General features: G+C 31.6%; 6 protein-coding genes and 1 long non-coding RNA gene across 10 annotated transcripts; 3 read left to right on the top strand and 4 right to left on the bottom strand.

Annotated features, from left to right (window-relative positions):
• Positions 1-5,892: 5,892 nt before the first annotated feature.
• Positions 5,893-16,017, bottom strand: LOC134711766 (DNA-directed RNA polymerases I and III subunit RPAC1-like). Its single transcript, XM_063572632.1, has 11 exons — positions 15,853-16,017; positions 13,486-13,557; positions 12,904-13,011; positions 12,338-12,470; positions 11,688-11,804; positions 10,905-10,954; positions 9,323-9,388; positions 8,219-8,285; positions 7,634-7,756; positions 6,790-6,906; positions 5,893-6,032 (listed from the first exon to the last, which is right to left on the bottom strand). The coding sequence occupies exons 1-11, from the start codon at positions 15,913-15,915 to the stop codon at positions 5,908-5,910; spliced, it is 1,041 nt and encodes a 346-aa protein (XP_063428702.1). The 5' UTR covers positions 15,916-16,017; the 3' UTR covers positions 5,893-5,907.
• A 962-nt stretch (positions 16,018-16,979) lies between these two features.
• On the top strand, positions 16,980-27,703 carry LOC134711763 (AP-2 complex subunit sigma). The gene is made up of 4 exons (XM_063572629.1): positions 16,980-17,049; positions 24,468-24,617; positions 25,499-25,672; positions 26,543-27,703. Exons 1-4 carry the CDS (start codon positions 17,047-17,049, stop codon positions 26,642-26,644), a joined length of 429 nt encoding a protein of 142 aa, XP_063428699.1. The 5' UTR covers positions 16,980-17,046; the 3' UTR covers positions 26,645-27,703.
• Positions 27,704-34,390: 6,687 nt separating this feature from the next.
• On the bottom strand, positions 34,391-41,795 carry LOC134711762 (uncharacterized). 2 transcript variants are annotated; one of them, XR_010106232.1, is made up of 3 exons: positions 41,697-41,795; positions 34,681-37,602; positions 34,391-34,634 (listed from the first exon to the last, which is right to left on the bottom strand). XR_010106232.1 is itself a non-coding variant. In XM_063572628.1 (2 exons), exon 2 carries the CDS (start codon positions 37,562-37,564, stop codon positions 34,778-34,780), a length of 2,787 nt encoding a protein of 928 aa, XP_063428698.1. In that variant the 5' UTR covers positions 37,565-37,602; positions 41,697-41,795; the 3' UTR covers positions 34,391-34,777. The 2 variants fall into 2 exon arrangements, 1 of the variants encoding a protein (XP_063428698.1); XM_063572628.1 differs by having other exon boundaries at positions 34,391-37,602.
• A 5,954-nt stretch (positions 41,796-47,749) lies between these two features.
• On the bottom strand, positions 47,750-48,953 carry LOC134709519 (uncharacterized). The gene is made up of 2 exons (XR_010105976.1): positions 48,824-48,953; positions 47,750-48,048 (listed from the first exon to the last, which is right to left on the bottom strand). It is a non-coding gene; the product is annotated as an uncharacterized LOC134709519 (long non-coding RNA).
• Positions 48,954-60,011: 11,058 nt separating this feature from the next.
• Positions 60,012-77,872, bottom strand: LOC134711761 (H/ACA ribonucleoprotein complex subunit DKC1-like). 2 transcript variants are annotated; one of them, XM_063572626.1, is made up of 14 exons: positions 77,793-77,872; positions 76,415-76,443; positions 75,919-76,005; positions 75,380-75,471; positions 71,747-71,996; positions 71,074-71,200; positions 70,706-70,836; positions 70,291-70,434; positions 64,653-64,773; positions 63,882-64,000; positions 63,180-63,280; positions 62,329-62,392; positions 61,741-61,893; positions 60,012-61,374 (listed from the first exon to the last, which is right to left on the bottom strand). In XM_063572626.1, the coding sequence occupies exons 1-14, from the start codon at positions 77,806-77,808 to the stop codon at positions 61,306-61,308; spliced, it is 1,503 nt and encodes a 500-aa protein (XP_063428696.1). In that variant the 5' UTR covers positions 77,809-77,872; the 3' UTR covers positions 60,012-61,305. The 2 variants fall into 2 exon arrangements, with proteins under 2 accessions (XP_063428696.1, XP_063428697.1); XM_063572627.1 differs by having other exon boundaries at positions 62,347-62,392.
• Positions 77,873-77,949: 77 nt separating this feature from the next.
• LOC134710864 (DNA excision repair protein ERCC-5-like) lies at positions 77,950-102,893 on the top strand. The gene is made up of 16 exons (XM_063571274.1): positions 77,950-78,151; positions 81,912-82,016; positions 82,345-82,520; positions 83,258-83,472; positions 83,981-84,035; positions 89,372-89,512; positions 92,740-93,589; positions 93,626-94,051; positions 94,752-95,065; positions 95,489-95,608; positions 96,300-96,513; positions 96,863-97,007; positions 97,370-97,458; positions 98,032-98,134; positions 100,450-100,534; positions 101,000-102,893. Exons 2-16 carry the CDS (start codon positions 81,929-81,931, stop codon positions 102,131-102,133), a joined length of 4,155 nt encoding a protein of 1,384 aa, XP_063427344.1. The 5' UTR covers positions 77,950-78,151; positions 81,912-81,928; the 3' UTR covers positions 102,134-102,893.
• Positions 102,894-107,844: 4,951 nt separating this feature from the next.
• LOC134711760 (uncharacterized) lies at positions 107,845-137,114 on the top strand. Of its 2 annotated transcripts, XM_063572624.1 has the most exons (20): positions 107,845-107,977; positions 118,289-118,350; positions 119,040-119,204; positions 120,036-120,203; positions 123,546-123,597; positions 124,941-125,079; positions 125,592-125,663; positions 126,347-126,416; positions 127,016-127,073; positions 127,692-127,715; positions 128,438-128,490; positions 129,044-129,126; positions 130,128-130,287; positions 131,021-131,079; positions 131,402-131,535; positions 132,004-132,092; positions 133,327-133,395; positions 134,607-134,660; positions 135,002-135,092; positions 135,822-137,114. In XM_063572624.1, exons 2-20 carry the CDS (start codon positions 118,339-118,341, stop codon positions 135,890-135,892), a joined length of 1,623 nt encoding a protein of 540 aa, XP_063428694.1. In that variant the 5' UTR covers positions 107,845-107,977; positions 118,289-118,338; the 3' UTR covers positions 135,893-137,114. The 2 variants fall into 2 exon arrangements, with proteins under 2 accessions (XP_063428694.1, XP_063428695.1); XM_063572625.1 differs by lacking the exon at positions 127,692-127,715.
• The last annotated feature ends 211 nt before the right edge of the window (positions 137,115-137,325 follow it).

Here is a 137,325-nt window from a genome sequence, read left to right as displayed (position 1 = left end):
CAGATACATATCCTCCGGGAAAGGGTATGGTCTCTAGATTTAAACTTTTCTAGTTAAAATATAATAAGTAGAGACAACAACATCTGAGTTACCGCAAGGTGATAGTTTTATTGAGTCGACATGTTTCGCCGCTAATGCGGCATCATCAGGACAATATTACAGAGTTTACATGTTCATAAAGTGTATATAATGCGGTTGTATTAATTATGACGTAAAAGAATAAAAGTGAAAGTGAAAATGTAAAATAGTGTTCATAATGTAGCAAGAATAAAAGTTAAAAATAGAAATAAAAACAAATGTTCATCTTGACTGGTATGTTCCGTAGTCACTGTGATTGAGGTTCATATATAAATAGAAAGTGAAAGTGAAATTAAAATAAGAATCTAGTATAGTTAAAAGTGAAAGTTAGTCAATAAAGTTATTAACGATGTGGTTAGCTGCTATTCTTGCACGTCTGTGTAGAGGTCCTCATAGAGGTTTATAAAATGTCAGTTCATTTCCAAATAGGACAACACCCCATTGGCCATCCCGTACTGCTTCCATTGAGGTAGTAAAGGGTGAAGTGTATGATTGCCGCAATTTTGGGAATTGTAAATCTTGGTAGATATGTTCATAAAAATTAACTTTGATAATAAAATGTCCGTGGATCAGGCTTTTCTTTGTAAATTAGGTTTGTGGTTTATGTGGTTCATCCTGGTTCTGGTTCCTTCCTTTTTCTTTAAGTAAAATGCCTGGTATTCCGAATTACTTTGACTTTGTGTACTTAGGTATGCTGCGGATGAATTTAATGTTCAATTTCCGTAAGGTTCTAACGTGTGCTAAGTTTTTCTCTTGGATGGTTATCGTAGTTGGAGCGGGTGCGGTTGCGGGTGCGGTTGTATTATCCTCCATATCTTCGTCGCGGGTTTTTCTTTTCTTCGAGGTATGGGCTGTTTCTTCAGTGAGGTTGGTGGTAGAATGGAACTGGTCGGTAGACATGAGGCTGACGGTTGTAACTACAACGCAGGACGGCTAAGGTGGATCGTGTGCGGATGCAGGGGTTCACAGAAAAATAAATAATTTGTGACGAGTGAACCAACACCTTCTAACGGAAAAGCTGGTAGAGTAACCAAGATGGATACCGAAGTATGCTGCGGTTGTCTTAAAACCTCATGGAAATATAATATGTAGAGACAACAACATCTGGGTTACCGCAAGGTGATAGTTTTATTGAGTCGACATGTTTCGCCGCTAATGCGGCATCATCAGGACAATATTACAGAGTTTACATGTTCATAAAGTGTATATAATGCGGTTGTATTCACTTTCTATTTATATATGAACCTCAATCACAGTGACTGCGGAACATACCAGTCAAGATAAACATTTGTTTTTATTTCTATTTTTAACTTTTATTCTTGCTACATTATGAACACTATTTTACATTTTCACTTTCACTTTTATTCTTTTACGTCATAATTAATACAACCGCATTATATACACTTTATGAACATGTAAACTCTGTAATATTGTCCTGATGATGCCGCATTAGCGGCGAAACATGTCGACTCAATAAAACTATCACCTTGCGGTAATCCAGATGTTGTTGTCTCTACATATTATATTTCCATGAGGTTTTAAGACAACCGCAGCATTATCCATACTTCGGTATCCATCTTGGTTACTCTACCAGCTTTTCCGTTAGAAGGTGTTGGTTCACTCGTCACAAATTTTCTAGTTAAAGAATTATTGAGGTGAAAATATCCTGTGACATTTCATTTAATATTGGACAAGCAACATCACTAAGCAAGTTTAAATACTGTGAATTCATTATTAATCGTTTTATACCAATTTTCATGGATTTCAAGGGTGCAGGGGAACCACAAATTTAAATGTTTAAAGAATTACAAATTTCCTAAAGGATTATACAGACATTGCTAGAACCACGAAATTATATACTAGTATCCAAGACAAAAATGTGTCCATAGTTCATGGATGTCCCATCCGCACTATCATTTTATAAGTTCAGTGGACAGTGAATTGGGGTAAAAACTCTAATTTGGCATTAAAATTAGAAAGATCATAGCATAGGGTATATGTGTACTAAGTTTCAAGTTGATTGGAACTCAACTTCACCAAAAACTACCTCAACCAAAAACTTTAACCAAATACTTTGACCTGAAGCAGGACAGATGAACGGACGAACAAACAAACAGTCGCACAGACCAGAAAACATAATGCCCATGAATGGGACATAAAAATGCAAGTTTTCCTCAATCCATGAGAATTGGTTCCCATGAAAGTTAATGCATCCATACAGTAGCATATAATAACCTTAACAGAAACCAAGAATATTTGTTCCATAAAACACACTGTTGACACTATTCAATTGTTATGTTCAGTTAATCTTAAACTTGGGGTAAAAATCTGTTTTGAGTAGTTTTAGTTCTTTTTATTAAAAATATGTATACCAAGTTTCAAGTAGATGTGACCAAAGTTTCATTGTCAACTACAGTAACCATAAACATAAACCTGAAAATATACTTATGTCCAACAATCACAATTTAATGTTCAGTGAACCTTGTTTTTGGGGTAAAAACCATAATTTGGCACAACTAGACATCATTGAGTTTGGAACAATCTCTGTGGGCCCCGTTGAATAATGTGTGGTAAAAATTTGTATCTTTACCATAAGACAACAGGCATTTGTCTAAGATTTTTTTCCCCCTTTATACTTTAACATATAACTAGGAAAAATAAATAAAGACACAGATTATGCCCCCACTAGCATATAATGTTATAATGGGACATAACTCAAGAACTGTAACAGTGAAGCTGCAAAAATTTGAACTTCAACTGACTGTAGTGGTAATAAGCATTATATATACATTTCAGTTAATTAAGTTCAGACAACTTAAGTTAAGAGAATAGAAATGAAAAAAATCAGCAATTTTTCCATTTGTAAAGGGGCATAATCCTAGGATGGTCATCAAATTGCTTGGAAGCACTGAATGGTAAAGATTGCTTTAATTTATCAGTTGGAAGTAAAATTGAATATTGCATTGTGTAAGGCATAGGTTTTAGTTGATTCAACTACCATTTTGGAAAAAATAAAGATAACTCAAATTTTCAAAGAAGATTTTAAAAAGCATTGATTGTAGTTGATATTCAACTATAATAATGGACAAAGGAAGATAACTCCAATTAAAAAAAAAAAATACTTGATTGATATTTTTGAAATTTTTCAGCAATTTTTCCATTTGTAAAGGGCATAACTCTTGAACAGTAAAAGTGACAGCCCCGAAATTCAAATATATTTTTTTTTTTTCATTTGCAAAAGGGCATAACTCTAGAACAGTAAAAGGGACGCCACCAAACAATACATACAGATGTACAGACGGAAAAGGGTAAAACTTAATGCCCCCTCCGCCACGGAGGGGGCATAAAAACATTATGAGACAAGTGCCTGATCATAGGACATAGGATTGTCAACTAAAACCAAAGTTTTTGACCTAGGAAGTTGTACATTATGACACACCCTCTGGTGTTGGTTTATATTCTTGTCAAGTATAAACTTCGAAATCATAAAGTCTCTCAAGATATAGAGCAAACATTGAAAAAATGATCTACACAATAGGACATGGGGATGTCAAGTGAAACCAAAGTTTTTGACCTTGACCTTTGACATAGGAAGAAAATACATTATGACACACCCTCTGGTGTTGGTTAATATACATGTCAAGTATAAACTTTGAAATTAATATCTAGCTAAGAGAGAACAGAATTTGTTAGGGACCGACCAACTGACAGACTGATCACTATCAGACCTCCTCCATTCAGAGGGGCCCCAATTACTTTTATTTTTACAACATAATGAACAAGTTTCAAGTTTATATGACCACACCACATAAGGTTAAAAAAACTTGACCAAAAATATTTACCTGATATAGGGTGGACATATACTCTGGGACAGAAGTGAGTTCTTACTAAAAAAAAAAGTCCTATCATTTCAACTAAAATCGATATTTAAAAAAAAAATCTTACCAGGCCCAAGACCACAATTAATTACCCCGCTTTTCGTTGTCCACGAATATAGTTCCTTTAAATTAGAGTGTATTTTGCCTTAATTTTTTTTCTTTCTCTTCCTCACTCATTTCTTAGATATTTTTGGGTGAAAATGGAAGAAGAGAGGTGAAATAAATTTTTGGATGTTGTATTTAAACTGATTTTGACATGGAAAGAGTGAATAGGCCAAGTGCAAAAAGGTAATATTTACAGTTTTCGAAACATCTCTTGACTTGTCAATAGGGGTATGGATGTGTATTGGCTAAATTTGTAAGATGTGTGAAAGCAATCTTTCTGAATTTTGGATATATTTTTGGACTTGAACTATACATAACACACACAAAAAATAAGACAAAAAGATTCGGTGCAATTTTTTTAATGAGACAAAAAGTTTTTAAGAACTAATAGAGGAATTAATTGTGGTCTGTGGCCACCAAGTAACTGTATGAGCAAGACCAGAAAAAATAATGCCCTTCTAAAATTGTGTGACTGGCAAAGAAAGGATGTGTAAATAAGCCTCTAAAAAAATCACTCAAAAACCAGTGAGTCGGCAAATAGTTTCAAGAAAAAACAAGAACGTGTCCTTAGTATGCCCCACTCATTTTCCATGTTCAGTGGAAGGTGGGTAAAAACTAGAGAGATTATATCATAGGGAAGACGTGTAATATGTTTCAAGTTGATTGGACTTCCAACTTCATCAAAAACTACTTTGACCCAAACTTTAACCTGAAGCGGGAGACACTGATGAATGAAGTAAGGAACAAACAGATACCCTAAAATATAATGCCCTTGGTGGGACAAATATTGATCAGACTGAAAAGGCTGTGTTGTATTTCTTAAACAATAGAGAATGATGTATGCTGAATATCTAAATAAAGTCAAACTGTATGTATCATTAATGGTACCAATTTTTCTGCACCAGATTCATATTTAACAATCACTAAATCTTCAGGAATACTCGAGGCCAAAGAAATTGAAAATCCTGATTCTTAAGCTTATTAAAAGGATAAAGAACTAAAGGTCAATCAAGTAGCAGAGACAACTGGACTATAAAAGAGATGACATTCGAATTGACATCCAAAAAGCATAAATATTGCTGGTTGAAAAATAAGGAAAAGGAATTTGATTTGCAGGTTTTTTTGGAAAAAGATGTGATTTTTATGAAATAAAAAATGTAAAAATGGGGAAATATCTTTAAACAACTACATAAAAAAAGGTGCACAACATCAATAAATACATTGCTGATTTTCAAACTCATCTTAAGATATTGATAATATAAACCAATAACATAAGTTTCATAAAAATCTGGCAAGGCTGTACAAATGAGAGTGCTAACAATGTAATTTTCCATATAGTTAATGTCCCAGTGGTATAACTCTTTCAAAACTTTTCAAAGACATTGCTTATTCAAACCTATGATACAAGTTTTATAAAAATCTGTCTTGATTGTACATGTGAGAGGGCTTACAAGCCACAGAATGACAGACATCCCATATTTCTTGGTCACCAATAAAATGCTGAGGTATCAGCCGAGAGAGTTGATAAACTTGAGGTACCAGCCTTGAAAGAGAAAGGTATACTTACAAAACTGTTATATTATTTGGACCATGAATAAACAAGTGTCTCCTCTAATTCTAAACTGGTGTGTGCTAGGCAGAGAAGAAAAAAATTATTTTAAAGTCTCTGATTGGACTTTGCAAAGGATTAAAATATCTCATGACCTCTATCTTAGGCAAACATCATGAGACCACTAAGGAAGTCAAAATTTGTATGAGCATACTATAACTGTAGACAGTGGTCTAAGTTCCTGTTACATTATAGATACTCAAATAATGGTTGACAACTGTGTAATGTAACATTGATTTATTTAGGTTTATCTGTGTTTTCTTTCAGTTCAGTTAGAAATGTTCTACATTTTTTCATCAGGACTTGGACAGCTTCACATACCAGTACGTCTGGTGTTAGGACACCTGTAGACTCCACAGAAACTGAAATAATATGTAACATGTTTAGTCTTATATCAAAAGTGGCATTTTATTATCATTTATTTTGTTTTTCATACTGTCACTTTTACAGATTCTCAAAGGAGTAAAATCTCAGAATTAGACTTACTCATTATTGTAGAATATTCAATGAATATACATTAGGGGCCAGCTGAAGGACGCCTTCGGGTGCGGGAATTTCTCGCTACATTGAAGACCTGTTGGTGACCTTCTGCTGTTGTTTTTTTATTTGGTCAGGTTGTTGTCTCTTTGACACATTCCCCATTTTCATTCTCAATTTTATAGTATAATTGAATATATTGGGTAGTCAGATATTTTATGCAGACATTTTGGGTATCCAATTTGCTGGAGTCTTCTGTACAAGAAAGAATTTTTTAACAGATGAATAAATTTCTTACTGCAAATTTATTCAGAATATCATGATTTTACTTAGATATTTATTTTCATTCAAATTTTAACACTTTGAACGGCTTATATCTTTTTTTTTTAAATGGTGACAGATGTATAATATTTCGCACCAGGGATAAGTTTGAATAACATAATATGCCAAAACATAGGAAAAAGAGATGTTTATCAATTTCAATTTCTTTTTACAAAGATTAAGTTTTTTCTGCAAATTTTCCACCTATTTTCACAAAAAATAAAATGCCCAATGTGTCACCAAAAAACAGATCAGATCATAGTCATCCCAGCCAGATTTATAAAGAAACTAAACCACTTGAGGTCTGAATAATTTACTTACATATGAAGTGATCCCTTATTCTTTCTAACTTGACTGTATCTTTCAGATCTTCATGGCGGAAGACTTCACGGCTACAGGTATCTTTTCTGGAATTTGCTACTCGAGCCTTCTTCCTTCCTAAAACAGAACAATCTATCTTAATAACCAGTTAATTATAGGTGCTTTCAATACAATGATAAACTGCCAATATTGGAAAAACAAATATCAATTTAGTTTAATAGTCTATCCTTAGATGCATGATTTTTTTTATTAGTTGTTATTGGCTTTGAACTAGCTGTCAATAACTGTGAGTACTCTCAGTCTGTACTTAGTGTCTTTTTGTTGTTGGGATGTACAATTACTTGGCCATGCCCACTCTGGTGTTTTTGTTAGATGTATTTCTATTTGAAATCAGATGAGTTTAGCCTTTTTTAACTGATTTTATAGTTCGTTCTTATGTTGTACTGTTATACCACTGTCCCAGGTTAGGAGAGGGTTGGGATCCCACTTACATGTTTAACCCATCCACATTCTGTTTGAATGTGACTGTCCCAAGTCAGGAGCCTTTAATTCAGTGGTTGTCGTCTGTTAGTGTGTTATATATTTGTTTTTCCTTCATTTGTTTTTACATAAATTAGACCGTGAGTTTTCTTGTTTGAATTGTTTTACATTCATCATTTCAGGGCCTTTTATAGCTGACTATTTGGTATGAGCTTTGCTTATTGTTAAAGGCCTGTGTAACCTATAGTTGTTAATGTGTGCGTCATCTGGTCTCTTGTGGAGAGTTGACTCAATGGCAATCATACCAAATCTTCTTAAGTATATTCTGCTTAATATGAACTGCTCATAACTGATCTTTACATACCTCCTTTAACTCTGTCTATTTCAATGACACCAGGAGAGAAACATTTCTGTAGTTTTTCTGCTAGAGAGCCCTCTACTGTTTGAAGTAATGTTATTTCAGGTAGGAGTCTATATGATGCTGTTGCTGAAAAAAAAACACCAGATAAATTCATTTTATTGAAACGATATCAAAAGTCAGCAATTGTGTTATTACAAGACTTTTGATCTTTCTCAAATTTTCTAGTATTTGCTCAAGATATTTTTAAAACTGCTCCTTGTTTTTGTACTATTAAATTATATCATGTGATTTTTAAGTTGCTCACTTAAATAAGTTGAAATATATTTTAGTTTACTAAAAAAAATTACACTGAAAACAAGAAAAGAAAAAACGACATTAATTGACATAAAGTCATAAGCCTTCGTCATTGATGTTGCTTTGGAATATCTTTATTACTCATTAGCTGTTCCAAATCTTATATCTAACTCTCATGATATTTGCAGCAGTGAATATTATGACTTAGCAAAGAAGACTCTGTGTGCTTTAAGCCGATGATAAAAGAGTTTTAAAGTCATCTGATAAAATATATTCTTTCTAAAACTAACTTACCAACTGGTGAGAACTTTGCATGATCTTTGCCTATACCTTTGACACAATGCATTCTGATGTCTAACTCCTAAAGTGAAAGAATGAAAATTACTAGATGGCATTAAGAACCTTAACGAAATTTGAAAGAGTTGGTCATGTTTGCTCAAAGTCTTCGATCAGATAATCAGAAAGTCTTAGATGTGATACAAACCTAACAGTCCCTAACAGGTTTTTTTTTTAGAAAGGCTGAAATCATTTTATTAGAAAAGCTAAAAGTTTTCAGTCTTGTTAACTGAAGTCTCAATTCCACACCTAAAAATAGCCTGAAAGTCTGTGGTTAAGTAAATCAAAAGTCTAGGGTCAGATAGGCTGCACTTCTCTGATTATGTTAGCTTAGTTGAGGTCTCACAAACATTTTTAACCCTGCAGCAGTTTTGTGTCTGTCCCTGGGGTATCTGGCCTTTGTTAGTCTGGTTTTTTTTTTTTAAATTTTGGTGCATTTATATATTTCAGAGTTTAGTGTGACATTCATTTTTGTTTAGGGGCTAGCTGCTGCGGGCCTCCAATTGCAGAATTTCCTTACTGTGTTGAAGATCCAGTGGTGACCGTGATGTGTTTTCTGGTCTTTGGTTGGGTTGTTGTCTCTTTCACACATTACCAGTTTCCATTCTCAATTTTATTTGAATAGACAAATAGGCTTTAATACTTTGGTAAGTAAGCCAGAAGTCTTTGGTAAGGTTAGCTGTACATATGACTCAGGATTTTGCCAATAAAATAAAATTAACAGTCTTTCAGTAATTTTTGTCATCAGGTTCCTATCTCATTGACCAATAGGATCCACATCTTCTTTCACTCATATTGAATTGTAAGAAAACTTCAAGGCCACTGTCTCTTAAAATAGAAACTTTTTTTTCTTTGTTGTTTATAAATTAAACTTGACTATAAAAAAAGAGGATATCTGTGGGTTGTGATTTTTTTTATTTCTGTACTTCATTGTAGATATATATATATCAATGATTCACTTCTACCTTTAGTTCAGAAAATTCAATAAATTTGAAACTTATTTGATTTAAAAGGAAGTTGGTTCCAAAATCTATGCTTCATAGCTCTAGGTATAATGCTTACCTGCCCTGGCCTTAACTTTGCTATTAAAATGTCATCATGGACTGGTCTGATTTCTCCTTCTTTGAACTGAAACAAAGAATGAATGCATTGATATCTATATACATGTATTACAAATAGTTGCATTTTTCAACAAGCATATAATATATGCTTGTTATACTATATGTATTCCATAATTAAAAATAATCCCAAGTTCAAATAATAGCCTGTTAATATACATAATACTGGCTCAATCATAATAAGTAAAATAACTGTGTTTTCCAATGAATTTGGTAGCAACATTAATATGTTTTTGTTAAGATAAACACAGTAGACATATATGACTTGATTTGTTATATTTGGTTTAGCTGAAAAAGTTGATGTCAGATGCTGCTATTCTACTACCTGATGAATCCTTACAGCCATGTTTGAAAACTAAGCGAGAAAATAGTCCTGTGGCCTCAATTTTAATTTCATTTTAAGAAAAGATTTTTTCCCCCTTTTCGGTCACCCGAAATCTGAAATAGGTTTTCAATGTACCAATCTTACAATTTTGTATAACCTGGAAAAATCATAATAAAAATGTAGCTTAAGCTAATTATTGAAAAAATCTTAATTATGATAGACAGAACACTGAATGAATATAATTATTTTTTCAACTAAGCTATTCAAGGGGAAATAACTAAGTTTTTTTAATAATTTATCAAAAAGTTGTTTAAATCATATTTTATTTAATCAAAAATATAATACCTTTAATATTAAATATAATAATATACTCATTCAGTTTCTTAAAATATAACATGTGCCAAATACACAACTTCCAACTGAGTAACTGTTTACCAAGATAAGTTTATTTGAAGTACTGTGCTGAATTTTAACATCAAATAACAATTTAAAACAATTTAAAACAAGTGAAACTGCTAGCTACTGCTCACTGATGATACCCCCGCCGCAAGTGGATAATATAAATAGTGTAAAAATAGGCAAGTGTTTGGTAAATAGGAAGTTGTCAAGTGATGAATCTGAAAATCCATCACACGGTAAAGCTGACTTATATAAATCATGAAACCAAATTTCAGAAATCCTTGTATTGTAGTTCCTGAGAAAAGTGTGATGAAAATTTTCAACTTGGCTATCATGTGTGAAATCATACAAGTGTTCGGTAAACAGGAAGTTGTCAAGTGAACAATCTGAAAACGCATCACACGGTATAGCTGACTTATATAAATCCTGAAACCAAATTTCAGAAATCCTTGTATTGTAGTTCCTGAGAAAAGTGTGATGAAAATTTTCAACTTGGCTATCATGTGTGAAATCATACAAGTGTTTGGTAAACAGGAAATTGTCAAGTGATCAATCTGAAAACGCATCACACAGTATAGCTGACTTAGATAGAAACTGAATTTCAGAAATCCTTGTATTGTAGTTTCTGAGAAAAATGCGACGAAATATATTCATGGGACGGACTTACTGACTGACGGACGGACAGACAGACGGAGAGACGGACGGACAGACAGAGGTAAAACAGTATACCCCCCCTTTTTTAAAGCGGGGGTATAATAAACTATTACAGTGACCTAAGATTTTAAGTAATGAAAAAACTTACAATTTCAGCTTGATTTCCTATTGGAACCCACTTCAGATGTTTTGTTGTCACTGGAATATAGGGCAATTATAAGATTTTTAGAAAATAACCAGTCATAATACAATAATTTATGTACATGTAGCTAGTGGATGTAATACTTTCATTCTATAAAAACTCTTTTGTTGAGAAATGCAATTTCTTCACTTGCAACTAATCTATAAATTTTACGACCTAAGGCTTAATATATAAAAAATAATAATTTTTATTGAAATCCGGAAATGTTTTCTCCGAGAATTAAATAGTGGAAATAACATTTTTCTCTATTGTTTTGAGGATGATAGTTTGGTAAATTTCAACATTCACTTCTAACAGTCAGTATGAAATGTTGTTTTTGTAAATATTAATAACCTTTTCAGACATGGTTTAATTTTCAGACAATCACAAATAGTAAATTCAAAGTGCTGTAAAATTATTTTCTACCTAAGAATAGGAAATTTCTGTATGTAGAAATAGTTTACTAGTATAAATCTGCAGAACAAATATATAAAATAATTCCCTTTCATAGAAATTTAGGATAATTTGACAAAAGTCTTCTACCAAAGGTTTTTTTAAATGGACAGACCAACAGACTACAGCTGTTGCTAGACCTGCTTTTGCACTTTTTATTTTTTAAGTTATTAACCAGTACATGTATTGCTTATTTATTTTGAAAAGAAAAATATATGACCATGATGACACTGAAACAGAATTGTTGGAGTGTTCATTTCTATAACTTACTATGTATGTTTTTACTAATCAATATACCTTTATGGTCTTTATACAGATCATCAGGATCTGTTGTGTCTGCAACTTTCAAACACTTTGTACATTTGACCTTCAACTGAAATTCTAAAGTATCACCAGCTGTTCCCTCTGTATCTCCTGATAAAGTCAAAAAAAAATCAGAGATGTTACAAATTATTACTCTTAGTGTGTTTAGGGATTTATTTGGGTATAAGACCTGAATATTTTTATTTTACTTCATATTCATTGTAGACCCCATTATCCATATCTTAGTCTGATTTTAAGCCACAACCATAAAAACATTTTAAAATTATGAAGGGTGGGAATGTTTTACACCAAATATCGTCAAATAATAATTTGTTGTTTCTGTAATCTGTACAAAATATAACAACATAAAAAAGACCTTATCTGTCTAATTTTGATCAATATTTTTTCAGCAAAAAGTAAAACAAAATTTGTTCTTTTTAATTTCATTCACATAGCTTCTATTTAAGTGTTAAAGCTTTGCTGGGGTCTTTCTTTATTTTATTGTTTGATACTGCCAGTATCATTTCATTTTAACTCTGCGTAATTTATGTTTTACAAGATAGTTGATCTTAAAAATCTGTGCTGGAAAAAATGAAATCAGTCTTAAAGTACATCTGTATAACACCCTTAATTCTTATTCCTACCTTCCTGTCTATATTCAAACAGTCTTGGATCAGCTTTAATAGGTATCAATCCCAGTCTGTGTGCTAATACTTCATCTTGTATTATAGAGGTATTATTGTAAATAAAAACTTTTTCTATGGCCATTGTGGGGACCTAAAATAATAATGGTAATGTCAATACATAACTAAAATCTAAATACATATCACTCAAGATATGACCAATAGCAACATACCCGTAGCCAGGGGGGGGGGTCGGGGGGTTCGGACGAACCCCCCCCTTGAAAACTCATAAGCACTGTTAAAGTCAATGTTCTGTTCGAATTGTGACTGTTAAAATCGAGTTTGTGAGTCAAACGAACCCCCCTTTGGAAATTCCTGGCTACGGGCTTGAGCAAAATATTCATAAACACTTGTTAGTCAACTTGAAAAGATCCCCAGAGCTTGTGTTTATGTTGTTTATTTGCTGAATACAGACATCAAATAAAACGTTCAATTGAATTGAAACCAGCTTTGTTTTCTTTACTTTTAAATGTTTCGGTAAAGAGGCATTACAAGTGTGAGTTTGTAACCAGCTATATTTTACTTACTTCAGAAAGAAGAATCCTTCTGAATGCATTGGCTATAGAAGCATCTACCCCTACCATATCAAATTCGAGTTCATCATGGCTCATCTTTACCATATCAATTCTGAACTTCTAAAAAAATATAATGGTTTACAACTATAACCTTGTTCTAAAATTTATTGTTCTATTAGTTCAGTGTCTTTGCTTTACTTTAATTTACTTTTTTTTTTAAATAATTTTATTCATAAATATTTGCTACTAATATATAATATTTGTAGCTTGTTTTTATGGTGTACTGTTATTCCATTGTCCCAGTTTAGCAGTAGGTAAGTGGGGGAACTTGGTGCATTCAAACAAGTTTAACTTAAGCCGCCACATTGTATGTGCCTGTCCCAAGTGAGGAGTCTGTTATTATGTGGTTGTTGTTTGTTACCGAATATCATTTTTGTATTTCGTAATTATTTTGTAAATAAATCAGGCAGTTAATTTTTCTCTTTTGAATTGCATTACATAAGCCATTCTTGAGGCTTTTTATAGCTGACTAGGATATGCAGTATGGGTTACAATTATTGTTGAAATCCGTACAGTAACCTATATAAATCTTACCTTTTCAAATTTTTTCTGACTCCATGAGTCATCATAATCTTCATAATTTCCAGGAAAGTCAGAGCTATGTGTCTAGAAATATAATTCAAGAGTTATGTTTTTATCATATATTTAGAGCAAGTACATTTGTACCTTAACATAAAAAATTACATACCCACATCATCGCGAGTCTGTGACTGAATTTAAGTACCTTAGTATGCCTTATTTTTAATATTTGTAAGGTCATATGATAAAGTCATGCTGATTATAAAGGTACACAAAGTTTTTTTCTTTCAATCTTTGTTTGAACCCGTCCTGGTTTTCTTACTACAACCAGAGGCTACTTGTACAATGAAGTTATAACCTGTGTATATAGCGAATTTTAATTCCAAATACACCATTTTTGGTGGTACATCTGACAGAGACAGAATGTAGAGATTAGGCAACAGGTGTACATGTAGCATGTGCTGTATGTTGACTGAGCATGCACGAAAGCATACATGTATACGACATGGATTGATAATGGTCTCCTAACTAGATCATTTTCTCAAAAATTGGCACTGTCAAAACAAAGATTACTTCAAAGACAAATTTATAAAGTACAAAACACTACATTTTAAAGAGTTCAGGGTGATTTCAAGATACATGTACACTTAGCCTAGAGTCTAAATAATTATGATATCTTGAAAGGCTATTTTAACACACCTTATTGCTATTTGACCAACCATAACTGCATGGACATCAGACATTTTCCTGTAAAATTTTGAAGTCATAATACACAATGTACAAAATAATCTGACGCCCACAATGGAAAAGTTATTAATTTATGAAATCAATAGTTCAAGAAGGACAGATTGTTGGGTCAGCCGGGAATAGCAATAAGGTGAATTCTGTTCTGTGACACCTTCCTAAATGTATGTATACGACATCACTCTTTCGTATTCTACAATCAATCTGGGAACAGTACATGTACATGTATATCTAACAGGAAATGAATCTGATAGGCTTATCAATAATTAAATAAAGTTGATAAAATCTTTGAATTCATGACACTTTGTGATTTTTATGGATTTTGGTGGCATCTGATTGAAAAACTATTGGAACTGCTCAATAAATTAACCACATACAGTAGTTATAATCCTAAATTAATACCAGTGTTATCATAAAGAAGATATCTTTTTTCATATTAAATGAACAAAACAATTGTGATTTATTTGATGTGAAGTGTTTTAAAATGTTTTAAAGTTAGGACGGCATGCAGCGCAATTTTTTTTTTGTTACACTGTAAAGGCTGTTTGCATTCAGTACTATCATGATCATTCTATTATCAAGTGAATGCCATTTAAATACAAAATGTAACAAAATTAAAGTGACAGAATACAAGTTTGATACACTGGCATCACTATAAAACAATTTTGAATGACATTTTATTTACATGTATATTATCAGAAATATTAGGATAAGAGAGCGGGTCATTTTTAACACATGTCAAATTCTGTATAGTTTCATTATTACCTATGACCACAACAATAAAATCAGCTACCATAAGGAAGTGTCATGTCCTGTCAATATCTATGTTCCTGAATCAATATAATTTGGCCCTGAAGAATCCTGATCCTGCACCTAAACAAATGAACTGAAATACTGTTTGATATAACTAGGAGAAACTACAGTACAATGTGGGTCTCATTGGGGTCCTAAGCGTGACGTGAGAGGGGATAGGAGGGGTCCTGATCCCGAAATCCCAAACTAAAAAACACCAAATCCCGAAATCCCGGGCTTATAAATACGAAATCCTGAGGTCCCGAAATTCGAAAAAAGAATTCCCAGATCACGAAAGGGTCAATCCCGAGCTTAAAAACACCTGATCCCGGAGTCCCGATAAAGGTCCTATCCCCCTTAGTCCAAATAATTATGACGTCTTGAAATGTAAGGTGTCAAAGAAAAAATTTATAATAGCCTTTCAAGACGTCATAATTATTTGGACTAATCCCCCCTCTGACGTGGGCCTGCTGATTTTTGTGAGCGTGACACGTGAAAGTCAAATAAATGTGTCGTGAGAACGGGAAATGAGGTCTAGCGGGACCAGGGAAATGACAAAAAAATGGGAATTCCTTACGTTCATAGTGTTAGCGGGATACGGGAATCTGACAAAACAGTAAGCGGGATCCGTGATCGCAAACCCCCCAATGAGACCCCCTACAATGAATAAAAAAGGAAACACAAAGAGATTCAAAGAGACTAGTTATGTCAACATATATATTGACCTTAGGAACAAGATCATGACATGTATCTACTCCTCTTTTTAAACAGAATTCAGAAATTGCAACTGGTAACAGAAGCTTACAACCTATACTAGTTCCATATAAATGCTGAATAAAAACATACATTTTCTACAGCATGCTCCCGTAGAGTAACTTTCCTCCTGACGTCATCTATTAGGTCTGTCATGATAGACTTTTTTTAATATTTCTAAGATACATGCATGAATAAAGTGTTTGTAAACAGCTCAGTCCATGTGCTACTTTACAAAGATCGTCTGAACGCTTTGTAGCAACCTAAAACTCCTGGGTACACGACAACTCGTACTTTCGACAAGTCGTACTCAACCAACTCGTACCCTATTTTTACCAACTCGTAACCATGTTTTATTTGATATTATTTATCTAGTTTATATGCATATTATTAAGTTAGTTATTGTAACTTTCTTTCGTATATCATTATATAGCAAAATACAAATGAAAAAACAACTTTCAATGTTAATAAAATGCAATTTAAATAAGCTGACATGTATGTAATGGTAATCGTTTATTTGATATGCACATTAAAATAATTATGACTACACAATATACTAATCAGTGGTCTTTAGTGGATAACATACCTACAAAAATAGAATGTGAATAAGGGCCGATTTACTGGTAATCGACATGCTTCAGGTGTGAAACAATGATCAATGAATCACCGGCACGCGAACTGCAATACATAATTTGTTTATTAAAGTGTCACATATTACTTGTGATTTCTTATAGGGTAAAAAATTATCAATAATGTTTAAATATACGTGATGTCAAGTGCCTTTGCATAGAATTGTAAGTAAATTGAATTATGAAATAAAATTATCTATCATAATTATAAAAAATTAAACCAATACATTTTAATTCTCATAGGCATTTATAAAGAGTTGTATAATCAGCTAGTACAACAGGAAGAAGAGATAAATATTTACTACTTACACGAAAAAACTAAGACATGTTCAACGCAATGTTCACTAAAAAATATCCTTTTCATATTCTATATGGATCTACCTCAGGGTGCATTGGGATACTTCAGGGAGTTAAAATATCCATATCTACGGATATAAACGTAGAAAACTTGTATTGTATTATAATGCTAAAAAAATATAGGGTACGACTTAGTAGAAGTACGAGTTGGTAGAAGTACGAGTTGCCGAAAGTACGAGTTGGCTGAGTACGAGTTGCCGAAAGTACGAGTTGACATGTATCCCAACTCTTAGTGCAAAACGTTCTTCTGACGTTGAATGTGGGAGGCTAATCATTTCCGGTATACGAATTTATTCAGAAAATGGTAACATTGCCTCTTTTTATTATATTTCAAGGCATTTACTCAATGCTTGATTATTTGACCATAACTCTTTCTCATTTGTTAACAACTTTCAATAGTGCTATGTGTATTCGGAGTTGAGATCCACATTTTGATCTGTTGTTGCTGTTGTAGACACTCACTTTTGACAGCTACATGTAAAATGTATGATAAGATTTCTCAAATATACGAAATATACAATAGACCACTTTCTGTGCAGAATAAACCAGAAATAATGGTTGTTCTGTAGGTACTTACTGACAATTCCTTAATGACAGCAGTGATTATTGTCAATTTTGATAATTCAATTTGCCGTACTATAATTCGTACAATATAGAATTATAGTTTTCCAACCACTCGCTCAACATTGGAATGGAAGTGACGACGCCCCTAAACACTATAATGATGTTCACTTAAACCAGACTTTTTGATGGAAATGCATCGAACTCGAAAGTTGTCTATTGAATTCCTTTCTGACTGGTTAAATTTAATATTTTGTGTGAGTTCATAGACTAGTGTGCTTTTCTCCTGCATCAACTGAAAAAAAGGTTGTACAGAGTCGTTGCCTACTTTTGAAAGAATAAAGTTCTGTTGGGCTACTTCTGAAATTTAACATACCATAGATACTTGTTAGTTTGTTATTTTTGCAAGATCATGACATCTCAGGATTTTCAATTTAATGGTGACTTAATGCAAAAATGTTTATCATCGGTAAAGTGCTACTTCAAAAAACTTAACTGCATTGCATTTTCACTAATATTGGTTAAGTAGTATCAGCTCCTAAAAAGATGGGAATGATCTTGCATAATAATTGTTTAAATGTCTATTTTCACTTTTACTGTTTTATTCCTATTCTAGAATAACTTTGATTTTTTGGGGAAAATCCTTTAAGCAATGTTATTGACATCGGAAACAATGACTTGTCATCTATTTTTAGGTTACATGTATTTGGTGCTCTTTTTCATTTTTAAGGCCAAGAGTGTTTTTTTTAAGTCTAGTTGTAAGCAGATTTTTTATGATCAGAAAATAATTTGATATTTTGTGATAAAACAAAATCTGCAGAGTATTTGCACCTAAAAATAATTTATTGCTATTCCACTAAATGCAAATGGAATGAAAAAGTACTTTGATGCATTTATGACATTGTGCCATAGTGATAGTTATCTTAAACATGTTTAAAGTCTTTTAAAATAGCAAATTTTCTGGAGAATAAAAAAGTTGTATATAGATATAGGTCTATTAGGAAGATGTGGTGTGAGTGCCAATGTCAGAGACAACTCTCCATCCAAGTAACAATTTAAAAAGTAAACCATTATAGGTTAAAGTACGTCCTTCAACACGGAGCCTTGGCTCACACTGAACAACAAGCTATAAAGGACCCCAAAATTAATAGTGTAAAACCATTCAAACGGGAAAACCAACGGTCTAATCTATATAAACAAAACGAGAAACACGTATATATTACATAAACAAATGACAACTACTGACTACTGTACATCAGATTCCTGACTTAGGACAGGTGCAAACATTTGCAGCGGAATTAAACATTTTAATGGATCCAAACCTTCTCCCTTTTTCTGAAACAATAGCATAACATCACAACATAGAAAAACACATGATAAAATATAAATTGGTTTGGTCGACTTAACTCAATCAAAAAATATATATAGTATACATTTACATGTATGCTAATTTCTCTATTTGACGAGATATTCATTTGTTTTATAATCTCAAGTTTATTCTGTAATGTTAAAATACATAATGCAATACACCTGACTAATAAATATTTCCACATGTGCTAAAGCTACTGTCCAATACAAAGGTCACAAAACTTACAAGCATATCTACTTATTTTATGGAATCGGGTCACAATATGAAATCAAATACAGACAGATTGACCATGTTTCTGAAACTATCCATCAACTAAGTGTATCACATTCTTTGCAAATGATTAAAGAATATTTTCATACACAGTGGATAACATTTGCTCCAATTCAAGGTTCTGATTAACCACGTTTATTTCACATGTGAAATTATTGTTTTTTATTTGACTGGGAAAAAATCAATGTAATTCATTGCAACAAATGTAATAAGATATTTTAATCAGTTGTAAAAATTTCAAAAGTTAAGCACAAGTGCCAAATTTAATTGGGTTTTTATTCAGAAATCCTAGTGGTATTGAAATTTTATATTACAATTTTAAAATAAATGTTTTGATCTGAGAAAGCTATCAATTTTCTGCCGGGAAACATTACATTCACTCTGTGCCTGTGGTTAAAGTTTAAAAATTTTAATAACTTTCTTGAAATGAACTATCCTGGATTTGTACCAAACTTGGACAGAAGCTTGTTTATGATCAAAGCTAATATCTACATGGAAATTTTGTTAAACTTTTGTACTTGTTTATCTGTATCAGCAAAAAATAGGTTATTGGTTATTGTGCCCTGAGGCCTGATTCCAAATGATTTGACGTCATTGCGTCTTTAACGACAGTTGATAACCCTTTGTGATAAAAAAAAAAAATATTTTACTTGTAATGTTTAATTAAATTGAACTTTTTTTCTCTTTTCCGCAGAACTTAAATATGTGATATATACATCTACATGTAGATTATAACGTGTGTTTTCCATATGGCCCTGGTATCATCCCTCAACCCATATCAGCCCTCGGCTAAATCCTCAAGGCCGATATAGGAGTCTCTGGATGATAACAACAACAACAACAAAAACAACAATACTTTATTTTAAGAGGGTTACACAGTTAGCTATATAACTAATCTTCCCTGAGGCCCTCGTAATGAAAAATCAAACAAAACACAAACATATACTAGTACATTGCATACATACATTAGCATAAAAAGTCAAGTGTGATAATAATGTTCAATACAACTTGATAAAATGTGATGAAAAAATAAACATGATGACATGATCAGTTTTTTATATTATTTATACAGCTAGGTTGATTTCAATAAATGATCTGTTATTTTGTATTTGAAAGAATTAATATTTGTAATATTTCTTAACGGTATTGGCAAATTATTCCACAAGAATGGTCCAGAATACATAAAAGATTTTTTGAATAATTCTGTTTTTGGTTTAGGGAGTATGAGGTTTCCTTGAACAGCATTTCTCAAGGGGTACGGATTTCTGTCTGAAACATAATGAAACTTGTTAGTAAGATATGATGGGGCATCATTATTAATACACTTAAATGTCATCACTAACTTATGATATTTTATTCTCTGTTCAACTGTCATCCAGTTTAAGTGTTTGAATAAGGGTGCAGAAGGAGCGAATGGGTCTGTTTCTAGTATTAATCTAGCAGCCCTCTTTTGTAATTTTAATATCCTTTTTAAACCCTCACTGCTACAACTACTCCACACTATACAACAATAATCAATAAGTGGCAAGATATAACCATTATAGAATAATTTTCTGCAGTCTAGATTTAGAAATTTTTTAATCTTTAATAGTAGATATAGTCTAGATGATATTTTTGAGCAGATCAAGTCAATTTGGGTTGTCCATGTGAGGGAAGGGTCAATTTTAATGCCTAAAAGACTTTCGCATGTGGAAGATTGTATCACTTGATTGTTAATAGTTAAACAACTCTCATTGTAATGTGGCATTGCTCTTTGCTTCGTTCCAATAATCATATATTTTGTTTTATTTTTATTGATGAACATATTGTTATCATTGCACCATGCCTCTACACCATGTAAATCTTCTTGTACCTTTGACTGAAGAGTTTGATAACAATTACCAGAAAGATGTAAGGTTGAATCATCGGCATATAAATCAGTGCAACAATTTTTCATATAAATAGGAAGGTCGTTGATGTATAATATAAACAGAAGGGGGCCTAATATGGAGCCTTGAGGAACACCATACTTGATATGAAGTTTTTCAGAATGAGCATTACCAATTTGTACTTGTTGAGTTCTTTCATTCAAATACGATTGAAAAAAAGAAACAGCAGTATTATCAAATCCATAAATTTCAAGTTTTTTACAGAGGATATCATGATCTACTACATCAAAAGCTTTCTTAAAATCCAACAGGATTGCTAAGTTGATATTACCATCATTCATATCCTGTATCCATTTATCTATGATATTGATAAGGGCAGTTTGGCAAGAGTGTTCTTGTCGAAACCCAGACTGTGCTGGGTGTAAAAGATCTAATCTTTTAAGATAGTCAAACAAATGTTTTGAAACATGCTTTTCTAAAAGTTTTGATAAAACTGGAAGTACAGAAATTGGTCTATAATTTGTTGCCATGAATTTTTCACCAGCTTTAAAGACAGGGGTTACTCTTGCATTCTTTAAAACACAGGGAAATGTACTTGTATCTATTATTCTATTAAAAATGTAAGTTAAAGATGAAGTTATGAAAGGAGCACTCAATTTTTAAATTTTTGGTCCTATGTTATCAGATCCGGTGGATTTATTAATGTCAAGTTTGATCATCTCATTAAATAGACCATTTATTGTGACTGGTGGAATTGAAAATTTTACTTGTTCTGACTTCGTAAATTTCTTTTGTACAAAATTATTTAATTTTGCATAATCATTATTTTTGCTCATACATCTGTCAGTCCTCAGGTTTTCAACACAAGATGTAAAAAACTTATTAAAAACATTACAAATGTCCCTGACATTATTAGTTTTAATACCATCTTCATTTAAAAGTTCATATGGCTTTTCTTGTTGGGATGGGTTAAGACTGTGAATACATTTCCACAAATCTTTAGATGCTTTGGAATCTTTTACCATCTTTGAATAAAAATTTCTTTTTGATTCATCGATTATGTGCTTTGTCCTGTTTCGCCAAAATTTGAACTCTGACCACATTTCTAATTTATGGTATTTTTCTCTCATTTTTCTGGCATATGCAATTTCATTATTGAACCATTCAGGTTGTCTGTCTCTTTTTACTCGTTTAGTAACAATTGGTGCATGCTTATCTAGAACTGCATTAAATATGTCATACCACATCTGAATACATGTATTTGGGTGACTTTCATGTTCAATTTTATCAAAAGGTGCAATAGCTAAGTCACTTAGAAAATTAGCCTCATTGAAATTTTTAAAATTTCTGTAAGAAATGGTAGTATGAATATCTTTTTTGATATAAGTGGAATTTTTTTCTTTTCTAGTTAAACAAACTGGATAATGATCACTTATTGAAAATTTAGCAACATGTGATTCTAGTATCAAATCTTTATTGGTGACATAAACATGATCAATTAGTGTACTAGAATCAGGTGTAACTCTTGTTGCCTCTTGAATTATCTGGTTGAGGTTGCAGGTTTCTAATAAACTTAGCCATTTTTGTGGTTGTTTATTAGGTTTTAAAAAATCTATATTAAAATCACCAACTAAAATAATATCTGAATTATGATTAATAGCAGTTGTAATTTCTTTTTCAAATTCATCAATCCAATTAATTAGTGAATTAGGAGGTCTGTATACTGAACATAATAAAAATGATTTTTTGTGAACTGGTTTTATTTCAAACCACATTGTTTCAATGTCACTTATTTCAAATTCAGCTTTTCTATTAAATGTTACTTTTTCTGAAAAATAAGCAACCAAACCACCTCCACCTCGTAATAGTCTATCTTTTCTGTTTAAAATGAACCCAGGAATTTGTATAAAATTATCCTGGGTGTTAATGTCCAAAAATGTTTCACAACAACAGTATATGTCAGGAGGATTTTCAGAAAACATTAAATTGTATTTGATTTCATCCAGCTTGTGTTCAAGTCTGTTGACATTATGTGAACATATTTTTATACCCTTTGTTGAAGAAAAGTCATAAACATTATCCTTTTCTTCAGATGTTTCTTGTAAATTAGGTAATAATTCATAACAATTATTATTAAATAAGGCATATAAGCATGCTATCAATAATACACTTAATCCAAAAGAAAAACAAAGCTTTAGATCAACAGGTGATAAGGCCTCAGGGGGATTGCATAAAACATTAATATCAGTACATTGCAAATTAATTACCTCATCATTAGATTCATAAGTAACATTATCAGATTCTGTAACGGCTACACAAAGATTGTCATTCACTGTAAAATTTCCAGCATTAGTCATACTGATGATTGCATTTATCTTGTTCAAATCACTTATACTAGTTTTAGAAAAATTACCAATAGATTTGTCCATTCTACTTGAAGAATGTTTAAGTTTGATGTTTTGTTCACTTTTGTTAAAAATATTATGTAGACTCCCATTTTTAGGGCAGATACATGTGTAATTATTACATTCTTGACAAATTTGATTTAAAACATCAAAGTAGTTTGTGGAAGTTTTTTCTTTTTTAGAAATAAATTTCAAAGATGAAATGGCTATATCTTCTTTGCCAATTTTTTAACTCCAATACAGATCACAAAATTTCTTCTTATGACCAAATGAATTACAGGAGAAACAAGACACGGGTTTACCATGTCTACATGTAGTTAGGTCATGACCTCTTTCACCACAGTATTGACAGTAATCATTGTTTGATGAATTTAATAAAAACAATAATGTTGGTGTTCATATCTGCTTTAGATCTGAGCAAGTACAGCAGACTTTCATAGTTCTCTTGGATCAAATCCAGGGGGGCACCATTGCTTATATCATTCCCACCAATATGGACAATGATTGATCGATATTGCCTTATGTCAGTATCTTTAACAATATTGATAATATCAATAATTCTTGCACCTCTGTTTGTTGATACACGGGTGTTAATCAGGTCTCTTGTATTTATGCTTTTCAGAAGGGAACTTCCGATGACAAGAATGTTGTTGTTATTAAAATTTCTACTAATTTTCTGTTGTTGGGATCTATTCACAAGTCTTTTGTCCTTGTTTTCCTGGGAGTACGATTTAGAGGTATTATTAATATCAGGAGTTGATTGAATGCACCTTTCAACATTTTTTGAATGCACCTCTGGAGGGGATGTTTGCATGGTACTGTCCTTTAAATCAGGATGAATTTGAGTTCCAATGCTACTAGTTTTAGGTTTTGTATTTACCAGGGCCAATATGGAAACGGGCATGTTATAATCTACAAATTGTACATGCATACATATTATCTTATCTTATACATGTTATATACCTGTATATTTTGAAGCTGTATTCTAGAGTAACATGTATTCTGAATTATTCAAGAGACAAATTCACACAGGCAAAGGGAATTTAATGACATTTGACTTCCATTTCAAAAGTCCTTATTAAAGAAACTTTTATCATTACTGGTCTTGTGAAAAAGAAACATGCTAATACCAGGATGTTGACCAATGTCCAGCAGTCTGTCTAGTAATTTGAGTAAGTTATATATTAAACTTTTGCTGCTATTTAACTTTAAGGTATTAACTGTAAATTTACAATACATTTTTTTCTAGATTCGTTTTATCCTGATACAGAACCGGGCTGGCAAAACCCGTCTGGCTAAGTGGTATATGCATTTTGATGATGATGAAAAACAGAAACTAATTGAAGAAGTGCACGCTGTTGTTACTGTCCGTGATGCTAAACACACTAACTTTGTAGAGGTATGCTATGTTATACTACCCCATGTACAATACCTCCTATCATATGAACAAACACAATTATTTTTTAAGTGTCACTTGTACTAAAATTTTATACATATGTATCACTCAGGGCTGTTCCAGAAAATACTATGTCCCCCCCAGGGACGGCACTTTTTTTTAACCCCCACCCCCCACAGAAATTAAATTTAATTAGAACAGCACTCCCTTTGCATTTTGGTATTTCAAATACAACCACCCACATAATATTTAAAAAAATTGCCTTCCCTGGGGGGGACATAGTTTTTTCTGGAACAGCCCTCAGTGTAATGCAATATGATTCATGAAAAAAAGTGGACACAGTAAGATTCAAGTGGTGTATCATAAAAATGCTAAAACATCAACTTGAAACTAAGCACACTTACAAAAAATGTATTACGATTTGATATACAATTCTAAATAAAAAAAATGCAAAGTATGGATTTTGATGCTCAATTTATAGTTCCCTTAACATAGAAATGTGATGTTGTCAACAGTTTTAATTGTTATAAAATTGAAGATGTGGTATGATTGCCAATGAGAAACCTCACAAGAGACCAAATGACACAGATATTAACTTTCATGATTTCTTGTCATCTTACATGTTGTATAGTATGACCTTCAACAATGTTTGCCCATGCTGCAAAGTCAGCCATAAATACCCCGCCATGACACATGTAAAGCAATTTAAATGAGAAAACTAAAGGCCAAATGTATGTACAAAATAATGAATAATGAACAATAATGAATGCTTACTGGGAGATTACGTTCAAGCAATCCAATGATACTTTTAACGTGTATAAGATTCTTTCTACTATAGATATACATGCACCTGCTATTATAATATGTATTTTTATTTTTTACAGTTTAGGAATTTTAAGATTGTGTACAGAAGATATGCTGGTTTATATTTCTGTATCTGTGTTGATGTAAACGACAACAATCTTGCATACTTAGAGGCAATACACAACTTTGTAGAAGTGCTTAATGAATATTTCCATAATGTCTGTGAATTAGATCTTGTATTCAACTTTTATAAGGTAAAGTATTTATAATGTATGAATTTGTATCTCAATAGAACACCTTTATTTTGTGTTCATAATTATACATGTTGAATACTAGGATCTTATTTGATTTATGAATGACAGTACATATAAAAAAGAAGATGTGGTATGATTGCCACTGAAACAACTACATGTATCCACAAAAGACCAAAATGACACAAACATTAACAACTACATGTATAGGTCACTGTATGGCCTTCAACAATGAGCATGTACATGTATGTATTCCTTTTGAACTTGGTGGTTTTCTCCCTGGCTTCCTCAACCAATAAAGCTTGTCATAGCCAAGTGAGCTGAAATTGATGTAAAAAGAAACACCAACAATTAATCTTTCAATCTTATAAAATTCATGATGTAACTGACAGAACAAGTCCTGCAATTACAGAATTTTCATTATGAAGTTCTGACTATTTATTTTCTATCTTCTGTGTTCTCAATGTTGAGCCTCAACAAAATGAAAGTAATTGGTTTCTATTGAATTCATACATTCCTTTAAGGGTCTGTACAGTGAAATCAGGAAAACCAATGTTCTAATCTATATAAAAAAAAAAACACAAAGAAAGGAGAAAAACTTATGGTCCACATCATCAAACGACAACCACTGAACAACAGGTTCCTGACTTAGGATAGGTGCAAACAAATGCAGCAGGTTTTAAATGTTTTAAAATCCCAGTTTGCCATCAATTTTGGAGCACTGTCCCCCAGGTCATAGTCCTGAATTAGCAATGTTGCTATTCATCAGATTGTCTGTTTTGGAATTTTCTACTGACAGACAAGACATATCTTTGTGTCAACAGTTTATATGATTGGAAACTTCATTTTTACTTACTTATTTATTATTTTTAGGTTTACAGTGTAGTGGATGAGATGTTTTTAGCGGGAGAAATTCGAGAGACAAGTCAAACAAAAGTTTTAAAACAACTTCTCATGTTATCATCATTAGAATAAATAATATGTTATAGGACTTAATAAATATAGACCAAAGTGTTGTAGGCAGAAATGTCATGTATGATATTGTGTATGATTTTACAACTGTGAACTTTATAATAGTTGGTTGTTTTCTGAAATGTTACTATAATCAGCTATTTAGATTAATGTCTTAGTCCATATGTAAAAATCAAATTATGTTTCTGAAGACAGCATTTGAGTTTAAGGTAAAATATTTGCGTAAAAAATGAATAAAACTAGATGTGATTCGAGTGGAAAGTGTAGTTTTTATTTTGATGTAAAGTGATCATTATATTATCCATATGTTGTTTTGTTGAGAAATGATAATAATGAGAACATTCATAGATATTGTTCAAATGAATGATACATTCCAAAATCATCTAATTATTGTTAATGAATATGCAGAATATTATTGCATTCTCACACATGTTTTTGTGTATCATGCTTTACTTGAGAACTACATATATATACAATCCTGTTTAAGAGACCACCTGTATTTATCCAAAACCTGTGTTAAAAGACCACCAATTTTAGATCCCTCTAAAGTACCTTTCACATAAATTGAATTTGTAATAAAAGACCACCTCTCTTAAGAGACAAGATTTTTGCTCTACCTTCTGTGTCTCTTAAAACAGGTTTCACTGTATATAATTATCAGAAAGGAATGGAAATAATTTAGGCATACAAAGTCTAATTGCAGCTAAGAAAAATTGATTAGACCCTTATCATAGAAGTAAATTAAGGCATTTTGGTGAGAAACTGGTAAAAATAAAGAGGCCTCTGAAAAAATTACATAAATCCCCATATACAGGAAACACTATCAATGTTAAATACTCATTTATTCATTATCTATATGAGTATTGATATATCAAATATAAATTAGAGGTACAAAACTGTTCTTATATTTATGATAACAAAGGTGAAATAATACTAGAGTTTTTTGCCTCTGGTATTTGCTGCAATGGTTTATTGTCATAACTGAAGCATTACAAATACATGTAGTACCATAAAATGGGAATGTGCAATGTACATCCTGAAAATAAAGTATCTGTAAACATACATGTATATATTGTTGTTTTATATGCATTTATTTGATATTGTTAACATATTCTGACCAAGTTGATTTAGGACATATATCCACTGTTACAATTTAAAAATCAGATTGGCTTCATTGTGTTATAAGTCTGACAGTGTCAGTCTGTCAAATCAGTTTTCCACATTATTTTTCTTCATGCTTAAAGATATTGATTTGATATTTCATAATTTGGTGTATTGTTTTATTATGACAAGTGACAGTTTGAATTTTGTTCTAGTGATTTTGTTCAGAGTTGTGGTCCTTTGACTTAGAAAATTAACTAAATTTTCCACAATTTTTTTAAAGATTCTTGAAGGTATTGATTTGATAGTTGTATTGTAGTTTTATCATAAGTTACATTTCAGGTTTGGATTTTGTGCAGAGTTATGGTCCTTGGATTTAGAAAAATTCACTCAAATAGTTAGTTTTCCACACTGTTTGTCCTTTTTGTCAAGCCTTCGACTTTAGTCGAAAAAGCGAGACTAAGCAATCCTACTTTCCGTCGTCGTCGGCGGCGTCCACAATTATTCACTCTGTGGTTAAAGTTTTTGAAATTTTAATAACTTTCTTAAACTGTACTGGATTTCTACCAAACTTGGACAAAAGCTTGTTTATGATCATAAGATAGTATCCAGAAGTAAATTTTGTAAAATAAAATTCATTTTTTTCCTTATTTTACTTATAAATGGACTTAGTTTTTTCTGCAGGGAAACATTACATTCACTCTGTGGTTAAAGTTTTAAGAATTTTAATAACTTTCTTAAACTATCCTTGATTTGTACCAAACTTGGACAGAAGCTTGTTCATGATCATAAGATAGTATCCAGAAGTAAATTTTGTAAAAATAAAATTCCATTTTTTCCGTATTTTACTTATAAATGGACTTAGTTTTTTTCTGCGGGGAAACATTACATTCACTCTGTGGTGAAAGTTTTTAGAATTTTAATAACTTTCCTAAACTATCCTGGGTTTGTACAAAACTTGGACAGAAGCTTGCTTATGATCATAAGATAGTATCCAGAAGTAAATTTTGTGAAAAAATAATTTACTTTTAAATGGACTTAGTTTTTCTGTGGGGAAAGTTTACTTTCTTAAACTATCCTGGGTTTGTACCAAACTTGGACAGTAGCTTATTTATGATCATAAGATAGTATCCAGAAGTAAATTTGGACTTAGATTTTCTTCCAGTTAGCATTGCATACAGTCTGCAGTTAAAGTTTTCAAAACATTTATTAGATTCATTAACTATCCTAGATTTTTACCAAACTTGGACAGAAGCTTCTTACAATCAAAAGATAGTATCATGAGGAATATTTTTATTGATTGTTTCCTCATTTTTGTTGAGCCTGTGATTTACAGCAATAGTAGGCGAGACACTGGGTTCCGCGGAACCCTTACAAATTTTTGTATATATTGACTTGATATTATTTATATAGTTTACTCCATGATTAGTTATAGATCAAGTTAGAATTTTGTTCCAATACAACACATTTTAACCAGTAGGGGACTGTATATTGCCTTGCAATAGTCATAGATTGGTTGTTTATTCCTGTAAACTGATGTTACTTTTACCTATATTACCAATAAGACAACCTTCCACCAAGGACTACATTATAAGACAGTGAATATCCTTACTGGTGATTGTAATACCAAAACCAGAGAAGATGTATGAAATGCAGAAATTTCAGAAAAGAAACTTTAATTTATAACACAGTAAAAACAGAATTGTTTATAAAGTTATTTTGGAAACATGATTTTATTATTAGGTGTTATTGGCTCTGAGCTAGCTTTTGATAACTACCATTAATTTTTTATCAGTACTTTGTATTGGTTCTGGGTATTACACAAAATAGCATCTTCCTGTATTATTTACTGAAGTTGTATGAAATTCATCTGCCGATATTAGAGTGTTGGATGGAATGATTTACATATGAGCAGATTTCCTCCTATTTGCCTTATATGCGCCTAGACTTCTAGAAATCTTCATATCATAATCATTGTTTGACCTTATCCTTTCTGGTAATGTTACTTCGTGCACTACCTAATTGTAAACATACTCAATGCAGAAAAATGCAAGACATAGGGGGGAAAATAAACTTGTAACGGAATAAGCTGGTCTAGCTGAAGGGTGCCTCTGGGTGTTGGAATTTTTGCTGAATTGAAGACCTTATGGTGACCATCTGCTGTTCTATGGTCGGGTCGGGTCTCTTTGACACATTCCCCATTTGTATTCTCAATTTTATTTTATTTGTCTTGTTTAAACTAAAAGTTCTTGTTGTTGGGACGTATGTTATAATTTACCAAACATGGAAACAGTATTGTTAAAATAATATTTATAATAAACTCCAAGGAAAATTGAAAACAGAAGTTTCCTTGATAAATGGCAAAATCAAAAGTCAGTAAGCAATAGCATATTTCTTAAATTTATATAAAATCGTTATTTTGAAATTAAATGCTGCTTTGTACTGGGTATGTTCTTTTGTGCACCTTGATATTAAAGTTTATAAGGGGAGGATCTGTATCTGTATTTCCCACTTCTGTATATGGATGAGTAAGTCACATATTCTTAAATGGACATCTTATTCACACATACATCTTATTTTTCTCTCGAGGTAGCTCAAGAATCACAAGTCAGTCGTTTTCACCTTGATCCCTTTTCATGCTGCAGTGGTCTGATGTGATCCCCCAGGCCCATACCATAGGACGAGGATAAACCCATCTTACTTTTCATTAGAACTTTAACTCGATTTATCGCTGTGCACAGTGGTCAGATTAAGTTTTAATAATAAGATTTATTCACCTATCACCATATATAATGAGTCTTCAATATTTTGTACCACTGAATGGATATGTAACAAGAGTTTGAGTCTCGACTCTGTCTGATGTCATTTGGGTTAGATGATCTTAATATCTTGCTTAAGTGACCAGGGCAGGGTTGGCAAAGTAATACCCACCCGGGAAATCCTGGGTTTCTCCGGGCTGGGCAATACATGTACTACCAGAAATGGGGAATTCTGGGCATTACTGGGCATTTAAGCTTATTTTAACACAAAATAGTAAAGTCTTGGTGTATTTTCATAGTATTAAAGCTAAATATATACTTTTAAAACAGATAACATCTTCCCGTATTATTTTCTAGTGTTGTACGAAGTACATCTCATCGATAGTATAGTGTTGGATGGAATGATTTATATAACAGCAGATGTCCTTCTATTTTGCTTATATGCACCTGCAGGACTAAACATTTTCGTATCATAATCATTGTTTGACCTTATCCTTTCTGGTAATGTTACTTCGTCAATCGTGTACTACTTAATTGTAATAAAATTGAGAATGGAAATGGGGAATGTGTCAAAGAGACAACAACCCGACCAAAATAAAAAAACACAACAGCAGAAGGTCACCAACAGGTCTTCAATGTAGCGAGAAATTCCCGCACCCGGAGGCGTCCTTCAGCTGGCCCCTAAACAAATATATACTAGTTCAGTGATAATGAACGCCATACTAATTTCCAAATTGTACACAAGAAACTAAAATTTAAATAATACAAGACTAACAAAGGCCAGAGGCTCCTGACTTGGGACAGGCGCAAAAATGCGGCGGGGTTAAACATGTTTGTGAGATCTCAACCCTCCCCCTATACCTCTAACCAGTGTAGAAAAGTAAAAGCATAACAATACGCACATTAAAATTCAGTTCAAGAGAAGTCCGAGTCTGATGTCAGAAGATGTAACCAAAGAAAATAAACAAAATGACAATAATACATAAATAACAACAGACTACTAGCAGTTAACTGACATGCCAGCTCCAGACTTCAATTAAACTGACTGAAAGATTATGATTTCATCATATGAACATCAGGCACAATCCTTCCCGTAAGGGGTTTAGTATCATACCATCATAACATATATGAGAAGAACATAACCCGTGTCATGCCAACAACTGTTTTTAGAATAAATGTGTTTAGTTCCGACGCAAAGACCTTATCAGTGACTCAATATTAACGCCAAAATATGCAATCTTTAATGACTTGACAACAGTATCGTAATTATATCCCTTCTTAATAAGTCTATTCAAAGGTTTTGTAAGTTTATGAGGTGAATACTGACACCTTTGTGCTTTATAAAGAATATTTCCATAAAAAATTGGATGTGAAATACCTGAACGTATAAAAAGTCTGCATGTTGAGCTATATTTACGAATGATGTCTTTATACCGATGATAAAATTTAGTAAATGTTTTGACTAGTTTGTGATATCGAAAACCCTGGTGTAATAATTTTTCAGTAATACATAAATTTCTCTCGTTAAACATACTTTAGAACAGAAGAATCTAAGACATCGGAAATAAAATAATTTAAACTTTTCAGATATTAAAATTGTCAAATGGTTTTTGTCTTGTTTAAACTAATAGTTCTTTTTGTTGGGACATATAGTTTATAATTTACCAATCATGACAACAGTGGTGTAAAAAGTAAAATAATAATATTACCGAACTCCAAGGAAAATTCAAAACAGAAGTTCCCTTGATAAATGGTAAAATCAAAAGCCCCAACACATCAAAATTAGTAAACACTATTATATTCCTCTTTATATTATATTGTTAGTATGCTAACTATAGAGGGGGCAAGGGGTTTACATGTTATGCTGTTATGGGGCAGTTTAATTCTTTGTTATTTGTTATTCTGAAAATATGTTTGCTGTTAGCTGTTATTGTCTTATTCATTGTTAGCTGTTATTGGACTATTAGGTTTTTTGTTATCTGTTATTGTGATAATATAGTTGCTGTTAGTAACTGTTATTGAAAATTGGAATGTTAGCATTTTTTTTTACAGTCCATATTCGGTAGAAATCGAAGATTATTGGTCATTGGGGTCTACCACTAGTAATATGGTGGTACCGTATTCGGTGAAGGATTTCATTAATATATACCCATCACAGATAAACACATTAACATATTAATATCAGTGATATCCAGGACAATTCCAGTATATCTTATGATTATACTTTGTAATAAAATCCATTTTTTAATGAACATGTAGCTTGCTGTTCGGTGTGAACCAAGGCTCCGTGATGAAGGCTGTATTTAGATTTTTTTTGTATGGGGATAATGGTCCTTGTTTCCCATACGTACATATTAAATTCTAGCATTTCTTAATACGACAAAAAGGAAAATATATGGCAGGGATCGATATCTGATGAGGATCTCAATTAAAAACTACATGTACATGTAGGTCTTTACTACCAGTTAGCATTGTATATGATAAAGTTCTACACATGCTCAGATCCGTGATTCTTTTCAAAGCAGAACCAAATACATTGTACAATGAAAGTTCAAACCATGTACTGGGTTCCGAAGCTGCACATAACTCATTACAAACAAAGATTTATTTCGTCTTTAAGCTATTGTTCCACTACTAAACTATGTATTCTACTTACTAGTACACTTGGTACACTCAAATACCTAATAATAAGTTGTTCAAATAAGGCCTTTGAAAATAGTGGAATAGTTGCAGTCAAAATTATATTAAAAGTACTTGATAAATTGCATGCTTATAATTTGTGCTTCAAGCCTTGTGATTTTTTTTACCCTATATACCACTGTGCCTCGTAGTCTTATTAAGAAAAAAAATCACACACATAATGCATTGAACGTGCATTTAAGAAAATTCAGAATGCAAATATATATCTTCAAACTCTTTCAGGTCATTTTTTAGTAAAAACATACAAAAGAACTATGTCAATTGGACCTGCTTTGATACCATAACTGCACTTATTTTTTTTTACTAGATATCATTTTTGTCTGCTATGGAGTTTACGTATATTCACTATATATATATTGTCAAGCTATCAGAATTTCAATGGGGACTAACTGTGCACCACTTATTGCGGACCTGTTTCTGTATTGTTTATGAGTTACACTTAATGAAAAAATTCAACAACTTAAGGTGGTACCTAACACTACAGGGAGATAACTCTGTAATATCAGCTAAACGTTTTGATTACGTCGCGTTGTGAAGGCAATATAAAGCTTCTCAATGATCAAAATTAGTGTTTGTCGAACTGCTATATAACCAGTGTATTTTTTCTGATAAAACGCTTGGTTCAAATTTTTTGATTTTTTTATATTTTTGTTAAAGGGTCAAAGAAAATACTTTGTCAAAATTTTATGAAAAATTAAACGAGCCAAATTAATTTTAGTGAAAGTGTTGGGTACCACCTTAAACGGAAGGGATTGTGCTTGATTTTCATATGATGGAGACATAATCTTTCAATCAGTCCAGGACCCGACTTATTTTAATATTTCATTTACTGTTATCTGTTTTTGTCCATTTTAATTCCTTGATATCTGTTATAAGCCAAATCAATTTGCTGTTATGCTGTCGGGATCCCCTTACCCCCTCACTATAGGACGAGGGTATAAGACCTTTACCTCTATTATCGCTGTGCACTGTGGTCATGCTAAGTTTTCCTAATTATATTTGTTTATTTATCACCGTACACAATGAGTAAACAATATTGAGTACCAGTGAATGGGTATGTAATACGAGTTTTAGTCATTATTTAATTGATTTCTAAACAAATTAATTTGCAAAAGAACGAAACAACACACACACACACACACGAAAAACATCAACCAAATTCAACTTAAAGTAAAGAACGAAGGGACAATTCACTATATACAGTTTTTTTCTTTAAGAGTAATCATGAAGCCATTTTGCTACCAACACCAACTTTCATCTGGACGCAATATCCCAATCACGAGATGGTGAATTTCTATAGCACTTCAAGTTTTGCGAAACTGACACGATGGTCTGTTTCATTTTCTGAGAGAATATTGAAGACCTATAATTGATCTGTGTAAAATACAATTTGTATTTGTCTTTCTAAGCATTCGGATAAATGCACTGGTAACCTATGACAACTCGCATTCACACGTTAAATCTAAATGCACTGGTAACATATGACAACTCGCATTCACACGTTAAATCTAAATGCACTGGTAACCTATGATAACTCGCATTCACACGTTAAATTTAAATAATCTTCTGAAGTTCTTTAAAACTTTGACGATAAACATTCTTCTGGAAATGGCTGTTTCAGCATACCAAGGATTAATTTGATGCTCAATTCGCGCTTCAGGCGCATCATAAAATCATCAAATGTCGACCTCTGTGTGTCCTTTTCGAATTCGAATACGTCTGAAAAAGGCAGAAAAAATGGATTTAAGTACCTCTTGTCCGAAAAATGCAGTAGATACTGATATACTTTTGAAGTGATGATCGATGGATGTACATTTTGCTCGCCAAAGTTGTTTTTCATTTCTAGCATGGTGTAAAATATGCAATTTTTCAACATGTAACTTTTAATTACATTGGATGGTTTGGCTGGCAGGGGTTTCTTCTCTTCAAATTTTATCTGATGAGTTAACAGTTTTGTCCATTTGCCAATATGTTCCAGCTCCACCTTTGGGCAAATCTCTTTGCTTTTCATAATTTTGGCAAGGGCGTATGCTCGTCGAAATACCACAGGAAGCGATTTCATCAGACAAATTTCGGCAGGAGCAGCTGAGACACGCAGCATTCGTCTCAAAGATCTGTCTGTATCATTGTTGCAAGTGAAACAAATATTGCTATCAAATAAATGTTTCTTTGTGTCGAATTCGTTAGATCGTGACTGCAGAATTAAGAAGCAGCCCGAGTTCTGGATCGCTTCAGTCATTAGAGGCATTTGTTCAAAGTTAATGTTAGCAGGCCAAAAGCCTCGTTTGTATACCGCTGGTACGAGATCAATGCTTATTTTAAGCTGTTTGTAGACAGGTCCAATCCAATAAACATCAAAATTAAAGACCGGCTTGCCTTTAATGACTTCCATCTTATCTTCATAATTGTAGTATAAATTCCCACTATTCCAAATGCTACTTTCATTCAAAGCTCTTTTAAGATATCTGTTGAAAAGCTGTAGAAATGGGAACGCCAAAAAATATCCTTCACTGTCGCAGAATGGCAGGAACGCTGCTGGAACGGGGTTATGGATAAATTTCAAACAGGCAAATCCACTTTCGATGCATTCCTTAATCATGACTGGTTTGGTTATTTCATTTAGCTGATCAATACATAACACAAAATCAAATTCATCAGGTCTACCGACTTTGGTTTGTTCAGCAGAACTTCCAGTTGGAAAAATAGACATGTTGAATATCGGATCGTATTTAGAGATGGCACCACAAAGTGATCCGACAAGAGAATTAACTTCCGTTACAATTCTGTCCACTTCATTTGCATTTTCAGGAGTTCTATCATAATATGTCTGCAGTAAATAATCCCAGAAAGGTATTCGATGTTCTGGTAATCCCATCGCCATGTCTATTTCGTGCAGAGATTTCACGTTTGTTGATTTGATAGTTTTCGGTAGATCAAGAATTATTTCATCGTTCGATCTTTTTCTTGCATGCATTCTTTCAATTCCACAAGCCATGTCAAGAAGATTATGGCACCGATAACTGCAGTGTCGCTTAACTGTGTCAACAGGTTTATCTTGAAGACTATCCTTGGCATTGTCGTCAGCACCAAGTTCCAATAGCAATTTGACTTGCTCTTCATAATTGTGGTATGCAGCAAAATGAAGAGGAGTCGATCCGTATGCATCTGGCCTATTTATATCTGCATTTCCTTCCAGTATAACTCTGTATAGGAGATCAGGAATTGGCCTATGCTTCATCATGGACATTAAAGGGCTCCGACCCCATCTATCTTGGCTGTTGAAATCCATCTTGTGTGTGTTGAAAATATCAAAGGCGGAATCGAGAAAAAGAACGAAAGCAGGCGACTCTCCATAGATATTCCCTTTATTGAGATCTGCTCCTGTATTTATTAACACCTCAATCACGTCCGTGAGAACGCAAGCAGCCGACACTCCAGCTATTCTGTGCAAAGCTGTGTTTCCAAGATTGTCGCTCTTGTTGACAGACACTCCATAGTTTAGTATTGCTTCAACCGTTCCACCGATTATGTTTACAGTATCAATGAGGTAAACCCATGGCGTTCTACCATACACATCGACATCCGATAGCAATTCTTTAACAATCGATGATGAACGCATTTTAGCTACTACTGCCAACGTCTCTACAATTTCTTCACATACTTCGTTGGTACAATACACATGCAAGAAATTTTCTCCCGTGATATTTTTCGTGGTCAAATCCATTTCGGGGAAGTTAGCAATCAAATGTTTAATCAGGGGAGTGTTGTCATCTCTCGTTGCAGCAAAGTGAAGAACACTTTGGTCGAAACGTGTCTGACTGTTAACTGAGGCACCTGCCTTTATTAAGTTTTCCGCCATTATGATAAAACTAGCATTCATATCCAAGTCGTAGCTTCTATTAGCGTAATAATCTGCAGTTATTTCTTTACTAAAACTAAAACAACAGTGTAGTGGGCTGAATCCATTTAGGTCACTGACATTTACATCAATGCTTGGTAGTTTCAGCAACTCTAAAACGTTTTCCTGTGCTCTAGCAATAACTGCGTAGTGGAGCGGTGTCTGTCCCCACTTATTTATTGCATTGATATTTGCCCCTGCCCCTATCAAAATGTCAATAATACGAATGCTGAATGGAACTTTCAATTTCACAGCAAGATGTAAAGCTGTATCTCCTTTCAAGTTACCAGCGTTCAAAATAACTGTATTTACCGTCTGTTGACATGCGTGGACGTCATTTGTTACGACTGCATTATGCAGTGCAGTATCTCCAATCTCAGCAGGTATTTCTACGTCTATATCATCTAGTTGCACTTTCCCTAGAAGTTGGTGCAATTTAATATTTGAAAAGTTCAAATTTTCCATCTCTTTTTTAGCGAATCTTCTCTCACTTAATTTCACATCTGAAAATGAATGAATAAGAGGATAATTAAAATCGTTTGTGAAAAAGAAATTATCAATCAAAAAGAATTTATTGTATTTATGCCAAAGTAAAGCATAAACCTAGATTCGTTTATATAAATTACAGAAATACATGTACTATAGTCTAAAAAAGGTCACCAAAATTATGAATACCGGCTGTGTTGTATACCTCTATAACTGTTAAGTTCAACGATCAAAATGAATTGGTTTATCTTGTGGCCACGAAAGTCAGTACATTTATATATTTAAGATGTAATGTTTTTTTCTCCGCTGGGTTAATACTGCTATTTTTAAGTGCTTTTGGTTAACAACTTGTCCTCGAATGTATCCTCCGACATATAAGAGTCAATTCACGTTTCGATCGCTCAGGACTAGCATGATTCGAATAATTTACTTACTGTATTATGTTTCAGATGCATGGTAATCGTATAGTATTGCTTCAAGATAGTGTGTGTAATTCATTAATGCATATGTTGACATTTGATTCAGAGCCGGATTTAAGGGAGGGGTCCAGTGGGCCCGCCACACACTCTTTTGTGAGAAAAAAATGGTTGATTATATAGGGAAGCACTGAGCCATAACCGGAGCGGTCAACCTCTTAGGCAGTCAGTGGGCCCACACTTATAAAAATTTCCAAATCCACCTCTGGGGATTCGTATGTTCTGGGGAGTCCTATGTTTCATGTTTGGTATTGTCAAAAAGGGCAAAAAATAAGAAGGAACAATCAAAACCCACAAGTCGATAAAAAAAAACATCAATATATAATCAAACTTATTTCGAGGTCCCACAATAAAGTGCACAGGTAAATTAAATAAAAAAAATTTAAAAAAAATCGTGTTTTGATGATCACAGCTAAAAAATGTAATCATTTGTTAGAATGCCTCATTTTGTAACTTCATAAGGTTGTAAAAGTGTTGACTGTGTGCACATTTTAATAATGAAGCGCTTCATACAAAATGTACTTCGGTCAACGCTTTTACACCCCAATGAAGTTACTAAAAGAAGCATTCAACTCTTAAATGTTGTTTTGCATTTTTTTCAAAGATCTTAGAAACAAGTTAACTTTACATGAGTGATTCAATGTTTTTAATCTCATATTATTCATTAAAGTGCATTTTTTATGATTGTGTTTTATTATTTGTTATTTTTTGTTTGAAACTGTGCACCACTTATTGCGGACCTGTTTTTGTATTGTTATGAGTTACAATTTATGACTAAAATTAGCAAAGACCCATCAAAACAACATTTGATACAAAAATTTAACAATACTTTTAGATATTTGGATGATATATTGGCTCTCAATAATGACGACTTCAGTATGTATACTAAAGAAATTTATCCTGTAGAACTTACTTTAAATAAAGCTAATGATAACAATGACCACTGCCCTTTCCTCGATCTTGATATCTATATCATAAACGGGAAGCTTAATACAAAAATTTATGATAAAAGAGATGATTTTTCATTTCCTATTGTTAATTATCCATTTTTAGATGGTGACGTTCCATTGTCACCATCTTATGGTGTTTATATATCTCAACTTGTACGATTCGCTCGTGTATGTAACAACGTATTAGATTTTAGCGAGAGAAATTTATGTATTACTGAAAAATTATTACACCAGGGTTTTCGATATCACAAACTGGTCAAAACATTTACTAAATTTTATCACCGGTATAAGGAAATAATTCGTAAATATAACTCAACATGCAGACATCTTATACGTTCAGGTATTTCACATCCAATTTTTTATGGAAATATTCTTTATAAAGCACAAAAATGTCAGTATTCTCCTCAGAAACTAACAAAACCTTTAAACAGACTTATTAAAAGGGGATATAGTTACGATACTGTTTTCAAGTCATTAAAGATTGCATATTTTGGCTTTAACATTGATTCACTGATAGGGTCTTTGCATCGGAACTAAACACATTTATTTCTAAAAAAAACCAGTTGTTGGCATGACACGGGATATGTTCTTCTCATATATTTTATGATAGTATGATACTAAACCCCTAACGGGAGGGATTGTACCTGATATTCATATGATGAAGACAAAATCTTTCAATCAGTTTAATTGAGGTCTGGAGCTGGCATGTCAGTTAACTGCTAGTAGTCTGTTGTTATTTATGTATTATTGTCATTTTATTTATTTTCTTTTGTTACATCTTTTGACATCGGACTCCGACTTCTCTTGAACTGAATTTTAATGTGCGTATTGTTATTCTTTTACTTTTCTACATTGGCTAGAGGTATAGGGGGAGGGTTGAGATCTCATAAACATGTTTAACCCCGCCGCGATTTTGCGCCTGTCCCAAGTCAGGAGCCTCTGGCCTTTGTTAGTCTTGTATGATTTTAAATTTTAGTTTCTTGTGTATAATTCGGAGTTTAGTATGACGTCCATTATCACTGTACTATTGTGTATATTTTTAGGAGCCAGCTGAAGGACACATACGGGTGCGGGAATTCTCGCTACATTGAAGACCCATTGGTTGCCTTCGGTTGTTGTCTGCTCTATGGTCGGGTGGTTGTCGCTTTGACATATTCACCATTTCCTTTCTCAATTTTATTTTTCCTTTTTTTCTTTTTCGTAAATTTTCTTATTGTTTGTTTGAAGTCATTTTTTCTTTTTCGTAATTTTTTTTATATTTTAGCGCCTATTCGGTATTCTCTTTTTTTCTTTTTCATATTTGTTTCACCCATTATCCTCTATTCCTCAAATCCACCATCTTTCCGATATCGAAATAGCCGGATATTGGAAAGGCTGGCTAAGACTTAAAAAACATTTTATCCAAAATGTACATGTCAAATGTCAGAAACCTCGACAATCAGTGGGTTTCTTATTGTTTTTATTATCTTGTGTTTTAGGAGAGTTGGGTGATGTTGGAGGAGTTATAAGGAAATATTTGATAGCTTTTGTTTTATTCACTCACACTATTAAAATGGGATAGGTATAGTTGGTTAGTTGTTGAAGTAACCACTGTGTAGCTAACGGAGGCAAAAGTTAAACAAATAATGCGATGTCGTTTCATTCAGGAACGGGAATTTGCATACATTGTTCTGTTTTGTTGACTTTTAAGATGAAAATGTTAGTAGGTTATCAAAACTTCATGAAATTTTAAAAGCTACAACCACTTGGAGACATAGAATTATCCATTCTGAATAAGCATGAAATAGAGATTTTGACCTGAAATTTATACAAATTCAACATATTTCCCCAAATTTTCGTTAAATATAATTCTTTCAGATTTGGACTATGTCGTCATACGAAATTCAGAGCAAAAAAACTGAATAACGACCATTGTAGATACGCTTAGAATGTAGTTCGTTATGTGTAAGAAGTAGTAATTTAGAGAAATTTTATTCGAAAATGGAAGAATCGATAAGGAAAATTATGTAATTGCTTTTTTTTGTTTCAGAATAACTTGATTTTCCAAATGTGCATTTCAAGAGGCTTAAAAAAAATCTGCAAAATAAGAATGATTTGATTGTCTAGGCTGAACACCTCAATTTGTTAAATGTCCAGTTATTATGTTACAATTTTTAAAAAGAAATGTCGTTTTAACGCTATTTTCTGAATAGGGTCCTCGACATAGTCGCTTATCATTTCCATTAAAGTGCTCTTAGCTTATATTCACAGTATTCATATTTTCACAATTTGCATTTGCTGTACTTTGTTGTTCATTAAAAAAGCATGATGTAGAACGTTTATGTTAAAACTTATGTGATAAACTGAGAGTCCAGTATTTTTGTTACGCTTATGTTTTCTGGGGGAAAATCACGACGACGTAAATGAATTTAGTTATTTGAAGACGTTACGTTTGTGGACTCAGCTTTGTGCACGCCGTCCTATACGATACTGGAGCCTACCTAGTGTGTTTCTAAGTTAGAGCAAATTCTTCAAAAGGGCAAAGTAACAAGGAAGTTTAAAAAAAAAACAAATTAATAAGCTATAGATGGTGCATGTCTCATTTATAACTGTACTTTGTAGAGAGTTAAGGCGACCTAAATCAGGGTCTCTGTCTATTCGCTTTATTGTGGTTATTCCAATTATAATACATAGGAGAATACATACCTCAGATATGTTAGATAATTTGGTTCATTTAACAACAAAGACAGCAGAACCGAAAGTTGACTCCTTCTGCACTACTGCACATCATTATGTCGATCGATAATATGTTCAAGGTCAGCATGAACAATAGGTTGTCTATATTTAACATACTGGTAACACATTAAAAAAAATAGCAACAAATGAAATGAAATGGGGGTATGCGTTGATGAAAAAAAACGGCACAACAAAACAAACATAGCATTATACTGTTTTTAAAACATAATACGTGTAGCAAACGTGACGTCAACTAGACAGCAACCAGACAATAGAAACAGAATGAGGTCAAGATTTTGCACGAACGTGTGGTTACTATTTCGAATTTGGGGAAAAGAAGCGATTCGTTTTGAACTTTCATGAAGTCTAAGGCGAATAATGTTCAACTGCAAAGCGTACAAGGAAATGTTTTAGTATGTAATTAAACGACGTAATATCAATGATAACAGATTAAGCAAAAGCAATAAAAAATTAAAGTTCAATTCTTCTTGAATAATTGATAGGTCTTTCCTTCCATTTTCTTTTAATTATACTGTCATAAATAAAAATATCATATATATTGATTGATTAATTTATTGATTAGTTGGTTGGTTGGTTGATTGGTTTATTTATTAAACACTTGATATAGGGTCTCTTGAAACAAGTGGGAAAAAAAAGAGACCTTGGATTCCGTATTAAACACATAAAACGGAAACTTGCATTAATTAATGGAATGGATTGATTGATTGATTGGTTGGTTGGTTGGTTAAACACATTGTTTGGTTAAACACATTGGTTAAACACGTTGTATAGGGTTAATTTAAACAAGCAAAAAAAAAGAGACATTAGATTCCGTATTAAACACATGAAACAGAAACATGCATTGGTTGGTTGGTTGGTTGGTTGGTTAAACACGTTGGTTTGGTTAAACATGTTGGTTAAACACGTTGGTTAGTTAAACACATTGGATAGGCTCAATTACAACAAGCGAAGAAAAAAAGAGACCTTGGATCCCGTATGAAACAGATGAAACGGAAACATGCATTGATTGATTGATTGATTGATTGGTTGGTTAAACACGTTGATTAAACATGTTGGTTGGTTAAACACGTTGATTGGTTAAACACCTTGATAGGCTCAATTAAAACAAGCGGAAAAAAAACTTGGATCCCGTATGAAACACATGAAACATAAACATGCATTGATTGATTGATTGATTGGTTGGTTGGTTGGTTAAACACGTTGGTTAAACATGTTGGTTCAACACGTTGGTTAAACACGTTGGTTGGATTGGCTTAATTAAAACAAGCGAAAAAAAACACCTTGGATCCCGTATGAAACACATGAAACGGAAACATACATTGCTTGATTGGTTAGTTGGTTGGTTAAACACGTTGGTTGGTTAGTTAAACACGTTGGTTAAACATGTTGGTTTAACACGTTGGTTAAACACGTTGGTTGGATAGGCTCAATAAAAACAAGCAAAAAAAAACCACCTTGGATCCCGTATGAAACACATGAAACGGATACATGCATTGATTGATTGGTTGGTTGGTTAAACACGTTGGTTGGTTAGTTAAACACGTCGGTTAAACATGTTGGTTTAACACGTTGGTTAAACACGTTAGTTAAACACGTTGGTTGGATAGGCTCAATTAAAACAGGCGAAAAAAAACCTTGGATCCCGTATGAAACACATGAAACGGATACATGCATTGATTGATTGGTTGGTTGGTTAAACACGTTGGTTGGTTAGTTAAACACGTCGGTTAAACACGTTGGTTTAACACGTTGGTTAAACACGTTGGTTGGATAGGCTGAATTAAAACAAGCGGGAAAAAAAACCTTGGATCCCGTATGAAACACATGAAACGGAAACATGCATTGATTGATTGGTTTGTTGGTTGGTTAAACACGTTGGTTGGTTAGTTAGTTAAACACGTTGGTTAAACACGTTGGTTAAACACGTTGGTTGGATAGGCTCAATTAAAACAAGCGAAAAAAAACCTTGGATCCCGTATGAAACACATGAAACGGTAACATGCATTGATTGATTGGTTAGTTAAACACGTTGGTTGGTTAGTTAAACACGTTGGTTAAACACGTTGGTTTAACACGTTGGTTAAACACGTTGGTTAAACACGTTGGTTGGATAGGCTGAATTAAAACAAGCGGGGAAAAAAACCTTGGATCCCGTATGAAACACATGAAACGGAAACATGCATTGATTGATTGGTTTGTTGGTTGGTTAAACACGTTGATTGGTTAGTAAAACACGTTGGTTAAACACGTTGGTTTAACACGTTGGTTAAACACGTTGGTTAAACACGTTGGTTAAACACGTTGGAAAGTGTCAATTAAAACAAGCGAAAAAAAGAAACCTTGGATCCCGTATTAAACACATGAAACGGAAACTTGCTTTGATTGATTGATTGATTGATTGATTGATTGATTAATTGATTGATTGATTGATTGATTGATTGATTGATTGATTGATTGATTGATTGATTGATTGATTGATTGGTTGATTGATTGGTTGGTTGGAATTCAAACACACATAAAACTGTTTAAATAGTGCCAAAAAACACATAATTTGATGACCTTGACCTTTGACCTTGTGACCTTCGTCAAGGTCATTGCTCCACAAGGTCATTGCAAAAGACCGTATGGGTCAAGGACCTTTTGTTAAAGAGTTTTGCCTAAAAATGGCTTTTTAAAAACCATCAATAGGAGTTATGTCCCTTACATGATGGTAAAATCAGTATAGTCATAATGTAAAAAAGTTGTCCCTTGAAGTACCAATTATTTTTCACTGCTTAATTTTTCTGTATCTATAACCGTTCAATAGTTATAGGGAAATGAAAAACTTTTGAAAATCTAAAATATGACCTTGACCTTTGACCTTGACCTATATTTTCTAGTTTTGGTCCAATGAACTCAAATCTGAAGACCCGCAGTCTTTATGACTTACGGTTCATGAGATTTATATGCATATCGAAAATTTAAATATTCAAGGGGAAATAACTCCTATAATAGGTCACTTGATCGCTTCGATTTAAATTATTTGAACTTGTATCATTTGGCAAGGAACATTTAAAAAAAAACCATTTGCCGCTAAGTCTTATAGTTCATGAGTTATAGCGATAACAGTGTTTTTTGTAATTGGGGAGATAACTCCTATAAGGTAAATAGTACACCTCGGTGCCCCTAATACAAGATAGCTTTTATTAACCCGATACTTGATACCAAAGATCATTTTGATATCTTGCGTACTTTTATCACCGATTAACTTTGAAAAACGGCGGAAGAAAAAGAATAATAATAATAATAATAATAATAAACAAACGAAATACAGTAAGGTCTTTCCATTTAAGAAAGGAAAGACCTTAATTACATGCATATATAAAATACTGTTTATGAAATGTGACCGAAGTTTACAGTTTTTATTAAACAAACAACAAAGTTTACACACCAGAGTTCTTAAACATGTTTGAATGGGCGAATGGCATTTGCGTCTATTTTTTAATTATTAATCTTTCATTTGCGCAAATATAAGGCAGATCGGCGCAAATGCAAAACACCAGTTTGAATAAGTGATATAAATTTAGACCAAGAACATAAATATTTTTTATGTCAGTAATCAAACAAAAAGTTAGAAAACAAAAAAATGTCGTTAGAATAGGAACAAGATTCCGAATTAAGTCTATTATAGCGCAGTCACGTTCATCAATAGATAAATTGTTCATATTTGGATCTCCCAATAAATTTCGAATTTTCGACGATATTTCCTAGGAGAAGAACAAATATTTTTGATTTCTCATTCATGTTTCATTCCTTATTATTGCAACAGATTGTACAAGAGGAAACAATTTAATACATATACTTTTTGCAAAGGAGAAGATTAGAATTTAAGTATTGAGTTTTGTCTATAACTTTCAAGAAAATATTCTTTATTTTTCATTTATAATTAATCATTGCTCATCTCTGTCATATTATAGTATCTTGTCACCTTTCACAGAACTAATTGATAAACAAACATGGGTTTTAATTTTCTTGTGATAAGTTAATGACACCTATCATAAATCCCACCTTTCCATTGACTTATCAAGTCAGTCTAAGGGTAAAACCGGAAAACCATTGTTACCTAATTATTACTCAACATTAACATATATCCGGTATTATCCTTATATAAATCGATACAAGAAATATATTTTATTACTCGATAAAATTATGCCTTCGTTTCTTAACGACTTCAAATCGCTAGTCATCAGAGAGAAGAAGCCTTCAAAATTTGACATATTCAAGAAAACGGACCATTGTTTCAACAGGGCTTGTCAACAAGTACAAGCTTTAAACATTAGATACGCCGAAACTAGCACCAGATACAGGAAAGCTTTAACCAACAGAATGATGAATGAGGCTTACCATTTATACGTGAAGATAACCATAATCGAAGGGGTGCGGACAGCATATCACCAATACACTAGACAAAAGGCGCTTGAGCTGGCAAACCTCAGAATGGAACTATTTGGTGAAGAGGTTGATATTGTCGAAGAGTCTGGTGATATATACTGAGAAGCAGTACATGGCTTAACAATGATGAAACAGTCCTTTTCAGGGCTTTACAAATTATTCAGAAAGAATTTTCATTTGTTGTACCTTTAAGACTTATTTCAAAAGAAACCCACTTATATACTTCAGCATATCGGCTAACCTGAAACGTTATTATCCAGAAAAGAAAATAACTATTTATGAACTATATCACATCCATTTTATGTTGTCTTAAACAATAAGTCTATTCCACATACGTTTTATATATTTTCCTGCAAGCATCAAGCTCATGAAGCTATTTGACAAATGCCACTCTGACTTGTAAAAAAGTCGAGCGCTTTCCTGTCTAAATTCGAAAATTTTCGAGATATTTGGCAAATATCAAACAAATTGTTTGGGTAAAGTTCATCATTTAACGGTATTAACTGTTTACAAGTCGTTTGACAGTATTGAAATAAATAAACAATATAAAGATCTCACATTCTAAATTCTTTTGGTCTTGTCAGATTTTCTCTATTAAATAATGGTTAAGCTGATTTCAATGTCACAAGTATAAGCAAATTTGTATGTTCTATTTTAAGCCATGTTGACCATCTTGGTTTGAAAACTGTGTGTGACGACCCAGTTTCAAACGAAGATGGTCAACATGGCTAAAAATAGAACATAAAAAAATGCTTACACTTGTAACATTGAAAACGGCTTTAATCTAGATAACCCAATTACAATTGTCCTCATGTTTCGTTAAATTTGGCCTAGAAGTTTCATAGACGATTTGTGAAAGAGGAAACCGCCAGACGCCAAGTGACGAGAAAGGCTTACTTGGACTTTTTGATAGGACTAAAATGCACTCTTTTTATAAGCTTGTACAATTAAATCATTTTTTTTGAGAAATTTTTCATGTTATTTATTCGAGTCGGTTTATTTTTATCTTTTCTGTCTCATGTCTTATTATATAGTACATATACGAAGCTGTTTTCGTTGCAAGTGATATGAAGTAAGGTAGAATGATAGTACCATGCATATGCATATGATAAGATAACTTTTCTCTTGTTTATATCTTTTGATAGGTATTTCTATTTACTTGAACGTTTTCTCATAGATTCACCAAGAACCTTAACGGGGATATGTACTCTCCGTTAGTATTTGCATTACTTACCTTTTTGTAAAAGTGTATACACATAAAACGATAAAATTATAAGATAAAATGCTTTATTTGACACTGGTAATCTGAGTTTTATAATTTTTACAACGTTTATACTGCAATTTTGAGATCTTACGATGTGTCCAAGAATAAATCCTTGAAATTTAATAAATGTTTGGTATTTTGGCTTTTTTGTATCTTTTAAGAGGTACTCTGAATGTCACTGATTTCTTGGTGTCAAACAGCTCAGCTTCTTCCTCTAAAAATCCCTTTGGTGTTACTCTCGGTAGGCAAATGTCGTCAAATTCATCGCCTCCTTTGCTTTTTTTTGTTTTAATCTTTTTCTCTTTCGTTTTAATCTTTTTTTCTTTCTTTTTAGATTTCGTTCCACTGTTTGATTTTGAAGATCTATGATTTGGTCTCTTATGCTTAGAATTAAATGTTTTTATTCGGTCTTTTAATCGCTTCATTCCGTGGTTTTTATTTTTCCGAAGACGAAATTTCAATATTCCTTTTAACTGTCTCTCTGAACTGGTTGATTTATTCAGGTTTCTACCAGATTTATTTGCCATTTTCTTCTTTTCCCACGCCAACACACAATTCACCAACCCAACTTATTACTGGACACAAAAATGTGACCATTTCTTTATTCTGAAAGTACAAATTAGAATTACATATACTCATTTGAAAACTGAGGATCCGGAACAACTTCTTTACTGGTTATGATTGAATGTATTTTTACAATGATTTTTTTTTCAACAAGACAAAAACATTGTGTTTTATTTCATTTCCTTGGCGATGACAGTGTATGCCGTTACGGCGAAAGATTGAAAATGAAGGTTCCGATAACTTCTTTTAGGAACGATTCATTTTTTCCACAAACTATCATCGATTGGAACGTAATACCAAATACTGCCGTGAATTGTAAAACTGAGGAAAGTTTTAAGGCAGTTATATCGCGCAACTAGATACATCAGTGGCGCCCACACATTTCCTGGATAAGTTTTACTCAGTATTTTGAGTTCATTTCCAGTATTATACAGATACAGATTTAGTCGTTCCGCGAATCCATATCACCTTCTCGCTTGAACTATCTGAGTTGATGCCAAACTTAGAAACGGCTTCCGTGCCATGATATCATTATAGAAATAAAAGTAACTTATATAAGTATATCAAATATAGACCTGAAGTTTATTCAACTAAATTAATCACCGGTCTAGAAAGTCGCAATGCATAGTTAAAACTTGAGAGTAATTGATAAAAAGAAATTCTAATAATAAAAAAAGAAGAGTAGTTTAAACCAAGGAGGTTATATAAACTCCTTGTTTAAATTATATCCAACAAAAATTCATTGACCAAAATTGTATAAAATTGTATTTGGATATTATTATAATAACTGTGTTTCTTAAGAAGTAATGAAACTTACGTTGTCTGGACATCTATATCACAAAGTGCAATGTCTGACTTATACTGGAAAGTGACTTCGATAAAGGTTACGTTTCTAGGCGACGATAGTGTGCATGCACCAATCATGTCACAATACACTCCTTGGCGACGTCAGGATTTTTTTTTCTAGTTTACGTATTTCATGTTTTGATGAAGATTGCCTGCCTGTTGGGTTCTAAATAAAAACCTACAGAATGTGTTTTACTTTGCCAAATTTTAGTTTCATATTATGTTATTTTCAAAATTATGATAAAAAGGATGGGTCAAGAAACATTTTTAAGCTCAGGTTGAAGCTAATTTCTTATCTGTGTAAAATCTTTTTGACATTTTTTAAGTAGAAAATACTTGATTTCTCCGTTATTTGAAGGAATATGAATTTTAAACTTTGTGAATGTGTTTCAATAAAATTGAGAAAGGAAATGGTGAATATGTCAAAGCGACAACCACCCGACCATAGAGCAAACAACAGCCGAAGGCAACCAATTGGTCTTTAATGTAGCGAGAATTCAAGACTATGTTTCTTAAGATAAACATATCTAGATGACATACTAGTCAACAAAAGAAACGATATAAGACTTTGAAATAAAATTTATCAAAAAGTATTAAATATAAAACAAAATGAGATACACTATTTTAAAAAGCTTTCATTTGCAATGTATATGTTCCGGACCATATGAGTATCTGGACCATACGCGTATGGTCATGACCATATGGGTATATACTCATATGGTCCGACCATACGCGTATGGTCGGACCGTACGCGTATGGTCGGGGTAATCAATAAGTATACTTTTAAACTCTTCATTAGGTGTGACCCTTCTGTTTGTTACGTCATTAAAATGTAATTTTTATTATATAAATAAAAAAAACCAGTTTCACACAATTATAAGAAGATGTCAAAATCAAATGAACATATTATAAAAGGAATTTTATTGTTTAAAGTAGGTGACATCACCGGCAAGGATCATGATATCTTTGAAAGATAGAGATATTTTTAAGACATTTTTGCTACTGCATTTATTTAATTTGATCTGTGATATTCATTTTACGATATTGGAGATCTAGAGTTTCTTAAAAACTCCGTAGACACATCGGAATTGTCCGAATCGATATCACTGCACGTACGGGGCGCCGAATGGGACTCTTGTGGTTTTGTACTCAAAATTCAATTTTGTACGGACAAAAGTGACTTTTGTTCAACAAAAATGAGTTCAGTTTAACAAAATTTGTATCATACTACAAATTTGAAATTTTGTCATACAAAATTATCTATCAGCGGACAAAAGTCACTTTTGTCATGACAAAATTCATTTTTGTTACACAGACTTGACTTTTGTTACCTAATTTGAAAATTGAGCGACAAAAGTCAATTTTGTATTTAAATTAGTTTAGTTTGGTTTCTGTGAACTAATTTGCATACAAAATCGACTTTTGTTACACAAAATTGACTTTTGTTACACAAAATTGACTTTTGTTACACAAAATTGACTTTTGTTACACAAAAATTACTTTGTTTCACAAAATTGACTTTTGTTACACAAAATTGACTTTTGTTACACAAAATTGACTTTTGTTACACAAAATTGACTTTTGTTACACAAAATTGACTTTTGTTACACAAAATTGACTTTTGTTACACAAAATTGACTTTTGTCTCAACAAAATTGACAAAATTGACAAAATTGAATTTTGTCTCAACAAAATTAACAAAATTGAATTTTGTCTCAACAAAATTGACAAAATTGAATTTTGTCTCAACAAAATTGACAAAATTGAATTTTGTCTCAACAAAATTAACAAAATTGAATTTTGTCTCAACAAAATTGACAAAATTGAATTTCGTCTCAACAAAATTAACAAAATTGAATTTTGTCTTAACAAAATTGATTTTTGTCTCACGAAAGTCAATTTTGTCTCACGAAAGTCAATTTTGTCTCATAAAAGTCAATTTTGTTGTTACAAAATTGAATTTTGTCATCACAAAAATGAATTTTGTCGTCACAAAATTGACTTTTGTCTCAACAAAATTGACAAAAGTGACGTTTGTCTCAACAATATTGACAAAATTGACTTTTGTCTCAACAAAATTAACAAAATTGACTTTTGTCTCAACAAAATTTACAAAATTGGCTTTTGTCTCAACAAAATTAACAAAATTGACTTTTGTCTCAACAAAAATGACAAAATTGAATTTTGTCTCAACAAAAATGACAAAATTGAATTTTGTCTCAACAAAAATGACAAAATTGATTTTTGTCTCACAAAAGTCAATTTTGTCTCACAAAAGTCAATTTTGTCTCACAAAAGTCAATTTTGTGTCACAAAAGTTAATTTTGTTTCACAAAAGTCAATTTTGTCTCACAAAATTGAATCTTACCGTACACAATTGACTTTTGTGATTTAATTTCCATATCAGGTAACAAAAGTCAATTTTGTATGCAAATATGTTTATATTTGCATACCTTTAAGACAAAATTGACTTTTGTCATGACAAATATGAATTTTGTCTACAAAAATGAATTTTGTCATGACAAAAATGAATTTTGTCTACACAAATGAATTTTGTCATCACAAAATTGAAGTTCTCACAAAACAAGTCTGTAGCACATAGTTTTGTAAGACAAAAATGATTTTGTTATGACAGAATTGAATTTTGTACAAAACCACAAGAGTCCCATTCGGCGCCCCGTAGCACGCAGCTAAAACAAGCAATCGCTGAAAAGCTACATGTATGGTACCGTGTGAATGTCATTATAAGTATACAAAAGCATACACGAATACAATTACCGATGAAAACTAAGATCAACTGACTGTAGCATCAATATTTAATGTTTATGTAGCTTTTGAAATGTAAAATTAATACGAATTATTTCTATTGTATATTTGAAAAAATACCTATATGGTCCAAATACTCATATGGTCCGGCCCGTTAATAACCAAACGAGTATAATACTCATATGGTCCGACCATACGCGTACGGTCGGACCATACGCGTATGGTTGGACCATATGAGTATACGCATATGGTCATGACCATACGCGTATGGTCCAAATACTCATATGGTCCGGAACATATGCACATATGATAACGAAAATCAAAACTTGTCGGAAAGTATCTAAATTCCGTGTAAACGATCATAGGGTGCAAATTAGTTTTGCGGAAAGTTGAATAAAAAATCGACACATAATTTTTTAAGTAGGCCTACTGAATAAAATTTCAAATTTGTTTAAAAATATTCAATATGCTAATAAAGTTATGTTCATGTTGTAACGAATGGGTTTAAAGATTGTTATTTCATTTTTTTTGGGAAAAGTGTTTTTTGAAATCTCAAAAAATGTAAAAAAAAGATTTTTTTATTTTCGTCTCAAATCAATGATTTAGATATGAAAACAACACACAGTAAATTTGGAACCTTTCGGTTTAGTTTTAAGATTGTTACCGCTTTTTTTAATATCACTTTACACATACTGTCTTTGGTAAATCAGTTGAAAATGTATACATTTTAACGATTTCTCGTGGGGCCGAACTTTGCTTAACAAATAAACGAAGAAACTGTATGATTTTTAAAAACAAATTGATGACAAACAGTCTTTACCTTCAAATGTGAGGTTGGCATCATTAGTTGGAACTTCTGTTTTTAAAATTGTCGTTAAATGTAAATTTTGTAAAAAAAAAAATGCGAAAAAACGTCACAAAAGCAAAAAATATTTCTTTTTAAACGGATTTGTATTTCCATAATGATTAATTATTACTACCTTCAATATTGGTGCAATGAACGGAAAACTTTATCTTTAATTTGAAAAAAAAGACTTGTATCGTTTCTTTTGTTGACTAGTATAAGTAAAATATTGCGAATTTTCACTTTAAAACAAAGGCTTCAATTTTTCGCCCGAGTATTAAAGATGAGAGTAAACCAACGTCTACACAGAAGACAGAAATATTAAACTGTTCATTTTTTTAGTTTCAAACTGCCGTGTATCTTCTTGATAATGCCGCTTTGCAGTCACTTGGGATAAAATTTACAGATGTCATGGAAATACAGTTACATTGTATCTGGTATAAATCGTGCGTTCGAATTCGATTTTTTAAAGAGAAGAATGTATCCCCCCTTTAAAAAATCCCAATGAGACTGCTATACACAATACAGAACTACCTGAAATTTGAACATATTTTGCCTTTTTGAAGATAAATAGAAGGTATGAATCTTTTGGGGTACACCTGAGTCTATATCGCTCGTCTGACGATTTCGGCTATATTGACTTATATGAAGATCTTAGTTTAAACATATTTATTTAGAGTGGATTGGGAAACAAGTTTTGCAACTTATACTAATCCCTTTCCACTTTGCGGGTGCGAGTGCTGCCTTGTAGCGGCATTAGCCTACTCTTTTTCGAAATCTACAAGGGTGTCTTTAACGTGCAAGAGATATGGCTCTCTCTTAACACGGGTCAGCCATTTATCGTCCCCTTCCGACGGACTATCATCGTTTCCTTAAAACCATACTCTCAAATGGTGTCAAGGAAGATCTTGATTGCTGATCATTTTAAAAGTTTCACACAATTTGTTTTTCAAGAAAAATAACTCATAAAAAGTGATTGATTTTGGTTTTGGGAAGTTATCTATATTTGAAGATCCATTCCTGTCGATAATTTTTGCCTAAACTGTACTTTTTTTAGCCTAGGCGACCATGCTTGGTTGCCAGGCGGGATCATATCATACGACACAATTTAAAAACACGAAGTGTCCATAGTACACGGATGCCCCACTCGCACTATCATTTTCTGAGTGAAATTGGTGTAAAAACTCTAATTTGGCATTTAAATTAGAAATCTTGATCATATCACAGGGAACATGTATACTAAGTTTCAAGTTGATCGGACTTCAATAAAATTGAGAATGGACGCCATACTAATTTCCAAATTGTACACAAGAAACTAAAATTAAAATAATACATGACTAACAAAGGCCATAGGCTCCCGACTTGGGACAGGCGCAAACATGCGGCGGGGTTAAACATGTTTGTGAGATCTCAACCCTCCCCTATACCTCTATAGCCAACTTCATCAAAAACTACCCTGAACAAAATCTTTAACCTGAAATTTGGTTTACTCCTGGTTTGCCCACTTTTAATCCTACCAATTATCTAATAGCAAAGAAAACAAAAAAGACAAAAGGTTTAATGAGCATACAATTGTATAGTCTGTTCCAACTTAGGTATATAGTTTATCAGTGTTTTCTTACTATATTTACTTATTTTTTTATTATGATTTTTAAAGAAAAATAATAAATAAATCAAAAAGGTTTTTCTCTCAACAATTTGATATCAATTCAATATTATCATATAACATACAACTAAAGACAAAAATGAAAGACAAAACAATTGAATGACATTCAGTAATAAAAGTGTCTTCACATTTTTTTAGTTTCTGAATGATTTTCATGATATAAAATACTGCAATACAAATATTGCAAACATAATTTATATGATTTATGAATCAAAGTTTATAAGTGCATTACATAGGGAATAAATAAAGCACTATCATGGTAAAATAAGTAATAAGGTTTACTATGGGCACTGTATATATATACTAAAGGGCAATAGAATATTTTATATATAATATCAATTTGACAAAATGGCAAAACATTATATTTAAAAAGACACTAAAACAATATTTCATTAAGTTGTTCAATTGAAATTGAGATGATGGGATGCTCAGTATGTCAGAATAGTATATCACTCTGACGACTCCTTGTCGGTATCTGGTGTCTATTACTTTGAATCTTCTTCTTTTCGGTGGGCGGGCTCCTCCTGATGCATACTGTATAACATTTCTTTCTATAAGTACTTCTTCATTAACTCATTTATCTCGTAGGATGGGCATGATGGAGTTTCATTATAATTTTGGTGTTCCATAGAAAGCGATATACTTCAACCCAGAATTCTGTCACATAATCAGTCAATAATGTTGTAGCAAGTATTTTGTCAGCTTCACCAATGTCTTCTAAACTTTTTTGCAAAACGTCCTCAACGAGTTGGGGTAGAACAAGAGGTTATACTGCGGCTCGTCTTTTAAATTAAGTGATGTTTCATTTTCTTTTTCATACGTTTGTAGTCAACATTTCTGTGCCTTTCAACAAATACACTTAATAAAGTTGGGAATACCATCTGTGTTGTTGGTTGCTGTCTCATATTTTTTTTCGATGAACCAAAGCAAGTTATAGATCGACCTGTATTTAAATCAAATTGGTCCTCTTCTTCTTCTTCTTTTGGTATACAATAGTCTATCGAATTGGATGATTACATACTGTTGGTATACGTGGACTAGTCTATTTACAAAACTTTTACCCCAATTTGCACAAAATGTATGTTTCTTTCTTATGTTCAATGTATACATGTATATATTTTAAATTGCGCTGTAGTTCCGTAACTTTCTATCCGGGCGTATAAACGAATCGTCGACAAGTGCGCACATTTTTTTAATCAACATTTCTGGAATGATCGAACTATGTCCTCTACTATTGACAACGAGTAAATATTACATTTTCCCATAGACATATTATACAATTATATGTCTCTGATTTTCCCAAATTAACCCTTGGAAAAAATACGTATATTTGTATATCTTCAATTTTTTTTTTTTTTTTGTATCATTTTTTTTTTATAAATAATATTCTTTACACCAGAAATTTTATTTATAAACAAGCGTATGAGTTAAGTAATGACTAGTTTATTATATCACTTTCGGACACGCAAGACAGAGATGTATATTATACATGCACATGATAGTTCAAAATGGAAAGTTATAAGTTATCGGCCGTGTACACTGATCAATACCTACAGAAGTGAAACGATGCATGAACTTGCAAGCCCGACAGGAAATCGCTTGAATACCTGGACGTGTCACCTTACACCCCTCACAATACCTTTGGGAGTAATACCTTAAGCCATGCGGGTGATCATTGGAGCGAAGATCCTAATTTATTTGAATAAAGTATATTACTTTAAAGAATTATGAACGAATTAGATTTTCGAAAACAATTTTCACGGAACACTTATTTATGATTTGAACTTTGACTTTTTAACAAATTCCAATATTAACAGTTTAAAAATAACAGACTATATGGTTATTAAAAAAATAAGAACATTTTCCGTATCAAGTTAGTTAGTCAGATAAAACAACCGTACGATTGACAAGATATCGACACGTAATTAAGACTACAATGGTTACTGTAGTTTTGTTTCTTTGTGGTTTATAGACATATCGTGATTTTTATTTGGACAAGATAACAAAATGGCGGAAGGCAGAGAACTGATACTCAAAATTTAAAATCGATGGTGATCTTTTATCTAGCGGAATAAAACTTTAATATTTATAAATTTGAGCATTTTTATACAGAATGGACATAATATCAATTTTTGATTTTTTTGCGAAGTTTCCCTTTAATGAAGCTGTTACTGAATTTCTTTGTTAAGCTGCAGTTGCATTTATTCTATGTGTTACATCTAATTGGACATTTGTTAAATTAATTTCAGAGCAGTGTATTTATTTAAATAATAAAAATATATATATTATTTTTTCATTTATTATTTTTTTTTGCCTTTTTTATATTTGTAAATTTCAATACACTTTCCTTCAAAATTATATCAAATCAAAAATATCTTTGCACATTTTTTCTTGAGTTAATAGCAGAATATACAATGTAGTATCTTTTATTAATTAAAAAAAATACCAGTAAAATAAGAGGTATAATACCAAATTCTGCACATTTTCCTGCTCAAAAATATTAAAATAAAAAATATTTTTGCAGATTTTCATAGATTTATTAGCAGAATATTGTATCATTTATATAAAAATTACAGGTAAAATAAAAGGTAAAAATTATGACTTTTATTTAGAAATAAACTATAATTGTAAAAACAACAATTCCCCCTATGTTTACATATGCATGTAATTAAAGTGGGCAAACCAGGATGACACCTGAAATTTGCACCATTATTTTCTATATTCAGTGAACCGTAAAATTGGGGTCAAAACACTAATTTTGCATTAAAATTAGAAAGATCATATAATAGGGCACATATGTACTGAGTTTCAAGTTGATTGGACTTCAATCATCAAAAACTACCTTGATCAAAAACTTTAACCTGAAGCGGGACGAACGGACGGAAGGACAGACAGACGGAAGGAGAAACAAACGGACGCACATACCAGAAAACATAATGCCCCTCTACTATCGTCGGTGAGGCATAAAAAAGAGACACCTCAGGGTAGATAGTGTATTGTATTGGTTCAGTAGTTTCAGAGAACATTGGATATTTTTTTTTAAAGTTGCTACATGACGTTGAGTCTGTGATCAGTTATGTTTAGTATGTCTATGATATAAATCCTTAATTACATTAAAAAATATTTTAACTCTTTTATCTTCTTACAGATTATGCCTTGCAGGTGGCACTGTAGTATTTCCTGGCCCATAAGGGATAATGATAAGCCTTTTCATAATTTTCACCACTTGAAGACACTGCCAAAAATTCTACATGAACAGTTAACTGAAGTACTTTCATTATACTATTCAGAAATGAATTTGAATATGTATCATGACCGTTTACTTTTTAACTTTAAAAAAAAAATTAAGGCCACTAGTGCTATTAGGTCTTTTATCATGCAGTGAATACAAAATTAAAAAAAAATCTCAAAAAATCATTTTCACATACCATGATAAAGTAGAGGGTGTCGCTCACCTTGGTCTATGTGCATATATGCATTTAACAAAGGATACAGATGGATTCATGACACAATTGTGTTTTGATGATGGTAATGTGTTTGTAAATCTTACTTTACTGAAAATTCTTGCTACTTGCAATTATCTCTATCTATAATAAACATGGCCCTTTAGTTACACAGAGGAAAATATTTTGTAAAAACCAAATTAATGAAAATTATTAAAAATTTACTTTAAAGCAATAACTCCTTAAGGGGTTAACTGACTATTTTGGTCATGTTGACATATTTGTAGATCTTACTTTGCTGAACATTATTGCTGTTTACAGTTTATCTCTATCTATAATAATATTCAAGATAATAACCAAAAACAGCAATATTTCTTTAGAAATTACCAATTAGGGGGCAACAACCCAACAACCTGTTGTCCAATTCATCTGAAAATTTCAGGTTAGATAAATATTGACTTGATGAACAATTTTATCTTGTCAGGTTTGCTCTAAATGCTTTGGTTTATGAGTTATAAGCCAAAATCTACATTTAACCCCTATGTTTTATTTTTAGCCATGACAGTCATCTTGGTTTGTTTTTAAATCTTGATAATCCAATGATGTTTGTGGCTTAGTTTGGTAAAATTTGGCCCAATAGTTTCAGAGAAGATTTTTGTAAAAGTAAACGACGACGGACGCCAAGTGATGAGAAAAGCTCTCTTGGCCATTTGGGCCAGGTGAGCTAAAAAATGATGAGATCTACCAACAATCTATTCATTTTAAAACTCGCAGACAACTTTGGTTAAGATTTTTTGCCATTATTAAAGTGAAACTTTTGTTGTTTTTTTTCCCTGTCTGCGAAGCAGGATCATGGGACTAAGTTTTTAAAGGAAAAAATTCCATATAATGCACAAAATATGCACCATAATTCAGTTACCTTGTTAAGTAACCCAAATTGACCTGTCAGCATAATGGTTACAATTGGCTGGTAAGTTTCAGAGCATTTTTGTAAAACAATGATCTATGGATGGCAAGGGATGAGAATAGCTCTATTTCTAGAAGTAATGTTACTTCTGCAAGGATTTGGGAATCTATCACATCCATTTTAATGAAATTGCTTTCATAAGCCATGAAATAAATGTTAACTAGACCACCCTTTGTAGTTGTAGCACTAATTTGTACATTATAATTATAGACCAGCAACATTAAGATAGAGGACCCTGGTTCAGTGCTCTGTTGGTGATATGCATAAAGACATGAATGCTTTCTGAATGGCTGAATACCTTTCTGGATTTTAAATATAAAAAAGAAGATGTGGTATGATTGCCAATGAGACAACTATCCACAAAAGACCAAAATGACACAAACATTAACAATTATAGGTCACCGTATGGCCTTCAACAATGAGCAAAGCCCATACCTCATATAGTCAGATATAAAAGGCCCCAATAAGACAATGTAAAACAATTCAAGCGAGAAAACTCACAGCCTTATTTATGTAAAAAAATGAACGAAAAACAAATATGTAACACATAAACGAACGACAACCACTGAATTACAGGCTTTTAAAGTTTGTTGGTAAACATTTTTTAAGATGTTTTAGTGAAGAAAATACAGTTTTTGATGAAACAAGCTATTAATTATCAAATCTGTTGATAAATGTTAAATAAATTTATATTTATAATCCATCATAAATAATTGTAAACAGTTCTATTTTACTGCAACATTTCTGGAGTATGTATAAGACTACTATAATAGACAAGACTAAGCATTATTGATCCGCGGGTAAAATACCACATTGTGATTGGTTTAACACAGAGAGATGTCTGACCTTTTTCAAATTGATAATGCAAATGTTGAAAACAAAATAGCAAAACTTTAACATCTAACATAAGTTCTGAAACTATTCAAAGTCTATTAACCATGACTGAGGTACAGGTCTAAGAATGCCCATGGAAATGTGATGTGCCAATGCTAATACAACTGCATACCAAATATCAGACTTATTATAAGTCCTTCACTTTAAACAAACCTAAACACAAACAAACTATGTAAACGTCAATGAACTATGAAGAGGGATGGGGTTATATAATCTCCAAGGAACAATACTTGCAATTGCCAATAAATTAGCATAACAAATATCAGTTACTTGACATTAGCAGATTTTAAACTGATCTAAATAGAAACTCGTACATGTAAAACAAGCAAAGTTTTTATCAAGACCATGACTAAGGGGGCAGGGTGGAATAATTTCCATGGAAATGAAATGTGCTAATGCTTATACAACTGCATACCAAATATTATTGAGCTACCACTTGTGGATCACTATAAACTAGACCTAATCACAAACTAAAACATTGTTGATGACACCACCGCCGGAAACAGCATACCTATGTCTCGCTTTTTGGATTCTTGTAAAGGCGAGACAAAAATTATTTTCATGAAAGGAAAACAACTATTTTAAAAGTCAATAAGATTTTATTTTCTGTTAAAACTTATAAAATGTTCAACATGAAAATATAACATATGATGAACACATAAGACACTGAAATGGAATTTCATAACATCTGAAATGAAAGTTACATCCCAATTAAGAAAGAGTTCTTTTTTTATAATCTGTTATCAGCATTGTATCAGACTTTACTCATATTTACTAGAAATATTGTAAGCTGAACCAATAACCTTTTCTCCATTGTCAATAACTGGGGCAGCATTGCCTTCTTAGTAGCTGTTTATACATCAAATGCCTTTACAAGCCAGAAGAATGTACTTGCAAAGTATTTCAGATGAGGAACATTTTATTCAGCAAGACAAATTTCATAAGTAACAGGATCAAAAACAAGATTGTAGCTGCCTAGAGACAACAAAATTCTATAAAATTACATTTAACCATCACAAAAAATATATGGTTTGATATAAAAGATTTTCTCAGTAGCCAGAAAAACATCAGACAGAAACTTTCGAACTCTTCACAAAAAATGAACTTGGTTCAGCTCCATTTTTTTTAAACAATAAAGTTTCAAGATTTTGAATGCGATTTTACTTTCAAAATTAAAATGACATAAAAAATAGCACACATAAGAATATGTTCTATCAGATAATAAATGAAGTAGTAAAGAAGGGAATGAAACAAACAACAAAATGTCCTTCAAGGTATTCACTGCGTCTTTATATATATTCAAAAATTAGTAAAAATTGTTCGAATTAGATCATTTATAAAAGCTATTCTTCAATTTCAGAATTTCTGAACCTGCATGATAATATTGCTTTGTTGTTTGTGTCATTTGGGTTGCTGTCTTATGACATGAAATGCATCTCTTTTTAACCATAGTGGTTACACAAAGGTAGAAAAACTTAAAATCATTTAACAATGGACTAGAAATGAAAGTGAATGAACAAAATATGGTTTGAGAATACTAATGCATTATAAAACCCATGTAAATGTTGCATTTATTGATTTCCAATTCTCTTAATATTTCATTTGGTCTGTTCTTAATAAATTTCATTACAAAATATCTAATAATGATATCAATATAATAGGTAAACACCAGCTTTCAAGATATTTTACTCATATCTACTGCCTTAAGCCATAACTGGTATTAATACTTTAGCACAAGTATGTATTCTTAACAAATCTGACAATATTTGTCAAGACAGTAATTTAGTAAACTGTATTTTCTACATGACATAGGATGTGACAAGTCTTTTGAAGTGTCTTTATTCACTTTTGTTTTTATGGTCTGTTTTATTCATCAATCACTACTGTCTTCTTTCATTTTCTTATGTTTCTTTTTCTTCTTCTTTTTCTTGTCTGGAGAAACCTGCAAATAATGTTACATACACTATTATTAATTGTATTGCATTTAACTGTAACATTTCTATGTTCATGATCTTAAAATAATCTCATTGGAAAAGACAATTAAACAGTAGGCTTCCATGGGACACAACTGTAAAAATATTTACAAGCTCACCCAAGACATTGCTGATATGAACCTTGGATGTAAAGTTCGTAAAAATCTCCCCAAAAATATAAGTCTTGGAGCACTTATAATGCAGTGTCCCTTATCATTATAATTTCTAAGTGGCAAAGCTTAAAAAGAAAAAAAAAACAGTCACCACTTTCGGATTATACTGCAAAACTCGCAAAAAAAATCATTGACAAACAGATAAATACATAAATAACGTACTTCTTCAGAACTTTCTTCTTCATCGTCTTTCTCTTCTTTTTTGTCTTTCTTTTTCTTCTTCTTCTTTTTCTTTTCAGAATCACCACTAGGTGTCACTGGTGTGGCTGGAGCACTAGGTGTACTGTCATCTGAACTACTGTCTTCAAATTTTCTCTGAAATAGTAATATGAAAGTTAACAATGACTTGATTGAATAAAAGAAGGGCACTATATAATTGTTCGAGTGACAGTGATAAATGCAAGATTATGGTGTTTCAACGGATACATCAACAAGTTTAACTCAATCAGATGGCCCAATTGTCTAGAAATCTGCATTTTTGACTTTCAAGCCAATTTTAACATTTTACAAAAGATAAGGAGTTGTGGTTTGATTGTTAACATGAGAACTATCCAATGAGTCCTAAAGTTTTACATGTAAGGAACTAAACTTTTCACTACTAGAGAGAATTTCTTGTTTTTCTTTCAATTCACTATTAACTCTTAAATCTAATATTTTCAAATTTTATTAACTGATCAAATATAGTTTTACTACAATCATTTTTTTTTAAAGAATTTGTAGGTTAAGTAAAACTAATGTAAAAATAAGTACTTTTAAACCATTAGATACCTTTCCAGGTGTAGCTGGTTCTGTCTTCACTGGCACATGGTTAGAACTGCAAGTAAAATATTCTAATGTTAACTTTTAACAAACAAAAAGTAACTTCTAAACTTTGAGTAACAGTCTGTACAAACAAATGAAGATTTCTTTAATGTTCTTTTAAGATGTTATCCTTGTTCACCATACCCGCCCCCTGGTGATCCTTTAAGAAAATCTGCTAATCCTCACTATTATTTCTATTACAAATACCAAAATCATGTTGTACCATGGGCATTTGCAAAATTTTAAAGGTTTAAACTTTAGACCACCACTTTTCAAGAAAGAACTCTGCATAATTATATAAAGTTAGAGTAGAAAAAAATCATTATCATGTGTTCTTCATAGTAATAAATGTTAACTGGAGTATCCATATATGTCTGGACAGTCAACACCTTTGAATGATTGTAGACAAAATAAGTTAAGGTAGCCCATAAAAACAGCATGTCTTTATAACCCATTACTTCTGCAAATATCTATAATTCTGAACTGCCAACCATATTTGATGTACGCTTCGGCAGTTCAACTTAATTGTAAAGTTAAATGTAATTTAAATTAATCCATAACTGGTTGAAAATATATAAATTAAACAGATAAATTTTTATCATTTCATTTTATTTTGTGAAGCTTCTAAACCCTCAATGCTTTTTCTCAAAATATTGTACACTATATATATATGAATAGCAAATGCTCTAAAACATTGTTGTGACCTAAATTTGCATGAAATATTTGCCACTTGACATAAAGCAACCAACAATCAATCTTTAACATTGTTCAATAAAGAACATTATAATTACTCTACTTACTTTAAACCTTCAGATTTGACCCATTCTGCTGGAGTATTTTCATTGGCTTTTCCATGTTTTGTTAGCAATCCTTTCTTGATCATTTCTTTCTTCAAAGAAGCCTAAATGAGTAGATTTAATGATTGAATAGTCATTCTTATATAAAAAGATATATCAATAGTTAATAAGATATAATTTTACGTGCATATCCAACAACCACTCGTAATCTTGTTATTTAAATATGATGCAATTATTTTAGATAAAATATAAATCTGTTTTAGTCGCATAATAAAATACCAAATTATCACTTCACCTAATTAATCATCTCATTTTTTTTCAGTGTAAGTTCTTTAATGTTCATGTCCTTCATCCAGTAACTGTGATTAAACAAAAGAGGAGATAGGGGGGGAGAACTTACAAAAACTAGCTGCAACATATATTTTTAAGTCTGTGCGAAGTCAGAAATCTTACATGAGTGTATGTTCATACACCTTCTTTTTCTTCAAGTACATGATTCAGTCATCTCTGTCAGGGTTCATTCAAATTTTAGGTGACCCCAAGATTATATCTATTTTCACTCTGTTGATGGACTACAAGTCATAATTTCCTTAATGAAGGTGTTAGCCTTATCTTTTATTTACAAAAAAGGTAAATAAAAGTTATATATACATAGAATCAAAAGGTGGCTAATTAACAAAATATTTTGAGGGATCTTATTAATACCTTTGGTCCAAGTCCCCATTTCCTTGGGTATGTGTCTCTCTCCATTATAACTCGTTTGATTCTAGCCACAATCCCATGATCACAGGTAGCCATTACTGCAGTTGTCATCTGAGCTATGGCTGTAAGTAATAATTATATTCATTGTATGTAGTGTAACACTGATTTCCAACACTTTGTTTTTTGGTAATCGTTTACTAATATAGTTTAATAAACTAAAAGTACAAAGACAAAATGGTTTAGCCTCATGGATGCTGCACACTTTTTCCTGCAACCCGAAAAGACAATAAAAATCTCAAAGGTTCACAAAAAAAATTCAAGATGTTTATTATTGGTTAACAATTATTAGGTCAGGGCCGTAACTACCTATGAGGCAGGGGAGGTAACTGCCTCCCCTGAATTTTCTACACCAATTTTTTTTTTAAGTAATAAAATGAAATATTGACAATATATGCACGAAGAACTTTAATTTATATTATAAACAACACAAGTTTACAGTTTTAACTGTGTAATCATGATACGTGATATGCCTGTCATTTTCCAGATTTTTGTGAACCTTTTCAGTATTTGTTTTATTCATTTTCTTCGTGTGGCCATCCGTCTATTATTCAGTATTCGTACGAGAACACATATGAAACTTTGCTTTCGACAATTTTGAATAAAACATAACTATTCGCATTTATTTAGGGGGCTCGATTTGACAGTATACTCATGTTTTATTTTGACCCTTTCATTTTTTGAAACCCTCCTTTTACCAGATATAATAATATCTACCTAAAGCAACTGCTTCTCCTTTTGTTGTGACGATTACTATTTCCTGGTTAACTTCGATACCATCTTCATACCTAAGAACCCCAGGTAACATTATCTTGGCACCATAACATACAGCATTTACCTAAAATGGAGAAAAACTATGTGATATACAAGTAACTAAAAAGAAAAAATATGAATGTTTTCAGTATGTATGTATATAGAAACCAGATGCTCCACAGGGCGCAGCTTTATACGACCGCAGAGGTTGAACCCTGAATGGTTGGGGCAAGTATGGACACAACAGTCAAGCTGGATTCAGCTCTAAATTTGAATTGTGATTAAATAGTTGAAACAGCATAGGTTTCTGACACAATCAACTAATCAACTTAAAAAAAATAATTTGCCTTTGAGCAATTCACTATGCTGTTGAATATTAATCCTCTCAAAAAAATGTTTGAAGAAATTTTCTTTTTATTTATGAAATCTGAAATGAAAAAAATTGACCCCCCAATTTTTTTTTCACATCCCCCTTTCCCTTATTTCAATACTGATCTCAATACAAATTTCTAATGAAGTTTGCAACAATAACTACTCATTTAAATACATCATAAAATATTAAAATGTAAAAAAAGTGCTTGTTATTACTGACAATGACTGAATGGTAAAGATTGTTTTAATCTATCAGTTGGTAGTAAAAGTGAATATACATTGTATATTGTATAAAACAATGATTTAAGTTGATTCAACTACTATTCTGGACAAAGAAAGATAACTCCAATTGAAATCCAATTGGAATTTCTTGCTATTGCACAATATTGTGCAATTAGATATTTCTTGCTATTGTGCAATACTGTGCAATTGAAGATTTCTTGCTATTGCTGAATTTATAACTGTGCAATTGAAAATTTCTTGCTATTGCACAATACTTAATGTAATAATTTTGGATCCTGATTTGGACCAACTTGAAAACTGGGCCCATAATCAAAAATCTAAGTACATGTTTAGATTCAGCATATCAAAGAGGCCCAAGAAATCAATTTTTGTTAAAATCAAACTTAGTTTAATTTTGGACCCTTTGGACTTTAATGTAGACCAATTTTAAAACGGGACCAAAAATTAAGAATCTACATACACAGTTAGATTTGGCATATCAAAGAACCCCAATTATTCAATTTTTGATGAAATCAAACAAAGTTTAATTTTGGACCTCGATTTGGGCCAACTTGAAAACTGGGCCCATAATTAAGGAATAACAGTACTGTAGTTGAAGAGTTGCCACCGTCAATTGTAGATTTGACGGTCGCAAATGCAGTTTTACTGGCGACGCGTAGCGGAGACAGTAAAACGGAGATTTGCGACCGTCAAATCAAAATTGACGGTGGCAACTCTTCAACTACAGTACTGTTATTCCGATTCTAATGCATTTCAAAAAGAAATAATACGATAAATCTTGGAAAAATGTCTAAATTTGACAAATAAAAAAAAATCCGCGAAACTTCATGAATGATTTTGGCGCAAAAGCGTCATGGATAAACGTGACGTCATACGAATGAAAACTTACACACTGGAGGTTATTACGTTACCTGTACGCTTCAAATTCGGATAAAATAACATTAAAACGACAAATTGGAGGTAGGTGTTGTTTTATTTTCGATTATATAGTAGTATTCGAACATTTGTTGATTCGATCATTTCAAAATGGTTGTTCTCCTTAGTTACGCCTGGTCAACTGTGGATTTGACGGCAACTTTCAGCCAATGAAAAACAATGTTACATACAAATTGCATTAGAATAAAAAATCTAAGTACATTTTTTAGATTCAGCATATCAAAGAACCCTAAGGATTCAATTTTTGTTAAAATCAAACTAAGTTTAATTTTGGACCCTTTGGACCTTAATGTAGACCAATTTGAAAACGGGACCAAAAATTAAGAATCTACATACACAGTTAGATTCGACATATCAAAGAACCCCAATTATCCAATTTTTGATGAAATCAAACAAAGTTTAATTTTGGACCCTTTATTCCTAAATTATTGGAACCAAAACTCCCAAAATCAATACCAACCTTCCTTTTATGGTCATAAACCTTATGTTTAAATTTCATAGATTTCTATTTATAAATACTAAAGTTATGGTGCGAAAACCAAGAAAAATGCTTATTTGGGTCACTTTTTGGCCCCTAATTCCTAAACTGTTGGAACCAGAACTCCCAAAATCAATCCCAACCTTTTTTTTGTGGTCATAAACCTTGTGTCAACATTTCATAGATTTCTATTTACCCTTTCAACGCTATACACGGCATATGCCGCGATGACATACGCCGTTCGTCACTGCTATTCGCGGCATATGCCGCGATGAAAAAGGATTTTTCATTAGGACTCTTAAACCATTTCGGTTTTCATTCGGGTTCTCTCTATTTTTTCCTCGTTTGAATCTAGGATATGCAAGGTCTCATTTGCGCTTGAAATCCCGACATGCAGTAGAAGGAAAATAAAAACAAATATTTTGACAAATGCAAATGGCGGTAATCGGAAACGAAGCTGTAAATATGGAAAAATTTCAGCATTTCCTTGGCGAAACTAACAATGAGGATTAGTTAAAAGGTTTCTTGTTATCTCAATGTGTTTATTACATTAAATTCGTGTGGGAAATATGATTTGATCGATCATTACGAGACGTAGAAAAAGGGGGGAAAACGGAGGTTGACTGAATTTTTTTAGGACAGAGCTATTTATTTGTGCCACTATTACATAAAACGTTATGTATGGTACAGTACGCTACGGAATCGGGCAACTGGTGTCTTCTTTACAATATGGCAGATAAAACAACAAAATAAATGAAGACTAAAAGTTGTTTTTATTCAAAATTCAACACAAATGTAATAAATTACACCTTTTACCGGTTAATTACCTGAATACGCAGGTAACCTGATAAAAATTTCAGTAAAATAATTGCCTTACATTACAGTTCATGCTCTCCTGAGCATTTTTTATGCAATAAATTTCTCTGTATCTCATATAATAAACCAGATGCTCCGCAGGGCGTAGCTTTATACGACCGCAGAGGTTGAACCCTGAACGGTTGGGGCAAGTATGGACACAACATTCAAGCTGGATTCAGCTCTAAATTTGGATTGTGATTAAATAGTTGACACAGCATAGGTTTCTGACACAGAATGAATGTTTTCTAATGAACTTAAATTTTTTGTTTTCTCTTAGAGCAATTCACTATGCTGTTGAATATTAATCCTCTCAAAAAAATGTTTGAAGAAATTTTCATTCTATTTATGAAATTTCATTTCAAATGAGAAAATTGAACCCAATTTTTTTAATCACATCCCCCTTTCCCTTATTCCAAATTAATCTCAATTAAATTTCTAATGGAGTTTGCAACAATAACTACTCATTTAAATACATCATAAAATATTAAGATGTAAAAAAAGTGCTTGTTATCACTGAATGGTAAAGATTATTTTAATTTATCAGTTGGTAGTAAAAAGTGAATATACATTGTATATAACAAAGATTTGAGTTGATTCTGGACAAAGAAAGATAACTCCAATTAAAAAAAAATATTGCTATTTCACAATATTGTGCAATTAGATATTTCTTGCTTACTATTCTGGACAAAGAAAGATAACTCTAATTAAAAAAAAATATTGCTATTTCACAATATTGTGCAATTAGATATTTCTTGCCATTGTGCAATATTGTGCAATTGAAAAGACTTGCTATTGCACAATACTTAATATAATATTTTAGATCCTGATTGGGACCATAATCAAAAATCTAAGTACATGTTTGGATTCAGCATATCAAAGAACCCCAAGATTTCAATTTTTGTTAAAATCAAACTAAGTTTAATTTTGGACCCTTTGGACTTTAATGTAGACCAATTTGAAAACAGGACCAAAAATGAAGAATCTACATACACAGTTAGATTTGGCATATCAAAGAACCCCATTTATTCAATTTTTAATGAAATCAAACAATGTTTAATTTTGGACCCCGATTTGGACCAACTTGAAAACTGGGCCAATGATCAAGAATCTAAATACATTTTTAGATTCAGCATATCAAAGAACCAAACCGATTAATTTTTTGTCAAAATCAAACTAAGTTTAATTTTGGACCCTTTGGACCTTAATGTAGACCAATTTGAAAATGGGACCAAAAATTAAGAATCTACATACACAGTTAGATTCCGCATATCAAAGAACCCCAATTATTCAATTCTTGATGAAATCAAACAAAGTTTAATTTTGGACCCTTTGGGCCCCTTGTTCCTAAACTGTTAGAACCAAAACTCCCAAAATCAGTACCAACCTTCCTTTTATGGTCATAAACCTTGTGTTTAAATTTCATAGATTTCTATTTACTTATACTAAAGTTATGGTGCGAAAACCAAGAAAAATGCTTATTTGGGTCCCTTTTTGGCCCCTTATTCCTAAACTGTTGGGACCTAAACTCCCAAAATCAATACCAACCTTCCTTTTGTGGTCATAAACATTGTGTTTAAATTTCATTGATTTCTATTAACTTAAACTAAAGTTATTGTGCGAAAACCAAGAATAATGCTTATTTGGGCCCTTTTTTGGCCCCTAATTCATAAACTGTTGAAACCAAAACTCCCAAAATCAATCCCAACCTTTCTTTTGTGGTCATAAACCTTGTGTCAAAATTTCATAGATTTCTATTAACTTTAACTAAAGTTATAGTGCGAAAACCAAGAAAATGCTTATTTGGGCCCTTTTTGGCCCCTAATTCCTAAAATGTTGGGACCAAAACTCCCAAAATCAATACCAACCTTCCTTTTGTGGTCATAAACCTTGTGTTAAAATTTCATAGATTTCTATTCACTTTTACTAAAGTTAGAGTGCGAAAACTAAAAGTATTCGGACGACGACGCCGACGCCAACGTGATAGCAATATACGACGAAATTTTTTTCAAAATTTGCGGTCGTATAAAAAGATACAGCAGTCTGAAAAGGAAAATACTGTTCTAATGAATGAACTAAAAAATAATGCAGCAGCAGCAGCCATTTTTCTATATTTTTGTGTAGCGTTGAAAGGGTTAACTTAAACTAAAGTTATAGTGCGAAAACCAAGAAAATGCTTATTTGGGCCCTTTTTGGCCCCTAATTCCTAAAATGTTGAGACCAAAACTCCCAAAATCAATCCAAACCTTCCTTTTGTGGTCATAAACCTTGTGTTTAAATTTCACAGATTTCTATTCACTTTTACTAAAGTTAGAGTGCGAAAACTAAAAGTATTCGGACGATGACGACGCCAACGTGATAGCAATATACGACGAAATTTTTTTCAAATTTTGCGGTCGTATTATGACAAATATTTTATGTACATGGAATATATCATTTTACAAATATAGAGACGAGTACACTAATTACAATACATTGAATTGTTGTTCTGGCGGATGTTGAACAGATATTGGAGTAAATGTTTTGTACAATTTGTATACTAGAAAATGTTGTTACCAAAATTACTAAGTCAGTTCAATTTCAAATGAATTCATATAAGTCTAAGATCAGTTTCAGGTCACCCTGAATCACTGTGAATATGGACAAAAATGTGTCTCATATTTTAACGAGGGACAATTGAGAACATCAGTTGCCCTTTAATTTACATGTATGACTTACTGCTGTATCTTTCATGATAACACGTTTATGACCAGTAAGTAGTGCCTCTAGTGGTTTAATTGCCCGCCTGAGGTAGGTTTCGTCTTTATGGTTGTCATATAACCACTGAGCATCCATCACATCATGCATGGTACACATTCCAATCTGTCAAAATGAACAAGTTGTGGGTTAGTTCTACTGCATAAAAATACAATCAAATCAGATAACCCAAGGATTATATCATAGTTTTTTAATTTTAATTTCTCAACTTTCTTATGGTGTTAAAAATTCTATTTCAATTACACATTTAAAAAAAGACTGAAGATCTAAAATTGAAACTTCTACTGTTGTTAAATGATTCTAAATTTTCATCAATGTTCAATCAGTATTCTCGTCTTCAATGAATAATGACATGACTAGTTATTGATCAACTGACCTTTTCTGACTGAATACCAGATCTGACTCGACGAAGTTCCTGCATCTGTCCACCACAACCCAGGAAGAGACCAAGATGTACACACATTGTACGAATGTAGGTGCCTGCCTCACAGCTAACCCAGAATATACCTGAGTAAGATATGAATGCGCTCCATTTAATGTCACAGCACAAGCTGAATTCAATTCATAGTAAAATTTTGTTATGTTCTCTTTGTTAAGATAAGACACTTTTTTTTGGTATTTGTGAATTTCCATCAAACTTTAATTGAATAATGAATTTATTGAATTCTTAAATTTTGACCAATAGTATTGTTTGTTTCATAAATTACAAATATGTCTAAAATTATTAAAGATCAACCTACTAACCCATTCCTCTTTCCCCATCATATTCTCTCATCTTCACTTCATACACTGTTCTGATACGTAATTGTCTTTTTACAGCTGATATCAATGGGGGTCTTTGAAACAAAGCACCAGTCAGTTTCTCTAATTTCTGAGAAAAAAAAACCCATTTTATTAATTTATACAATTTATCACAAAGAAAATGATGCATGCGGGATACTTTCATGTACACTAATAGCACTTCAAAAAGTATAAGTATAAAATATGTGTACAAAAAAGAACTGTGTAGGTCATGATGACTGTGTGATTGAATTTAAGTTGACCACAATTATATTCTCTCTGACATTAGTCATTTTCAATGAGGGGCGTTACTGCACGGAAAACTGCGTATCTGCACGGAAAACTGTGAAATAAAATTGCCATATCACAATTAAAAATGTCTCGCACGTTGATCTTTTTTTACCCATTTCACAAAACAAGGTGAATAACTAACCTTTTTCACGGCTGCATGTAAAATAAAAATGGCAAAACACGTTGTACAAGAACAACCCTTTACCACCCGCTTCAATATATTAAATTTTGTTTGAATATGGATTTTAGGGCACGAGCAATCAGCACTTCTGTATAAAGACAATCTAACATTAATCAGTATATTAATGTAATTGGTACATAATACTTATTAAAAACTCTGACATACCTGACACACAAGACGTTCATCTTCTATAGGACTGTGTAGTCTAAATATACACACATACTCCTTTCCAGCCCCCTGCTGTGATTTGACCAATCGTGTGGCTCTTTCTATACATACAATCAGACATCCTGTAACCTTTGGATCTAATGTGCCACTGTGGCCTGTTTTCTCCACACGTAATATTCTCTTTATCCATGCCACAACTTCATGAGATGATGGATTGGCTGGTTTATCAAGATTTATATACCCACATCTGTAATTTAACAATGACATCATAGAATTCACTCAAATTACCTCATACATTTCTTATCTTCCCTTTTCATATTTATACAGATTTCTTTTATACTATGTAATGTAAACTTTTAAGCTGAGGGTACCATCTTAATATTAAAATTTAATGTTTTATATACTAATTTGGCGCTTTCTCAGACGAGCATATTAGACGTTCAGAGTATGTCAGAAATCAGGGTTCAAATCTTCAGTCATCACAGAAAGCTATTTCATTAATACTCAAACTGAATCCTTAGAACAATTATTCTGTCGGTAAACTTTAACCAGTATTTTTTTTTACAAAAGTTGTCCTTTACAAGAAATTGATAAAATATTCTTTCAGAGAAAAATATTAGAGTGATTGACATTTTTAAAATCATATAAGTTCATTATTTTTCTATCATCATGAAGAACATTCAGCAAAACTGTCTCATTGATATAAGGTGTGGTATGAGTGCCAAAAAGACACCTCTCCACCCATCCAAGTCCCAATTTGGAAAAGTAAACCATTAAAGGTCAAGTACTGTCTTCAACACATTGCATTCATAGATATATAAGGCCAAAATAAACTAGATATCATTGAGATGGGAGCCATCTCTGTGGGCCCCGCTGTCAATAACGTGGGGGTAAATAAGTTGTATGGATAATCTGATATGAAGCATTATTTGAAGTTATTACATAGTCTCATGTGTGATTTTGATCTAAGATTTTAAGTTAAAACTAATAAATATTCTCATCTTACTTTCATAGTATAATAGTGATATGACTGCATGATGTGAACTCCTTGTTGACTACTCTAAGGTGACTTCTGGATATATGGATTGATGTTTAAACAATATGTTTAAAGGTGCTGCCCAATTGATATTTGTCACATATTTTTAGAATTATGCCTTCAATATATTATGACCCACCAAGTATAAAGTATGAAATATAAACGGTTCTCGAGAGGTAGAGCGGACACAATTTGTTAAGAACAACGAACGGATGGACAGACCGACAGACTGACCTTAGACCTAGGATGCATACATTATGACACATTCTCTGGTGTTGGTTAATATATATGTTAAGTTGAAAATGTTTGTCAGGTATAAAGTATGAAATAATAACAGCTGTCCTCTCAAAATATAGTGTGGATCAAATTTGTTAGCGATGGACAGACCAACAGACAGACAGACCTTTGACCTAGGAAGTGGTACATACATCATGACACACCCTCTGGTGTTGGTTAAAATGGATGTCAAGAATAATATGAGAAATCATAACGGTTCTCAAGATATAGAGCGGACACAATCTTCACCACAGGACACCGGGTTGTCAACTGAAACCAGTTTTTTTGACATTGACCTTTGACCTAGGAAGTTGTACATACAACATGACACACCCTCTGGTGTTGGTTTATAATCATGTTAAGTATTAAGTATGAAATCATAATGGTTCTCTAGATATGGAGCAGACACGAAAGTGTTACGGACGGACAGACTGATCACTATAGGGCGACCCGCCTTTGGCGGGGCCCTAATAATATATGTGTTTCAACTAACCCTACCTATCAGAATATTTAGTGCCAACCCTAATACTTTTTATGCCATTTTGAAAACAAGCACGGTTAAAGTCAGACCAACTCCATAGTAGTCACCAGCTAAAAATCTTGAGTAAAATATAACTATATTGCATACCTATATGTGTACCTACCTTATTTTTTTAACAGCATGTTAGCAGAAACACAAGTTGTTATTTATTTTTGCCTAATTACTGTGCCCAGAAGCGCATAGGATTATAGACTGATCCTATTCTCTGTGCCTAACCCAGTGGCGGATCCAGAACTTTTCCTAAGGAGAACCCACTGACTGACCTAAGAGGGGGCTTGCTCCAGTCATGCTTCAGTGATTCCCTATATAATCAACAAAATTTTTCCCACAAAAAGGGGGGGGCTGGATCCGCCTATATAACCACCTGACAAGTTTACAATCAGGACTAAATTTCACAAAATATAAATTGTAATAAAAATTGTTTAAAAGAAATCTAAATGAATTCAGTCTTGTACAGCATGATTTCATGTTTGTACATTGAAAAGACTGTATCATGACTAAAACAGTAAATATCCTTTCAGAGAAAAATATTAGAGTGATTGACATTTTTAAAATCATATTTGTTCATTATTTTTTCCATCATCATGAAAGATATTCAATTAAACTGTTTTAAACATTTATATATATATATAATTACTGTGCCAAGAATCACATCAAAATATACAGACTGGTCCTATTTCCTGTGCGTAACCACCTGATAAAAATTTACTAAAAATCAGATTTTTAGTTTCTAAGAAAAAGCAACAGAATTTCATGGGACAGACAGATGTCAAACAGTAAACCCTACTTTTGGATCAGATGTATAAATACTATGAACAGTCTCATTGCTTAACCTACACCTCCTTCATGTCCTTTTTCAAAGAAAAAAAAAGCTTGCAAATGATTTATTTACTTATTTAGAGCTTTCTCAGACGAGCATATTAGACTTCAGAGTATGTCAGAAATCAGGGTTCAAAGTTTCAGTCATCACAGAAAGCTATTTCATTAAAACTCAAACTGAATTAAATAGATTGCAAATATTCTGACTAACCAAAGCATAAATAATTACATGTTTTTTTCTCTTCAAATAAGTAATTGTATGGCCAAATCAATCAAAGCATCAACAATGCAACTTATTTTGCTATGCAAACATTTTTTCTCTTTTATTTACATTATTTAATTTTCATACCAACTCCTTTAACAGTGCAAAAAAGTAAAATATTTAAAGTCAAAGTAAACATGAATAAGAATGATGAAGTTTAAACACAAAAACAAGGGTAAAACCAAATTTTGAACCAAATGACTGCACTAATTTGGGACAGGGGCATTACAGCAAACAATGTCAAATATTAAGGTAATCCTCTTTTACTATTTTTTGTAATAACATATGAGCATGGCTTCAATTATTCTTGTACATAGGGAAAGAGACATATGGGGTGCACATATCATGTGACTGAAACAGTGTTTATATCCTTTCAGAGAAAAATATTAGAGTGATTGACATTTTTAAAATCATACTTGTTCATTATTTTTCCATCATCATGAAAAATATTCAATTAAACTGTTTCATACATGTATATAGAAGCACATAGAAGTATATAGACTGGTCCAATTTTCACAACCATTTTTTAATTACTTCTTTGAACTTAAAAACTGATACCAGTTTAAAACATAAGGAGTTGTGTAGCAGTTTCAATTTCACATCTATTTCCACTGAAACATATGTACAAGGGTGACATGATTCTGCTGTAGTTTTCCTGTCTATCACGACCGACAGTTTTAACAATGCACAACTTACTTGATATATTCATCTATTGGTCTTTTCAGTGGAGAACTACCAGATGGTATTGGTGTGTAATGGGCTGTCCTAATATTCAACTTGTCAAAATTCTACAAATTTGCAATCATAATTCAACTTGAATATCTAACTGTAGATCTTTTGGACTCATAGTTGATTGAATATCAGTATTGTACAAAACTTTGTTTACATAAAACATATCATATTTAATTTAAATATAGTTCAAAACTGAGTATTTTTTTGTGTATTGCATACATAATTCATCTTATTTCAATAACACAGTCTTGAAATGTTTAAGCTTTTGATTTTGCCAATTGATCAGGGTATTTCCATTTTGAATTTTCCTTAGAGTTAAGTATTTTTGTTTTTTCTACTTCTAAATATTATAGTCACATTAAACTGTAAATTTTAGTATTGTTTAAAATGCGTTCTGTAGGCAGAAAATTTATCAACAACCAAAATATAGAACCAATCATTTGACAAAGATGAGTTTCCATGTAGATACTGATTGATTTAAACTGGGATATGTAAATAATTACCTTGAGTAATAATGGCCATTGTGATGTGTCTAACTTTTCTACTTTATCTGATGATTTTAGCAAAAAGTTCTCAGAATGCTGTATATCCTACAAAGAAATATCAAAATGAGCACATATTTTCATATTCGATACAACAAAATATTCACTACAGCAGCTTAACTATCTAGCTTAACTATCTGACTGTGTACCTAATGTTTTAATTTCATTTTTCTATTTTGGGTGATATTTTTATAAAAGGGTGAAAATAAGTTGTGTTGGATAACTCTTACCATTTCCCCCCCCCCTTTTTCAAAATAAAAAGGTTCTTGTTCTTCCCAAAGAGTTTTGAAAGTTAAATTGGTGGATATTGAAAAAAAAATTATCAAACCATAGTTGCTGTGAAGTAAACCGGCCTTAAACTAATGCTAATGAAATTCTAAGTTAGACCAAGGACAGGAAACAGACAATTAGTGTGAATTGAAAAATATATTTAAATCCAAATTTGAATATCACTTACTGCTATACTTTCTTTCTTCTTTTTCTTAGCTGAAAACAAAAAGAAAAACAAAATTAGTGAATTAAAACAATGTTCAGATTACCTTGGATTTAATTTGGTCTAACATGTGTCTATGTAATCAACAGGTTGGTAACAAACCCTCTATGTGGTGTTTTACTCCCGAGTCATAATCACACCACTGCAGACAGTATTCATGTCCATAAAATTTGGTGGTCAATTTGCCAATCAAGAATTGTCAAGATAACAATAGAAGAAACTGAAAATACAATTATTGATTATATGCAATATGTTATGTCACCATACTGAACTAGGAATGTTTGACATGTTTTCATACCATAAATTATATGGTTTTAAGAAAAGAATGCTCCACTTTGGTTGAATAATTTGCTTTGAAAAACAATGAATTATGCATCAATTGGTCTGTACCATGTCAATTGAGGAATAATCCACCAATTGGTGGTTATACCTGACCTGTTTATAGGGTGATAATCCTGCAGACTGCAATTATGACTACTTAAAGGCCTATTTGAATGCCTTCCTACCATATGATGTCACAGCAAAATATCTATATAGCCATTCTCGACCTGATTACTGTAAACCAACTTATTTTCGCGGATACTTTATTTCGCGTTTAGCCCTTTCTATTTCACTTCGCGACGATTTAATTTCGCGATATTCTTTAGTATTTTATGTAGTCCAATAAGGAAAGATCCAAGTATTACGAATTCGCGACGATTTATATTCGCGTTATTTTTCTTCTCGCGAAAGACGCGAAAATTAGTTGGTTTACAGTATTGGATGATTTTAGTATGATTCGCATTGTCAATATTTTTTTTTCTCAAAATTGCACAAGAAAAATTATTGAATCGGGATCAGACTTCTGTAGACCTAACAATAAGGATATTTTGATAAATCAAAAAATAAATTTTAACCAATTTGTCGCTAATGGTAGCCGAAAGTGCCAGTTTGACGCCTGAAAGAGGGCATTTAATACTATGCAAGACTCGAGTTGCAAGAGCTGAAAAATAAATAAGCTGTATAAAACACATTTTTTTCCCCAGCATATGACATATCATTGGAAAAGTGGTAACAGTCAGTATTTGATTATCAAGGTTATAACATCAATGTTCTTAACTTTTAAAATGCATTGATTGCATTTAGGCAGTTACAAAAAAAATAAACTTTTTTTGCACACCACGTGGTGAGCTTGTAGTTGTGTCCCACAGGCACTGTTGTTAAGTGTTTAAAAATGTATTCTGCTTAAAATGCAAAGTCAGCAGTATGTTTCACATAAGCAACACTATGATTGACAAATGCTGACATGGGCATCAACATATTCTTGTGAGATGTTATTGGTAAATATATAAATTCAAAATACCGCTGGAGTCGGCCATGGTCTGTTTTCAACACGTGTTTGTATTTGTAATGAACGAAAAGTCACGAGAACAAAGCACATAAAGTAAAATCAAGAGAAATTCGATTGCACAGTCTAAGTTAGTTAAGCGTTTCAGCTCATATCCTTTTACACCTGGTTTCTACGATTGATCAATACATTGATTTACTGAATTGGCGAAAAATTAAAAATTGGAAAATCCCTCAGTCAACAAAAAAATCGCACAAAATGATGTGCGATAGATTTTTTTGTAGATCTCTCAAGTCTTGAAATTTCAGATTCTTCTTTGGATACGAAAGGTGGTGGGTTAAATACCATCATCAGTAGCAAGGGACACTTTCCCTGTAAGTGCAAGGATTTGTTTACACTTATTCACCAAAAGAAAACACTTATAAAAAAAAAATTATATACTGCAGCTGTGCTATTTGAGCAGTCAAATTGCATTGACTGTATATTTAAATATTTAAATGTGATATACAGTCACTGATCATATATCACCTTGTTTATGATGTTGACAAATGGTTTCTGTAGAGTTTTCTTCTTCTTCTTCTCTTCTTCCGAATACGGGAGTAGACTCCTAGGTAGGAGTGTAAAACTTCCCGGAACTTGTGTGCTATGTACATATGGACTTAATTTAAAAACAATATGACAAAGAAAAATCGTTATCAATAACATATATACATTATGTACAGTGGCTTTAAAGTTTAATAAGTTGCTGTGGATCCTTCAAGTGTTAGAGTGGATATGCCACTTTTGAAGGATTCCAGGGTGTCAGACATACCTATTGCTTCAGGTAGTGAGTTCCAGTCCGAAATAGTGCGAGGATAAAATGAAAATTTATAGAAATCTTTATTTGTGGATATTTGCCTAAATTTATGTTTCCCCCTAGTGCGTCTATCAGAAATTGTTAAGTTGTCCTTAGGAACTTCCACTAACCCCCAATTTATTTTATACAGCATAGTTAATCTAGCCTTCTTCCTTCTAGATTCTAAATTTTCCCATTCCAATGATGTTATTAAATTTGAAACTGCTCCAGGTGATCTGTCTTTATAATCATTAAAGACAAACCTGGCTGCCTTACGCTGTACCTGCTCAACCTGAGTGATGTGTTGTTTTTTGTACGGATCCCAGACAGGGGAAGAGTATTCGACGACCGGACGGACAAGTGATGTGTACGTAAGGTTTTTAACCTTACGTGTGCAGTTTTTTAAGTTCCTACGAAGAAAACCTAAGGTCTTATTTGCCTTACAAGTAATATTGTCAATATGCGTTCCCCAATCAAGATCATGGCTTATAGTTACGCCTAAATATTTGCTGTCTTTTACTGCTTCTAAAATATGATTATGTAATATATAATCAAAAGTTGAAGGTTTACTTTTTTTAGAAATATGAATTACATAACACTTCTCAGGATTAATTTATTTATTTATGACATCAATAAAACATGAGATTCACTTTTTGTCGAGTATCAAGCTACGAAAGTCGAGTTGCGAGTGAAGAAAGTCGAGTTGAGAGTTACAAAAGTTGAGCTGCGAGTTAAGAAAGTCGAGCTGTGAGTTAAGAAAATTGAGTTGCGAGTTACAAAAGTTGAGTGGTGAGTTACAAAAGTCGAGTCGCGAGTTACAAAAGTCAAGTTGCAAGTTACGAAAGTCGAGTTGCGAGTTAAGAAAGTCGAGTTGCGAATTACAAAAGTTGAATTGTGTAAAATGTGGAAACGAAACTATTTGAATTTTTTGGTGTAACTTTTTAACATCTTGGAGTGATGATTGCTTATAGAATTATATACAGTATTGTTTATTTGTTTTGTTGTTTGGACTTCATCTAAGTCTCTTGTAAAAGTAAAATGGATTACTTACATAATCATATAGTATTTTCTGAAGATGCAGATAGCCTTTTGAAATACAGCGGATCGCTTGCAGTTTTATTATTACTAACTTTCATAGCTAGCACCGTCCAATATCAAACGTAAAGGCAGGAACAAACTATAGTACATATATGTAGAAGACCGGGCCCCTTCTGCAGATTTCTTTTATAGTGTTTTTTTTTGGGGCAGCTGCAGAGCCAGGCAATATTCGTTAGGGACTGCGAAATTAAGTCTTTTGCAGTGACACTCAAAATTATGTACGTTAAAATCATATATGTCTACATTGCCTAGAGATGAAGGAGAAATGAGTGGCATGCTTAAAGCCAGTTTAAACCCGCCACATTTTTGTGTGTGACCTAAACCAGGAAACGTTAAACCTTTGCTGCTCTTGTATATTTTTTAAAAATTTTGGTTCATCTTTACATTTAGGAGCATAGAATGGAGTCCATATTGTTGATCTAATGAACGTTATGTAACAGGGCCTTCTCAGGGATCCATCTATCATGTCTATATTGCATAGGTGTTTGATTTCTCGCTGTGTTGAAGACCAAATGACCTTTGGGTTGAATGGTATATTTTGTATGGATTGCCCGTTTTTAATTCTTTAGTCTATACATGTAGCTGTCAAAGATACTATTGAAAAAACTATTTTTGCACCATTTTATAGTTAAGATTTAGTTGGAAAGTTTTAAAAGTTTATTGTTACATCGTGAATAAGATTTTTTAAAAGTATTCCTCCTAGGTATTTGGTACTAGTAACTAATATATATTCTTTCTTATTAGTAACATATAAAACTGAGTCACTTAGGTTTTAGAATAATATAGTGTTCACATGTTTAAGATTGCCAATTATGGGTTAGTAAAATGTTAGTTTTTAAGATTCAATTTGTATTGTTTCACATTTTTCATGTTTTGGCCGTTTATAGCAGACTACAAAGAATGAATTTTGAAGGCCATACGGTTGTCTATGGTGGCTTTAATCCACTTCGTTTGACCTTGATGGTGCCTCGTTACCAATCATACCACATCTCCTTATTTTTATATAGAAGAAATGATTCTGTAGCTTTGCTGGACCACATGTATTGTCAGTTATCCAGTGTAAATAAAATTAGTACTTCTGACGTGTAACCTTCTAGTCTTGTTTTAGAACAAACTGTTGGTTTAACAATAGTGTATAGTGCTTTCTTTTAGTTTTTATGATGTCGTTAATTTATAACAGAACTGAGCTTACCATTATTAGTGGTTACTACATGTAGTACTATAACCGATTCTGGAAATCAGCAGCGATGTAATTAGGAATATCTCCAAAAATAGTTTTTCTATTCTGGAGGGAATCCCAACCTAATTTCTTGTACATAGTTCCATTTCGAAGCCCAGTTACAATTCTTTTCATACACTTATAAAGGATACTGCACTCATAATCATGCCAATATATTTTACCATATATTTATGTGTTAGTATTGTCTTTATGTATTGTATATATTGTGAATTGTAATTATAAATATGCTTGATATTTTATTGAATAAAATATTATTCTTATAATATTATTAAATTACGCTTTGACATCATAAGAAACTTGAGACTTTGGTAATCAATAATAATTACATTTATTAATGATTAAAGATTTAAGTCCATTTATATCATCACAACAATATCTTTATAGGTTAAAAAAGAAGAAGAAAATTACTAGATTCATGTGTATGAATAGTTATTAAGTGACAAGTAGTAGTGGTGAGTAGCAGAGTCTCAATCCTCTTTCTTGATGATCTTGATGCATCTATGGGCTCACCAGTTTTGAAAATAATGAGTCCAGACAGTTTTTCAAAACTTCAGGACACATGGACATACCTTTTGTTACAAAATCACTTAAGGTTCAGATAAGCTACATGTAGACTAAATGCATTAAGCCGATCAGATATGACTATACATCTGATGCTAACAAGAAAACTCCAATATACAATAATAACATCTGACATGAATCCTGGCATGAACAAACACACAAACAGGTAGCTTGGATTAACCAGCCTTTCGAGCACTTCAGTACCACGACTACCATATCAGTGGAATAATTTAACACACAATGTCATAAAAAAGCACACAACTTAATAGACAATAAGTTGAATAACAAATACCATTCATACCTGATTTAGATATAAAGACCAAAGCTAATCAATGATGATGAATTTACATGATTGAGATAAACATTACTTATTTTTTAACTTCAAAATTTTATTTTACAGTGAACGTGTAAACAAAGATGGGAGTTCAAGGTTTATGGCAGTTACTAAACCCAACAGGTCGTCCAGTATCATTACAATCACTAGAGGGTAAAATACTTGCAGTTGGTATCCTTTAATCAGTATACGTTGTTGATTTGTATGGTCAACACAATGTGGATGTTTTTTAGATTAGATTGAAATGTTATATTAAAATTATAAAGACAACATGCAAAAAACTCAAACATACATCTATATAACCTTACTAAGCCTAAAAAATACTAGATAATAAAACTGTCAGGCCCACTTTACAGCTGAAAGTAAGTACTAATATCACCATGCTTCTAGACATGTAGAATAAAATTAACAGGTACTAAGATTTACCTCTTCATAATTAAACGATTACTGGGTTAGTTACATGTATTTTATATATACATTTCCTTAACCCTGCTCTCAGATGTAAGTATATGGTTACACCAGGCAGTCAAGGGTATGAGGGATAGGGATGGTAACCCTCTACCTAATGCTCATCTACAAGTCCTGTTTAATAGACTGTGTAAACTCCTGTACTATAGAATCAAACCAGTCTTTGTATTTGATGGAGGTGTTCCTGTACTCAAGAAACAAACAATGGCAAGTTCAAAAAAGAGAACCATGAATTTAATTTTTGGAATATTGTAAAGGTTTTTATTTTGGAAATGAATGAGCGATAGTCTAGTTTATTACATGATAATTGTATAAACACGTCTATGATTTCAACAGAGGAAAAAACTAATGCTTTGACATCCCATTCATATTAATAACTATAAATCTTTAAGGGAGCTCGCTTCTCAGTTTCAAAGTAATTAACTTTTCAAAACACTAGTTTATATTGATCAGGAATTACTTAAGGAATCCAAAGAGCAAAAAAAATATATAGGTCACCGTGCTTGTTTTCGAGATATGAGCCATTGGAATTTTAGCGGGAAAATATTCTCTCTTGACTTTTCATATCTTTATCATTGACAAGTTTAAGTTCTCAAAAACTGTTAAAAAGTAATTAGAATTTTAGAAGACTTTTACAGATGGCTTATCTTTATACATGTTAAAGAATTTTAAAAAGAAATATGGGGGTCACCGGGCAAATATTTTCAAGGCATTTAAATGGATAAAACCAGAGGATTCTGAAAATCTGACAAAAAATCTAAAATATGACAAGCCAGCTTCCGTAATGAAGTGAGTTGGTAATTTTGCATCATGCTGAATGAGAAACATCTACATTGCTCAAACAAGATGAATAATGCATGTTACTGAGATGTTATCACAATAGTGCAAAGAAACCATGATCATAAATAATATGTATGAAAACAGCATGTTTTTGTTATATATAGGCTGGTAGAAGAGAAAAGAAAGAATTTGCAGAACTAGAAAGTGATAAAGCAACAAAAAATCTTGTGCAAAATTTAATGAAAAGCCATGCAATCAATGCAGTGTTGAAAAAAGATGACAGCAGTAAGCACAGTTCATCTGGACCAAAACCCTCTACCTCAAATCAAGGGAAACCAGACATGTTTGAGTTACCTCCCCTACCAGAGGAATTTAAAAGGTAATAACATCATTCCTGTGCATAAACAAATAATTTGAATTACTAATTTAATTAACAGAGTAAGATGAAATTTGCTAAGAAATATTGAATTCAACATACAGCTTAATAAACCTTTTTATATGATTTGATTTGATTTGAATAGTACCATATACATGATATACGTTGTCAATATTAACTTACTTAAGTTACTTAATATCTTTTTATCATAAAACAATTTATAGGAATTATATATCAAATTTGCACAGTGGTGAACAAGGCCTCAATTAATTGGTGTCATCAGTGATAAAAATATGTTCAAATAGATTTTCAAAATTTGCCATACAGGGATATTGCACGAATATTGGTTACTGTTATCCCTCATATAATTTTACAAAATAAAAATCAACTCTGAATATTCAACAATATTCCCCTAGATATTGCAATTATTGGCCAGATTTAGGGAAAAACTCAACTAGCTGTCAAATGGTATGTCTTTTTAAACTAAATTGTTTCAATTTTTTTGTTGCAGTATCTCTGAAGAAAGCAGGAGAGCAGAATTTTCAGCTCAAGAAAGATTGTTACTGGTACATGTTTATCTTCGGATTAAAAAAAAACAATCACAAATATGTGACTAAATGTAAACCACATAAATGGCACACCCTGATTAAAGAATGGAATTACAAATAACCCATAGTTCGCTCTTAAGGGTTATCAGTTATCACGGCTGGTAATGTACACATGCAGAACAATTGGTTATGCAATGAAAAATTTGAGAGGATTTTACGATTTTGTTTGAGGAGTAATTGTCACCGCTTCAAAAGTTATGCACATTTCTAAATTGTAATTTTCTTATTCAAATGATAAAAATATTGAAAATAAGAGAATGCTATGCTTTATTGAATACTTTAATGAAGAGATAAATTAGGAGATAACTGTATTGTATTTTAAGCTTTGCCTTCGTAAAACGTCAATTTTACTGTTGCAAATTGAGAGTACCTAGCGACGCGGAGCGGAGATAGGTAAACAGATATTTGCGACAGTAAAATCAAGTTTTACGAAGGCCAAGCTTAAAAAACAATACAGTTATCTCCATTCTAATGCCACATATTAACATAAATTTCATTTAATAAATATTTTGGCTTGAAAATGCCATAAATGAAAAAGTCAGCGAAACTGTTGCATCGTCTTTAGCATTTAAACAATGTGACATCATATGCATGCTCTGGTTGTCAAACATGAATACTTAACGTATTTCTACCTTTCGTACGCTTCAGAATGGTTTCAATATAGACAAAAAGAAGATTTTGAGGCTCAGAATGTGACTATCTTGTTTACTTTTTGAGAAATTACGAGGAAATTGCATACCCAAAAAACTGAATGTCGTTTTGGGCATCATGTACACTAGCCAAAGTTGATAGACATCTTAATAAATATAAAAACTACAAATTTTCATTACTTAATGTGTGAAAGGGATTGATTCTTATTGTCAATATTGAGGACACCGTAAATGCGTTAGGGGACGAGAAATCATATATTTTTATCCAAGCTATGAGTCGTTGAAAGTTGCCTAAATTTAGTTAGATTGTTCACACAACCGGACAATCCTCTCGCTGTTTTCATTGCAGAACCAATTGTTCTGCGTGTGTAGATGACGTCATCATAATTTAAAGGGTAATCTGCTATTTCATCATAATTTTGGGGATAATCTGTTGCTATGAAAATATTTCTATTTGATGTATAATTTTTATACGACCGCAAATTTTTTCAAAATTTTCGTCGTATATTGCTATCACGTTGGCGTCGTCGTCGTCGTCGTCCGAATACTTTTAGTTATCGCACTCTAACTTTAGTAAAAGTGAATAGAAATCTATGAAATTTTAACACAAGGTGTTTGACCACAAAAGGAAGGTTGGTATTGATTTTGGGAGTTTTGGTCCCAACATTTTAGGAATTAGGGGCCAAAAAGGGCCCAAATAAGCATTTTCTTGGTTTTCGCGCTATAACTTTAGTTTAAGCTAATAGAAATCTATGAAATTTTGACACAAGGTTTATGACCACAAAAGAAAGGTTGGGATTGATTTTGGGAGTTTTGGTTTCAAAAGTTTAGGAATTAGGGGCCAAAAAAGGGCCCAAATAAGCATTATTCTTGGTTTTCGCACAATAACTTTAGTTTAAGTGAATAGAAATCGATGAAATTTATACACAATGTTTATGACCACAAAAGGAAGGTTGGTATTGATTTTGGGAGTTTAGGTCCCAACAGTTTAGGAATTAGGGGCCAAAAAGGGACCCAAATAAGCATATTTCTTGGTTTTCGCACCATAACTTTAGTACAAGTAAATAGAAATCTATTAAATTTAAACACAAGGTTTATGACCATAAAAGGAAGGTTGGTATTGATTTTGGGAGTTTTGGTCCTAACAGTTTAGGAAAAAGGGGCCCAAAGGGTCCAAAATTATACTTTGTTTGATTTCATCAAGAATTGAATAATTGGGGTTCTTCGATATGCAGAATCTAACTGTGTATGTAGATTCTTAATTTTTGGTCCATTTTCAAATTGGTCTACATTAAGGTCCAAAGGGTCCAAAATTAAACTTAGTTTGATTTTGACAAAAAATTAATCGGTTGGGTTGTTTGATATGCTGAATCTAAAAATGTATTTAGATTCTTGATTATTGGCCCAGTTTTCAAGTTGGTCCAAATCGGGGTCCAAAATTAAACTTTGTTTGATTTCATAAAAAAATGAATAAATGGGGTTCTTTGATATGCCAAATCTAACTGTGTATGTAGATTATTCATTTTTGGTCCTGTTTTCAAATTGGTCTACATTAAAGTCCAAAGGGTCCAAAATTAAACTTAGTTTGATTTTAACAAAAATTGAAATCTTGGGGTTTTTTGATATGCTGAATCCAAACATGTACTTAGATTTTTGATTATGGGCCCAGTTTTCAAGTTGGTCCAAATCAGGATCTAAAATATTATATTAAGTATTGTGCAATAGCAAGTCTTTTCAATTGCACAGTATTGCACAATGGCAAGAAATATCTTATTGCACAATATTGTGAAATAGCAATATTTTTTTTTAATTAGAGTTATCTTTCTTTGTCCAGAATAGTAAGCAAGTAATATCTAATTGCACAATATTGTGCAATAGCAATATTTTTTTTTAATTGGAGATATCTTTCTTTGTCCAGAATCAACTCAAATCTTTGTTATATACAATGTATATTCACTTTTTACTACCAACTGATAAATTAAAATAATCTTTACCATTCAGTGATAACAAGCAGTTTTTTTTACATCTTAATATTTTATGATGTATTTAAATGAGTAGTTATTGTTGCAAACTCCATTAGAAATTTAATTGAGATTAATTTGGAATAAGGGAAAGGGGGATGTGATTAAAAAAAATGGGTTCAATTTTCTCACTTGAAATGAAATTTCATAAATAAAATGAAAATTTCTTCAAACATTTTTTTGAGAGGATTAATATTCAACAGCATAGTGAATTGCTCTAAGAGAAAACAAAAATTTTAAGTTCATTAGAACACATTCATTCTCTGTCAGAAACCTATGCTGTGTCAACTATTTAATCACAATCCAAATTTAGAGCTGAATCCAGCTTGAATGTTGTGTCCATACTTGCCCCAACCGTTCAGGGTTCAACCTCTGCGGTCGTATAAAGCTACGCCCTGCGGAGCATCTGGTTTTTCATGTATTTGTGGTAAACTACAAATGTAGATGTTCATCAAATTACAAATTTGTGTTTGCCCTATAGTGATCAGTCTGTCCATCGGTACCTAACAAATCGGGTGTGCTCCTTTTGAGGAATATAAACAGTACGTAAATATGATGTAAATATGATCGCAATATGGCGGCCGATTTTGTTATTTTCGTATAAAAAATGAAGGCAGAAATACGTCTGAATTTCTGTTTATTTTATGGAAAACAAGTAAAACAATGTCTTCAACCAGTTTATTATGGTTTTCCAACTTTCTGTCATTACGTTTCCTCTATGAAACTACAGTAAACATCGCAAATTGTGCCCAAGTTGTTGTATACACATAATTTTCTTCAAAGATAATTGCCGACTGACCGATTCTATTTGAATGAATAAATGTTGATGATCATCAATGACCCATCCGATAAACAGATTACCTATAACAACAGATTATGACACCAGTTGTAACCATTGATTAGCTTGGGGTCGTAAACAAAGTCATAAACTTTTCCCCAGGTAAAATTTAGTAATTAGCGTATCATATCAATACGCAGAAATTAATATGCAATCGATCTTAAAAAAAGGCAGGGCGCCCTGGAAACTGTAAAAAGGGCACAGGGCGCCACTCGGAAAAGGGCAGGCGCCGCGCCCTCTGAAAACAGCCTAGCTGGAACACTGTTTATCTAGTGAACCATTTTAATTTCATACTTTGTACTTGACATGTATATTAACCAACATCAGAGAGTGTGTCATAATGTTTTTTAGCTCACCTGGCCCGAAGGGCCAAGTGAGCTTTTCTCATCACTTGGCGTCCGGCGTTGTCCATCGTCCTGCGTCCGTCGTCCGTCGTCGTTAACTTTTACAAAAATCTTCTCCTCTGAAACTGCTGGGCCAAATTAATCCAAAGTTGGCCATAATCATCATTGGGGTATCTAGTTTAAAAATTGTGTGGCGTGACCACGCCAACCAACCAAGATGGCCGCCACGGCTAAAAATAGAACATAGGGGTAAAATGCAGTTTTTGGCTTATAACTCAAAAACCAAACCATTTAAAGCAAATCTGACATGGGGTAAAAATGTTCATCAGGTCAAAATCTAACTGCCTTGAAATTTTCAGATGAATCGGACAACCCGTTGTTGGGTTGCTGCCCCTGAATTTGTAATTTTAGGGAAATTTTGCTGTTTTTTGTTATTATCTTGAATATTATTATATATAGAGATAAACTGTAAACAGCAATAATGTTCAGCAAAGTAAGATCTACAAATAAGTCAACATAACCAAAATGGTCAGTTGACCCCTTTAGGAGTTATTGCTCTTTATAGTCAATTTTTAACCATTTTTCGTAAATCTTGGTAATCTTTTACAAAAATCTTCTCCTCTGAAACTATCAGGCCAAATTTAAACAAACTTGGCCTCAATCATCATTTGGGTATCTAGTTTAAAAACTGTGTGGCATGACCCGGCCAACCAACCTTGATGGCCGCCATGGCTAAAAATAGAACATAGGGGTAATATGCAGTTTTTGGCTTATAACTCAAAAACAAATTCATTTAGAGCAAATCTAACAGGGAGTAAAATTGTTTATCAGGTCAAGATCTATCTGCCATGAAATTTTCAGATGGATCGGACAAAGTGCTGTTAGATTATTATAGATAGAGATAAACTATAAAGAGCAACAATGTACAGCAAAGTAAGACCTTAAAATAAGTCAACATGACCTAAATGGTCAATTGACCCCATAAGGAGTTATTGCCCTTTATAGTCAATTTTTAACAATTTTCATAAAATTTGTAAATTTTAACTAACGTTTTCGACTGAAACTCTTAGGCCAAGTTCAATATAGATAGAATGATTGTAAGCAGCAAGAATGTTCAGTAAAGTAAGATGTTCAAACACATCACCATCACCAAAACACAATCTTGTCATGAATTCAAATGCGTCCTTTGTTAATATTCACATAGACCAAGGTGAGCGACACAGGCTCTTTGGAGCCTCTAGTTTAAATTCTTGGGTCAAAACTTTGGTTTCAGTTGACAACCCTATGTTCTTTCTGTAACTTGAGAAACGTTACGATTTCAAAGTTCTTTCTGAATGTATTATTATTTTAATATTTTTGTCACCAAAAAAAAAGAAAGAAAAACAAGGGATTGGATGAACTTTTAAGAAAATATGATATATTGCATTAAATGTTTTTGCAGGATGAGGTTGATTTAAATCAAATTGACATAGAATCAGATGTGTTTAACAGTCTGCCATCAGAAATGAAACATGAAGTCCTCACTTTGTTAAAAGAAAAGAAGAAAAGACATACATGGAATCAGATACTAGAACTTCCTCAGGTAGGTGCAAGGTTTCTCCATCTTTAAGGTGGTACCCAACACCTTCACTAAAATTATTTTGGCTCGTTTAATTTTCATAAAATTTTGACATTAAAAGTATTTACTTTGACCCTTTGACAAAAGTATAAAAAAATCAGAAAATCACTGGTTGTATAGCACTTTGACAAACACTAGTTTTGAACATTGAAAAGCTTTATATTCCCTGAACAACGCAGCGAAATTAAAACCTTTAGCTGATTTTACAGAGTTATCTCCCTGTAGTGTTAAGTACCACCTTAAGACGGGTGAAATCAACATTTTGCATGAATACACAGTATAAAATATAGATTAGTTATCCAATAAAAACACTGTCTAAGTAATTACAATACATGTTACCAATGTATCCAATCAGAACACACTACCTGAGACCTGAGTATATACAATATGATAGTGTAAATGTAACAGATCATCACTTAGTTAGAAAAACATTCAAAAGTTGAAAATAATTAATTAGGGCCCCGCCTTTAGGCTGGTCGCCCTATAGTGATCAGTCTGTCCGTCCGTCTGTCTGTCCATCCGTCTGTCCATCCGTCTGTCGTACCGTCTGTCTGTCCGTCCGTTCGTAACACTATGTGTCCGCTCCATATCTAGAGAACCATTATGATTTCATACTTTATACTTTACATGTTTATTAACCACCACCAGAGGGTGTGTCATGATGTATGTACAACTTCCTAGGTCAAAGGTCAAGGTAAAAAAACTTTGGTTTCAGTTGACAACCCTGTGTCCTGTGGTGAAGATACTGTCTGCTCTATATCTTGAGAACCACTATGATTTTAAAGTTTATACTTGACATCCATTTTAACCAACACCAGAGGGTGTGTCATGATGTATGTACAACTTCCTAGATCAAAGGTCAAGGTCAAAAACTTTGGTTTCAGTTGACAACCCCGTGTCCTGTGGTGAAGATCCTGTCCGCTCCATATCTAGAGAACCGTTATGATTTTATACTTAAGGTAGCAATACACAGTTAGAAGTTTAGTTTCGCATTATGGCCCCTGTGAATTTTTTAAATATGAAAGTTTTTGTACAATAAAATTGATTTTTAGGTAATTGAAGAATAATATAGCCTTCTGAGTGGGTTTATATGAACATTTAGATTGATTTTAACATGTTTTATAGGCCATTTCAATGATTGACAGTCCGTATTATCCTATCCGTACCGTTCATAGGTCCATAAATTATTGTAGTGTTTATCAACAAAGATTTTGCGCTGGATCTTTTTAATTCAATTTTATGGAAAAACGAGCAGGAAGACATATGATTTTTTTTGGATCACTTGATAGATATAAACCTATGGATTCAGGAAAGGTATCACTGTAATTCATTGAAATTTTCCTTTAGACCAAATTTTGGAGACTTTTGTGACATGTTCACCCCCCTTTTTTGCTATATTTTGTATCTAAAAAATGCAGATTGTTGCCATGGTTACACCCAAAAGGGATTATATTTCACCCTTATGACCATTAGAAATCAAATCTATGGAAGATTCTCTTTCTAAAAGTATATACATGCATAACACACATATAAAGCCTTCTTTGTTAGACAGGAGGGGAAAGGGGGTGTTTAAAAATTATGAGTGTCAATTTTAAGTTTTTTTCCTAACTGTGTATTGCTACCTAATACTTAAAATGTTTATTAGTCAACACCAGAGGGTGTGTCATGATGTATGTACAACTTACTAGGTCAAAGGTCAAGGTCAAAAACTTTGGTTTCAGTTGACAACCCTGTGTCCTGTGGTGAAGATCGTGTCCGCTCCATATCTAGATAACCTTTATGATTTCAAAGTTTATACTTGAAATCCATTTTAACCAACACCAGAGGGTGTGTCATGATGTATGTACAACTTCCTAGGTCAAAGGTCTGTCTGTCTGTTGGTCTGTCCATCGCTAACAAATTTGATCCACACCATATTTTGAGAGGACAGCTGTTATTATTTCATTCTTTATACCTGACAAACATTTTCAACTTAACATATATATTAACCAACACCAGAGAATGTGTCTTAATGTATGCATCCTAGGTCAAAGGTCAGTCCGTCGGTCTGTCCATCCATTCGTTGTTCTTAACAAATTGTGTCCGCTCTATCTCTCGAGAACCGTTAATATTTCATACTTTATTCTTGGTGGGTCATAATATATTGAAGGCATAATTCTAAAAATATGTGACAAATATCAATTGGGCAGCTCCTTTAAACATATTGTTCAAACATCAATCCATATATCCAGAAGTCACCTTAGAGTAGTCAACAATGAGTTCACATCATGCAGTCATATCACTATTATACTATGAAAGTAAGTTGAGAATATTTATCAGTTTTAACTTAAAATCTTAGAATAAAATCACACATAAGACTATGTTATAACTTCAAATAATGCTTTATATCAGATTATCCATACAACTTATTTACCCCACGTTATTGACAGCGGGGCCCACAGAGATGGCTCCCATCTCAATGATATCTAGTTTTCCAGTGAACTATATTTGGACAGGATTATATAAAAATATCAAAGAAACAGAAATAGTCAGTGATACATGCTGAAAGCAAATGACTGAGCCAAAACGTTTTAAACAATGCAACTGAACAGTTAAAATGTGCTGATATCACCAAAAGCATATACAAAGATGTGGCATGAATTCCATTGAGACAACTCACTATCTAGGTCACAATTTTTAAAAGTAAACCATTATAGGTCAAGGTATGGCCTTCAACATGGAGCCTTGGCTCACACCAAACTAAGCTATAAAGCACACCAAAATGAAGTGTAAAACCATTTAAACAGGAAAACCAACATTCTTAACTATATAAAAACAAGAAACACTAATGAACCACGTCAACAAATGACAACCACCAAGATGTGGTATGATTGCCAAAGACAACTATCTGCTTATATTATTGGTACCTGGTAAAGTTGGAGAGATGTGATCTGATTGATGATGAGAATGAGAATATATCCAAAAAAGGATAAAGATGACCATACATGTTTCAACATTTCTGAACAAACCAATAGATGGCTCATACTAATTCATGATATGAAATAAATATAAAAAATAAGAAGATATGGTATTATTGCCAATGAGACATATCTCCTTCATAGACAAAATGAAATAGAAGTTAACAACAATAGGTCATCTTACAAATATATATAAAATTTCAGATGTTTATTATTATTACTGTATACATTCAGGAATCTAATGACTTCTCCAAGTTTCAAATGGCAAAGTTGATGAAACAGAATAAGCTGTCCTCTCGATTGGCTGATGTTACAAAGGAAATGAATGACAACAGATCAGGGGACTTAACTCGTTTCCTAGGAGATGATTTTTACAGTGATGCTATAGAAACCAGAAAAATAATGTCAGACGACACTGCACACTCTATATTGATCAAGGGGCTTGGAAGTAAGGAACAGAAAGAAGAAATGGAAAGAATTAGACTAGAATTGGAAGAAAAGAAGAAAGAAGAAAACTCTGATGAGAAAGTTGGAGATCAATTGGAAGAAAATAAACAGAATATTTCATATAAGACTGATGAAATTATTGAAATTGAAGAAAGTCAGAATGATTTAAATAAGATATGTAATAATTCTAAAGCAGATGAAGAAAGTCAGAATGATTTAAATAAGATATGTAATAATTCTAAAGCAGATGAAGTAATTCAAGATAATAAAACTGCTGTTAATAAAGATGGTCCTAGCAAAATAAATTGTCCAACCAAGGTAAATACTGAAAGACAGGATATTTTAAAAGAACTGCAGCAACGTATGAATGTTTTAAAGGATAAAAGTTCAGAGGAAGATTCTTTGCCCTTATGTGATACAAATTCAGTTGAAAGAAATGACAATGAAAATCACCTTCAGATAGGAAGAGGCCAGAGGGTTAACTTGGTTGATGAAAGCAGCAAAGTAATTGATGATGTCCAAGTTGAAGCAAAGAGTGAAGGTGTACTGAAAAAAGTGAATGTAGAAAATACAAATATTGAAACCCCAGCAATTGTCTGTGATCAAGAAATTGTACAGTCAAAAATAAAAGATAGCAGTTTATTAGAAAAAAATAAGTCAAATAATTCATCAGGTCAAACTGTGGAGATGACAGAAAAAATGTCATCTGTCTCACCAGAAAAGGCGGAAAATATGTTATTTGTCTCACCAAAAAAGGCGGCAAATATGTTATTCGTCTCACCAGAAAAGACAGAAAAAGATTTGAAGTCAACTCGACAAAGTATTTTAGATGAACTTCGTCAAAAAGTGACTGTTCTGAGTTCTGATTGTAAAATTGAAAACAATGATGAAGATAGTATGGAAATTGATAATGAAAAGAAAGAGTCTGAAATAAAACAAGTTATTTCAGAAAATAGGAAAGGTTCATTAAAGAAACAGTTATCTCTTGAGGAGAAACAAGAAGTCAAGAGAAGGAAATTGAATCAAGTGATTCCTGCAGAAGATGATTCAGAGATGAATAAACAGCCATCAGAGAATAGCAGTGAAAGTGATTCTGAAGGTATGAAAAATTAATAAATATTTGCGATGTTTTTATTATTTTGAAAACTGTGAGAGGGTAGATTCTTTTTATGCATTTTACGCATTACTATTGTATATTTTTAGTATTCCTCCTTCACTAAAAAATATTGTAAGAAAATCACCTCTTCTAACCTACTCAGAGGGTGGTAAAGGGTCATTTTCGTGCAACATCTCGCCCTGGTTTTTTTTCACGTTCAACGTGTTTTTACTTTTTTATTTGACGCTCAGTCGTGCAAGACGGGTGCCCTGTTCAATGTGTTCTGCTTAATTAATTTGACATGCATCATGATTTTCAAAGTCTTATTTTGCGTGCTCTGTATTTTTCAAATAAAATTCAAATACTTGGCAGAGATCGTCAAGAAATACTTTTTTAAAAGCCGTAAACCAATTATATCATAAATGTGAATACTAAATCGGGAATGTCAAGTAAAACAAAGAGTTGTTATATATACAAGAAGACAGTGACTCAGTCACAAAAGGTTCACATAAAAGTATTTATTTTTCGTGCAAGGTTCATTACAGAAACTATTTCGAGCAAGCACCCTCCTTTACCACCCTCTTCTCAGTAAAAGAAGCTCATTTCACATGAGATTGGAAATCTTTAAATTACATATTGCTTGAATTCACAACTTCTTAGTATCATTCACATGAAAATGATAGTATAATCTGTTTGCTTTCAGATGAAGGGTTTATTGAAGTAGTACTTGACATAGATAAAGCCCAACCAGATGACCTGTTTCCTGCAGACATATTCCAACCAGCACAGAAAGTGGAAGAAAACATTGGCATTGTCTCTGATGAAGAACCAGTCTATCAACAGTACCAGGAGGAGGTTGACTCCTCCCCTGAAGCACAGGAAGTAACTGAAGACTTACAGGAAGTGATGTCAGAAGGAGAAAATTCAAAAGAAATAACATCAAATTACAATATTGACGGGATTGAGGATGATAATATGCACGGAGACTTAGTACAACAGTTCACAAATTTTACTGAGGTTTGTGATTTCAGATTAACATGAAGATGAGCCTTTGTGTTTCTTGTGTAAAGAGGACAAAGTCCTAGATAGTATTTTCATGATACTTATATGGTGCTGGTAATCAAATATCTTAAGTTTGTGGGAATTGTTTGCCAAATACAATAAGGCACACCCTGTCTACAGGGTAATGCCCAAGTGTGAGTGAAAAAAGTTAACAATTATGTATTTACTGGTATATTGATTTTAAAATTGATTAGCTTTTTAATTAATTTTTACTGTTTATTAAACAGTTATTGTTTTACACTTATTTGAATTAAGGGAGGTAAAATTTAATACAGTTGTGCTAGAAAAATTTGTATATCTTTCTTGTTTTAGACAGTTTACTTTATAATGTTTGTTACAATTATCAATTATCTACTGGTCTATTTCCTTTGACTTTAGGATGATATGAGAGATTATCAGGAGAATTTAGAAGCAGAAAGTCGAGATCTTCAGCAGGAAAGAGGAAAACAAGAAAGACTGGCTGTGTCAATCACAGATCAAATGTACACAGAAGCCCAGGTAAAATGTTATTTCTGAAAACTATTGAAAAAAACAATCAACAGTTATTCATGTTGAAATTTTAAAAGATGTTATATACATTGAAATGATATACTGAAGGTTCTAGCTCAAACTTTTAAAAAGCAGTTTTTTATATAAAAAAAAAGAAGGGTATATATCTCAGAACTAATTGATACAAAAGGAAATGTCATTATATCAAATATAAAAGATATTAAAATTTTCTCTTAATTTAAGTTTTCTAGAAAAAAAAATTGACTGATGTTTATTGTTCATATATCAAACACTTTCCATACATTATATCTCAAACTGTATATGTTGTAATGAGTTGCCATTTTGCTATTTACTGTATGCATAGACCAAGTATTTTTTGTTAATGTCTTATATATATACTTTTACAACAAGTAAGTTATAAAGTTTAACAACTTCACACATTTCTTTCATTTCTTGATGACATGTGCACAAATTGATTTATGTATTTTTGCCAGATCTTCTAATGTCTAAATATAAATACTAACACTTAGAAAATTTTAATTGAAGGACAAAAATTGGGTTATTTTCTTATTAGAAACAAGACTTTGAACATTAACATATGAAAGTGTAAACAGGACATATTCTTGTTTAGCTTAGAAAATTGATAACGGAGTATATTTTGTATATATACATCTATAACTATTTATCACCCTTTATACAGGAGTTGTTGGATTTGTTTGGTGTACCGTACATTGTGAGTCCAATGGAGGCTGAAGCTCAATGTGCCCAGTTAGATATATCAGACCTGACGCAAGGCTCAATAACAGATGACAGTGATGTCTGGTTGTTCGGTGGAAAACGAGTTTATAAAAATTTCTTCCAACAAGACAAACATGTAGAATTCTTCTCTGAATTAAGTATCCATTCACAGTTAGGTAAAACATGTTAGATTTAATATTCAAGGGAACCGCATATATATACCTAAAGTTTTCATAATTAAAAAAAAAACAAGAAAAAAAACAGATTTAAATAATTGTAGTGTTACAAAAAAAAAAGATGTAACGCTTTTACATGATTCAGAATGTTTATTTTTATGTTTATGTTTTTTTATGATGTACAAGATAAATATTTGTAGAATAGATATGTGCTTTTTTTTAAATTTCTCAGTTAAAACTATCAAATATAAGTTTGTAAATCTCTTGCATAGTGTGTATGACTTTGTAGTTATCACAAAAATAAAACAGTGTCTTTACATTAATAATCCTTGGCGTTTTATTTTTTAAGGTATTGGAAGAGAAGTTTTTATTAAACTGGCCCTTTTATGTGGTAGCGACTACACTTCAGGAATTCAGGGTGTAGGACCAATCACTGCTATGGAGGTACTTACAGAATTCCCTGGAGAAAACTTAGAAGGATTAATGGAATTTAAGTGAGTTGAATTTTATATTTTGTAAAACTTTTTAATGTAGTACTACTTGTTTGCTAGATGTTTATAATATAATAATAAAAAAAAAATACTGTTGTGTATCACTGATATGGATGACAGACTCCTTTCATTTGCAAAGTGAAGTTCCACAGCAAGTGAATAACAAAGAAATTATGTGCAGACATTTGTTTATCTTCATTGAAGATGTTAATTCACCCCTATTTTTATGATCAGAGTGAAATCAATTGACAGTTTTATAAATTCTTAAATGTTGACAGTACAATAAGGAAAACAGATTTTCTACCTCCTGACAGGAGAATCACATTTATTATCTTCTAAAAAGTATCTTCTAATCTTTATTGAAGAAAATGGTGGAATGAAGCTCGAAATCAGATAACAGCTCCACTAGAACCTAAAATCAAGACAAAATTGAGAAAATTAGAGGTTCCAGAAGGTATGTTTATCATATTATATTTAGAGGGAAGACCGCTGTATGTTACACTAATTTTCTTGCCATTCAATTATAGTGAGTTTTACATAAATTTATGTTAGATCTTCTTGTATATATCTTTACCACCATGAAAAATATAGCAATATAGGAGAAAAGTTACTATATTGAACATTATGTTAATGCAGAGATGAAGACGAGATAATTATTGATCTTTCAAAGAGGACTATATGTTGAACTTTTAACTCTAAGATACTTTAAGTTTGTTGTGCATCTTATAGATGTACTACCAAGGTGTGCTTTTAGTCATATTTTCGTTGATGTTAGGTTAATTGCAGAAAGATAAGTACAATTTTTGGGATCAAAATTCTACATTTTCATATAATTCTTTGAAGGATTTGAATGTATAGTATTATAGATTAAACAAGAACCAAGACTGAGGTACAAATATAAAAACAATATCATAGAATTAAGTGATGAGTTATTTAAATCAATTGAATTCTTTCATATAAATAATCTATAAGAAGTATGCAGAATTGTATACCCAAAACCTTCTAATTTCCTATTTTCTATCCCTAGGTTTTCCTAATGAACTTGTAGTAGCAGCCTACATGAAGCCTGAGGTAGATGATTCAGAGGAGAAGTTTGCCTGGGGACAACCAGAACTAGATCTCATTAGATTGTATCCTTAAAAATACCATTTAATAAATATTGGATAACTGACAAAAAAAATTATCAAGGACAAAAAATAGTTAAAAAAAGGACTACAGTGTATATGATTTTTATAATACTGTGAAAGTACTTTTATTCGTGGGGTACCAATTTTCGTGGTTTTCGTGGATGACCTTATCCACGAATTTAAGTATCCAACGAAATAAAACAACCATTATCCAAATCAAGACACGGACAGATCCCCCATCAGAAGGTTTGATTACTGATATCATCTGGAGAATATATTGAATAACGCCAAATCTGAGAATACTTTAATGGCAGTCACAGAACTACAACCGCATGCAAGATTATACCCATTTAATCTTTAATAACCTTAACTGCACAACTATTGATCTTTTAAGTCTCATAAAAAATATTTTGGTCGATAAAAGTCAGATTTTCGGTATTGATATGCTAGTATGATAAAGTGTTCATTTTATATCCTCATTGTTCTCGTACATATGGGAAATAATAATTTCATGCTGGGCTTGATTTTGATAAGAACTATTTGACAATTGAATTTACGTTTATGGCATTTGCTTATGTTACTGTTTTATTAAGGTGACATGTTTATGGCCTTATTAACACCTTTGATGGTATTTAATCCATTGATCACTTTATCATGGGTTAATTAGTGTTATCACTACGATTTACACGGTCAATGTTTACTTTGCAATTTCCTTCAATCCAGACTATTTGTAACTTTCTTTTTTTATAATTTTTCAAATTTTTTTTTCAAGAAAACTGAAATCAACAAATTTAAAAACCCACGAACATGTAAATATTGCTCAAACCACGAAAATTGATACCCACGAATTAAAGTACTTTCACAGTACTTTTAAAACTACCCTTAATAAACAGCTGCTCCATGAGCGCATGATATGCCCGACGTCTTGTGTGGATAATGCAATAATCATAAATAGTTTCTGAGAAAGTTTTAAGCAATAACCATATATTGTATTTGAGAAACGTCGGCACATGTGAAACCCCCAACCCTGTTTTAAAAAAAAAAAAAAAAAATATCACTAAAATAAAATTTTGATTCAAAACCAAAGAGTATACAGATCTTTAGATTTATATAACAAATAAGTGTGTAAAGTTTTAAGCAATAATCATAAATTATTTTTGAGATACGGCGCGACATGTAAAAAAAACCTCCCCTGTTTAACAAAATACTCAATAACTCCAAAATAAAGTTTTAAATCATCACCAAAAGGTATACAGATCTTTAGATTAATATAACAAAGAAGTGTGTAAAGTTTAAAGCAATAACCATATATTGTATTTGAGAAACGGCGGCACATGTGAAACCCCCAACCCTGTTTTAAAAAAAAAAAAAAAAAAAATATCACTAAAATAAAATTTTGATTCAAAACCAAAAAGTATACAGATCTTTAGATTTATATAACAAATAAGTGTGTAAAGTTTTAAGCAATAATCATAAATTATTTTTGAGATACGGCGCGACATGTAAAAAAAAACTCCCCCGTTTAACAAAATACTCAATAACTCCAAAATAAAGTTTTAAATCATCACCAAAAAGTATGCAGATCTTTAGATTAATATAACAAAGAAGTGTGTAAAGTTTAAAGCAATAATCATAAATTGTTTTTGAGATACGGCACAACATGTAAAATAAACACCTCCCCCTTTTTTACAAAATACTCAATAACTCAAAAATGAAATTTTGAATCATCACCAAAAAGTATACAGATCTTTAGATTAATATAACAAAGACATTTGTAAAGTTTTTAGCAATAATCATAAATCGTTTTTGAGATATGGTGCGACATGTAAAAAAACCCTCCCCCTTTTTTACAAAATACTCAATAACTAAAAAATGAAATTTTGAATCATCACCAAAAAGTATACAGATATTAAGACTAATATAACTAAGAAGTGTTTAAAGTTTTAAGCCATAATCAAGAAAGTTTTGAGATACGGTGCTACATGTGAAAAAAACACACCCCTGTTTTAGTTACAAAGTGCTGTAACTCAAAAAGTTTTAATCTTATTTTCACCAAAAATTATACAGATCATTTGACCATCATAAGTAACAACTATGTAAAGTTTCATGAAATTTGGATAAGACGTTCTCAAGTTACGGTGCGACATGTTTACGCCGGACAGACGGACGGACATCGGCCATTTGTATACCATAATACGTCCCGTCAAAATTTTGGGAGGGCGTATAAAAATGTCATCTTTTGATGTCATTGCGTTGCATAAATGTTAAGATTTAGTCCCTAGTATTACTATGTTACCCTCCTTATAATTTGAAAACAGATTTACAAAGAAAAAATTTGGATGGAGTCAGGAAAAATGTGATGAAACTCTGGTTCCAATGATGAAACAGTTAAATTTGAGACAAGTATGAAATATATTATGTCAAATGTGTGTTAAAACTGTAACTTTTATGAAAATAGCATCTTTTAAAGTATATCAAAGTAACAAGAATGAATACGTTTAAATACTATAAATTGATTGAATAAGTCTTTCAAAAACATTTTTTTAATTTATATATATAGAATAATAGGTAGTTGAGTTTTTGATACTGACTATATCATGTGGAATATCTAGACTACCCTTTATTCTGTTTATCAGTAATTATGACGTCACGCAATGTCATGACGTCACAAAATGTAATGCCTAATATTTTCAGTGATACAGCCAGTACGTTGATACTCGAAAATATTAGGCAGTAAGATCAAAGGGAAAATATACGAATTACTGATAAAATAGAGTATTCCTACATGTTATTATTTCAGTTGCAAAGTATTTTTAACGACCATTCATGTCCATCTTACTGTATAATGAAATCTGTATTCTTTTATAGACACAGACAAGAATACACACTTTCTTTCAACCAGAACATTTTATCCAACCAAAAAACATTAAAAGTAAAAGACTGCAGAGGGCTCTTAATATAATGCAAGGCAAAGTCACTGATGAACCAGTCCAATCTTCTGGTAGCCTAACAAAGCAGTCAGTAAATTCTCCAGTTATGCCAGGTATGCAGCAAGTAAAGGCCATGGCAAGACAAATCATGGTTGGAAAAGGTCGAGGCAGAGGTAAAGGGAAGGGAAAAGGGAAAAGTTCAGTAGGACAAAAGAAGACAAAAGTGACAATAAAAAATGAAGTAAATTTGTCAGAGAGCAGTAGTGAATCAAGTGGTGATGATTTAATTGCTAGCTTAGATTATGAAAGTATGATTGGAGAAAGTATACAGCAGTCTAATTCTGAACTAGGATCCAGTAGTCCGATCATGACTGGTACAAATATTGGAAATGTGAAAAATAATTCCAGGGAAAAAGTTAAGAAATCAGTGAGAAGTAATTCATCATCTACAAACAATAAAAAGTCTGCTGTTGAAACAACTGTAATTTCTCAGTCAACCTCTGTTAATACTGCACCAAGTGATAACAATAGTACTTTAGACACTAGTTCTCAGAGTAGCTTAACTGCTGATCAGGGTACCAGCAAAGTTAGAAGGACTAAACCAAATATAACAGTGGGTAAAGCAGGTCATGCCACTGAAGACTTTTCTCTAGATTTACCAAAGGAACCTATAGCTATGAAAGGTTTCTTGGAGGATGAAGTTCATGCCTTTGATAAAAACAAAAAAATGAAATCGAAAACAGTAAAAAAAAAGAAAGAAGAAATAAAAAAGCAAAAGCCTGATAAATCTAAACCAGAGAAGACAATAGAAGTGAAAAAGATTGACAAAGGAAAATCATTAGTGAAAAAGGGTAACAGTAGAGTTAAATCATCGAAATTGAACAGGGAAGATACTTCTAAATCTGATGTTAACATGTTTGAAAATGATAAGAATTCTAAGTCAGCTGTTACAGTAAATGATCAGAATGATTCAGCAGACGTGCCTTTTAATTTGTTAAACAGAAGAACACGAAGTTGTAGAGCAGGGACAGTTAATAGAGTGATGGTTGTATCAGATTCAGATAGCAATTAAGATAGATTATTAGATGTAGAGTAATTAACTACTTATTTTATATAGGTTGTTATTTTGAGGCAGCTGAAGGATATCTCTGAAGGATTCCTTATATTTTTTGTGTGTATTTTTCACAAAATATTTGTGCATTTTGAATTTATATTTGCAGATCAGCTACAATGTCTGTATATTTATTATACCTCAATTTACTTTATTTTAGGAAGGAAGGGTAAACTGCTGTACTTATTACCATTTGTTAACCAGGTTGTCTTTTTTATAAAATATTCTATTGCATTATTGTCAGCAAGTTCATATGATAGCTTCTTGGTATTTAAGCAACATATCTTAAAATTCTTTCATTAATCGCCTTCTTATTTGATTACTTAATGTTAATGACATGCAAATATAGAAACTCAGTAAATTTATAAGATAATGAGTCCACTTTATAATTTCCCCTCTATTTATACCAATTGTACAGTATTTTTTTTATGGTTTCAATGGACTTGTTTTTTAGTCCTCCTTATTTTGCAGTTACCCTTTGACCTATGAATTTTGAATTTGCTTGAGATATCTAACGCCTTTTCTTTTATACTTTTTGCATGGGTTTAAAAGTGTTATAAATGCTGCCATACATCCACATGTCTATAGATATCAATGTTATTTTTATGTATGACTATGATAGTAAAGGAGCATTATCTTTTTTGATCTGTGCTTCTTTCTGTCCATCCCTTTGTCCTTCCATTCCTTATTAGGTTAAAGGTTTTGGTTAAGGTAGTTTGATATAAAGTTAGGGTATAATCTACTTGAAACTTTTTACACATTTTCTTTTTTTCTTGTTTTTTTTTTACATTAATATAGGATGATGCGAATAAGGTTAGTTTTTTTGGTAACAGTAGTTTACTTTGAAGTTAGGATCAAATCTATTTGAAACTTGATACACTTATGAAAAGACATTTTTAGAATATATGCCAATAGGTGTGACCTGTATTTTGCAGGTTACTGACCATAGAAAAGTGATAGTGTTAGTGGAGTATTGTGTCATCTTTACACATATTGTTGTTTGTTAAAACATTTGAGTTATCATCATCTAAGTAAACATAAATTGTAAATGAATTTTTTTTTTCAGTGCCATTGGGATTGGCATTGTTCCGAATGTCAGCCAAGTACAAGTAAGTTGGTAGGGGTCTGTCAATTTCTTATCTAACGTAGGAGAAGTTTGAACATTATTGCATTTTGTATTGTAAACAGTTTTGCAATCACTATTACAACTTATTGTTCACCTTACAGACTGTAATGAGGTAAACAGTAGAAAAAAGTCAAGGGAATCTATGGAATAGAAAAATATCAAGTTTGAATCATTTTTCCGGCCAAAATTTTAGGAGATAGTTTTGTTCAAATTTGTTAATTTCTGGATTTATGATGTATGTTTACCTTTTCAATTGTGGTTTCATAACAGTGTAATTAACACTATGGTTTGTACAATTTACAATATATATTTTTAAACATCTTTATATATTTATGAGTACATATACTTGTTGGTTTTATTGTAATCTATTCATATTTTTGAATTAGTACTCAGGAACAGTAATCTATTTGTATTATAATGTACGATTCTAGAACTCTACAAACCAAATATACACACTGTGATATCTATGTATATTTTAATTTATTCATTTGATTAAATTTTGATAGAACTGATGATTTTTTCTTCAATGATACAAATATGAAAATATTGAGTTTGAAACTTTTCATATATGTTAACACAGTGTTTGTATAAATAATATTAAGTCAAAAAAATATTATAAAGTTTTTATTGAAACAATACATGACAAAAGGTGAACACAGTGTTGATAATGAAACAATGCATAGACAAAAAGTGACCCAAGTGTTTATTTTGAAGCAATACATGACAAAAGAAGAAATAAGTGTTTATATTCCAAAAACAATACCTGGCATAAGGTAAACACAGTGTTTGCATGTAAAAAATGAAGTAAAGAGATTATCACAGTGTTTATATTGAAACAGAACATGCCAATAAGTGGACACAGTGTTAATATTGAAACAATACGTGACAATAGGACAATACATAAAAAAAGGCAAACTAAGTGTTTATATAAAAGTACATGACAACAGTTAAACAGTGTATAATTTGAAAAAAATATCACTACAAAAGGTTACCTTAGTGTTTGTATTAAAATAAAACATGGCAAAAAGTAACCTTAGTGTTTGTATTGAAACAAAACATGGCAAAAGGTAAACACAGTTTATATTGAAACAATACATTACAAAAGGTAAACACAGTTTATATTGAAACAATACATTACAAAAGTAAACTCAGTTTATATTGAAACAATACATTACAAAAGTAAACACAGTTCATATTGAAACAATACATTACAAATGGTAAACACAGTTTATATTGAAACAATACATTACAAAAGTAAACTCAGTTTATATTGAAACAATATATTACAAAAGTAAACACAGTTCATATTGAAACAATACATTACAAATGGTAAACACAGTTTATATTGAAACAATACATTACAAAAAGTAAACTCAGTTTATATTGAAATAAAACATTACAAAAAGTAAACACAGTTTATATTGAAACAATACATTACAAATGGTAAACACAGTTTATATTTGGTAAACACAGTTTATATTGAAACAATACATTACAAAAGTAAACACAGTTTATATTGAAACAATACATTACAAAAGTAAACTCAGTTTATATTGAAACAATACATTACAAAAGTAAACACAGTTCATATTGAAACAATACATAACAAATGGTAAACACAGTTTATATTGAAACAATACATTACAAAAGTAAACTCAGTTTATATTGAAACAATACATTACAAAAGTTAAACACAGTTTATATTGAAACAATACATTAAAAAAGTAAACTCAGTTTATATTGAAACAATACATTACAAAAGTAAACACAGTTTATATTGAAACAATACATTACAAAAGTAAACACAGTTTATATTGAAACAATACATTACAAAAGTAAACAGTTTATATTGAAACAAAACATGGCAAGAGGTTAACACAGTTTATATTGAAACAATGCATTACAAAAAATAAACTGATACAATACATTACAAGAGTTAAACACAGTTTATTTTGAATCTATTCATGACAAAAAGTGAACTAAGTGTTTGTATTGAAACAATACATTACAAAAAGTAAACTCAGTTTATATTGAAAAAATACATGACTAAAAAGTTAAAACAGTGTTTGTATTGTACATCTTTGTCGATTATTTAAAAAAAAACAATAATAGATACGTGGAAACTGTGGACAGCAATAAATGATCATGATTACAAAAACGCCAAATAACCGTTAACCATAATTATGCAGTTGTGTGTATCTATATATATATACAATATAAAAAAGAAGATATAAATATAGGAAGATGTGGTGTGATTGCCAATGAGACAACTCTCCATCCAAATAACAATTTATTTACAGTAAACCATTACAGGTCAATGTACGGCCTTCAACACAGAGCCTTGGCTCACACCAAACAACAAGCTATAAAGGGCCCCCAAACTACAAGACTAAGTGTAAAACCATTCAAACTTGAAAGCCAATGGCCTATTCTATATAAAAAAACAGAAACGAGAAACACGCATAAATTACATAAACAAAGACAACTACTGTACATCAGATTCCTGATGGTGTTATTACCAATGAGATCTCCACAACTGACCAAATGACACAGAAATTAACAACTATACATGGTCACTGTATGGCCTTCAACAATGAGCAAATCCCATACTGCCAGTAATAAGTATAAAGCCCATTGTGGTCTTCTCACCTATTTTATAGATTTATAAATATTTCACATAATCTTTGAAAAAATATTTGTATACAAACTTTAAATTTAATTGTTAGAATAATATTATCACATTATTTTCTTTTTTACTTGTGAGGCCAGTCAGGCCACTATTGATTGTAATTGCTAAATATTAAATGTTTGGACCAAAGGTTAAATTAAGGCTTTTTTTCAAAGCCATTGACTTATTTGATTAATCTGGTTGATGTATATCATAACAATTGATAATATTTTATTTAGGACAAATATTTTAAAATCTCTGAAGTTTAATAAATAGTCAATTAAATTATAGGATCATTTCTTTTCATTAAAATTAAAAGGCTTTCATATCTTTTTTCTATTCCTTATCTTGAGGTAAATATTTTTGGTGTTGGCTTCATGTTAAATGTAAACTCTTTTCTGATGAGCATTTTTCCATATATAATCTTCTATACCTTGTTGGCCAGGTTTGACGAAGTCTAAAACCAGCTTACAGTATGGTGGTGTTTGACAGACAGATTGGTGGGGTTGGTTGGGGATAAGAGGATACCAAATTTTTGTAATTAACTCCTGCTTCAGTTTTCACCCTGGATCCCTGACACTTCACAGTAAGATAATACACTAATGTTGAAGTTTTGCAACTGCTATTATTGAATTGTTCAAGAATTTTTTTCTCATTTTTCAAGACTTTGGAACTTAGTCAATTTTCAGTACTTCCAACTACTGTGGATTAATTTATTTTTCGTGTGTATCAATTTTCGTGGATAAAGGAAAACTTAAATGTTTGTGAATATTTAATTTCGTGGTTTTGCCGAAGTCTGTATCAAAGCCTATGGGAAATTTGTCATTCATTGAACATATTATTTCGTGGCTTACCTGTACCCGCGAAATCCACAAAAATTGGCATCTAAGGAATAATAATAAATTGACAGTATATAGTAAGCTGTGACCATTAATTAGTCACACATGTTGCAATCCTGTTTGAGACTTTGAACTATGTTTTAACTAATTTTGGTTTGTTGTTTGCTGAAATATAATAATTTTTAAAACAAAAGCCTATGATGGGATAATGAATCTATGACAATAGCTCATCTGAAAAACGCACTCATATAAAAACTTCAAGAAGATTAGGAGGAAAAAAGAAGAAAATAAACATCTATAAACAAAAAAAAAGGTACTTTATACATACTGCAAATACAATATGTTCTAAAGAAAACAAAATTAAGAAGAAGAAACAAATTTGCAATCTTACTTTACAAATCTGTAGTTTTTAAGTTTTATTCTAGGTAAGGTGAAACCAGTTAAAGATTGACAAGTGATGCCAAGAACAAGAGATATGATTTAGGCTCTCAGTAAAAAGATGAATTGTTTAGAAGTTGTTGAAAGGTAAAAATCCCTGCAAGATCCTACTTAATTTTTAATCTTGAAAATAAACTCTACGGAGTCATACCACATCTTCTTATATCTCTATATGGTAGTTTATAATGAGATGTAGTATAAGCATCAATGAGACAACAACCCAACAATGCAATAAATAAAAAAAACATTGTAGTCTTGCGCTTACTGAAATGACAGTAGTAGGAATCAAATGAATATTTTATTTAAGTAAAAGCATCTAGATTCAACATTTAAAAAAAATGATGATATACATTTGGCTTTTAAACTTGTATTGGTATATATTTCATTAAATAAATCACATTTTCTGAAGAAGAAAAATATTGATGTTTGAGTAACATTACTAATTTCACCAAAATTGGTTGAAGAAGTTCCTGTTAAGGCGTTGTTTATGTGTTATGCAGAAAAACACTTTTGTTTACACTTTCAATACACATTTAAGTAAATAGATTAAAATTTTAATCCATCATTTAATAATGTTTTATGGTCTTATAACAATAGGTTTAGAATTGTTCCAAGTGGTGACCTATTCGGTACAAAGAAGTTTAAAAGGACCATTTCCCTCAAGCCTGGTTAAAGACATTACATTAATTCATTGGGCCACTAGCTTGATTACAAATTGGAATACACATCACCAAGTAAGTGTTTTTTTTCATGATTAATAGTTTTAATTGCTGATTTTATTCAAGTACTAGGTACTCAATATCCTGATAGAAGAAGATGAAATTATCATACGTTTTATTAAATTCAACATTTTATGTATGTAAACTTCATTCAGACAGACACCCAACAACAAATGGCATCATCCCAAGTTGGCTTTGGTATTTGATATAGTTGATATTTTTCAAATTAAAGTATAAATACATTTGCTTTCTCTTTTAATAAAATACTATTTTATTTAAGTGAGATTATACTGATATTAATAAATGCATTGGTAAGTGTGTATAAATTTTACATTTAGTTTTTTTAAAGATTTTTTTCTTAAATAGTTGGATGCAGTTGTCTGATAATCTTTGGTAAATATTATATAATTTAACTCATAATTAGTAGTTCTATTCAATTTTCTAAATTACTAGATTTTGAAAATGTTTTCAAAATTTAAAGACTTCTCTGTTCATTCTAAGATATCTCAAAGAAAATCAAACATGAATTAAAAAATATGTAAAGGAGAGTGATTTTTTCTCTCACCCCAAACATCCAAGATTTTACTTTGTTGGTGAATGAAGACTTCCAGAAAGTGTTATATGACAAAATTGTAAATTGTATAATTTACCTATTAAAGGCATCATTAAAGACTCTTTAAGGTAAGGTTTGCATGAAACCTGGATTTTTTCTTAGTGATATTGTACCAATATGATACATCATTTTGTTCAGGAAGGAGTACCCAATCATTTAATGAAAAAAAAATCGAACATCGCCCGTCCTGTTTTTTCAGGTGTAAAGCTCAAATTTCCGATTTTTGACGATTTTTAGGGAAAATTGTATTTGAATTCTTCTGAAATAATAATGTATGCAAGTGACTATGAAAAAATGAAAAAAAAATGAATAAAACATGTATAAATAATTGTGGTCCATCCATTAATATTAAATTTTAATTAAAAAAATCATATAAAAGTTCTTAAAAACAAGATTTTTCAATTTTTGGGTTTAAAAAACCCGTTGCCATGGCAACAAAAAGCCAAAAATATCCCTTTTCCGTTTCCACCTTTTTGGTAAAAATCTGTGAACATAACGATTTAACTATTTCCATTATAAGGAGCTAAAAAAATTATATGTCCCTGAACTCGTTTTTAAGGTAATGTGCGTTATGCATCATACTATAAGAAGAGAAACATTCCGTCAGTTTAAAAGTGATTGATGAAAAATCATATTTCGAATGATGCAAACGTGTGGGTTGTGAGCATATTTTGGGACAAATTTGCTAACTGTACATTTGCATATTTGAAAAGGCCAAGTCGAACATTCTGTCATTCGTAAAAATTATGCAATAAAAATATCTTGAGAATATATATATGCATCCTCTGTAAGTAAAACACATTGCGCATTATGTAAGTTCCAACCATTTTAAATGAAATTGACTAAAAGTGTCACAAAAATGTCACGTTTTTACTCAATCGTGCATTTCTATAATTTATATTTATACTTTATAAAAATTGGAAACGGTTTGCATCAGACTTACAAATTCAATGAAAGAGAAAGCGTTCTTGAAGCAGAATAAACAACACTTCTATCTTGTGAAAGGAGATCTTTTTCTATTGAAATGAGCTTCCCATATATTTTTTTAAGGTTTTGCGGCAGGAGACAAGAGAAAGGGGACGGGAGAAAGGAGAAATGTATCCCCTGTCCAACCCCTCATAAATCTAGAACTGTAAAAGTGACGACCTCAAATTTCAAATTTATTCTGTGTTTTTGTGGCAAAAAGCATTGTGCATAAGTTTTATATCAGTTTGTTGATTCTTACTAAAGTTAGAAAACGGAAACCAATTTTATAAAATCAGACGTACACTATGGTACGTACATTCGGATGGACTTACAAACAGACAAGGATAAAACCTAATGCCCCCTTTGCTACGGCGGGGGCATCAAAATGTACATTTATGAAATAAAATAAAATTCCGCAAAACTTCATGAATGGTTTTTGCACAAGGACATTACTTGTACGAATCAAATTTTGATAAAATAACATCAACACAGCGATTTTGAGGTAGGTGTTGTTTTATATTCGATAATATTGTAGTTATCGAACATTGGTTAATCTAAGCAATTCAAAATGGTGAGTCCCTCCTTTTTTCAATTATTTGAATTCGAGTTATCTCCCTGTGTATGCAATCCTTACCTTAAAGGACTTTTTGGCTAAGATACACTCATAGAGTTAATGCATCACTAAAATGATTTTATTATGGAAGAGTTCAGAAAGGATATATGCTTCATTTGTAAATATATTTTTGGTTGCAGGTTGTGCTCTACTAATTTATGACACAACATATCTGAATCAAAAATGTCTATGAATTTGGAGAGTTTTTGCCATTTCACTTAATTTTCTTTCTTCTTAAATCTGCATTATCAATTTAAATGCAGATTTAAGAAGATAGATTTTAAGAAAAAGTTTTGTTGCATTGAATAGATTGAACATTTAATTTGGAAAATTGGAGAATTCCAATACTGCTGATTATTTATGTTAATTTTTCCACTTTAAAAAAGGCAAATTACTTGTGCCTGATTTATTATTTTGCTTACACTAAATGAGATACCATTTGAGTAATCATATGATAATATTTTTGTATCAAATAACCACCAATGGGTCTTCAATGCAGCAACAAACTCCAGCACCTGGAGGAGTCCTTCAGCTGGCTCCTAAACAAATCTGTATACTAGTTCAGTGACATAATGAATTATACACAAGAAACTAAAATTAAATTCATACAAGACTGACAGAAGCTCCTGACTTGGGACAGGCACAAAAATGCGGTGGGATTACATATGTTTAATGAGATCTCCTCCTCCTATACCTTTAGCCAATGTAGAAAAATAAAACACACAATACGCACAGTAAAACTCAGTTTAAGAGAAATCTAAGTCCGATTTCTGAATAGGTAACAAAAGTAACTAAAAAAATGACAATTATACATAAATTAACAAAGGACTACTAGCAGTTACTGACATGCCAGCTCCCGACCTCAATTAAACTGATTAAAAGATTATGTCTTCATCAAATGAATATCAAGCACACTCCCTTCCGTTAGTGGTTTAGTATTATACCATCATAACATTTATCAGAAGAACATAACCCGTATCATGCCAACAACTGGTTTTAAGAATAAATGTGTTTAATTCCGATGCAAAGACCCTATAAGTGAATCCGTATTAAAGCCACAATATGCAATCTTTAAAAGTTTTGTTAGCTTTTGAAGTATATACTGACATTTTTGTGCCATGTAAAGAATATTACCATAAAAAATTAGATGTGAAATTCCTGAACTTATAAGATGTCTACATGTTGAGTTATATTTACAAATGATGTCCTTGTACCGATGATAAAATTTAGTAAATGTTTTAATAGTATTAAACTTCCCATTAATGATGTAGATATCATGATCAAGGAAAGGGTTGTGTACATTGTTAGTATTAGCTGTATTTAAAGTTAGTTCAACAGGGTAAATTTCTTTAGTAAACATACTGAAGTCGCCAATTTATAATCCTAATATCTAAAAGTATTGTTAAATTTTTGTATCAAATGTTGTTTCAATGGGTCTTTGCTGATTTTATTCATAAATTGTAACTCATAAAAATACAAAAACAGGTCCACAATAAGTGGTGCACAGTTAGTCCACATTGGAATTCTGATAACTTGACAATATACGTAATCTCCAAAGCGAACAAAAATGTTATCTAGTAAAAATTCAAGGGCAGATATAGTATCAAAGCAAGTTTATATTTGATACCAGAAATAGGGTATTTAGTATTGATTGTTAAGAGTAAAATTTTCTTTAAAAGGATGTATGGGATATCAACTATCTTCATTACTGAATTAAAAATAGAGTTCAAAGATTTCTTGTCAGCTTTTTCTTGTTTAATCCATTTCAAACAGTAAGTACGGAGTGAGTGGTGGATGATATTACGGCACTCATTCCAATTAATATTTGACGGGGGACAATATTTAGGTCCTTTACTGAGGAATGATTTTAAGTCTTGGTAGCGAACATCGTTAAGGTCTCCTGTTATAACATGGGAAATGGGGCCATAAATGTATTTGGAATTACTGCAATTACATGACGTAGGTATATTTTCACTGATATTTACATTTTTATTGATAGAATTAAAATATTAAAACATAGTATTTACTCTTAATTTACTCTTGAAACTAAATAAATGTTTTTGAAACTTTTTTGTCCAACCTTTACATTACACATTTTAATGAAAGTAAAACTATGAAGGTCGTGAACTTTTATGATATTTATTTATAAACCCAAAATAACCAAATTCTTTAATAATTGAATTTCATTAAATTAGAATTATGATGCTTATCTTTATTTTGTTGTATGTTATTATTGGAGAGGGCATTTGGCCAACATATTTCAGTATAATACAAGGAGAAAGGCATAAGTCATGTTTTGGTCATTCACTTAAGTTGAAAGCTTACATAAATAATGGTATAAATTCTTGACCATGTGATTGGATGTTACATATTAATCCTTTTATGATTAATTTTGTTATTTTCATTCTGGTAGGTTTGTAAGTACTGAAGTTTTGATGAGATATTTAAACTTCTAATCCATGGGAACATCCTTCAGCCCATTTTTACATCCATTAATAAGCACTTTTCAAAACTTTTCTAATGCTTTTATTTTTTCAAGGCCAATCATATAATAAATAGGATCTAGAATGTTAACTCTAAAGATGCTAACACTAGAAAGTGATGATTTAACACTGATATTTGATCTCTTATCTGAAAATTAAATACAACATAATATTTTCCAAAGAAAAAAAAAACGCAGTTAAGTTCAGTGTGACATTTCAAAGGCAAATCAAGAAATGATAGAGTTGAGCATTTAGACGCAATTAAGCTTAAAGTTTTCCTGAAACATTGGAAAAATGTAATGTTGTAAACAGATTTAAGACTGTTTGAAATTACTTTTTCCAACACATTTAGAATAAAAATAATACTTAGCATAGAATTTGGTTGAAATCCATTCAATGTTTCTTAATTCTCACTGAAAATCTCTATTTTTGGCCTAATTGTGTTGTAATTGTCAATGCTTTATAAGAAATTAGTTTATATCAATATCTTACATGTCTTCATCTTCTTTAACCAACTTTTATCTGGAAACAATGGTTATAATATATGCAGGACCAAATATGGTGCTTTCTTTTGAAATGCTCTTGTTGTGCAGCAAACTGAATTTATTTTGTCTTGTGATTTGTATTGTAAGCTATATTGTTATGCCCCTGTAATAATGTAGCAGGCCTTTTGGTTTTACCTTGTCAGTCTGTACATCTGTACGTCATGTAATTGGTTTCAGTTCTCTAGCTTTAGTTTGTTATGAAACTTATACACAATGTTTGATACCACAAAACATTATCATTGGGTTCTTAAAATATAACCGTATTTCAATATGAATTATTTTGAGGAAACTATTGTAAGGTGAATAAATTGAAAACTTAAATTTGAATGACATGGTAAGAGCAATATTTTTATGCCCTGTGTAAGATTGTGTAAGATCATTTTTTTTTTCTTTTTGGTCTGTGAATCCATATCATATCAAGATAGTTAAAAATTGTCCCAAATTATTTTTTTATCAGGATATCAAGATTTACTGACCAAAGGAAATGAAAGTGTAGGCATATTCTGGTGTCATAACAATTTGTCAAAGGTCAAGACCTCTGACCATTAGCAATACTTTTTCAATTGCTTGTCAATGTTTAGTACATGAATAATGGTATATTTTAGAGTCAGAGATCAGGGTCACGTGACTTAGTATTATATATTAAGTATCTGCTGTTCAGCTTTAATCTGTACGTTCTGATTTATGACCATTTCTCAAAGGTCAGACTTATGAGGTTGCATCATAACACCCTATCAAACAATTTCAAATAAGAAGACATAGTTTTTGTTTTCTTTACAAGAGTGAAAGTATTGTTGAAAGGGGGACACTTTAATTATTTCATTGTAGGGGTGAACGCAAAGGCATTTGTCTTAGATTTTTTTTTACAACATAAAATATATACTTTTATATAAAGGTATAAAGTAAAAAACAATTCTGAAACAAGTACTTGTGCCATTACTCTACCCTTTATATATATCCCTAAAACTCAAGTACATAGTCAGTGGCACACCTCTTACCATTTATCATACGAAAATTTTATGGAAATGAAGTTAGTTTTCCACAATATTAAATGTTAAAAATGGTTTGGTTCATTGGCGGATCCAGGGGGGGGGGGGGGGGGGGGTTGTTCGGAGGTAGGAACCCCCACTTTTTTTTGGACGATCAATGCGTTTGAATGGGAGCATATATTTGGATCCGCCCCTGTTTGGTTTAATATATTTTGTATTGAAAGGATAAGCAGAAGTTGTTAACAGGTCACTAATAAAATTATTGTATTAAGACTCTTTATATATTTAATTCTTTATAACAATATTTGATCATGTGTTACTGATCTGTTGATATGACTAACACTCCAATCCTCTTACAGTTAACTTTTACAGTTGATCATAACAAATCTATACTTTAGTTTCTGCTTAATTAATTTTATACAAAATGCAAGTTGTGGAAAACCAAAATGATTAAAAGAAATAATAACCAGTCTCAGGGTCATTGGCTTTTTATTCTGATTTAAAACTTGCAAATATGGCATTGGTTTGGCAAGGTTTGCAGCTTTGCACATCAGATACCAAAGTTGAAGTGGTATCTATATGTTGTATTACTTCCCTTTAGGTGTAATACCACCAAATCATGGTACGTCACATCCGGTTGCATACGAAAGTAGGTCTAAAAAAATATTCCCTTGAATTTGACCGTAGTAGGTAATTAATCCTACATTTTATTGCAGTAAAACTATTTCTGTATCATAAACATACGTCTTGGGAATTTCAAAACACCATTATTTTTTATTTGTGATTTCTATAGAAAATGTTGTAATCTTAAGGTTACATGGTGACTAAACCTTGTACACAGATAGAATAAGGGGAGAAATTTGATTGGTTAACTTCCTATGATGGTTATTTTCTTATATGCAATGAAATGTTATGTGAAACTTTTTCTATAGAACTGGACAGGATGAAACTTTACTCATGCCAAGTATTTCTTTATTTGAAACAAAGATAAATTCTGCACAATTTTTTGAAAAGTGCAAAATTAACAAAGACTAATAGGGGAAAATCAATGGTGGTATTACACCTTTACAGAATTTTTGATTAGCAAGGAAAAATCTGTTTTATATAGTAATTATTTTTTGAAAAAAAAGGGGTAATTAAGGCCTAGTTTTGGCTCAAGAAAATAAAATGTTTGATAACCATTTCAATTTGGCACATAATGCTTAAAATTGCATAGGGTCAAGAAATATAAATGAAAAACATTCAGATTTTAATCTGATGACGTCACAATTACGTCATAATATGTACTGTTTTCACAAAAACAATGAAAAATACAGAATTTTTGCAGTTTTTTTACTTTATTCCCGTTGTGGAAACATCCTGCGCAGCCAAGAAACAACAAAATAATTTAACAAATATAAAAAAGAAGATGTGGTATGATTGCCAATGAGACAACTATCCACAAAAGACCAAAATGACACAAACATTAACAATTATAGGTCACCATACACGGCCTTCAACAATGAGCAAGCCCATACTGCATATAGTCAGCTATAAAAGGCCCTGATAAGACAATTTAAAACAATTCAAGCGAGAAAACTAACGGCCTAATTTATGTAAAAAAAAATGAACGAAAAACAAATATGCAACACATAAACAAATGACAACCACTGATTTACAGGTTCCTGACTTGGGACAGGCACATACTTAAATAATGTGGCGGGGTTAAACATGTTAGCGGGATCCCAACCCTCTCCTAACCTGGGACAGTGGTATAACAGTACAACATAAGAACGAACTATAAAAATCAGTTGAAAAAGGCTTAACTCATCAGATAGACAAAAATAAAAGTGGACATGGTTTTTTCTTAGTACCTTTAGACAAGTTTTCAGTATTTTAAGAATATGTATGATAACTTTTAAATTCGCAGTAATTTTTGGGCCAAATAAGGGCCTTATTGCCCCTACTCCTTTGTTCATCTGTTGTTTCATGTTCAAAACAGCTAATGAAAAAAATTATGACTTATTTGAATTAATTTAAAAAACGAAATAGAAGTTCAAGATCAAATATATACATCTGAATCAGATTTTAAAAGTTTTAAGGCTCTATTATGATTTAACACGATATCACTTTTGATGCTATTTAATGAAATAGTGTTGGATTTAAGGTGAAAGGTTGACCAGGTCATTGATGTCTGACATAATTTGTTATAAACCACACTCAGAGTGGACATAAACGTTTGCTAAATTTCATAGTGCATTTCAATGATAGTGAATTTTAAATAAATATTTATTTTCTTTTACCTTGAGTCCTCAACAAGGTAATTAAAGTTAATTGATGAGAATTTGAAAATCCAATTAAATATGTACATTATATGATCTGTTCTACAAGGAAACATTTAAATTTTATTTGGAAATAATTTATTTTTGGAATTGACAAAATGACCTAAACATATTTAAGGTTAGGTATGTTTAAATTTTATTACCCATAATTGTTTCGTTACATTTGATACTGAATAATTATAAAAACTATGAAATTAGAGTTTGGAAGACTTATTTGTTTTCTATACCTCCTCTTATACAGTGAGGATCTAATAATGACTGAAAAGTAAGTTTAACTAATTGATAGTCACTATTTTGGGGGGATTTGGTGATATATAGTTTAAAGCAAGTTTAATATTATGTTAATTTTTATTTTCCTGCAACAGATTTTTTCTGGCTATTGCACATGATTGTGTCATCCTGTACTATTTGTCGGGTTGCTCTATGAAATCCTTCTGAGGTACAGCAACTGATTATAGTAGGACAAATGATTTCATATCAGCGGGTTAAGTATGTTGAGCTACTTTCAGTTACTCCATTCTCTTATCATTCTGATACAGTACAGCATGGTGTATATTTTTTTGGTAACACTAGTGTTTGTTTCTTATATACTGCTCATTTAGAGTGAAGTGCTTTTCCTGTGCCTTAATTTTTATATATGCTCGTTTGTAAGTTCACTGTATGATATTAATCAAATCAGCAAGTATTTTAATGACTGTTCAAAGTCTATAGTTGTCTAAATATAAAAAAAGAAGATGTGGTATGATTGCCAAGAGTCAACTCTCCACAAGAGACCAAAATGACACAGAAACAATCAGCAAAGGCCGTACCGCATAGTCAGCTTTATAAGGCCCCAAATGACAATGTAAAACAATTCTTTAAAGTCATGTTGAAATATTTATTATTTTATGAAAAACTGGGTTTTTAATCAACCATTTTATATACGAAAATGTTTGTATTAAGTCAGAAATATAACAATTGTTTTCCAATTATTTGACGTGTTTGAGCTTTTGATTTTGAAATTTGTTAACTTACAGGACTTTCTATTATCTTAATTATCTTGAAGTTCAGTATTTTTTAGTTATTTTATTCTTTGTTTGTTATGTCTGTGATGAGAACATGCAAAACATATTCTATATATTTTTTTTTTTTTTGTTAATACAAATATTAAAGACTTTTCCCCCACTGATTTTCAGGCATTTTTAAACTGACTTCATTTGTAGATTTGATAGTGTTATTTTAATCAGGTGTATGCAATTTTACTGATACTAATAGTTGTTGAGAGTAGAATATATAAGTACTAGTTGTGTCAGTAATGATAAACTCAGTTGTCTTGGATACATGAAGGAGGAGGAGAAGCCGGTCATCTTGAATTCCCTCCCAAAAAACATGCTGCAATTTGAATTCCTAAAAAATCAAGCATACTTTCACAGACCCTGAAAATAAAATACCAATACTGTAGATTCATTTATTTTCGTGGGTACCAATTTTCGTGGATAGAGGAAAAATTAAATGTTCGTTGATAATTAATTTTGTGGTTTTGGCAAAGTCTGCATACAAACCTATAGAAAATATGATATTCGTTGAGTATTTAATTTCATGGTTCACCTGTACCCACGAAATCCACTAAAATTGGTATCCAACGAATACTAATGAACCCACATTACCATGAATATATCCTACTGTGATCCTATGTCTCTGTAAGGTAACAGATCATAATTATCAGAGAGTTTTGTCATACATGTAATAAAGATAAAAGAATGATTAATTTTTGCAACTATTTTCAATATGCTATAATCTTTTCTTATTTCTTATAGACTTTTATTGTCCTGGTGATAAAAAAAAAAGATATTACTGCAGCATCAACATGAATACTGAGGTAAACATTATATAAGAAATCAATGATATAAATAATAGTAGTAATAATAATAAGTATTTATATTTTGTAATGTATGTAGTCATTATCTATGCAAAAGATGTGACTCTTGAGTATAGCAATTGTGAGAACTCACATTCTGATATTTGGTACATATCTGTACATACCTTTTCCTAAATTTTCAATAATTGAATTAGCTTTTGTTCATTCTTCAAAAATCCAAATTCATGCAATAAAATTTTGAATTTCTGAATTTACAGTATTCAATACTTATACCAGGGTAGTTTACATCATACTCAATTGTACATAGAAAAATATTTTTACATGTAAAAACATACAACTGTTTATGCTTCTCCTTCTATTAATAAAGTTTCAAGGGGGTCTCATTTGGGGGTTCTGATGCCAGATCCCACTTACTGTTTTGTCAGATTCCCGTATCTAGCTTACACTATGTACATAAGCATTTCTCATTTTTTCGTCATTTCCAGGGTCCCGCTAGACCTCATTTCCCATTTTCATGACACAATAGTTTGACTTTCACGTGTCACGCTTACAAAAAATCGTCAATCTCTGGTCACGCTTAGACCCCAATGAGACCGACTTTCAATGCTAACACCCCACATGGTCATATCAGTATATAATTTTCAATGTAAAATTTTTGTTCACTATTTGTTATTTTTTTTTCTCTGCAGAGGTTAAACAAGTTAAACATGCTGGTATTCAAACAAGCCAACATCAGAAAGATGCAGGACGCTATAAAAAGTCTGTTTGACATCTTCCATGATATACTGGAGAAAGATTTTGATTATGGTGCATACTATTGTGCAAGTGAAATACTACAAAGGTTACAGGGTGTGGTAAGGTTAATTTAACCCTTATCTAGCAGAGTTCGGCAAAAGTGGCAGTTTTCAGGATTTTACAAGCAGAATTTTGATAGGACTGACACAATTTCAGTATTTTTCAATAGAACTAATAGTGAGGACCAGTAGATTTTCTTTAAGGACCAGCAAGGAAAAAAAGATTTGGCGAACTCTGATCTAGTACCAAAGGAAGTTCGTACACATTGAAATTAAACTAATGTGGTCATTATTTGTCACCAGACATATAATGACTTTGAAGTTAACATAATAATTTAAGTTTCTTGTTAATGTTACCAAGATTGAATTATAGGTCATGTCTAACCACAAGATTGTTAAATAAGTTTCCCAAATTGTAGTTTATATATTTATTTTTTTAAATATGACAAAAAGTAAAGTCATTGAACTCTGTATTTCATATTACGCAAGAATTAAGCAATGAATAAGCTCTAATATGTGTGAACAAAGAATACTGATTGAAAAAATAAGAAATTAAACATTAGATATTATGCTTTTGGCAGGAACAGGAAAACAGAAAGGAGGCGCTATACTCATTAACTTTAGAAAACAAATGAATTTATGCTACTTTAAAAAACAAGAATATTTGAGTTATCTCCCTTTCATAGAGCAAAATTTAAGAAGGTAAATCAGTTGATCTACATTCTGAAATTTGGTTAGATAATTAACTCATTACTGACCTCCAATATTAAAAAATGAAAAACACTTATAGTCAAGATGCATTCATTAAATTGCTAATGTGAAACTAAAGCCTTGTGAATTAAAATGCATTTTACCTGCATTGAATACATTGATTATGTTTTAAATTTTTAGGACCAGAAATACTGGAAAGATATTCGTAACCTGTATTTGCATGATGAGTATTATGGTTATAGTGATGGGAACTTCTCTGACGATGAAATGAACAATCCTGCCAAGTTAATTATGGATATGTTATCTGTACTGTGTAAATGTAAAGATGGAGTCATGGAGAAAGTGGAGGTAATTTTATTCACACTTTTTATGGTACAGGATAGATATTATACTCCCACTTTTACAGTGATTACTATATTGCAGTTAACATCCATTTTGTTCAACAAGTATTTTTTCACACTTTTCTTAGGTTCTGCTGTACAGAATGACTTTTTATTTGGTCACAACTCAACAGTGACGAGTTGTATGGTGTGAACACTTATACCTACTTCCTATTTGCAGATACTTTTTAATCACACTTTTTTAAGAAACTACTGTGCATTATGATTTTATATTTGGTCAGCAGCTCATCAGTAATGCCTTGTAACATGTGAGCACCTTTGGATACCAACTTTTTGTTCTATGGTACTTTGAAATAGAAGTGGGGTATGTTTAGCACAAAAACACAGGCATTCTTGTTAAAGAGGGGTGAAAGAAAGACATTCAAACTCATTGATCGAAAATGAATTGACAATGCCATGGCTGAAAAAGACAAAGACAAAACAAACAAATAAAAAAAACAAGACACAAAGTAGAAATTAAATGACTTAGTAACATCAGGTGCATAGCTCCTTATACGCCAACACGCAGTTGCTTGCACATCGATTCGTCATGCCAAAAAAAAATTGCAAAATAAAAATTTATGAACTAAATGTTTAAAGGTAACACATATGTTGTCTATTTTTATACGACCGCAAAAATTTTAATTTTTCGTTGTATATTGCTATCATGTTGGCGTCGTCGTCTGCGTCGTCGTCGTCGTCCGAATACTTTTAGTTTTCGCACTCTAACTTTAGTAAAAGTGAATAGAAATTTATGAAATTTTAACACAAGGTTTATGACCACAAAAGGAAGGTTGGGATTGATTTTGGAAGTTTTGATCCCAACATTTTAGGAATAAGGTGCCAAAAAGGGCCCAAATAAGCATTTTCTTGGTTTTTGCACAATAACTTAAGTTTAAGTAAATAGAAATCTATGAAATTTTGAATCAAGGTTTATGACCACAATAGGAAGGTTGGGATTGATTTTTTGGAGTTTTGGTTCTAACAGTTTAGGAATTAGGGGTTAAAAAAGGGCCTAAATAAGCATATTCTTGGTTTTAGGTTAAGTAAGTAGAAATCAATTGGCGTTATCTTTCTTTGTATAGAATAGTAGTTGAATCAACTTTAATCATTGTTTTATGCAATATACAATGTATCATCATTTTTAGTACCAACTGATGAATTAAAACAATCTTTACCATTCAGTGATAACAAGTTCTTTTTATTACATTTTAATATTGTATGATGTATTTAAATGAGCAGTTATATTATTGTCAAAAAGGGCCCAAATAAGCATTATTCTTGGTTTTTGCACAATAACTTTAGTATAAGTGAATAGAAATCAATGAAATTTAAATACAAGGTTTATGACCATAAAACGAAGGTCAAGATTGATTTTGGGAGTTTTGGTCCCAACAGTTTGGGAAAAAGGGGCCCAAAGGGTCCAAAACTAAACTGTTTGATTTCATCAAAAATTAAATAATTGGGTTTCTTTGATATGCCGAATCCAACTGTGTATGTAGATTCTTAATTTTTGGTCCCGTTTTCAAATTGGTCTACATTAAGGTCCAAAGGGTCCAAAATTAAACTTAATTGGATTTTAACAAAAATTGAATCCTTGGGTTTCTTTGATATGCTGAATCTAAAAATGTACTTAGATTTTTTATTTTTTGCCCAGTTTTCAAGTTGGTCCAGATAGGGGTTCAAAATTAAACTTTGTTTGATTTCATCAAAAATTGAATAATTGGGGTTCTTTGATATGCCAAATCTAACTGTGTTAGTAGATTCTTAATATTTGGTCCCGTTTTCAAATTGGTCTTCATTAAGGTCCAAAGGGTCCAAAATTTTTGATTTAAACAAAAATTGAATTCTTGGGCTTCTTTGATATGCTGTATCTAAACATGTACTTAGTTTTTGATTATGGGCCCAGTTTTCAAGTTGGTCCAAATCAGGATTCGAAATTATTATATTAAGTATTGTGCAATAGCAAGAAATTTTCAATTGCACAGTATTCAGCAATAGCATGAAATCTTCAATTGTACAGTATTGTGCAATAGCAAGACATTTTCAATTGCACAAAATGGTTCAATAGCAAGAAATCTTCAGTTGACAGTATTGCGCAATAGCAAGAAATATCTAATTGCACAATATTGTGCAATAGCAATCAATTTTCAATTGGAGACATCTTTCTTTGTCCAGAATAGATATTTGTGCAAGAGCAAGATATTTTCAATATTCTTTGAAAATTTTAGTTATCGTTCTTTGTCCAGAATAGTAGTTGAATCAACTTAAATCATTGTTTTATACAATATACATTTTATTTTCACTTTTACTACCAACTAATAAATTAAAACAATCTTTACCATTTAGTGATAACAAGCACTTTTTTACATTTTAATATTTTATGATGTATATAAATGAGCAGTTATTGTTGCAAACTCCCTTAGAAATTTGAATTGAGATCAGTTTTGGAATAAGGGAAAGGGGGATGTGAAAACAAAATTGGGGGGGGGGAGGGGGGGGGTAAATTTTTCTCATTTCAGATTTCATAAATAAAAAGAAAATTTCTTCAAACATTTTTTTGAGAGGATTAATATTCAACAGCATAGTGAATTGATCAAAGGCAATTTTTTTTTAAATTTCATTAGACCACATTCATTCTGTGTCAGAAACCTATGCTGTGTCAACTATTTAATCACAATCCAAATGTAGAGCTGAATCCAGCTTGAATGTTGTGTCCATACTTTCCCCAACCGTTCAGGGTTCAACCTCTGCGGTCGTATAAAGCTGCGCCTTGCGGAGCATCTGGTTTATAGATGAAATGTCATTGAATAACAGTATTTGGTTTCAAAATAAAAGTTTGATTGGAGATCATGACAAAATTGGACAGTATTAAACTTGTATCTTTTACAAGATTTAAATTTGTTATACTCAGTCTAAGACATGCAGTTTTGGAGTACATTTTACAGATTACAGTTTATCTGTTTGGAATGAGATGTACTAATCGGCATTAGATTTATCAGAACCCCTCAATATTGTTGAAAATATGCCATGGGGTGATCTCAATTGCTCATTAAGGGTAAGCAGATCCTGCTCCACAATCATTTGAAGTTGACTTTTCTAGTTTATTGAATTGGTTGTTTTTCATTATTTTTTTTTGTATGGATAGAAAACCAGATATATGAGATATCCTGCCAGGATTAAATGTTTATGGCTTCTTAAGGATTCAAATTTATTCAGTTTGGTAAATATTCATTCGAAAAATTTTACTTTGCTTTATGTTTTAATAACAGCTTGGAAATTTAAAAAAAATGTTTCCTATTTTTTCCAGCAAAAGACCCAGGAAATGCAGCAGTTGGAAGCTAAACATGATGAAATGAGAAGTGAGTGATAATTATAATTTGAATAAACACAGTATGGTCCGAGACCACAATTATTTCGTAGAGCATTTTTTTTTAGAACATAAATGGAAATAAAAAAAATCCCCCTGCGCTTTCTCAAAGAAACTTTTACAGTTTGTTGTACTACTTTTGGGACAAATTATATTAAAACTATAGAAAACTTCATCGTCTTAAACTCAAAATATGGATAATTGTATCTTTAGGGAGTCTTGAAATCTTTTGACAGCTTCCAAAGTGCTATTTTTCAACCTTTTTCACCTGGACCAAATCACTTCTTTCCTTAAAAGTTCTAGACCCAAAATTTTTTACGGTATAATTTCACCCCTCTACTTGCAATTTGAGGCATTAAACATGGAGAAATAAATTTGGAAGGGGTATAAAAATTAGTGGCAAGTAACCCACTGTCAACACTAGGGACTATATTTGTGAACAACGAAAATCAAGGGACGACAATTGTGATCTCGGACCTACGGTATTTGGTTTAACACACGACTTATTGTTTATCCTAGTTTCCTAGTTTATGGTATTTAAATTAAAGAAAAGGAAAAGATTAAAAACAGAACTTGATGCTATGTCAGTATTATGTATTGTAAGATCAGAAAATTTTGTGAAATTTTTTTTGGCAATTGTTGAAAAACAGACACAAATTCAAGATTGGTAACTGTGAATTCAAGATTGGTAACTGTGAATTTAGAATATGCAGAATACAAAAAATACATTGAAAATTCAAAACTGCAAGTTTTTATTTTTTGTCAAATTTATCCTGTTGCAATTTTAGCAATAGTGAAATCATCTTATATCCTTATCCTTCTACAAAGAAGACATGTTTTATAACTATCTCATTGATATCCATCTGTCTCTGTCTTTTTTCTTCTTATTATTATATTAATCTGTTTATCATGTTAGAATTTGGTGTTTCTTCACAGTAGATGATAACTGCCATTTCTAAATAGTTCCAGGAAGATCTCCTACTAACCATATTTGAATAGAGGCAAACTTGAAAAAATTACTGCATAATACATTTAGTTTTTATGATTTTTTTTCTATTTTTAATGGGAAAACTTTGCTATAATCTATACAAAATCGTAACGTCCTCCAGATAATGCATGAAATATTTGCAACCAACAATCATGTACAGACAAAACTGGAATTGATTAGTAAAAATCTGCTTCAAGCACTCAATCAGCATGCAGTGCAAACTTTTCATGCCATATATCTTGCCAGCTTTTAGAGCTAAATATAGATCTGTTGTTTTTTTTGTTTTTTTTATAAAACAATAATATCAGAATGAACTTTACTCCATTTTAAAAATTTGTGCTTTGTAGATAAAACAACTGATTTGTATCAACAGTTACTGGACGAGAAGAGGGAGAATGCTGATAGAAAGATGGAATTTGCTAAGTTACAGGGAAAAGTTAACCTAATGGAAAGAATGGTGGAAGAGAAAACAAATAAAATCACAGAGTAATTACACCATTTGAAATTGTATGAAGTTGTTTGAATGTGAAATTTATTAGGTTTATCTACCTTAAAAATATTTTATTACTGCTGTTAGTAGTTTAACAATGATTCAGTTGTATTTATATGACTTACATCCTTTGAAGAGTTTATTAACAATAAGTTGACAATTGGACATCTACTTTTGCCAAGATCCATTACTGTTAAAAAAACCACTGAGGTTATGATTTCAAATCCTGTACGTGGATGGAGTTCTCCAATCTTCATTTATTAGGATTGTTAGTTCTTTTAAAGGTAGTAGTTCCTCTTTGACACTCAAGCATCCTCCCCAAAAAAATCTTACTGCCACAAAAAATTACCCAACACAATAGTGCTGAAAGTGGCTTTAAACACCAAACAATCAATATATCAATATAAAATTTATTTTATTTAGGTAAAAAAAAATTTGCAGAAATATCAGCATTGTATATCATGAAGTGCTTAAAAATGAGATCAACAGAGCACTTTTTATATTGTAGGCTACTGAAAGACAAAACTGTGCAACTATCTGTAAAAGAAAAGGAGAAATTGTTAGAAAATGCAAATAAAAAGTAAGTTTCTAGTATGAGCATTGAATTCATTGCATGTGGGATACTTTCATAGAATTTGAGAATTTTGAATAAAAATAAATATACAATATATGTCAATGAAACAGCAGTCTTAAAACAGAATAAATTTATAAAAGACATCTAAGGATTTCATGTTGCTACAAGAAACAATCGTTAAAAACGTATTGATAAGTACCAGTGAAGCCATTTGTTAAGCTCAGAATTGTCAACCACTGATTTGCCATGATTTCCAAATTCAAATTAAGACAAAGGAAGCAAAATTTTTGTCTACGATAACCTCTGACTTGGAACAGGCAAATTAATATATTGGAGGGTTTAATCACTATTTTACTACCCCCCCCCCCCCCCCCCCCCCTCTTTTAATCATATACACATCCTTATGAACTTTTTATTTATGAAGCACATTCAGCAGCAACTGCTTATGCAGTATGTATCTCCTAGTTGATACCCTATTCCAGGGCTTGGATTTACTATGGAGAGTTCCTCTGTAGAGGGTTGCTGCTTATAAGGAAGCCATAATGGTACGATTGTAGTCATCTTTCCAGAAATTTCAATTCCATCCTCAAGATTTGATTGGTTGTTTTTTAAGAATATTTGTGTCACAGATGACTATTCATAACCTTGTAAGAAACTTTACTTGTATGTGTGTTTGTTTGTTTGTTAAGGATTGATGAATTAGAGGAAGAAATAATGGAGATGAAAGCCAGTAAACAGAGAGCTACACGGAGGATGTCAGTAAGTTGTCAGCCAATTCCACTGGTTCTGTTTTCTTAATTTGTAACATGTCAATGTTGTCAATGAATTGTGACTTTATATAAATCAATTCTGTGACCTCTGAGAAATGGGACTTGATGCAGAGCTGTTACTTTTATACTTTAATTAAATAGCTTTGTGTAAAGCAGAACTTTGATTTCGAGAAATATGATTCAAAGTAAACCAGTTCTGGGATCTCTATGAAATATTACTTCAATAACTGATAAGTCACAATGAAAAAAATAGGTTTTTTGGCTACTGAAAAGTTGCTGAAAGTATGGGAAAATAATCATAGTTCAAAAATATATTGCCCAATTATTTGTTTATTTTAATCACATATTTTTTTTACAACATTGTTATAAGTAAAAAGTTATTTATTGTGTAAGTATAGGAATACAAAAGTTATCCTGCTATTTTATTTTTGAAAAAGACAAAAATATTTCAAATTCAAGATGGTGATGTCAGAGTAAAACACAATAAAAAGACTTTTTCTCCTTTAAGATTAATCATAAAGAATGAATTAAATGGCTGAATTCTGAGAAGTTTTATAATTTGACAGATGCCTAATTATTATCTTGCAGTGTATAGATGATCAAAACAAGATTTTAAAATTAAAACAAGAAAGAACAAGCTTTGGAGGTAAGAAATAGTTTATTTAAAAAAAATACTACTTTGTTAATTGATATTAAAGTTAAAATTTTAAGTACAAATGTATTTTTATAATTGTTAACATTTTCAACTTATACTGCATAAAAATAACTCTTCACAGATACCTGGCTGATAATTTTGTTTCCAAGTTAATAAAGTGTGAAGTTGAAAGTTTCCTCTCTAGGAATTCAATATCCCCCTATTTTGATCACAGAACATTTTGGATAGTAGGTTTGCATCCAAGGGTTTTCACATGCTTTACAGTTAAAAAAAATGCTCAAAATCATTCTGTTTTGAAAATATATCCAAAACTTGTTGTCTTTGATGTCTTGCATTCACTCTCTTGAAGATATTTGTTTTACATAACAGTAAATCTTTTGAAATATCCATTGTTGAACTTAATTATGGCTTTTTGATATTTTATGATCTATTTGGCCCAAAGTGTACCTTGTCCCTTGTCAAAACTGGAAAATTATCCTTTTTTTCAAAATAATTGTTAGAATTTAAATTCGTGCAATCAAGAACAACTAATTGAGATATTTCTTATGATTATCAGGGAATATATTGTGGATTGCATATAATTATAATTATGTATCTTCTGTTTATCAGAGGATTGTGTGGATGGCGACTTAGGTAAACACAAACTATACAATAACAAATTTATCTTACATTCATGGCTTTTCATTATACTTGATATGTCTACTTATACCTTTTCTTTCTTAGTAGGACTTCTTTTTCTTCATTGCTAGTTATGTCGTTTAAAATCTTCTAACTTCAGATGCTTTATGGAGCTTTCTATATAGTTTGAAATTTAGCTTATTGTAGAACACCCTGCACTGATATATGAATGTTTGTCTCTTTTAGTTTTACAAAGTCCATTACAGTTATTATTATTATTAAACTTAGTCTTTATAGTGTAGCACTTCTTATAGCTTAGTATAACTATTTTATATTATCTGCTGGCTTCCTTTATACATATAGAATTTAAAGTTACATGAAAAAATTTTTAAAACCCACAATCTCTACTATTTCTAAAAACTTAGTACAATTTTAACTCTGTATTTTCATAGTTCTTAACATGAACATTCTCAGCCGGAATAAAAGATAAGATTTTTATGATTTTGATCATTAGGGCTTTTATGGAATTAAAGATGTTAGTTGTTCATTTTGAACAAAGACTTTTTGTAATAAGGTTATTATTAATTATATGATTAAATATATAGTTCAAGAAAAAAAGGAAAATGGAGACTAACCAGGTTTAGTTTATTTGTTAAGATAGATGTCTTGTTGTTTTTGTGTATGAAAGAAATATGTTATGTGTATGAATTAATTCACTGTTTTCTTTTTGTTTTTAGGAGGTTCAGATGAAGTACAACAATTAAAAAGAGAAATCTATGTAAAAGATAAGGTATTAAACGAGTATTCATTACTTAACACAATCTTTTGGTTATACTTGAAATTGAACTTCAATTTTATTTTCTGACAATTTCATGTAAATTTTCTTTTACTACTTGATTAAAAAGTATTACAAAGGATTTTGTCTGATGCTTGGTCCGTTTCTGTGTGTGTTACATTTCAGTGTTGTGTCATTGTTCTCCTCTTATATTTAATGTGTTTCCCTCGGTTTTAGTTTGTTACCCTGTTTTTGTTTTTTGTCCATGGATTTATGAGTTTTAAACAGCGGTATACTACTGTTGCCTTACATAATTTAAGATAAAGCTGAACTTTGTAAATGACTTGTTTTTGTAAAGTTTTGTACAGATTTTGAAATTATAAAATGTTGTTGGAAATGCCTAAAACAAACTACAGTAATAATGATCATACACTACATGTATGGTTGATAATCTAGACAGAGCATTATCATATTTCAAACCTTAAAGTTTCATCATGTTTCTTGTTCCATGAATTCATTGCTTCAAAGAGGATTATATTACTTCTTATAATTTTTCTATTTACTACAGGATATAGCACATTTAGAGGATCAGTTTTACTCAGAACAAAAAGTAGTCTTGGGTATAATTGGTGGGATCAGAACTGATGTCAAGTAAGTCATGGTATTTTCCACATTTATAGATACATTTTGTATAAGTAGATGTGGTATGATTGCCAAAGAGACAACTCTCATCCAAGTCACAATTTGTAAAAGTAAACCATTATAAGTCTAAGTACAGTCTTCTACATGGAGCCTTTGCTCACATCGAACAACAAGCTATAAAGGGCCCCAAAAAATGACAGGTGTAAAACAATTGAAACGGGTAAACCAATGGTCTAATCTATGAAAAAAACTAGAAACAAGAAACATTTATGAACCACATCAACAAACAACAGGTACCAACCTTACCCTAATCTGGAACAATAGTGTAACATCACAACATAGAAAGACAAACTATAAAATATCCAAAAAAATGGCCTAACTCAATAAGCTATTTAAACATCCGTAACTTTCAAATGTTTAAGTGTTTCTGATAAATTGTAATAAAAAAAAAACGCTTTTGACAAACAAAAGTTACGCCCTTCTGTTTTCATTTGCAAGTACTTGGTCAAGCACCACTGCTGGTGGACTGTTGGTTCACTAGGGTATCATCTCAGAAGTAAGTGTTTAGGTCCAGACATGATTTATAACATATCATTTTAACTCACCTACAACTCTTTTCTCAATAGATCTTACAATTAAAATTGATCAGAAATTATGCTGAAATGTGTATGACTTATGAGATTTTTTGTGAAAATAGCCAGAGGCCCACAGGGACTTCCAAAGCCCTAGACAACTGGTCTATCTAGCGGTCAACCAACAGTCTTCATCATTCAAGGTTCTAAATATAATATCTCAAGTATCAGACCCACATTAGTTTGAGAATTGACATGAATTGTATCTAGTATAGGTTTGGCTCAGAAAAACGTTTAGTTGTGACAATTATGTGTAAGACCCTTTACTTTTTAAGTTTTTGCTGTACAGGCATATAAACAGCTGATGCTATTTATTTGTAATAAAGTTAAGTGTGGTTTTGCTGCACACATTTGCAATATAATTTTCTTATTTTACAGTATTTTGAGTGAAAAGTTTTACATAGAAGAAGAACATATAAGAGATCCAGACTTTGTTAAATTGACAAAATACATAGACAAGATTTATAATAGTGCTACTGAGGGAAGGCTTGCTATCATAAAGAACATGTTACCACCACATTATACATACTATGACAAGGTAATTTAAACCTTACTTTAAATAACTTATCAAATAGAAGATATATAAGGTTCTACTAAGCCAGGAAGAAAGACAGAAAATGGGACATTCAAAACTCATAAGTCAAAGGAAACTGACGATGACATGACCATTTTTAGCTCACCAGGCACAAAGGGCCAAGTGAGCTTTTCCCATCACTTTGCGTCCGTCGTCCATCATCGTCCAGCGTCGTTTGCTTTTACAAAAATCTTCTCCTCTGAAACAACTGGACCAAATTAAACCAAACTTGGCCACAATCATCATTGGAGTATCTTGTTTAAAAATGTGTACTGTGACCTGGTCAACCAACCAAGATGGCCGCCATGGCTAAAAATATAACATAGGGGTAAAATGCAAATATTTTATGATCTATGTCAGTGGCGGAGGTTTTATTTGACCTTGACCTAATTTTCACGGTTCATTGATCAGTGTTAAGTTTTTGTGTTTTGGTCTGTTTTTCTTAAACTGTAAGCAAAAGGTCAACTATATTTGTTGTATGGAAAAATTGTTTATAGCTGTAAATGTCTGCCTGGAATGGTTCATCTGACCTTGACCTCATTTTCACGGTTCATTGGTCAATGTTTAGTTTTCTTGGTTAATGTTAAGTTTTTGTGACAGTTGTAATAAAGCTTTATATTTAGGACTATCAACATAACATCAATGATTAGTAAAGTAGGAGAGACATTTCAGTGTGTGCACTCTTGTTTTTTTCTAGGAACTTAAAGTTAGAAAATTAAGAAGATTGTCTAAAGCAGCATCAGTACCTCATATGATGTAAGTTGATTTAAAAACAAACTTATTTATTATTATTATTGAAGGTTACTACAAAAATGTGACTGGATATATAAGATATTAATGAATTATCCTTTGGTCAGATCTTTTCCTTTTATATATTTACCCCATACATGGAAAATTTATTCCCTTTTATTTGATAAATGCAAAACTATGTAAAATGTACACTGAGTTAGGGATGGGTTATTTCTTTTTTTAAATGGCATCAATGGTGTCATTTTTGTATCAACCTCTTTTTTATACATTTGTTGTTCAGTTATCTATAATTTTCTTGTCTATTCCCCAAACATGAATATGTGCACAGACCTCCAGACATTAATAGGACACCACTACCTACAATTGGTGCTGCACTGGGAACCTTAGGTAGTAAGACCAGCAATGGACAAATTACCAGTATACCAGAAACACCTACTCCAACAAGAAAATTAGATGTTGTTTGTATGTATTAAAAATAAACTTAATATATTGATATTTTCTCTTAACAGTATTTTACAACTTTCCCATTTGTGAAATTCATTGGTGTCAAATGTCATCCCCATATATCCTACATATGTTTTTTTGAATTTGAAATTTCCCATGAAGACTATACTTTGTCTTAAGTCTTTTTGACAGATAGATCAAACCTATTTCTATTCTTTAGTTACAAGGTCATGATTTACAATGTAAATTCAAACACTTACTGTAAATTCAGAAGTTTTTAATATTGAGTTTTTTGAAAAATTAACTTCAAGATTAACTATTGCAATTTCAGTAAAATTTGATTACAAATACATGTATCATATTAATATTATGAGTTATTATTATTGCAATACTATCCCCATCACAGTATTGGCATTTATTTATAAAACATTGCAATAGTTTTTCAAGCTTTGACTTATTATTGACGTAGTTTTTATTACATTACAGGTGAGAATCCAGTGATAATTAACCCTAGTACAGGTAGAATCAACAGTATGGTATACCTCATGCACTTCCCTCATATGGCACAAAATTTTGTAAGTAGTCCCCACAAATGTAAACATCATATAATATAAGAAAGCAGTTTTATAAGCTTATTATCTTCTTTAACTGTAACTTTAAGTAAAATATTGCAAACATTTTAAAAAGAAAATTTTGAAATGTTGTGCTCTTACAAAATTTAAATCATTATGATAAATTAAGCATGTTTCCTTCAGTGCTGTTTTATATTTTTTTTTTTTATGATTTACCAAGAAAAGCAAATGTTAAGACTGATTCAATACAGTTCTAATTTTCCTCTATCGAGATTTTTTCATACATACTAGTATCTATTTCACCTAAGATGTATCAATAAAATGTTGGAAATAAGTTTACTTTTAATGAAATAAAAAAAAAACCAGCGGCACATTTAAGAAAAGTATCACCTTAAGCATGGCAGACATGAATAGTTCATTAAATAAATTTGTGTTAGATGATCCCAAGTACATATTTTTTATATTGGATACAAATTTGATGAAGTCTGACAAAGATTTGTGAAGGCAAAAGTTTCTACTAGAGAAGCATATATTGGCTTTAAGGGCATATGATACAGTTTTGATCCTGTATTTACATTTTGATAAAAAAGACTATTTTTTACCTGATTTAATCAAATATGTAATAAAAAGTATACCTTCATGTGCTACTTTTTGAATAAAATAAAATCAAAATTTTGTATATTTGCTTAAAATTCAGATTTGTGGCAATTATTTTCCTTTTCGAAAGAAAGACATAACTTTTTTGTTTTGACAAAGATAAACACATATTGTTTTTTTGTTAGATAATTTGTAATTTCTGTATTTTTTAAGTATCCTAAAAAAATTATACATTTTCTATTCAGAAATAACTCATATTTACCAAATGTTCATGAATGTAGAAAAAACATCATTTTTTGCTGTATATTTATCAAATTTAAAAAAATTGCACTTTTTTCCTGAAAATTGGCACACATAAGTTTCTCACGTAATCAAACCTAATAGCATTTTAAAAAAGAGGGGTCCATGAACTCGTTTTCAACTTAAATAAGTTTGAATGATTAAAATCAGTCAAAAACTGAGTCTTTTCCCAATAATTCATAGTTTGACGTCTCGAAAATAACAATTTACTGTAGCAACGTGATTACTTCCCCTGTAACTGTATCGTATGCCCTTTAAAGGCATCATTATGTGTTAAAAGTGACGTTGTTTTTGAGATAATTATTAAGATTCCTTTATATTAGATCTCCTTCTTTTCCAGGTCCTAGATCATTGGAAAAAATTTAAAGAATATGATACAGATAATGATTCAACATTAGATCTTCTAGAGGTAAAAATCTATAGAAAATATGGCTGTCTTGTAAAAATAATATACACAATAATTTGGAACTGAAGAAAACGAAGTATAGTGATTTGATTTACAGGATAAATACAAAATATTGTTATATACAATTGTCAAAAATATAAAATGTAATATACTGCAGCTGTGCTATTTGAGCAGTCAAAATGCATTGACTGTATATCTATATGTGATATACAGTCACTGACCGTATATCACCTTGTTTATGACGTTGACAATTCGTTTCCATAGAGTTTTATTTATGACGTCAATAAAACATACAGGTACCCGGCAATTTTACGTTGTCCGCTCACAATTTAAAAATGAAGGTTTTTAGTCTTTTTACCCTGAATACTTCATTTTGAACAGTTACAAGAGTTGCAGTATATAAAGAATAACCATACATTGTCTCAAATATCAATCTGTTATTTGTACTCGCCTCGAAACAGGTGGAAATGCTAGACACAGCATCGCTTTCTACCCGTTTCTAAGTCTGTACAAATAACATTGATATTTCGAGACCATGTATGGTTATTCTGTATTTATCCACTGTAGTATACTTAAATAAACTCATCATAGATACCAGGACTAAATTTTATATATACGCCAGATGCGCTTTTCGTCTACAAAATACTCATCAGTGATGCTCGAATCCAAAATAGTTTTTAAAAAAAAGCCAAAATAAAATACGAAGTTGAAGAGCATTGAGTTCCAAAATTCCTAAAAGTGTTGCCAAATACAGCTAAGGTAATCTATGCCTGATTCATGTCAGCACAAAAAATTGCTGACTACTGGGCTTGTGATACCTACAGCTTCCAGTGAGAGAAAACATAATAAAATTGATTATCGCTATTTTGTGCATTTTTCCTTTGATCTTTTTTTGTGATAATTTTCATATCATGCTTCTCACTTGAGATGGAAAAATTATCGCTAGAAACTAAGGAGGCCTCATAGCGTTGCTTAAGTAATTGACATTGAAATTGACAACTTTGTCATAGGTAAAATAGCGATAAACAGATTATCATTGGTCATCTCAACTTGATAGCTTTTCTCACTTTAGCTGTATCAGCTCAAGCAAGAAAATCAATCTCGTTGAGATAATCAATGACAATGTATAATCATAAACTTGTGACTTTTCCCTTTTGCATATTAAAAAAAATTATAATAAATTAGCTAAGACTTTCTAATTATTTCTTCTTTAGGTGACAAAAATTTTGCAAAACATAGGCTGCCAGTATACTCCAGACCAAATTGAGGTAATTCAGTAATGATTTGTTCTGTATCACCAAGACATAAGTACACATGACATATTTATTTGACAATCACAGTACAGTTTACCATTGTAATTAACACATAAAAGTTTTTATTATAACTTTTAAGATATGTTTGAACATAAATGAGATAGTGAGGGTAGCGCATTACTAGGGTATGATGGTTACGACATCTATAAAACACTTCAGATAAAATGAATATAAAATAAGCCCAGTTTACATTGTAATCAGCAGCAAATGTTACCTAATTAATCACACAATTTTGAAAACAGGATGCAATTTGGGTATTGTAGCATAATTTGAATAACAATTTATTGTCTTTTCAGGAAGCAATAGAAGAAGTAGACAGGGACAATTCACATACACTGGACTTCTTTGAATATTTACTAGTCGTAGATAAAATCACAAAAAAATCAGGTAATAAATCATAAGTACAATAACATTTCCAGTAAGTTATGTGTGAAAACCTGAAAAGTTTTGAAAAATTAATATTGTTTTTCCTTATAACTAATTCCTATAAAGGGAAATAACTCATTGTATCCAATTATGATTTGTAATTGACTCAAGTTTTCTTTTAAATTACTCTCTTTAAAGATCTACAAGTATTGTCTTGATAATCTGTTGACTGTATGCTATTGCAAATATGTTTAATCAAGTAGAATAAAAACTAAGCATAATTTCCATGACAAAGCATGCTAAATATTGTATAAGAGAGGTGGAGTATACATCATCAAAACAGTAACTTAAAAACAATAGACATTTACAAATATACTCATCTTAGATACCAGGACTAAACTTTATATATACGCCAGACATGCAATTTCGTCTACAAAACACTCATCAGTGACACTCGAATCCAAAAAAGTGAAATAGGCCAAATAAAGTACGAAGTTGAAGAACATTGAGAACATACATGATATATAATATGACAAGCTCTTTATTTGCCTTTATTTGAGACCTAATATCATCATGTTATTCTCCCAATAACAAAAAAGCATGACAATATGACATAAATGAACCCCTTATAAAGATCCTGACTATACATTACACAGGATTCCAGTCTTGGAATAATCAAAGGGACTTGCAATCAGACCATAAAAACACTTTAGTTTATTACTTTGATATAAATTTCATTTTTTTTTGCAGGAAAGGGTAAATTATTTCAATCTGGCCTAAAACAGAATCAGGAGGCATCTAAAGCTTGTGTTATACAGTGAATGTTCATTTCAGTATTAGTGCTCATAAGAGTAGATCCCAAGATATCTGTGATAATAAGCCTGTTTAGTCGAATCCCATTATGACTTGGTTAGAAAAGGAAGTTAACTTGCTGTTTGACAGGAGTTGTGTGAAAAAATACTTACCTCAAGTAAACCAGATAATTTGGTAAATTATGATTCACCCAGATAACAACAGTTATATTAAACTCGCACAAAAGTACCATATCTTATTCTGCTTAACTTTAAAAGACACTTTATTTTATCTTATAATGTTAAATTCCAATATATCAGAAAATCATTTTGTTAAACTACACAGATAATAATATCTTTATATTATAAAATAATTTACTTTATCTCTATTTTGCCAAAGATTTACACTCAAATTCCCAGACAGTGTTTTACAAAGTAAGGTCAACTGCATACAGACAATTGTTTTCTTTGTCTGAAAAAAGTAAAATAACAAAAATACTGAACTCCAAATAAAATTCAAAATGGAAAGTCCCGAATCAATTGGGCAAAATCAAAAGTGCAAACACATCAAAAGAATGGACAAGAACTGTCATGTTACTGACTGGGTAGAAATGTAGAAAATGGTAGTTTAACCTGGTTTTATAGCTAGCTAAACTTCCCACTTATGACAATTGCATAAAATTCCATTATATTGACAACAATAAAGTATTCAATATATAAATGTTAAGACATTTTTGACAATTTAAATTATTGTCAAAAAGAAAATACAAATTTTTACTATTCCTTAAAGATACATTGGCATTCAGAGCCTCACTGATAATGAATTTTAGTAAAGATTATCATTGATATTTACTGACCATTTTAATTAATTTTCGTGGTGGAATACCAATTTTTGAAATATTTACTACCTGATTATATCTCAGTTAGTCCATTTCTTTTGGTATTTTATAAGAAGCAAATCTAACTGTTGATAAACTTTCCCACTTAAGGATGGAGGTATAATTGATGCCAAACATGGCCTTACATTACATATACATGTACTTTCCATTTGAAACTGACAAAACTATTATTGTTGTTTAAAGGTTTGTAAGGTCGAGGTAGTTTTCATAGAATGTGTTTTATTTGAATGTATTTGTGAAGAAGGTAGTATGTTTGGTTTGAATGTATTATTACAATGTTCCAGATAGTTTTCATAGAGTATGTTCTGTTTGAAAGTATTTTTGTACAAGGTAGTTTCATAGAGCATTTTTGTTTTTATTAGGGTTGAAATGCTCTGGAAATGTTATTTACTTTCTTTATATTGTTTTGTTTTATTGCATATATATTTATATTAAAAGATTACATGATATAATTTGTCTTTCTATGTGTTATTATTAATGCACATCTAAAGATGCTGAGTGCATTGGTCAGTTTTGAGGCTTTTTCAATTGAAAGACAACTAATGTGAAAAAATAACATTATTT

The sequence above is a fragment of the Mytilus trossulus genome, chromosome 3, assembly GCF_036588685.1.
Source record: "Mytilus trossulus isolate FHL-02 chromosome 3, PNRI_Mtr1.1.1.hap1, whole genome shotgun sequence".
NCBI lineage: Eukaryota > Metazoa > Mollusca > Bivalvia > Mytilida > Mytilidae > Mytilus > Mytilus trossulus.
Note: the sequence above shows the minus strand (reverse complement) of the source record. Positions and strands in the feature narration are given on the sequence as shown.

Coding starts and splice junctions, on each gene's coding strand:
- LOC134711766 (XM_063572632.1), bottom strand. CDS start 15,915: ATGACAGACCTAATAGATGACGTCAGGAGGAAAGTTACTCTACGGGAG. Junction 12,471..12,903: donor GAAGGATTCTTCTTTCTGAA/GTAAGTAAAATA, acceptor TTATTATTTTAG/GTCCCCACAATGGCCATAGA. Junction 11,805..12,337: donor GTTTGAATATAGACAGGAAG/GTAGGAATAAGA, acceptor TGACTTTATCAG/GAGATACAGAGGGAACAGCT.
- LOC134711763 (XM_063572629.1), top strand. Junction 24,618..25,498: donor AACACACTAACTTTGTAGAG/GTATGCTATGTT, acceptor TATTTTTTACAG/TTTAGGAATTTTAAGATTGT. Junction 25,673..26,542: donor TTGTATTCAACTTTTATAAG/GTAAAGTATTTA, acceptor TATTATTTTTAG/GTTTACAGTGTAGTGGATGA.
- LOC134711762 (XM_063572628.1), bottom strand. CDS start 37,564: ATGGAAAATTTGAACTTTTCAAATATTAAATTGCACCAACTTCTAGGG.
- LOC134711761 (XM_063572626.1), bottom strand. Junction 76,006..76,414: donor AGAAGAAAGAAAGTATAGCA/GTAAGTGATATT, acceptor ATTTCTTTGTAG/GATATACAGCATTCTGAGAA. Junction 61,894..62,328: donor AGGTATCTAATGGTTTAAAA/GTACTTATTTTT, acceptor TTACTATTTCAG/AGAAAATTTGAAGACAGTAG.
- LOC134710864 (XM_063571274.1), top strand. CDS start 81,929: ATGGGAGTTCAAGGTTTATGGCAGTTACTAAACCCAACAGGTCGTCCA. Junction 97,459..98,031: donor AAAATTAGAGGTTCCAGAAG/GTATGTTTATCA, acceptor TTCTATCCCTAG/GTTTTCCTAATGAACTTGTA. Junction 100,535..100,999: donor AACAGTTAAATTTGAGACAA/GTATGAAATATA, acceptor ATTCTTTTATAG/ACACAGACAAGAATACACAC.
- LOC134711760 (XM_063572624.1), top strand. Junction 120,204..123,545: donor GAGTCATGGAGAAAGTGGAG/GTAATTTTATTC, acceptor TATTTTTTCCAG/CAAAAGACCCAGGAAATGCA. Junction 135,093..135,821: donor TAAAATCACAAAAAAATCAG/GTAATAAATCAT, acceptor TTTTTTTTGCAG/GAAAGGGTAAATTATTTCAA.